Below are 121,896 nucleotides of genomic sequence, written 5' to 3' on the forward strand. Positions count from 1 at the left end.
TTCCTCTATCGACCACCGACTATGACTCCTCATTCTTGACCATCCAACTATCAACCGCCGACCATATTCTATCGACTACCTCACTGTAGACTCTATCATAACTGACTCCCGCCAGGCGTCCAGGTCGGTTATTTATACGATGTGAGCTAAACATCGCGTCAGCATAATATATATTTCATATATATTATATACACATTTGTCATTACTAACACTCAGCATATTAGCCGTGCTCAACGTAAGGAGTAATGTACGATGTCGATGACGATAATCGTTACAAGTCATGTGGACTGTCAACTTTGAGGAGGTCTTTGATAGAAAATTGAATATAGTGTATATTTTGGTGAGTAAAAAGTAGAAATTTTTTAGTTTTTCAATACAATCTAGAAATTAATAGTACGAACATTAGTTAAAACTTTAATATTATTATTAAAATAACTGTTTGGTAACTTAGGTTTTCAAAAAATTTGACCGCATTCGCTCAGAACCATTCTTTATTGTAAACAATGATTTATCATTGAATTCCAATTTAAGTATTTAACTCATTCATTACAGTGCCTAATCAATAAAGAGGTGCACTTGACACTGCTAAGTGCTAACATTTCAAATAACAATAATATTATATTGAGATGAGCCACAATATAATGAAAATTATAAATATGAATATTATATGTCACTGTGAAGTCAATAATATTATAATGTTTAAAGTTTCGTTCAAAATCTAAAATAAATGACATTTATCCTGCATTCTAATTTATTTAGCGATGCCTTGCCACACAATATACTATATCAGATTCTTTCAACATTGGTATAGCACAGTGGTGGCCAAACTACGGCCCGCGAAAGAACTATAATATTTTACATTTACGAAAAAAAAAAAAATTGAAAATACAGTATATATTCTATAAACATATTATAAATAGCATTATCTTATCTTATCTTATTTTCGTAGAAACAACAATGTAGGTACCTACAACGAGTAATATTACTGTGCTCGTTGCGCGACCAATTTTATCTACATTGTAGTTTCTACAGCCATCGTGATCAGTCAAATTAATACATTTTAAAATATGTTTTGTAAGTGTAAAACGATATTTTGTATACTTTATATTTATTTTTATATGTGTAGTTAATAATTTATTTAAAAATAATTTTTGGAAATGTAAGCCGATTTAATTTTTTTTTCATTTGTAGTAATTATTAAGTTAAGTATTAAATAAAGACATTAAAATTATTAAGTACAATAAAAACGTCGTTAAATATGAAATTATATACCTATACCTAAAATTCTGATTGCTTAAAAGTAAAAAAAAATTTTATGGCCCGCGGTAAAAAAATTTTTTTTTTCTGGCCCGAGGTAAAAAAAGTTTGGCCACCACTGGTATAGCAGAACGTTAAGTATATGCGAGCCCTCCCTCATTCCTCAAATGTCTCAAATTGATACATCCACAAAGTGGAATAACCTACAACTACAAATACCTTCATCTATATTAATTGATTAATTAATGTATAGTCACAAGTTGTCAAGTAGTGTAAAGCATGATTTTTCTCTAAATTACTATATATTATAATGTTTAATGTAAGTATTCAAACAAATACTTCAGTGTTTAAGTTATTACATTTTTATATATTATTGTGTTTTAATTTTTATAAATAATTGTAAATAATTTAATCACAATTATAAGTATTATTTATACTTTTTTCTTTAATATTACTCATATAGATATAAAAATATACTATAAAAATGCTCAATAGTACCTACTACCTATTATAATTTATTGTAAATCATAAAGTACAACGATATAATTCAATTTTACGGAATGAACCTATTTAGTTGATAATTTACACGTTCAAGCTATCTTTATATTAGTATAATTATTATAGTACATTCATTACTTAATATTATTATATAATATTATTCTTGAATATTCGTAAATTGATCAAAACTGATATCAACAGAAAAACCGTCGCTGGCTGCTGTGGCGTACCTGAATTGCCTATTTAATGCGCCGCGTTAACCAAATTGAATGGACTTTAAAAATATGGTTTGTATTTGTAATTAATAGAAAAATACAAGACCTTTCGATAAAAAAAAATATTGGTTTTGAGCTTTCCCCCCCCCCCCTCACCCTTTGAACCGACAGCAGAGAAGGGTCTGTTTGCACAATACTACTCCTCTGCTGCCATCGTTTATTGATCACACAATAAATAACACACTAATATACAACATATCACGAAGAAGTAACATCAGGAAATTGTCGACTGTGCTTCGTAATACCTAGTAACACATAAATGGATATCAGTATCGTTTGTTGCTCCTATTCTCGGCCCGGTGTCACACGCACCCGCTGGCCTGGAATCTCGTTCTGCTGATTGCCCGTAAAGTGCTCATAGTCGTTTGGGGCGGCTCTTGCTTTAGTCTCATCTCGCCTCGCATCTTGGCCCTTGCAGCTAAGTATGTCTTCGACCATTTCGTAGAGCGTGGTGCGTGGCGCGCTGAGAGGCACCCTGTATTCGATCGTTCATGTAGATCGGGACGTTGGTGGGGCCACACAGCATATCCTGTACGTCACACTTGGAGTGACGTTTCGGTTGCCTATGAACCCGTTCACTGCCAGCCGCATTGGTCCCCAGAGAGGACAGTAAAAAATTGTGTGTTCGGCTGTACCTATCGGGTTCCGACAATAAGGACAAGCCGCATCGAAAGTTAGACAGCCTTCGCCCAGAATCATATACAATGATTTATCAATCATTTAAAATTTAACACGTCCATTATAGTGACCTACTCAAAACAAGATACACTAGATACCTTCTACTGCTAACATTTCAAATAACAACAAATACATTAATAGTGCCACATTATTATTTTAAAAATTATTTCATGTCTAGAAAATACTAATATGAATATATATTGTGAAATCAATAATATATTTGACGACCCACTAAAAATCTAAAATAAACGCTATTTATCCTATAATGTACAATATAATATCTTATATGTTTGAATACTTAATATGACATTTTGTTTTATATTATAGTTAAATACAATTATAATCAGGGTATAATCAGTATAACAAAATAGAATAGGAGCCAATTTGGGTTCACTGGATACTAAATAAATTGCTGTCCATCAAATTGATTATCTAATATAATAAAACGATAAGATGGGGAAACGTTCTGGATAGGTTAGTAAAGTTGTTAATAAAGAATCAAGATATCTATAAGGAGTAATTAATATTAAAATTTTGAATATTCCATCTTTGTTAAAATTATTGCGTATTGTGACCAATTTTTACAATAAATATAATATAAAGGCAAGATATCCGATTCACTCATTTATCAACGTCATGGCGAAACCGCTGAAACTAGAGACTTGACATTTAAGAGATTTGTGTCTCTAATGGAGTGTAAAAGATAAGAAAATCTATATTTATAAGTAAATCTTAGGGCATTTAATTTATCACTGACAACGCTGTGCGGGTCAACTATAGTTATTTATAAATCAATAATAACGATCTGGATATAATTTTTTAAGGCTATTCGTTTCTTAAATTATATGAATTTGTCATTTTTTTTTCAATACCATTTCAAATATGTAATATGATATAAAATGAATTATATTTTTTGGTAGGTAATAGAATACTTTTCATATATTATAAAAATATTATTTATGTGTTTAAAATTGTTTTGCCAAGATATGGGAAAAAGATTGCTATGTGGCTGCTTTACAATACAGTTGTTGTCCTATCTTCTACTGTATTTGATGTGTACACGCACTGATATGAAATTATATCGTTAATCTTAAGTTTATTTTTTGTAATTGAATCATCATTATAAGCATGTTATTTAAATGTAAAATGTTATAAAACTAAATAAATATGTGAAATAATAATTTGTATAGGAACATTGACGTTATCAGAAAGTTAAACGTTATCAGAAATATCTACAAAGAAATTCAGTATTAGCCCTTAAGTGACTCAATGGATAATTCGACAGTCACAAATACCTATGTCTAATAGTTATATCAATAAATAAATGTATAGTCACAAGTAGTGTTAAGTATAATTTTTCCCTAAACTATTATTTATTACGTTAAGTGTACGTAAATAAATAATGCAGTTCAATTAAAACTTGTTAATATTATATATTGTGTTTTAATATTTTATTTTATTTTATATTATTATAATATTTTATTTACCATTTAATTCATGGATGTATTGTAAATTATTTAATAACAGTCCTGATATGTAAAATCTTTACTTTAGATAAGTTTTTCTGGCTAGATAATAACTATTTTATTTATTGATTATGTTTGCAGGTTGTATAGTACTCATGAAAATAATTTTAAACATTAAATCATGTCTTTAAATTTCCAACCAATACTGGTAAGTTCTAATTGAATATAATATTATCTTGTAATGTATAATGTCATTCGTTATAAACTATGAACAATATTTATTTAGAACCGAATAATAATTATAGAATGAAAAAGAAAAAAAATCTAGGTGGTCGATCATAGTACTTTTATAATTGTAAAACGTACAGTATAATACAGTACAAGTATACGACTATAATTCAATTTTACGGAATGTATTAAGTTGTTAATTGTTTTAGACGTACAAACTAACTTCCTATAAGTAGTTATATTATACTTATTATTTGTTATAATATAATAATATTGTTGAATATTTGTAAATTTAACAAAGCTGATAGGTATCAACATTACTATCAATAGAAAAAACTGTCGCAGAAGTTGTAGTGTACCTGAATTGCCTATTTTATGCGCCGTGTTAACACAATTATTATATTATTAAAATTAATAAACAAAATATTATTATAAATCACGAAATACCAGAAAATATTTATTTTACATTAATGAGATATTTTAATTATATTGAAACTAAATTTTAAAAAAGTGGGTTTTGCCTGCTGTACAGTAGGTTACAAGTGAATCACTGTAATGGATGGTGTTAAAATATTTGAATTCAATGATATAAAATCATTTAAAAACGATTCTGGGCGAAAATGGTCAGTCATCCTATGACATATTATTACTAAGTACAGTCGACTAGTCGAGTCGTGATAACTCGAACCTCGATAACTTGAAAAACTTGACAACTCGAACTGTGTTTCATTTCCCTAGAAAATGTTACCCCAATTAGTTAGTTAGATATCTCTAATAAAACATACCTCGAAGTGAATTTTTATCCTCCTCAACTTCGAGTTATCGCGACTCGACTGTATAATATTATTTATTTGATGATAATATTATTGTAAATAAAGTAATTAATTTACCTATTTACGCGGAACGTTGTTTAAATGTTCAACCTTTAGCTATAAAAGTTGAACATCTTATAAGTTTTTAACTACAAAATCATTTTAGATTCTGAGCAGAGCTAGAAAGATAGTGGTTTTACAATAATGTTTATTTTTTTTTTATTCTGTAAACAACATTTCTACAAGAAAGAGTGTTTTGATTTCAACATAATATATAGTATCTTATGTTTTAGCAAATTGGATCGATATGGTACTTTAGAGAGGTAATTTTTCGATTTCCTCAATAGTTTTATAACGCCACGGGAAAACTTGCCAAAATACCCTGTGCTAAGCTATTATTTTAACGCTTAGTTTATAAAAGCGAATAACATTTTAAATAACCACATAAAAAATAAAAATGTATCAATTTATATTACCTATTCAATATTTTACTATTAAACACAAACATAGTTTATGAATCTAATTTCAAATTATAAAATATTATTTATTAAACTTTCTAATTTCTATATATAAACATATTATAATATATTGCTACATATAATTACTAATTGTTACACTGATCCTCCGCTCAGAATTGTTTTTTATCGAATGCAATCATTGCATTCAACTCGAATATTGTAATAATACAATATTATACAATTACAATAATACAATACATTTTTATTAATTCCTAACTCAAAACAATTTGAACAATTTCGTGAATTTTACGTATTTTGTCAAAATTCGAACTTTAAATGCTTATAAAAAAAATTGTATCTATGTATTTTTAATATTTTTCAACTGTCTTATATATGGAGCCTGTAATATATTAGGAGCCTTGCATTTAATTTTCAAGCATTTTGAATCAACGAATAAGATTTAATTGACATTATGAAAAAAAAAAAAAAATTAAACTGAAAATCCTGTAAACCACTCAAACTAAATCAAGACATTTTGAAAATTTTACCGTGTACAGAAAATGCTAATATAAACATTTAGTGAAATTTATCCGAAGTTAATAGACTTAGAAATTTTATTATTGGACCGTTTTCAATAAAAGTTATATCATTAGATTCCTTAAGACTTTCAGGGTCTGTTAAACTTGAAGGGTGTTTATACATTATTTTTTCAACCTTTATGAGTAGCTTTTTAGCTACTCTTTGGAAGCACACACAAGCATTTTTGTTCAGCGAAAAAAGAATAAATTTTTATTCATTTAAATGATTGCCATTAGTTACATATTATATTACTAAAACATAAATATGGCATATACATTTTTTATAAATACAGTTAAAATTTTATAAAATAACAAACTATTTGCACGAGCAATGCTGGGTGGGACAGTTACTAATAGTTGTTACAACTGATAAGTTTCTAGATTTTTATATACTAGTAACAATTTTACCAAGCTGTTTCATTGGTAAACCTGTTGCTTACTCGAGTGCAATAAGAAAAATATGTTATTTTTTACTTGGGATAGAGCATTATATGAAAAAAACTCAATCAGTATTATAGATTTATGCAAAATTTTAAAAGATAATAGAAATCGAAATATTTTAAAAATTATTCTGTGGTCTGTTATCCTTAAATCCAAATAATGTAGTCTAGTAATAGACTTAACGTCTCTTTTAGAAACGAAATAATGAAATCAAAGCAATTCAACCGCACGATGGTTGAATTCGAATACATGCATTTTCAATGTAATGAAATTAGTAGAATTATGTATAACTATGTAAAAATGTTTTAGCATCCTTGCTTATAGCAAAATAAATAAAAGAATAATATAATATTATAATATTAACAATATGTAATCAATTTGCACATAATATATTATAACGTTATTGGAGATGACAATATAGACAATATTATACGTATTTTATTGTTTACATTTATTATTATTATAATAAAAAAAGGTAATAAATAGTTATTACAAAGTGGATAAATTTATGAATAAAATATATAAATAAATATTTATGATACAATTTTGATTGAGATATTTTCATTTTTTTTGGAAAAGTTAAAAAATCCAAAATAAAAAAAATTAGTGCACGGTTTGTGCATGCCGTTTGTGTTAAATTTTAAATCTATTTTTGCATACAAATTATTAAACAATTGCCTATTATTTTTAATTATTTTTTCAGTTTCAGCATTGGTACACGTCTTTGAATAATATCATTATTCATTATAAGAAATTTCGATTACACATTATTATACGATATCACCCACTTTGATTTCATATAGGATATTTTCAACCATATTTTTTATCGATATTATTTAAATCTATTTTGAAAATATAGATTTAAAGTCTTTATCGTAGTAATATTAGCTCTTATACCTACTCGGTCGGCCTTCGTGAAGATATCATACGCTAGAGAAGACGCGCCATGGCGCGTGACTGGCGCCGGTATCGGATTTCACGAAACGCGCACAATGGTTATTATTATTGTGTGCGTATAGCCGGTATATTTTTTTATTTTTAAAATATCATAACATCATCATTATCACTATCGTTGTATAATAATATGCATACGCATTTTGGTTACACACACTGGTGCAGCGGCAGACCCGCGGAGTCTGCTGAGTCTTGTCTCCGCGGGGCGGCCCGCATGCACCGCGAGATGGGTCTTTTTTGTTTTTGTATTTTTTTTTTTAAGAGGGCTAAGTATAAGTATCGTTTTCGTCATCTTCGTCGTCATCGTATTGTATTATTGTATATTATAATAACTCGCATGTACCGCCACCACCGCCATTATAATATATTTCTAAGCACGCGTTTGTATATATAATGTAGATCACAGCTGAACGTCTACGCGTTGCACCACAATATATATAAATTATTATCGTATTACGTTTTGTGTAATATACGGCGTATACGGGGTGTCCGACTTAACATAAGACACGATTTTAATTTCAGAAAACACCGTCGTTTTTGAAAATATTTGTTTTACATAATTTATTTTTGTCATTAGGTACGAGACAACATATTTTTTGGGAAAAAATTATATTTATACTATTTTTTTATCATAATTTGTTAAGTTGTTTTCATTCTTTTCAACGACAATATATATTATTAATATCAGATATTCGCGATACATAAATATTGAATTTTGCACGAGTAGTTTATCTGTTATTACTACAGCTATTATAAGTATCTTAATTTTAGATGAGTAGAGTGAAATGGAAAGGGCAGGTACCCTACCAAATGTTGGTCCACTACTCTACTCATCATAACTTTAAATACTTATAAATCGTAAATTACATGTCGAAAATTAGGTTTTTATGTATCAAAGCACTCCAAAAAATATTCTGCTTTGAAATAAGAAACTAAAATAAATGTTGTCGTTAAAAAAATTATAATAATAAACAATATTAAAAATGAGTGGCTTACGTCAAATGGATCACCCTGTATATATATAATGCACGTTAGAGGAGCAATTGTTACGACATGGTAAAAAAAAGAAACCCCGACCCCTGGGCTGCGGTGTCAACACGTGCGCGCAATATCATTGCAATACTTGGTATTGTGTTGGTGTTTATGGTGTTTACGGTGTGCACCAGTTAAAAAATCATGCAGAAGTCTGTATAGTTATCCTTTCAGTATTAACACGGTCGCTCGTATTATATTATTATATTGTATGTTCATAGAGTAATTTGCGTTCCCGAAAGTTAAATTACGATTTAATCATTCACCAGACACAATACTTATTCCCAATTTTCTCTTCAATAATGAATTTATTCAAATTTTGATTATTAATTTTTAATTACACTTTTTAATTCTTAACGTCGTTATACTACTTAGGAAGTGTACTGTCATGAATGACGAAACACATTTCTTTTTTCAAATGAAAACTAACTTTATTTACAATAAATTAATATTAGGAAGATGATTTTTTTTCTAATGTTATTACATCTGAATCAAAATTGAAATAAGGAGTTTTGATTAGTTAAAATGTAATAGGTACTATATTATGTATAGTACCTAAGATAATAGTCCTTAAATAGTTTTACAAAAATATAAAATAGATTAATATTGATTACTATCAATTTCAAATCACTATAATATTCCCTGATATTTTCTAAACACATTATCACTATTAATTAATTGCAGCTGAGTTAAATAATTCAAAAGCTATTCGTTCGAATATCCATTTTGATTTGAATGCCACATTAAAAAAAAAAAAATGATTCTTCGAAAATCAGACGTTTGTATCATCGCAGGACACTCCTTAAGTAGTACAGAAAATCACAATAATTTAAAAAATATGGTTTTTTAAAAATTCCAAAAATCTGATTTTGATTAACTGCAAAAAAAAAATGGTGTGCCATGCCTGGTGAATCATCTTGTTCACGGTGAAAAATTATTTCTGTCCTTGTTTACTATAATTGTATCTATTATATACCATTTGCGGTAATCGGGTCAAGATATTTAGCTAATTGATATTTTAAGTACAAAAATGGATAGTAGAGAATAATTGTTACCACTATATTTTGTATCTACGCTTAAAAAGTCCTACTTCAATGTCATGACGTAAATTAATTTTATTTCCAGGTATAAAGCCAATACAATTTATAATTAAATACGAATAATACGATATTGGTATTATCATCTCTGGTCATGCTAATACTACATTTTTGAAATATTTAAATTAATTGGACCAATTGATTTGGTCAAAAAATTGTTCAAGGCATAGGGATATAGGATTCTTTAATAATAATAATAATATAATAATTCATCTTAATGTTATGGTTCTATTTGTTGTTGAAAATGTATCAAATATTTCAACCTTAATAGTATTATTTAATAATTGTACTTCAATATTAATTTGTTAATAATTATTAAATAAACATTTTTCTTTACATGGCTACACCACAGAACAGTTTATACTTAAACAATGTATTAAATAAGCAAAAATTCGAACAGCCTATAACAGCTGCTGAAATTCAAAATATCTATATTAAATTATAACTGATAACTTATAGTAATTACTGTACTGTGCAATCGATTACTCAAACTTCGGTGAAGGCTAATATATTATATCCGGCTCTGATGGTATAATATAAGTACCGATGTGCAGTGATGATTACCTTTTAATATTTGAGTAATGTCGTCTCAGGTTGTCACATTATATCGACTGGTGAACGAAATGATTTTTTTTAAATTTTTGAAGGTATGTCTCCACAGAACATCAAGACGTCATGGAGCATAGTAAAATTTGATAATAATAATATAATTTATAAGATTTATTGATAAATACAATATTAAAACACTAAATTGATTTATTTTATTCATATAGTTTTAACTCTCATCTGCTTGTATAATTATTTAAAATTCTCTATTTATCAGACTGTAATTATTATACAATTAATAAATAATTAGTCATAAACCATGCGTAACGCAGTGCAATACTACTTACCATAATATAATATATGGTTAGGTTATATATACATATATTATATGTGTAGGTACCTGTACCAATTATAATTTAATATCACGTGTCTATCTTCACGGACAAATCGAATATCGTACGCGACAATGTGTATACTATATATATATATTATATAGGAATACGCACAGGAATTCGCAGAGTATACGATTTGAATTTTCTATAATCGATCGGTATTCGCACGATTTTTTTTCTTTCGTGTCGACGAGACGACTATATACGGCCGGGCACATCAACAGCATTTTTATTGGAAACTCGTCTTCGTCTCTTGTTGCAGCGCACACGCGTGTCACATACTTCATTGAACACTGCGATCGCATAATATTATCTATTATGTTATGAAACGCCTTTATACCACCACTTTATGGAATTAAAATCAACGAAATTTGAAATGAAGAGCGGACTGTGAACTGAATGCAATCCGTCGGGACATGCATCTGGACATTTGTTTTTTCCGTTAATTTAGATTTTGACTTTAAACAGGTAGGTATACTTACATTATAGTTTTGGGCGTTATTTGGTTTTTGTCGTTATTGATTGTAATAACAACAATTTTTTTATAGTACGCTCTATATATAATAATAAATAATATTAGTTATAAATTATAATAGTAGTAATAGTACAGATTCTAGATCAAAGTGGTAGTATCCTTTTTAAAACATAATACAGTTGAATCTCGATAAGTCGAAATTCAAGGAAATTGAAATATTTTCGACTTGTCGAGGTTTTTGACTTAATAAGGTTAGGTTAGAATAGGCCATGGAACGACATTTATTTCGACTTATCGGGGTTCCGCTTCAATATAAATAAAAATATAAAATAGGTACTTAATTTGATTAACTAACATTTAATAAATGAAAAATGGGGCGATGAGTGCTGCTCGCGGTGAATCGCCTCGAACATAATAATATATACCTACAAATTTTTCCAATTCAAAAGTCTCATGATGATATCATATTATAATAATATTATATTATAGGAGGTCGAATAATACGAAATACAGTAATTTATTAGCTGAAATCTGCACAATTTGGCGACCGAAATTGTCGGCATATGGGCTCCGCGAATCGTCCCTTCTGCTGAAGTAACAACTGTCGTTACTCGTTCACCACTATACACACATTAGTAGTGCATTAATTTTTTTTGCGAATGGTTTTTTTTTATATCTGACGCAAAATATAGCACACACGTGTACGACAAGCCTTTATATTTTCCACAAATACCACTTAACTCCCGTCGTGGCTCACGTCACCCGATAACTAAATGCACGACGTGTGTGAGAGTATTATTAAAGTAGGTAGGTAGAATAAAAATCGAGTGCCAAGAAACTGTCGACGATGACACTTCAGCGACGATTCGATAACCATAATAAATTATTAACACGTTATTATTTATTATTACGATCAGTGGCGTATAGCCCGGTAGCCGTGATTATGAAATGGTGGGAGGAGGGGGGGGGGGGTTAAGTATAAATTCAACCAAGTTTTAACAGTTTTTTGTATAAAATATAATACATTTATCATGGGAAACAATGTCAATGGGAGGAGGTTAACGCCCCTGGCTACGATTACCTGCGATTTTTGTCATATTTGACGAGTTATTTTAAAACTAAAACATGACGAGTGTTCTGGTATACGTAATATTATTATTGCCTATGTAATGTAATGAGAAAATAACAACAATTGAAAATATTTAAAAAAAAACGTTCATTAATAGGTCACTTATATGGTATATAATGTTATAGTAGACAACTCAGGGCACGCAGGTTTATACGAGGATCAATAAGTTATGGTGTAAGACAGCGAACCATATTGTATTAAATATTATACTTACCGTGAGGTGATCACGATCAAGCTCACGTTATTCTATCATAATATTGTGTTGTATATTTTATTTTTTATCGAACGATGACTTGTATTGCTCGTAAGCAATTTATAATTCGCATTTGCATACACCGTAATATTTATAAATGATAATGAGAAAATTTTTCATAATATGCGTATTATCTACCTGGACATTACAATAACACGTTTCGAAGGTTAACGGAAAATTAGAAAAATAACAATCAAAGGAATTTTACATTTGCCTAACCGTGATACGGCGATATCATAATATGAATTGTTACAGTAATAAATTAAGTATAACTTTTAAACCAGATATAATAATAATAATTTATATTAATAATTATTATACCATTCATATTATTTTATCCACTACTTACCAGTTTTTAATCGGAATTGTGAAAAAAGTAAGTACGTGTTCGTAAATAATAGTATTATATCTCCTTGAACGGTATTCACCACGACTTAAATATTGAAATCCGAAAATTTACAAAATCCAAAATACTAATGATACAATGACGAATGTCATGATCTTATAACAATATCGATTAGTATAGTGTATGGTAGGTACCTACCTGTTATATCGACTATCATTGTCTAGGTTATATATTACGAAATCGTAGAAAACAAAGGGTCAATATTAATAACGAATAGCCGGTTAAACACGCAGCAATACAATCGTAACCCGTAATGGCTAATAACCCGTGTAGTTTTGAATGAAAACACAATTTCTCGTACAAAATATGTATATAGTACCGGTAGGTATGCAGTGTAGATATAGATATTTTATATACTATCATTATTATTATTATTTTATTGTTACGACTTACGAGAGCTGCTGCCCTCGCCGACCTCTGCACGACTAAAGATTCCGAACCATATAATTACTTCTAGGAATGGGCATATGTTGTGTCGAGTGCGGTCGGCGGGTTTCACAACAATCTACGCGAGAAGTTTTTGGAACGCGCTTACCGGCGTTAGGTATGCATATAGTATATTGTACTTATCATAATGATAACAATAATAATGTGTTGATGTAGGAGTCTGTTACCCATGGTATTTTTACGAACAAAAAAAAAACGCTCCTCGTCGGATAAAAATGCTGTACCGTCTCGACGTCCAAGTAATTTGCCATTCATATTAATATTCGCGTACCACATCGCGGGTATTACTCTGCATATCGGGGTGGCGACCAAAAATAATTTATTCCTACCATGGATTCTGAATCCGTGATTTAGATATTCGAGTGTTCGTGTTACGTATATTATTATCATCTAAAGCTTGAGGGGTATGGCCCCACTGCCCCCCCCTCCCTCACCCACCAACGGGTGGCCTTGATCAGTTACTTGTATTTCAACATTATTTAACAAACGGCTAAGTTGTATTGGTCTCCTTTTATTAATATTGTTTAATATACATTATGATAATACTTTTGTACGAATACACTAATTAACGCAATTATTTTGATGTGAAATGTAAGAAAAATTATCGTTCTGTAAGCCATGCAAATGGTTTTCTAATGATTTTCAATATATTATGATATTAATGTAATAAATGTTCAAATTAAATTTATCCAATTTGTGTAGATAAATTGTCACTAACTGTTTACCATATACAAGTAGATAATATTATGCATCATTTGAAATAATACAATTAAAGTTAAGATGGGAAACACACATAGTGGTAAGATCTTATAGTGTCACATAATCTTACCTCAAATGTATATATTGCAGTGAAATCTCTAAATACCCGTCACTCTTGGTAGCTGAAATGTTATCCGCTATTCAGACTTCAGAGCGTTTAGTTTAGCCAAAAATATGCCGTCTATTTGAAAGTGTTCGAAATTAACAGGTGTCCATTGGGGGAGGTTTCACTACTTACATATTATTTTTAACTTGGCACCTACTTCATATTTATAAAATATTAATATTACTAGATTAAAAAACTATAGTATTTTTTAAGCATTGATAGACAGTGGGTTTTTACACCGTATCCCATCTTACCACAACTATCTTATCACAACATGAACTTTTTGGAAAAACCAAAATAACTTTTTAAAAAGTTGAATTATTTGAATTTCGTATGCAAATTTAGAAATTTAAATTATTTTCGTATACTTTGGCCTACTCTCTAACACAAATAGGTAATACTAATATAATATTATATTTACGAAAACATCACGGGAAACGATTTACAATTATAGTATCAAGTGTCCAGCAGTCGTTCCCTGCAAGAGTCTTCCATAAATTCGTGAATTTGTATGATGTTTATCAATGGAACGAAAACGTAGGCCGTTGAGCCTTGTTGTGATGCGCGAATGTGCCGACGATGGCACTACACATATATAGTGGCATTTATTATATCTGCCTGTTGGGTTACGCCGAGGGGATGGCAGCGCGACATTTTGAAGGCGTCTGGTCCAACCTATATATACGTGTGCGTTATACGAGTACACGGGACGACGTGTCATTGGCGAGAAAGAATAACGACAGGTATATAATTTATAATAATATTATATATATAGGCAGTGTGCGTGTACCTTCGGCGTAAATAATGATAATAACGCCGCAGACGAGGTCGGCGGCGATCGATGCAGTTGTACGGTGCAGTTGCAGTCCATTGCCGATGCCGCTGCTGCAGCCGTTGCGACGAGTGCAGCTCGCCGACGACGGTCGTGGACGGAATACATTAAACTGACCGACGGCGACGACGACCTTTATGGGAATAAAACACGTTTGATCCGTCGGAAATTTTCGATTTCCGAGCATCGGGCACATTCCGCGAGAGTAGCACGACAAAAATTCGCAATCGCGTGGTGTTATATTATTATTATTATTATATTGTTATTATCGTAATTCTTCGCGACTGCTGCCACAGATGACGGCCGAGCGCGTCTTCGGTCCGCCGGACGGAGCCCGCGAGACCAAACGCGTACAACTGTCCACCGACCGCAGCTGGCAGCGTCTATTTACGGACGCGACTTCAAATGTTTTCCCGATCGAATTCTTAAGAAATAATATGGTATACAATATCAAATAATCATCAATCATCATTACATTTTATTATTATTCGTATTTTACTTTGAGACGTGTCCCCACATAAGGTGCCGTCCCGCCACACTTTTTTTCCTCTCTCATCACCTTTTTCGGGCAAGTAAAACTGCATCAATTTTCTACTCTTCTGGTAGGAAATGGTTCATCGTATACAGTGATTTTATATCAATGAGTTCAAATTGAACACATCCATTACAGTGAGTAGTGATCCATACAACGCCTAAGGTACAAGCAGAGCGGTACCCATTTGTCCGCCTTTTTATGTATCAATTTAATATTTAAAATGTAAATTTAAATATTGTCATATGATTCAAAAATCGTGATAATATAACATGTATATCCTGTTGTTTTTAACTTGATAAGGGCTATTGTAAAAATTCACTGCTTATTTATGTAGGCTGTAGGTATAGTAAAACAATCATATTTAATAAATTTTAGATCTGGGAAAAGTATTTATTTTTATGACTTTAAATTTATAATAAATTATTTAATTATTGAATCAATATAAACTCATTAGCCACAGCAGCCTGATACATTTATTATTACCTGATATTTTGACAAAGTTCTCTTGTTAACATTAGTTCTATACAATATTTATTCTCCATAACATAATTTTTAAGTTCATTAAATTAAGTATTGTTAAACATAATATTGTATTCAAAGCTAAGATAATTTAATATAATATAGTTTAACGGAGTATAAAAAAAATCCACAAACAAACAATACATTTTACTTATGATACTACACTATATTATTAATAAAAATAAAGCTATTCAGTTATTATATTTAAATTCTAATATTATAACGATGAAATAATTCACTCGATGTTATACCGAATAATTATTGTTTGTAACATAACTTGTGAATAAAAAAATTGTAACAAATAACATGTGTACACTGAGTTGTCGATATACTGTGCCTAGGTATTATATTATTATGGACGTTATTATAGTCGTGACCAGAGCAGTTTCGCCACGTACGAATTTATTTACTCTTATAACTCGTCCGCATTGCAGTAGTGCTGCACGTCTCTCGTCTGGCCCGCATCTGTCTTGTTCGTCACTCGTCACTCGTCAGCATCAGTCATTTGTAGTAATAATAATAATAATAAAAGTAATAATACCGCTATTATACCTAAGCGTCGTCGAGATGTCTACGAAACATGACTACCAGGCTTCACGCCACGCCGTCAATATAATATTGTAAATATAATTTGTAATAAAAGATAACAAATAATGATAACAGGTATTTATACTATGTGAAAAATTATTTTGTATTTGGGACTCTTATGTTAGCAACATGTTATACTTTGACAAATACCAGCAGTATTATAGTAATAGGTATATATAGACATACATTAGGTACCTATTGTAGTTATAGTAGCCAGTAGGTATAGAACCGGGCATGGACCAATTGCGCCTAAAACAAAATTTGTATTTTAGGGTCAGTCTACCAATTGCGCCTCTTATATTTTACGGTTAGTACACCAATTGCGCTCTTTATATTTTACGGTCAATATGCCAATTGCGCTTGTATTCAAATTAACCTAGCGGCTACCTTCAGATATAAAAATATTGTTGTTCGATCTAAGTCCATCAACATCAACATAAAAACACCAAAATTCTTAAAAATTAAAAACGTTTTTATTGATCAATAATTGATTACTGGTTATAATATTATATTTTATAACAGTATCGGGAATTTTATCAAACGTCGTGTTATTATTATTGTAAAAAATGTTTAAATGTGAATTATAATACTCCCAAAAATCATTTATTTGTTCATATATAATATTTTTACTATTTTTATAATTACAATTTAATTTTGAATAATTGACGATCAAACTTGTGATCAGTGTACCTATTCGTTTATTTTTATTATATTTATAATTACAACTAACTAATAAGTTTTCCTTATCCTATATTATTTTATTGTTTAATTTGAAATAAACTTATTTATTTATTAATATTATATACGTCCAATGGCCATAGTCGCCGCGGATATAATATAATAAAAAAAAAAAAAAAAAAAAAAAATATTATATTATGTAGGCATTTGATACTTGGCGTACTTACCAGAAAATATTATTTTAAATCAGCATGTTATTATTGACCAAATGTATTATTTTACTGTAGTTGCCCTGCTATTAATATAGCCATCTTATTACTTTATGATTTAACCACCTATTATTTTATTTTAGTTTAGGCCTTAGGGTCAACACGTGACTTATAGGTCATGAGTTAAGTGCTGCCCTTAATTCATGTGCGGTAAGTAGTACTAAGGTAATACAATTAACAGAAATATTATAACCTATTATACAGAAAAACCAAAATTAAGGAACTTCACATAGTTTGTCTTTAGAAATTACGGGTCGACATTTTTACAGTCGGCATAAATTATATTTCAGTCACCAAATACTTGATCTCAACCCCCCGTAAAAATCGTATAACTCCGGTCGAGCATTTATTATATAATTATAACTGACTTATAAGTTTTCCTTAGGTAGTGTAAAATGTATAAGCGCAATTGGTCTATCGACCCTAAACATTTTAGAGCGCAATTGGTATATCAACCCTAAAATGTTTAGAGCGCAATTGGTATATGAAAATGTAATTTTAAGCGCAATTGGTAAACTCCCATAGAACTAATTGATATTTTGAATGTGATAAAAATATCTATAACTGCGTTGGTATCAATAAAATATTATATTGTATACCTAGCAATAATATTCTTGTGATAGTAAGGCGAGATCTACAAACCGAAAAAAGTATTAAATCCATATCAGTTGAACGAAAGCCTATAAGTTCGAAAATATTTACACAGAGGTACCTAGTGGTAAAAATGAGTTTGTTAGAAAAAAAAATTTTTAGGTGTTGTCGTATACGCCGTTAACAGACGTACGCAAATAAACGAACTTTATATTTATAATAAGCACTTTTATGAAGCTTTGACGTCCAGTGGCGATCGAGTCACACGATCACCACCTGGCTCTAACACTGGTGGTCAGTGGTAACCGAGTCAACACTCACTGACCCTCTTTCTGTCTTCCCATATTACTTATATATCAATATTACAATCGAAGCACTATTGGTAGTATCTATATTAAGTTTAACCTAGTTACATCATACTTACTGACTATGCTTAAAATTATATTAATTGTTATTGCATTACATAATAATTGTTATCTTATCCTAATTTTGTGGAATGCATAATTGTTACTATGTTGTTACTTAGCTTATAAAGTATTGTATGATTTGATTTATTTTGTTTTGGTATTTTACCTGTTACATATCACATATGAATGTTTACTTAACCTAGTTAATAGTTTAAATTATAATTTTTATATATTATGCATGATACAACAGTATTATATTATCTATTATATCTATTATATATATGGGCATCTCGACAATTTTCCTGGTTATGGTGTTCTATGGTATAGAGACTGGAGAGATAGGGTTTTGTGAACCACAATAAGAAGAAGCCGAGAGAACCAGCAGCCAGGTAAGTTGGTATAAGAACTAAGAAGACGGCATCAGGTAACTTGTAGCTAACCTTTATCAATAGATACTTGAACGTTATGAATAATAACAATAATATGATTGATTAATACAATTTAATATGTTTGCTAATTTTTATTGCACAGAACCCATTACCTATATCGTTATTAAATGTCATACTAAGTTCCAACATAGCTGTCAATGTGAGTGATATGAACCAAATTTGAGACAGTAAAGTAAACACTCGATTTAATTTAATAAAACGAATAAATTTATTTTGAATAACACTAAGTTGGTGCATATTAATTATACAGTTATGTTTAATAAAATATAATATCAGAAGTGTCGTAGTATATAGGTAGTATATGAAGTGTAGCACACTTATTTTACATAATGGCGATGTGCAGTGTGCTTTATGATAGGCAAACGATGTGATGGAATCGTGTCTAAAAAATGATCCACCGTCATAAAATGTAAAATTTTTGAAAAGTTTGCCTATTATTTATGCAATAATCACACAAAAGTAAGGATTATAATTGTTATTCATTAATTTTAAAATGTAAATTCTGCACATATATCTTGCCTTAAACTTTTATTTCTCTGGAAAAAATAAAACACAGATTGCAACTGAATAAAGAGACTTTTTTTTACTTTCATATGATGTCAATATTTTAGTGCAGTGTAAATCGTGTTGAGATAATAATTTATGCATACAGTAGTTCAGTGAATCCATTATAGCCTATGCCCTATACAGTGATGAAGGTTAGGGGTTAATCCCCCCAATGCCCGATAAATCCCCTTATTTGTGTCTTCGGTATTATACCACCAAAATTCATTAAAATGTATTATTATAGGTAGTTATAACAAAACCCTCCCCCCATTGAACATTCCTGGGCATGCCATTAATGTCAGCTTTAAGTATATATTTAATCCTGTTAAATAAAAATATATTCGTGATCTGTACAGCCGTTGTAGTAGAGGATTAATAGTTTCATCAAAATTTGTTTTATTGTATGATTATACTATAGCTTTTGGTGGTGGTGCAAGAACGAAGTGGGTATTTAGATTTTTATGTATTCAAATATAAAATACATGATTTATTTAAAACATTTTTTGCATTATCATTTGAAAAAAAAATGTTTTTAATTGCAAATGTTTATGCACTATTATTTGACTTTTAGATCATATTTTTAGTGCTCATATTATATTATGTATTACTCATTCACAGCATAAACTGTATAATGCCACACCATCGTAAACTAATGTGATAATGTTATTAGATTATTTTTATGTTATAATATTATAATACACTCACAGGTGGGTTCAATCGTAATAATATATTTATTAATAATACAATATTGATGTCGTATATATCATTTCAGTATATGCGTTCGTAGATGTATATAATAATATGAACATTGAACATACATATTACTATCGGAATATCGTCTTTATATAATCTATAACTACTACCTACCATAAATACGGCGGCTGCTAGCGGGCAAAAAAGGAGTTTCCGGCCGTTAAAAAACCACGTCGCAGAGGAAACGTGCTGCAGCATGTCGTTTAATAATAATGAATATATATAATATATACTTTTATAAATTCATAAATATATTTCCACGGTGGCGGTGACCGGGTAATAGGTATCATTATACTATCAATAATAATTGGGTTACTCGCATAAATCGGTGGCGAGCAGTACCAGCTAACTAAAAATGATAAATGAATAATGATGATAGGTATAATAATATTATACGATCGCCATACGCCATAATATAATATAATTACGATAATTTATGCGTAGTTTTGTACCTAAGTATGATGTTCGAGTAGTAGACAGTGTATAGCACCTGCTAGGTCTTGTGTTTGTGTTGTCGAATCACGGTTTTGCAGTGCTAAAACGATTTGTGTTGTCGACTAGCACAAAGGTATACACCGCTGTTAAGAAAATTTAGATATACGTCAACCAGTCACCCCTCCCCCGACCGCCATCCTAAGTGGCCACGAAGGATTAAATAAAAACAAGTTAGAAAGAACACTTGTGTGTTATGCATAAGTATCTTGGCATGGAATAATTATATTATATTATATTAATTTAAAATGTATAGATAATTATGTATGAAGCTATATGAAAGTAAATAGTTATTGACGACTTTAATAAAATTGCAAAAGTATTAATTTTTTTGTGACTTAATTTAATATAATTTAATTCTACTGCAATAAATAAAAACCTTATTTGAATTAAGTACCTAAATTATTATTATTATTATTATTATTGATGAAATATACGTTGATAATAAGTGTTATTGATGAAATATTTTTGAGAAACTGTCGAAGATCCATTTTATTGATTTTCCAATAGAAATATTGTTCATTGCTATTAAATGGATTATAGTCTATAGAGGATTCGATAAAAGATGCAATAACAATGGTTGCATGTAATTACCACGATAGCTGATACCTAGAACTGCAGCCTCGACATATCTAAAACGTGTCGAAAATCTTCCGCATCACATCTCCTCTGACCCTGCGTAGAACGACCTGTGGGGACAGCATCCTCGAAATATCGGAACTACCGTCGTTAGTGACAGTAATGACAGTCTTGTAAAGAAAACTATTATTTTGTATTCAACTCTTTTGAGAAATTTAAACATTTTTTTTCCTTAATATAATACAATTTATCGTTGATTTAATAAAATAATAATTATTGCAGTCACATAATACTAATTATTAATAATCTTTATTATATTTTATATTTACGTAGATACACTTTTATTATACATTAACATTAATTAAGTAATATCAAAATCTGTTAGGTATCGGGTTTTTCGTGTTCATACTACCTTTTATGTTTTTAGTGACCACTAGCCAGATTTATAAATTATTTACACGATTATATGTTTTTTCCGCAATAAGTATTAAAATATAAAATTGAAATTTCTAAAAAAAAACATATTCAGTATATGACTTTGTTCAATTATTATGTTTTTAAAGTATTTTGAATAGTATTCAAATACAAAAAGAGTATTAAAGTATTTTGATTCCAATACTTTACTAGACTTGGAGTTGGTGGGGGTAATACAAGTACCTAGTAGTTATAGTAGAAATGGAAAGTAGTCGAGCAGTACATTTCGCTAATACTGGGCACCAAAGAAGAGGAGGAGCGGTAGAGGCAGAGTAACCATCATAGTCGGCTTGCAGCGTGCTGGAAGGATGGTCTGAGAAATTATGACGCTTAAGGAGCAGAAGTGTAGCTCAGATACACTATTGTTGCTTAACACGTCGTAAAATTGTATTGTTAATTTTGTAAATAATTGTTGTTATTTATGTCAATAAACGATGGCCACGGACCGGCGGAAAAGCAAAGCAAAGGCAGTTCTCCCACGGGTCGGTGGTTCAGGATAAAAAAAAAAAACTGTGCCTACTAGTAGTATTAGTAGTAACTATGGTGGGAGTACCTATATTTTACCGCTGTAGGTACCTCCTATATTATTTTTATGTGACTTAATACTATATGTACAGCGTGATTTACCAAGTATGTTAACAAAGTCACACATTTTTTTCCATAAATAATGAATTTATTCGAATTTGGATTTGTGGATATTTTTAGCTATACTCAAATGCTATATTTTCCTTTCCCTCTATTTTTACTGTAAATTATTTAGTTGATATTTTTTTTGAAAATATTGATGTATTTAAAATTTAAATCAAAATTTGAACGAGTATGGTTTGAGTTATTAAAATACTTATGCTAAAGATAATACTAGTACTTAATAATGGTTTTACAAAAATATAAAATATATGTAATAAATAACCGAATATTTATGTAACGTTATGATAATATTATAATATTAGTAGTATGAATTGCCTTCTATAACTTTGAATTTTCAAATCATCAAAGTCCACTATCATGGACAATATTGATGTTTAGTAACTACAAAACTATTACTATTTGTTCAAATTTATATTTTGATGCATCAAAGTTTCCAAGGAAGTCATCCACCGCAAAATAATTTCAAGTAAAAATGGCTGTTCTCATTACAAAAGTTTGTATCGCCAAACAGCTAGGGCACTTCTTCAATGTTAAATGTAGTACCTACCTATAAAAAAATCTAAAGGATTGAAAATATGATATTTCAGTACCTACGATTAAAATATCCAAAAATCCGAATATTTGAATAAAATATGTTTAAGTGGAAAATGGGGGTACAGGATGAGCGTTCTGGACGATCATCATCCTGTATATTATAATATGATGTGTATGGGTATAGTAGTCGTATATACGACGGAAGACGAGCGATAATAATAATAATAAGTAGGTAGAGAGGTATAGGTAGGTAGGTTATGTTATTATATACCTATGTGTACATAATAATAAGCCGTACGGCAGTATTAAAACACGGTTTATCGCCGCCGTCGCCTCGCCATAAGGCGCCAAGAAGCCGTCCCACACGCGTGCGGTGCAGCCGCCGCCGCCGGAGTTTGCGTGCGTATGCGTGTGCGTATCTGCGCGTTTTATTTTTTCACCGTCGTTTAGAGTCGCGGCCACACGTACACAATAATAATATTACTATCGTTATTATCGTCGTCATTATACATATTATTATTATTATTATTATTGTGTACAGTAATAATAATATTAATATCATTCCGTACATCGACGTTGACCCAAGACTGACCAAGACGACCGATCCGACCGAGACGATCGAGACGATCGAGACGACCAAGACGATCGAGACGACCAAGACGACGCCGCCGCCGCCGCCGTTGCACCCACAGACGTCTCCACCCACGGCATCCGCAACACCCGACCTCTATTACAATAATAATAATATTATAATATATATAAGTGCTGCGCCGGGTGGCGATAATGACACCGCACGCATAATGCAATAATGATAATAATAATTTTTTTTTTTTAAAAACGAGCTGATGCGTGCCGTGTGCGAGCAGATAAAAATTATATATTTTATATAAATAGGTTAGAATTATTACGTTTGTCGGACGAAAAAGTGACGATACGACGATGATAATATCATACGCCTATAATATGTACGGCATTATACCGCAGAGGCTGTCGGCTAAATATATTTTAAGCTAAAATAATATTAAGAGGCGAAAATGCAGGCAATTTCTATAGTGACGCGTGGTGCGCCGGCCATACGATAAGCCGTACGGAAAAATAAATAAATCATTTCATCGATCAAAAATTACTATTTACAGTAAAGACGATCTCGCCTCGTAGAATTGTCTGATATCGATAATTTATTTTATTTAAATGAGGGAGAAAAACATTATTCACGTCACATTGAACTCTGATTTTTGAGTTCACAATGCTTGTACTAGAAACATATTATATTATTGAAAAAAACTCAACAGTTTGTTGTATACAGATATTTATTGTTGTAACTTATGAAAACAGAGTTTTAAAATCGGAGTCCATCTGACTTTTCCATAATATAGTCTTCTTGTTTTTATTAACATAAATTCTTTATCGTTCAAATTAAAAATATATCAAATTCAGACTATTTTACGAGGTGAGAAAGTTTTTCAAGTATTCAAGGTTTTGTGTTAAAAACGCGTATAGGCTCTGAGACTCCAGCACATCAATAGTGTAGGCACGCCTCGTGGGGGCGCGTACCTACTTGGAGTTTTAGGCCATAAGGTTGGCTGGAGGGGGAGAGTTGATCTCTGGATTTTTTTTAAATTTAAAACTTAAATAAAAACGATTGCGAGATGCTAAATTACCGAAACGTGCGCTCGATAAATTTAATAACGTTTGACATTGGGTCGTGTTGAAGAAGCCTAATCGTCAGAATACCTATGTCTCTGTTTAATATTTCGTCAACGTTCTGAAAATCCGCGTTAAATACGTATAATATACGTTCCCGTGGACGTATAATAGTGTAATACTACTAGAATTCGGAATTTTTATTTATATTACGAACAGTGAATCAATTTTTGACATTTTCATATAGATATTTTTTAGACAAGTCACATTGTAAGCATGGCTAATATATCAATGTAATAGGTACCTACCTAATAGTTTCTTAAACGAGAACGTTGTTATTTAAACCCATTGCAGCATGTGTATTGACGCAATTACAATAACACACAAGTTCACCGGGTACGACTACGCGTAAGTCCTACGTCCCGCGATTAGTCTCGTCCAAGTCGTGTCGCCGGGACCTTGCACCGAACAGCGACCTATTACCTATAGTCCTTATACCTATCATGACGTAATATTATGCGGAGGACGACCGCCACGCAGCTAACAAGTTGAGCCCCGGACGAAATTATTGGTACACGAGTTGTGCCCCAACAAAATAAAGAGTAGTTAGGACACGATAGTTGTAGTGTACTGAAAAATAGTCAGTTTTTAAAAACAGTTTCATTTACGTTTTTGTCCAATCAGTGATCATTTTTTTTTTTTACTTTTAATTTATATTAATTATAGATAAATACGACGAAACAACATTTTTATTTATTTTATATTAGTTTTGGAGCATCGGAAACTATATGACCATTAACATTTATTGTGGGAATTACGGTTTGTTTGTGGGGGGGGGACGGTTGCAGGGTTTGAGCAGCACGTTTGTGGACATTTTCAAACAGGTGTACCTATTATTTTCAAGAGGGAAATTACATATTATTATGTAACTGTTTACCTGCTATGTTTCGTGTGGGAACTTACTAAACATCTCCGGTTCCCAAGAACTACCATAGTACCTACCGTGAGTCTGACACCCTGCAGGGTCCAACCCGCCGTCACCAGCTACTGATTCCACAGCTCATTTTCATATGGAGACCGACGCACGCCATCTCCTCATATATCATCCCCATCCTGGACTTTTCATCTCTGGACGTCCGGAGTGTAATTATTATTGTGCAGTTTATTATACTATTGCTCAATTTTTCGGTGTGTGGTTAATTACTATGGCCATCCAGTTAACTATTGATATATTTCTTACTAAATGTAAATTCACATGTAAATATTTATAATACTACCTTCGTTATTAGCTATAATTTCAACATCAAGTTTGGTTGAGAAACTTTAACGTTGCAGTAATATAAAAACCAAAAAACGCTGCATGGAGCAAATAACAAGTCTCGTAAACGACATGACACAAAATCAGCGCACTAATAACTGAATTACTAAGAGAGTTTGTACTTTATACACGCCATACACATGGACAGATGAAACAGTGAGATTCACAAAATTCATTGTAAATAAAATGCATATGAGAATTCTTCAAAACAATAAAAATATGAAGCCAATATAAGAAAAAACCAACAATTGTAATGTACGTAAATAACTAAATTGTTTAAAAACTATATTATGTAATTAATTTATAATTTTTTTTTCTTCTATTTTACTACAAATGTAATTCTAATTTCAAGACCAATAGAAAAAAAACTGCATAATATGGTTAAGGTAGGAACACCATGCTAAGTACGTTTTTACATTTGTTGAAAGAGTGCGGATTTAATCCATAAAATATGTACGTTTTACTGTTTAAGTGATGCAAAAAAAAAAATAAAGTTGTGCAGTTGTTGTTTAATCGTTGAGCGACCTTACGATATTACAATGGTTCTGCGTTAAAGTCTCGAATGTAATAGTGACAAAACTTATCATCATATTAATATTATGGTTGAAATGGTCTCTGATATGTCTAACATCTCCAAGACAATTTTCGAAGCGAATTATTCACCCACCGATCAAGTATTGGAACTACGACGTCCAAACGTCTACGTGGATAGGTACGTTTTCCCTGCAGTGTCAAGCAGTGAACAGCATGACGCAGACGCTGCAGCAAAAACTAACCTCGTGGGTACCCATGCGGGTACCTATAGTGCAGCGTATAAAACTTGAGCACTTGCATTACTAAACTATATGTCTAAATATGAACAGGTGAAAATGGGTATGAATGAAGGAGTTAGGGATGGAATTATTGAAAAAATTGCCTGCTCGCAGGTAAATAGGTGTATTCTGAAAAATAAATATTCATCGTATAATACATTTTATTGTCATCGCAATCGAATAATACGAGCGCGTATACTTATAGAGGTCATCTGCGGCTGCAGCAGCTATATATTGGATAATGTTTAAAAATGATAAATTTTCGCTGAAATAGTTTCTAAACTTTGGTAATCATGCAATGTAATATAAATCCAATAATACAATGTGATGGGTTAAATATAAAGACCTATCGCCGACTGCAGAGTTTTGAGGGGTATATTATAGGTGATACAGATAAAAAAATATTATTATTATCCATTAGCTGAAAATATAAACTAATATAGTTAAATTTTTTTTGTCAATTGGTATAATATCTTATGAAATTGCTATTGGGATCACGCAAATTAGTAAATAAATTATTTCCTATGCTAGCAGCTACAAACGCGGTATGGACAGTCCTTAAACACTTTCGGCCCTGTCGTTTTTATAAATAATTATTAACATCGTACCATCTACCCGGTAAACCAGCAACCGAGTAATACAATCATTTGCACCATGCGGTGGGATCGAAAACTGTTTCGACGGCAACTGAAATCGTATACTACTGCACTAGTTCGCGGATATTTGTTATTTCATATACGTTTCGTAACAGCGCGCCATATATAATTATAAAGCAAATACAGGTAGGTAGGTAGCATACCAGGTAGATACGTATTATAACAATAAATAACAATATTATTAAGCCGCGAATCAAACGGCACACGGTCGGACGTCGGCGAAGGCCTCCGCCTTTACACGATTTTGAATTAATGACATTTGATTGACCTATTATATTATATGCATAATAATAGTATAGGTAGGTACTTATATATAATATTTGCTGCAACGATAACCGCCGTCGTAAATAACGAATTATTATTATTATTATTACCATGGCGAAACGCATTTTTTTCTCTTCGTGATGCCGTCAAATTATAAATCGCCCATTGTACTCATACCTAATATTATAACGTTATATATTATTATATTATATAAGTAATAATAAAATCACGTCCAAAGACGAAAGAATGCGGTTATATGAGTTTTTATTTTATAATATAGTTCCGAAGTCTGCAGCGCGAAACGACGCTGCGAAATTTTCGAACCATGTTTAGTAATTATAATAATATGTTTCTACTGTTTAAATGGTCCAGCCCGTCGCCAAAATAAACGACGATAATGATAATATATTATATTACAGCGTACATTAAATCGCGACCTTACCGAACGGTCTCGGACTGAAACGTGAGAATTATTTCGAGGGCTATAAAAAGCAATTTTAATTTTTTTATCTGCAGATCCATCACTGATGAAGAATACGAACCTTGAATGATGATCCTTTACGCGTATTGTTTATTGGCCGCATTTAACGCAACTCTGCTCGCCACGCGCATATGCGACTTAACGATTCGAAGGTCGGAATAATATTATAATAATTATTTTAGTTTTTTTTTATATATATACATTTTATATCGTAAGTATACCTGCAGAGCATTTTGAGGATCGAATTTATTCCCCGTAAATAATACTCATACTACTTCATTAATAATATTATATTATATTATATATCGCATACATAGGTAGGTATTATGCTTATAATATAAATTTTCTGCAGCAGGTTGCGGGTTAGGTCTGTTGGATATAAAAATATTCCTATTGTGTTTTAAATATTTCCAGACCGCCGCTTCAGCCATCACAGTCAAAAAATATATTATAACATATTATGATATGCATTTCTATACCCGATACCTCTAGATATAATTATATATTATATATTATTATATCATTTATTGTCTGTATCCGAGTATTTTAAAATACGGACTGTTTAAGTCGTAATTTTTTCTTTATAAATTATCAAGTTATAGGGGTTATTAATGATATGAAAAAACCTACGCGTCAGTAGTTGTCTGTATACGAAATTGCGTATGAGCATACGTTAACAATTCGACAATAATTATTATTGCCGATAGTTTCAATCTTTGAAGTGGCCCCGTGACAGAAACGTGCCATTTGTTTCTCAAAATATCATGGGATGCACTCATAAATTTAAATAATTTAAATTGTAAACAATATACTTATTTAAAACTAGTATTATTGATTAAGAACAATACACATACATTTCAAATGTTATTATTACATAGGTAAACATGAAGAAATATTAGTTTGAAAAGTCAAGGAACAAAAATGAGAAAAATGATGGAAAAGTATATATAAGTACGTAAATAACATATAATATGTAGATTGTAGGTACAAGAAAGACTTAAAGAATTAATTGCAAACATAAAAGATTAGACTTTGTGCGGAAATTTTCCATATTATATTCGTACAAATATTTATCAGTTACCTACTTAATTACAAATCAATTTTAAAATATATAAAATATTTTGTAATATTAATTATATTATCGTATAAGTCAATTATTATTTTAAAGTGATCTGATTTCACTATAAGCATTTATGTAAATACGTGTTAAATATTATTATATTATATTAAGTAAACACGTTATATCATTACGCCTCCTTACTTGTAAGAAATTCTAAATAATTGTTATACTCAACTACGCACCAAACTTCGGGTAGGCGGCTGATGACTTTTCTTAATAATATTATTATCATCGTTTTCGACCGTCTCCCGTCATCGGATACGGCGCGTGTAATACGTTTTTTATCCACACACGTGGAAATCGGACCGACCATCTTTTTACTACTTGTATGCTATGTTGATGACCCGCTGCAGACAATGCTCTTGGCTCTTGCTCGTACACAGGTACCATAGTCGACATTCTTCGCATTCTCGGCCGTAGATATTGGTAAAATGCAATAATATTATAATTGGCGTTTATGTTCGTAATATATTCACTGCACCGATATATGCGCGCCGGACGCGGAAAACAACGACCCCGAAAAATTGTATTATGTGCGGTAGGTACATATTATATAATTATAATAATGCATTATAATAAAGCCGACTATATAGCCATTGACCCCGCGGTCGCCTGGAATCGATCACTCACAATGTTTTTTGTTTTTAACGATATTATGTGTAAATCGAAAAAAAAACGGAAAAAATTATGTCGATCCAATAACCCCAGGAACGACGTGTGCGCGAGATGTGTGGAATTTGCAGACAAAAAATGTTCGGTACACTTAGTGAAAATTTCGTAAATGATAAATTTTTTAAATCTTTTTTTGTCTTATCTACCTAACATATTCCCACAGGCGGAACTTGACCAATATTTTTGGGGTGCACAAATTGTAAAGACTTCTCAGACCCTTAACACCGTATACTAACGATAATTTCAAACGTAGGTACCTATATTTATGTACCTATACCTACTGTATTTTAATATGGGTGAAACAGTAACATATTAAGAAAACAAAATTGTGATAGGTAACTAATTTAACATGATTTATTTGTCAATAAATTTTATTTGTTTAAAAACCGCTAGTTCAGACTTCAGGACGACGTGGTCTACTTCTCATCTCTCAGTTATACCCAAATCAAGGATGCCATTACAATTATTTTTATTCAGTTGAGTGCTTTTGAAATCAGACTGTTTTTAACTAGAAGTAGAAACAGGAAGACTTAGATCGTTAATTTCTTGTTAAGTATAGTTTTGTTTTTTTAAAAATACTATATTATGTAGTATGGACGTAAATAGGGGATGGGGGACTCTGAGCCCAAACTAAATTAATCTAAAATTTTAGGCACCGTGAATTTTTATTTTCCATATGGGGCAAAGGTCCGAAGGCCTTAGTAGAGGGCTATAACATACTTGGCATTCATTTTTATTTTTTGTATCGTGTGTTGGCCACAAACATAATATAAAACGTACACAAACAAGTTATTCATATCTAATAAATTGACCCACTCTTATACCTACAAACAATATTGTACTCGGTTTCGGACGCGAAATCCCTAAACAATTTTACCCAGTTTTTAACGTAAACCCATAACTTGCGTAAAATTTCACCCTTATTTGTACCTTATACCTGTATAACTCACCAACGATTATACCCGGTTTTGGACGCGAAACTCGCAAACAATATTGCACCCGGTTTTGAAAGCAAAACTCGAAACCTACAACCTTTATTTTACCCGGTTTCTATACGAAATCCATGTAGGCACCAGAAATATTTTAATCCATTTTTACACCTCTTGGTCTTATAATACCATGTTCCAAATACAAATCCCTTGGCGCCAGTAGATTAGCTCGCATCTCCAGAAGCTGAAGTAGTACGCTTGTAGTAAGCCAAAATGTGCAAATGCCAAACTCGCTGAGATAAAATTAAAAATTTTAAATTGAAACCTATTAAACGTTAAATTCGATATTTATTTATATCAAAATATGTTTTATTGATGTATACATTGCATATTATTATGTTATACGCGAGAGAAGTGCTGTTTTCGATGTACCGATCTATGCTAATTACAATATTATTTTAGTCGACCGGCTTTCGCGTGTTCTCTCTTGCGATGTAGATTAGACCTACCACCTACAGGGGACACCACAATAGAAAAACGCGCCACGTATAATACCTCATGATTTTAAACAACATGGGCGATGTGATATTATATTGTTTAACAAGCATGGGTGGTGTGGAAACTTACAAGACACTGCAGTCATCCTACATCGAGTATATATCGAGTATATTCTTGCTTTATAGATAATACAAATATTAATAAGATAAAAAACCTGTTTAACATAATAAATATACTTTTGGAGCGATACAGATCACAGGTGGTTTACGCGCAAATTTACGAAACCTGGAGAAATGTTCGCACGCTTCCCTTCATGACAAAATCACATTTGTGAGACGGATAGGTAAGTAAAGTAAAAATAAAAAATAAACTAATATTTTGTAATAAATGATATATATTACATAAAATATTATAATCAATAACCAAAACACTTCAATGACAAATTATAAACAAGGAAACAATATAAACGCCCTCATATTCATAGGCAGTCTTTAATCCTGCCAAAGATAAAGAGAAAACGTCGTTATCCTGTGCTCAAAGTTATTTTGTCAATTTATAATAATATAATATTATTACGACTATTCTTACACAAATAATTAATAACTACTTATCTGTGACCTGTTCTGCTCAACATTAAAAAAGTTTAAGATTATTCCTTAATATTATGTTATTGTTATAGCTCTAAAATATACAGTTAGTCTGTATGTATATGACTACCTATGGAAATAGTACTGTATAGTATCTATAATAGGTACACAAATATTATAGTTATTAGTTTTTACGATTGTGAAAACATTTAAAATGGGTGGTCATTCAATTTCAACGACGGTAAAAATAACTTTTGCGAAATTTGCACAGATTGACTTTTGCCAGTAGTAAAATTTACCTGGCTTACATCTCTAGTCGAATGTTTGTGGACTGGAGCTATTTCCTTAAATCCGCCAGCTCGACTCGGGTATGGATTCTCGTGCGATCCGAAGTGGGAAGGGATCGGAAACGACATTCGAAAATTAGCAATAAGAAAACGATAAATCGACGCAGCATTAGTGGGTACATATGCTGTACAGTTGTAGCTGATATACACATTTTTGAACGGATACTTTGGCAAAATCGACTGCGATAAAGCATATAATCAAAGCGTATGTCTCGCCGTTAAAAGTGCAATAACTAATATGATTTTATGGTAATTTCAAATATTATGTAATTTCGCGATCAAAAGCACTCAAGTGCGAAAAAATCACGTGGCTGATGTTTTTTAGAACGATTTCAATAATATATATTAATCCACGCGGCGGCGGTGGCGCCAACGACGCGTTCTATACTGGCATGGCGTCCGTCCGTCCGGTTAGACGGTTAGCGTCGGCCGACTGCCCTGCCGATGTTTTTGCCAAAAACTACTTTTACTCCGCAGCGTACGAAAAATTTCGTTTGATTATTGTTTATCGTAATTATTATTATTATATTTTCGCAGATTTTTACTGTTTTCTATTTCGAGCGGCGACCGTGACGGACGGATTATCATGATAATATTAATAATAATATATAAAAGTACATACACAAAATATTATACTATCGCCACGGCGCCATAATAATTCGTCGACTGCAGCGTGCTACTGCAAATCGCAATCTCAAATCGGTAGCTTGTTAAAAACTGTAACGAAAATAATGCTTACACGTCGGACGCGGTTGGAGTTCAATATAGGTACCTATTGTTGAATATCATATTATTATTATACGTAAATAATTATTGTTCTTGGACGCGATTCCGTGCGTCAGACGCGCGTCCAAATCCGGAAGTCGATGTCCGTGTCTTACTTATAAATAATAATATGTATAAAATACAAAATATTAACTAATAATATATTATATCAATGAAATAATAGTGCTACTGAAATAGATTTCAATGCAACCACTTCGTTTTACCAAATAAATAATATAATAATAGTATATATTATTTAAACTGAATGAAATAAGTTTAATTCACATAACGATATAAGATCGCGCGACATGCTGATTTTTTACATCCACCGCTGCTGCTCAAAAGTATTAAAAAGATTTAAATGTTTTCGCTCGGAATGTTGTCAACATATAATTTATGGTGTCAGACTCCATCATATTTTACGCGAGTGTCGTTTCGTTTTTACAATATTATACATAGGATGTATATTATAGCTAGACTGCACAGTTTCATATATTTTTTCAACAATTTTTTTAACATTGGCAATAATCATTTTAATACACTTAATATTACTATATGTATACATCATATACATAAATATTATAGGTACGAAACGACACGTTTTTTTACTGTCGATCGGTCTATACAGTTTTTTTTTTTATCGAGCCGCCATCACTGAATCACTGCAACACTGCAGCGGATGTGCTCATAATATTATAATATTCGCGTCGGATTTATATACGTTTCAATTAGAGTTTATTTATATATATTTTTTTTTATCTCCCTTTTTATTCCACCTAACCATCAGCTCATTACTTTAATATTATATCGTTGTTGTGATCGTGTAGGTTGTCGGATATTTTTTCTCTCACCTACAATCCACAAACCCCACACCATACATTATATAAGTGGCAGCAGGAACTTCTTCCGATCGGTCCCCCGTTAATGTATGTAACCTCAAACCATAATAGCTAAAATAAAATATGTTCCTTGTATAGGCATGTATAATAATAATATATTATTATCAACAACACTATACAGACGGGTTTACAATTTTTGTCCAGGTCACCGCAGATCTCCGATGTTTTAGTTGATATTATTATTATACTTATTTTTCGACAGTAGCATGAATCACAAATCAATTGACAATTCAAAACAATATTTAATGCGTATTTTGCAAACGGTCTATAGTCTATACAATTATGAATTAATTAACATATCTTGTCATTTTCTATGTATTTTAAACATCATATTATATAATTTGAGTTATGAGGTCAATATAGTAATACTGTGTTAAACCTTCAAATAATTGCTGCTGTAAAACACGCGTGGTAGGTGCCTATAATGATTGACGACGGTTAAATATGAATATTATTCTATAATATTATAATGTACGTGTCGGGAATTTGTTTTTTTTTTTGTTACTCTTCCGAACGATATAGTAATATTATACTATTCACTTGACAGCTCGTATAGATTAAAAACGATTTAAGACGTTGTCGCTATTGGGCCCAAAAGGTATTAACCAATAACCACGATATAATAAATATAGGTACCCGCATTATTATATAATATATTACGATATGTTTTTGCTACCATTATTTTAATTTTAATTTTTTACTTAAATTTTGGTATGATTATACTATACAGGTATTATGTCCTATACCTATTACGTGTGAGCGCGAACACATATCTAATACCTACCTAAATATAATATAATTTATAGCTTGCGCGCATAATATATTTTTACCGTCTCTGGTTTTTATGCCACACAGGTGCTGCTCGTGGTTTGATTTTCATGGTACACATTAAACGTAAATAAATTACGTGATCTAAATTTATCGTGGCCGAAGGGTAACCCAAAACTAACTGCAGAGCTCTGTTGCAGTGGTCATCCTTGACAGCGACTTTGCCGGCATACACGCCACCTATGTACATATTATTATTATTATCATATTGTATAATAATATATTATGTTCTAATACCGTCTCGGAAAAATTCGCAAAGTATTGTCGCACATAAAAAACTACATTATATTACTGTAATAATAATATTATATAATATTCGCGCCGCGGCCGCAATTCTGGTGGAGTAGGGATTATTTGGAAGAAGAAAAAAATAAATGTGGTTTAGGAATTCTATACGTAGGTACAACACGTGTAATGTGTTATATATATATTATAGTGTCAAGTATTTTATATTATATTGCTTATTCGTCCCGAACTGCCGACCGGTCATAATGATATTATGTCAAACACAAAGGTTTGCTCACGACGAAAACAAAAAAAAACACAAGACCGATTATTTGATAATATATTATTATAATAATATTATGTATTATCATTATTATTATTATTATTATTATTGTTACACAGTATTACAGTGTTGAGTGTTTAATATTATGATTGTGTGCGTATAAGCTATATTATATTATTATTGTTTTTAAAACGTCCGTTCGTTGTATTTTCAGATGTTTACATTTTTATTGTTTCTTACGACATTATTAATAATGACTTTATTACCGACAATTATAACCATAATAAGCCAACGCGCACAATATACGAATAATAATAATAATAATATGATAATATACTATTATATTATAGCTTGCTCGTAAACATTTCAAATTAATTAAACGTCACACGATCGTTATTTTTGTAATCATTTTTTGATAATACGACGTATTCGATCCCACTGCATATTATTATTGAATTTGTTTTGATTTTAATTCACAGTAAAGTGACGATAGTGTAGTCAGTATAATATGCAGTTGTATAGTGTATACCTTCACTATGCGCACAGAAAAACCAGTATTTTTTTTACCAAATCAAAAATCTGGTCTAAGGTGCGTGTCACATGATCTATATAGTCCATACCATCGCCAAACGGTCGATGGGGACCGACGAGGCGATCTCGGACGATATCAAAGTTGATCTCCCTATTTGTTAAGACTTATTATATTTAGTAGATACAGTCAATACAGACATACAGTTACATACATATTATTTCGGATCACCCTGGTTTTGTGAGATGGCATTTTTTCACATGAAAGTTATAAAAGCTGAATACAAGACTACTGATTAGAGCATCGTCTTCGTATTATAGATCAGTTAGCGACCATTCCCCAGATTATAATTAACTGACCGACTATATGCAATGACACCAGTTGTAGCAGAATTGATTCATCTTTTAGGGGGGGGGGGGGGGGGCAATGTCCTTTTGGTCCTAACATTTTACTTATAAACACTCTGGACTTCTATACACATTTTTTTTTGACTTGATTGTTATTTATAATGCTTTTTTAGAGCTTTAACTAATTTTAATGTACCTACTAAATATTTAATTAAAATTTGAAGACGAACTTCATCTGCAGTAGACGTAAAACGTAGTTTAAAAATTATATTATATTGTCTGATCTTTGACGAATATTTTTGTTTAGAAATTTGAACATTCGTTAAAACGTTTATTATAAATTAACAGATTAACTTTACTATAGAAGGAAAAATTACAGCAACATTAATAATTGGTGTAATACAATTTTAAAACCGATCTTATATAGTTTTTTATAAAGCTTTTTTAAAGGAGCTTTATAGTCTTATTTTAATTGCTTACTCCAAAGTTTTGTCGTACTAGTTATAATATTGTAATCGGAGACCAAAAATCAAATTATCGACAATCGGCAAGCCAATTGACGATATCTTAAAGTGCCTACCTACTTTAATCTATACAATTGTACGTACTGTTAAGATTATCATATAATGCAATCCGACGGACGGTCATCTTATATGCGCGTGTTGCACTCTTGCACCAACCACGGTATACGCATACGGACGCGGACAAGTGATTAATAACAATGATAATCTAACAAACAGACGAAAAAAACAATATCACATTAAACCTAATAGTACCTACCTACCTACCTACCGCTTTATTACTGTGTACTACTACGACTATTATTATACGAAGATTCAGTGGGCACCTGCAGGTGTATATACTTATACGGTTTCTCTTTCGTACAGCATAATAATATAATACAATATGTATAATAATACAACACGTGTGTTATGAGACCGCAGCCGCCGACCAGCGAGATGTTATCTACCGAATTTTTTTTCGACTTTTTCGAAAAAAAAAAAATGAAAAAAAACCACCACGCTCTCGATGGGAATACATTATAATATTATGTATAAATTATATTAATTAAAATAATCTAGAATCCCCCGGGTCGGCCCACGCTTTTTTCACCTATTACAATAAATAACTATTAAAACATCCGCGTCCGGGTTAAACGTGAGGGCGTCAGAACGGTGTGGGTGTCGCGTGTGTAGTGGTTTTTTTTCCTTCATATTTTTCTCCTCTCTTCGCGCCGAACGGAGGTAGGTACCAGCTATATATTTATATAATATGTATACTGTATATAATATATTATATTGTATTAGAATACGCGCGCACACAAAATGCGTGTAGTACCTATATTATATAATAATAATAATATATAGTGATATAGCGACGAAGATAATAATTATCTTGGAGAGTCCGCGCGCGGGACTGACGAAAGTCTGAATTCAACTCGGACGGGTACAAAAATAACGAGCCGGCAACCGCGTTTAGACGATTTCCAGGTTTCCAGTAGTGTGTGTATACTGCAGAGCAGTTATTTTATCGTTAATATCGCTGCAGTCGACGATATCTTAGAAAAACGATTAATTCTTAAATTTCGTTGACAATAATTGGGGAACTTCAAGATTGTGGAAAGATGTAAAACGGTTTGTAATACAAAAAATAAAATTAATTAAAAAATTACCATATAGTATTTCTTAGGACATAATATAGCCTGCGGGTAAAAGATTTATTACGACGTATGAATAACTATATGTGTGCATTATTCAGTTGTAAAAGGAATCGTCGAATAATTGTATTAAAAAAAAATGAAGGTAATAATAAGTAGGTATGTAAAACCCCAACAATAATTGTTATCGTTAACTAATAATTTTTTTATGCAATGATAAATTATATGAACCGTGATTTATAACTATCAACGTGAAAAAAATTATTTTGCTGTAGGGTTAATAGTACCTAATTGGGTACATAATATTATACTGCATAAGAAATTTTTGTCGAGACAGGCCTAGACGCCTAGTGTATTTGGGCGAATTTACATAAAATCTGCACCTATCTACCTAGGTACCTCAACTGTTTGAGTGAATTTCGTATACCGCTAGGACTAATTTCTACCTCGGGTCGTGTACCTACTATTTTAACGACAACATTTTCCTACTGAACCGACTCTTATAAATGCCAGTTTCTATTGGAATATATTTGATTTTAAAGATACATTTTATTCGCTATACTTCAAAATTGAAACGCTTTGCAATATTATTAATTAATTAAATTAAAATAGCTAAAATGAAATAAAACACAGCTGGTAATAGGTATGGCACGAGAACTAGAATTACTATTATATCATTACACAAAAGCTGCGTGGCATAGATAGGTATGTATTATAGGTATCAACCACGCGTTGAAGCACAAAACCATAGTGAAGTTTTAAACCAGTCGGTAACGCGATGATATTCGCTAACTCCATTACGACTATAATAAATACTGAAAAATCGGGAGTATGTGCATGATGGTTAATATTATAAAAAAGGTCTATTTTGTTTACTCGAACGGTTGTGTGTTTCAAACCAGGAACCTATTCCGGTACCGTTTTTGGGTAAAAAAAAAACCTTCTAACCATAACCATTGCTGCCGGATTCGCCCAGACGACTTGCAGGACCCGTCGAAACGCGTGTCCTCTATTTGAACCCATCAGCTGATAGCTGAATACCCTAAATTGCTTTGTAACCATTACACGACGACGGACGAACTCGACGTAGAAATAAGCGTTGTAAATAATATTTTATTATTATCATGCTTTGTGTTATAGAGACTTCTAAAAACCGAAACGTATCAAAGACCGCAACGAGGAACGAGCCCGTCCAACGTAACAATTTAAAAAAAAAAAAATTGTTTACGACCGTCAGCACACGCGCAACACACGCTTTACACGCGGCTGCGATCGAACCGCTGACCGAGAGCATATTTTCTACGGCGGCTCACCAGGACGGACGAAAAAAAAAACCGACAAAACAGAAACAATAGTAATAATTTTTCGATTTTTTTTTCTTTTCACACACAAACAATGTGTCGTCTCTCGAACAATCGAAACAAAAATAAAACACTGGCATTTTAGACGACTCGAGCCGCCGCCCACCGATTCATTACTATTATAATTTCAAATCCGTGCTGCGGTTGTAATTAATACGTCATATATATTATATTATGCGTATATTATACGACAATAATAAAATTATATTATTAATAAGTTTGTGTTTGAAAAATATTATATTCGACGATGGTAATAAGTAATAACGCAAGCAGGACTCGTAAGCGCGTGCGATTGCGAAAATATCAATCGCGCCTGCAAGTTGTAATAATATCGACGCATAAATCAATCTGTTTCGACGTAGAATATAACAAATGGTTAAGTATGACATTATGATATTTTTGTTTTGTTTATTTCACTCGTATTTAATCATTTATTTCTTCATAATATTAAGAACTACCTATACAGCTTTAGCGAAATTTCAGCAAAAAAGTATTTGCAAAAATTGAATAACAAGTGAAAAATTGCATTATAATATAATGAAAACGAACTTAATTTTGTGTGTGGTAAGGATTTCCATTCATCGGCCAACTGATAAATAATATTATATAATGTAGTTCACTATTATTAATTATCACCGTATTGTAACAACTACAGCAATTAATAGTGTACACATTTATCTTGAAATATTTTAACATGATATTAATTTTATTGATTGTAATACTATTCAATGCCGCTAAAAACTGTCTTAGATAAAATTCTTACACACGAAAATTGGTCAGTAATAATATAATGTGATGGTAAGACATAAAGTCATCCATCATATTATCCAATTGGTGGTGCATTATATCAAGTATAAAATGTTATAATAACAAGATGAATGGTGTGTTTTGTTTTTGTATTGTAATTTATGTATAACTCTGTTATTTACATTGTGAAAAATAATTTACAAAATCGTATTACAATTATTTATAAATATATAGGTACCTCCTAACCTTATATAATAATTATAATTTAAAATCTACTCTTGCGTAAAAAGGTGTGTATAAAATAAATAATATGTATAATTTATTAATTATAATTTAACTATATATTAAATAATTATGTACAACAAAAAAAAAGATGAAATTACATAAGTGCAAAAAAAAAAAAAGGATCAAGAAGCTTTTATAAAATACACGTATAAATATAAATATAAAATTAAAATAATTCAAAGCAAAACGAAAAAATACAATATAATGTATTATAATATTCGTTTTGGTAAAAAAATTATCAAAATATGTGCACGAACGGATATTGAAGGCAGACTTGAAGAAAAAATTCTTCGAGTTTACTCAGATTTCGTATTATTTTTTCCAACTAAAACTAAGCTCGATGGTATAAAATATAAGTTAAACGATATGATATGTAAACCTCAAAGAATGTCGATGATGATGATGATAATAATGATAATAATAATACTCGAGCGAGATAGAGTGAAGGAGGCATAATATTATAGATAAAACAGACATTTGACGAGAGTGATATTTAAAATAAAAAAATGTGTCAAAAAATCGTATCTGTCACGACGCAATTGGCGCATCAGTATATTAATATAAAATTATTCTAAATCGACGTTTAATACGATATACTATTTTAATAGGATTGTATATAACAGGATATACAGTAGAAACCATCATAATTTATAATTACATTGAATCGTAGTGGTGGGAGGGGTTGGGGGGTCGGTAAAAAGACTTAAACAGCGGCGGCGTTACCCGACCACACATACCTACGCATGCGCACCTACCAGTAACCGTCGTGATAATATCTCGGATTTGTGATCGAACCACTCGGCGATCTAGCGCCAACCGATCAATCGATATATGCGTATTCCGCGATGCAGATATATAATATAATAATAATGCAATTGATCGTTTAGACCAATAATATATTGCTGGTTGATATTATTATTATAATAACAGTAAAATATAATAACCGTCCAATCTATACTAAATGTCTCGTTGTGTCGGGAAGACGACCATAATAATAGTATAACAATTATGTTATATATGCGATTCCCTCTTTCGAATAACGAAACATTATAGTTATATTATAATATTATATGGTATGATACGTCAGGACTGACGATATAATATATGGACGACGGTGTACACGTAATATTATAAATAATTAGCAAATTATAAATATATGAAATTCTTAACAACTAATTGGTCGTTGAAAAAAAACCGTGTTTCGTACATTATTATATTAAGACTAGTAGTGTGCGACAAGTCGTCCGACTCGTAAAAAAAAAATAATAATAATAAAGAGTTGGAGAAAAATAATAATGATATAGGGTATACCACTCGTATACAATGAAATAATAATAATAATAATATGATTTAGTTTCGTTTGCAGGTGGGCGCCGTCCCGCCCTGTCACTCGGAGACGTCCGTCGCGCAACCGCAACCGCACTCGGTCACCACCGGGTACTCCACCTTGATCCACTGGCACACCTTTATCTGGTTGACCACCGACCCCGTCGACTTCGCGCCTGGCAGACTGTTGTACTGCTGCAGTACGGCCGACGGGCCATTAGGGCCGCGACAGTGCCACCGCAACAGCGTCTTGTACTGGCTGCTAGTGGCTCGGCAGTACATGCCCGCGGGCACCGAGCACGACGTCTCGCCCTTGGGACAGTGACCCTCGAGCAGCCACCTCGGCCAGAACCGCTGGCCCAGGTCCTTCCACTGTCTGTGCATCGGGCACGCCGTCCGGCCCCAGAGGTACTGCTGGATCTTCCGGCGCAGTTGACCGGTTATCCGGGTCCGGAGCCGCCGGCCGTCCGAAAGCGAGAAAAACTTGGTGTCCAGCTCCCGGATCTCAGTCGGCATCTTGCCGGTGGGCACCAATCGGCCACGTCGATTCCTCCTGCGCAACACACGGATGACAAAAACATCGCGTTAGTATTATCGTTAAATTTTGTTAGTGTGCCTATAGATGCCTACAACAATAACAAGTGCGTATCGAATGAAAATCGCTTATTTCAAAAATGTAAATTTAATATAACTCTTTATAAACTTAGGTGCCTTTATTTCTATATTATGTAGCAATTGTTATAGTATGGTGACATTGAACAACGAGTACAGAACATCTGTAAGAAATTAATAAAGAATAATCATTTTCTGAACCCAAATCAAAGTTCCATCAAAAAATTACCTTATTTCTGCTTTGATCGTTTTAGTGTGGTAGTTTATTTGACGAGGATTATTACATTAGCTTTGAAATCTCTCTGTCTTAAAAAAGTTATTTATACTATTTTCAGAATCTAGATAATTTGAAATAATATCTCTTTTAATGTGTGAAATTTACATAATATTATTATAAAATATATTCATACTACCTATATATAGTATATAGTAATAATATTATACCAAAGTGTTTTGATTATTTTCATCCCAAAAATCATATGGAAAGTATAGTAAAAAGGCCACCATTACAATTTATTAATAAAATAAAAATCATTTGCTGACGTTTTGAAAAAAAACCTCATGATATATATATAATAGCATATTGGTAATTATACCATGATATCTTTTGATTATAAATTGTGAAAATATTGGTAAGACTATTAAAACTTATAAATTATAGTAAGTACCTTTTCAGTAATTACCAGAGTTATTATACTTTGCAGTAGGTACTGCTGCAAAAAATCATATATCATATTTAAATGTCAATAAATTAATTATTGGTATTACATAATACTGGCGTTATCAGCTGTGTATTTCATAATAATACAACACTCCTAATAATTTTTATAAATTAATATTTTATTTGGTACAGAACACGTTGTACAAACCTTTATAATAACTATTTAGTGTATCATTATGTTGTATGTATACTTAACACCGTGTTGTATACGTGTATGAGTTGTTAATCGTTTTGAACTAGCAGCTACACAATATATAGGTACAATATTATATTACGTGAAATTATACGTTTGAATAATAATTGATTCGCTAATTTAAAGGTTGTAGGTATATAGCCCGTGAAATTAACATAACGTGTTCTATATATAATATACCTACTGTTTGAATCGTAAATAAATCGTGTTTTTTTGTGTTCAGTTTTGTTTACGCGTTTCAATTACAATTATAATTTAAGTACATATTATACGTCCCTAAGCTCGGTTTGAGAATACATTACGTGTTATTCGTACAAAACGAAAATAATATTATCTATATTCTATGTTATATATTGAGCTATAGATTACAAGATTACAAGCTACCTGTCCAAAACTCGATCTTTATGTACTTAAACAAATAATTTGCACTGGAATATGTAATATTAAAAACGCATGTTGTCATTAAAAAAGTAAAAAATATAATATTTTCAAAAACTATTAACGTTTTTGAAATAATGAGGTCCTTACGTTGGATCACTCGTTGTATACATATGTATATAATATATATATAAATATATTGATCTGCTACCTAAACTCTGTTGAATACACGTATTGTGTATTATGTATTATTATAGAGGAATAGTCGTCGAACATAATATATTTTTCTCGAGTACAGAATAATGTTATTTTGTCCTTTATTTTAATTTTAATGATGTGTTGTTTGAAAACTATAACAAAATTAAATTGACTGATTTTCTAGTGCTGGGAGAACAATGATTTGCTGAGATGCGTCTTTGGAAGATATGGCGTCTACTCAAAACATTATTTACCAATACATCCTCATTACGGAATATTATTATATCTATGTTATAATTATAATTTGACGATTGAAAGTTGAAACCCTGCACGATTATTACTATTAAATCCAACAATCATCACTCTCACCTGAAGGGTATTTCGGAGACTGGCACCAGGTGTTCGGGGGCTGTCATGCTCATGCAGTTGGGGTCGAACTTGGCGGCCAGCTTGGCCAACAGCGCCGTGGCGTTTATGTCGGAGGGCCTGGGATCCAGTGCCGGGTTGGGCATCTCGATGAGATCAATGACTCCAGGGTCGTTGGATGGCACTGGCCGCAAAGGTAGGTGATCCAGCCGGATGGACGTGCACATGACGGTGTGGCGGATCGAGCAACACGCCAGCGCGACCAGCACGGACAACCATTTGACAGTCATCTGTAAACAATCAAAAAAAAAAAAAAATGAAATTTGTGAGTTTGACATCGCACAGACGAGTGAATAATCGCGATGATCGTTGTTATTATTGGGTCTAATATTATTTTAATTTTATCGTGGGTCCACGACAATGAGGGGCGCAAAATTATAGTCTGCTGCGTGTAAGCAACTACCACTTCGTTGTATACCTACATAACATTTTATACCTACCTTACCACAAGAACGGTGTACCGAATACCAGCTGGTACACGGGTACGGGGGTAACATTAAAAAAACTATTCTACTACTGTAAAACATTCGTTCTATTTATTTTCCCATTCGAAAACAAAAAAACGTTGCATTTTTACAATACACATTGTGATGTTAAAATTATAATTGTTGTACGGCACTTTTGACTCGAGACTTCACCTGCTTGATATTGTAACTTTACGAAAAAAATTAATTATAAAATCCTTTACGGTCACTAATTAGAATCCTGATATAAACATATTTCATTATTTTCGACGTTTGTAAGACGTATAACGCGGTATGCTACTCTATTGGGTATACTGCAGGATTTACACCTAACAACAACGAAAAATTGTTTTATACTTGCCGATAAGATTAAATTCAGAACCCCGGTCAACACAAATTACAGTATATATAACCTACTGGCCACTATGCATGTAAGTAGATAGCCTGATAACCCACTATCCTCATCCCCGCTATATTTACACATAATATAATAAATTGTTTTCCATTAAATAACGCATTATATTACAGGTAGATAATAATTAAAATGTGTGGGCGACACTTAAAAACATAATCATTTATATAGCACGTGAATATGATAATCTGTTGCCAATAATCATTGTACCACTCGGTTTCATAAATACGCAATCTACTTTTCCGTTTAAACACAGGTCCAAAAATATATTATTAAAATCTGCTACATCGGAGTTCGACATAAAATAGGGATATTCTTAGAATTTAAAAATAAAATCTCGTCTTGGCTACTGCGTTAACAAAAATACAGAGTGATTCACTAAAAGCAGGCTCCACCTATTTTTTCCATAAAAATTACATTTAGAGTGGAACCTCGATAAGTCGAAAATCACGGAAATTAAACTGTTTTGACTTGTCGAGGTTTTTGACCAACTAAGGTTTATGTTAGGTTATATTAGGCAAGGGAACGGAATTTATTTCGACTTTTTAAATATACTTAAGGGACTTTTTTGAAAATAATGATGAATCTAAATGAAATTTTCGAGTGACTATTTTTTAGAAAATATCTATTTTTGGTGCAAAATATACGAAAAAAAGAAAAAAATTTATCAAATTTTATTAATTTACGTGATAAACATTACAAATAACGTAAAAAATTGAATCTTTCTGTACACCACGAGCGATACTTACCAGCGCATAATTATAAGCACTGATATCGGTTTTATCATAATTTGTAATCATTTTTTTCTAAAAATATCAACGATAAGATTTTCGGAACAACAATAATATGGACGTTCATATAAGTTTACACGAACTGTTGGTGGATAAAACTTAAAAATACAAAACGTGTTAATGGAAATGATCGAAAAAAAAATTGATATCATTTTACTTAGCATTATAATATATACATAGTATCCAAATTAATACCTACCTAAAAATTATATTACCTACACATATCAAGGTTCCAGAAGAAGTAAAAAAAATTATCTGCTAGTCGATAGGGGCCGATAAGGAGCAACTTACGTTTAAATATAATTATATTTCAGTATAGGTACCAGAGAAGCTAAAAAAACAACGCTACTAAGATAATTTATCACGCACCTCTGATTAGTTGGTTTCAAAAATATATGTATTATTTTCGTCTAATATTTCATTTTGAAGCCGAAATCCTCCAATCTCAAATAAATGAATAATATGTAGGTACTGTACTTGAGCCCTGCTAAATATAGACGTTTACAATAATAAATAAATACATATAGGTAGTTATTAAAATTGATCGATTAAAATTTCATAATTTGTTTGAAGGCTGCCATTCCCCACCCGGGACATGGCAAATACCTACGGGAACAGATGCTGCTGAACAAAATTCTGCCAAACACAAAAACGAGTTCCTAAAACCCTACAGTACCAGTCTACAGCTAATGGCCACAGTTGATGGACTTAAGACCAATAAAAAAAAAAATTTTTGTTTGAGTATAATATAATAAATATAACATGTGATTAATATTATGCATAACCATCATTAAGGACTATATTATATACCCGAGTGTACCCGGTATGTTTATAACTATTGTAGTAACTACGCTTAAAGATGTTATATATGCCACATTCCTTTATATATTATATTGTAAATATTAAATTTTCGTTAATATCGATTCACTCTTTGGAGCGTTATCGCAATAAATAAATATGGCCCTTATAATAGTAGGTATACGGGAGAATTCCAAATCTCAGAATTTAAATAAAGAAAAAGAATTTTTTTTGAGAGGGGGAGGTGAGAAACTGAGAACACTTGTGTTGACTACTGCGGTAAATTACTTCGTATATATTATTAATATATAAATCTACACTTCGAAACCAATTGAACGCCGCAGCTTGCGTTCTCAACACGCGAAGATTTTACGTCGTTTTGCGGACAAGTTTCGTACATTATATTTTACGTACCTAACTCCTCACATAACACACACGCATATATATATATATATATAATATACTTAGGTACTGGATATATACCTAGGCATATTTATCCGAAACGGACGGACGGACAGACGGGCGCTCGCGCGTACTGGGTCATATAATAATATTATTTGTGGAGTTTTGCCGCCGTCGAGCGCGTCTTTTTTATTATTATTATTATTATTATTACTACTATTTTTCTAAATCGCCGGTAATTTATTTCGAGTCACGTCGAAAAATAAAATTAAAAACGGAAAAAAAAATAGGAGAAAAAAACCCGAAGAAAAAGAAGAAGAAACCGGCCGACTGGATTCTTTGCCGGCACATTAACACCTCGGCTCGACGATCCGTTAACGATAATTCGTTCCGTCGGCCCGAGTCCCCGCGCCGCCGGAGCCCGCGTGTCCCGTCCGGTTTGTATTTTTTGTTTTTTTATATTTTCCGTTTCGGATTCAACGCGTCAATCAACCGAAATCGTGTCCGAAAATCTCGGAGCCGACAAAAGGACTGCACGGCGTCCGTACACACACCACGCCGTTTGGCCTCGGCCCCACGCCGACGACGACTACGACGACGACGACGACGACCACCACCACCGCCACGCAGCCTCCGCCAACACCGCCGCCGCCGTAATAATACGATATTATATTATTATTATTATTATTATTATTATTACGTGTTGTACTCGACGGCGACGACCACTACCGCGGTATAGTAGTGTTGCGCCGGCAAACCCCGTTCCAGTCACCTTCGGAGGCGTCATTTTCCCTCCTCCACCTCCTGCCGCTAACCACCGACCGTGTGGTGGATTTTTTTTGTTTGTGACCATAATATAATATATCCGATTCCGTCTTACGGCGGAAACACGACACCCCGCAGTATAATAACACTCGTCAGAAATCGGACTTAGGTCCCAGATTTGTGATAAAAACGATATTATAATAAATTATAATGATTGTAGTATCCGACTTTGATCTCCACTCGTCCCGGCGCGATCGAATCCACGATTTCGTATGCCTACTCGGCCATATAATATTTCAAACGCGACGACGTCCTACTATTAATATTGCTATAATGTTTTTTAGGTTTTAGCGGAGCGAAGAATGTATTGATTTTAAAATTACGCGTGTTGTTTTTATTTTTTTATTTTTGCATCCTCAGACAATTTTTTGATAGTAGAGAAAATGTTTCGATCATCATCTACGAAGGAGATTTTTTGTGTAGCAAATCGGATCTATAACTGGCATTTTTAGGAGGTCAAAATAATAAATGTTCAGTGATTTTTAAAATAACCGGAAAAACAAAACTAAAAACGCTCTGCTGTTACGGTAGCTAGTGTCGAGTGTACCACGTAATTGAGTACAGGCACTACAATAGTCTAATATGGATGTGTTAAGTTTGAATCCAATGATAAATCGTTGTATATGATGAAAAACGATGATAAGCGAAGGCGGTCTAACTTTTTGGTAACCAAGTTTAACAAACAGTTATTTTAACAATTTTACTCAAATGTTATCGAATTTTCTTATTGTTTGTTTAGCGATTGTTTTAAAAACTAGGTACTGAACATTTTCAATTATGACGCATAAATACAAACTAAATCAAATTTGCTACTATAAACCTCCCTCTCGAAGTTGACGATCAGAGTATTTTTCTCTAATAAAAAAAGCCACTCCAGACACAAAAATAAATAATATACACATATCACTGTATAATCAATACATAGTATTCGCTCCACTCAGAGTCTATAATACAAACATTTGTTAAAACTGTAATATTATACTGTTGAAATAATTGATTGCAGGTCACCTATTGGTCACCGATACGTTAGACTGTCTTCGCTCAGTTATTCATCGTATATACAATGATTTATCATTGAATTCAACTTAAACACATACATTACAGTGACGACGTACACTTCGACACCAGCTAATGCCCAGCTGAGCGGTTACCTCCTTAGGTTACCCACATGATTTTTTTTCTTACGATCTTGTCGGATATACGGAAACGTCAGCGGGATTTTACACGCACGAAATCCGGCCCACCGACGCGCGTACAGAATAAATAAATAATAATTGTTTTAACAAGACACAATAAGGCCGGCGGTGCAGTTTCAACTGGCGCGGCGCCTATAATTATAATGATATGTATCAAATAATAAAAATAATTGTTTTTAAATAATATGCAACAATCGTATAGCGTACAACAATATGCCTATAATAATATGTCATACGGAAAATCATGACGCATTGGACATTTGTCATAAGTTATATCAGCGCACGCGATCGGATTTTCGTACGCATGTCCTATCTGCGCGACACGTGTTTTTAGGGCCTTTAGGGCCTCGAAACGTACACAAACGCATATAGAGGTAGGTAGGCAATAATAATAATTAATTAGAATATTACGTCCGCGGTATAATAATAACGTTATTGTTTATTCGAATGCGGCACGTCGCGTTTCCTCCGTCGAATCGCCGCTGTAAATCATTTTTAAAAGCGCGCCGTGCCGTATAATATATTACCTACCTGCCTGTCTATGATTCATAATAACGCTCGGCCGACTGCAGCACATACTTCACACGTAACAGAGACGTTCGGTCTATTGTGAAATAATTACCGAACGAAACGCGGCGTGGACGACGACAATGGGACGAGCGGGATAGACAAAAACACACACACACACACACACACAAGTCGAATTCAAACGGTTTATTCGCTTTTTTTCCCGATCATCATCATATTATTATTAAAAAATATAATAATAATACGCACACCTTTTATGTATCGCATTTTTACGGCCGAATTTCGTCTGTTCTATTCATTAGCTCCGCGTCGATCATTATATTAATATTATATTTTTTTTTTCTTTACAGCAGTCGTTCAATATTAAGCAGTCGGTAATATTGTCATTATTTCTCCTTTCTCTCGGTGTAGTTCACAACTGTCGGTGTTCTCACGACGGTAGCGATAATATTAATGCATAATATTATTTATTAGAACGCGTTTGATTTGTTAACCTTTTGGCGGCGCGCACCCATCCGGCGACAACCGTCGATCGTACATCGAACGCCACCACAGAAGTAATTATTGCACATAATATATTATACGCATAATATTATAATGTGTTATTATTATTTTATTGTGAATATTGTAATGGTTCCAAAACGTGCAACGATAATAATATAATAATAATATGTACGTGAGTAGTCCGAAAATCGGTGGAAGTATTAAACTATAAATACTATAAATTATAATAATATTATATCGTGTATCATTTTAATAGCGATCATAAAAAAAACATCGTTTGTGCATATGTATTATAATAAGCGCATGTTCTCGACATTCATTACCGGTCGTAAACATTTTTAGGTGTTGACTAAAGTGTTGTAAAAATACGTGCATAGGTGTGTAAATGTGCGATTTAATTTATAGAGAAATCACATATAGATCTGCGACCAGCGGCGCGACGTAGGTTTCTTCGCTCGTAATAAAAAACAATAATAATATTAAATATACGATATAATATATACGCCATTAAAATATCCACAGACATAAATAGGACGTAATAGGACTCGGCAGAAATATTTTCACGGACAATATTCTGGCGAGTGAATATCATCATAATATTATAATACAGTAATAATAATGACAATAAAAATAATAACATACTGTTCGTTGTACCCGTTTAAAAGATGATTTCGTATATTATATTATACAGCAAAGGCCCGAGCGGCCACAAAACTAGTCGATCTTGGACGATTTCAAAGCCGACCCCCCCCCCCCCCCCCCCCCCTTTGTTAGAATGTATTATATTATAGGTAATATAGTAGGTACAGTTACATGCATATTTCAAATGAATCTGTTTGTATGAAATGGCATTTTCTCACACGAAAGTTATAAAAGCTGAACACCGAGCTACACTTTCTTGTGATTATTATTTAGAGCAGCGTCTTCGTTTGGCGACTGTAAGTTCCCCAGATCGTCATAAACTGGCCGACGGCAATGACGAGCTTCCACGCCAACTACAGTACCTTAAATTATTTAGAAATTTAATGTATTCACATTAATCTATTAAGACTCATTCGTATATAACTTCACATTTTAATTATATTATTTATATAGGTAAGTATGTTTGTTGTGATAGTTATGTAAAGACTTAAAATTAAAAATAATTTTTACGCGAGGCAACATATTATATTATCGGTAGAACTTGAACAAAAAATGTTTGGCCACCTCTGATATTATATTATAGCTATTGCAGGGGATGGTTCTGGAGTATAAATCGTACCACGGTTGTAATAGGGCTGGTTGAAAGTTGAAATTTACTGTCTTTTGTGCGTGTGCAATAGAGTCGGAACAATATTATTTCCGAATTCTACTAAATGATTTTGCTTATCTAAATTACCTATTTTTTTTTTTTTTTTTTTTTTATTGGGTAACCCGCGGCAACATAGGCCATTGGGTGTGGGGGAGGGCACTGTAGGTTTTTATATTGGGTAGGTTGGTACACGTGTGTGTTGTGTTTTGGCAGAATTTCTAATGGGGCACCCGTAGGTTTCTGCCGTGCCCCGGGTGGGGGGATGGCGGCACTTGTTCTCCGGACACCGTGACTTGCACGGAGAAAAATGCCGCCCGGTGGTCGAGGATCGAACTCGGACCGGCTGTGCCGAATCCGTCGCGTTAGACCACTCGGCCACCTCGTCCCCCTAAATTACCTATTATATTTCTTAATCCTGCAAAGTATCAATTATTTAAAACAATTATTTCTGAAGCAACCTATCGATAGATCTATAACGATGTGTGATAAAGATTGAACTTGGCGATTTTTAAAGATACAATCTGTCAAAATTCACTTTGGTGTGACGTAATATAGTGCTATCGTTAGAAATCGAATAAGTGTTAATTATATTTGTACTTTAAAGATTTGTGTGTGACAGACCGCGGATGAAACGCCAAATCAATATTTCTCTGTGGAGAATGATTCAGAGTAGCTAAAAACCTACGTTAAATCTATTTTTTACAACGAATAATAATACGATTTTGATTTGTCCAACGCAATAATACGAGTATATTATTCAAACATATATTACTATTATAGAGTATAGGCGATCCCTACATAAGCCTCAAAGTGCAATTTTTTTCTCTACTGGCCGTGGTCCAGAGCTGCGGATTTGTTGGCCACGTCTTTGTGCACGTTTTATTGTTGTAGACGTATACATAAAACCACCGGGTACTATAATAGACATTCCAAGAAAAAATTATAGATTACAAAACATGAAATTTGTATACTAAACGAACTCAATATAATCTGTCCTCGTGGACGAACGATTTTTTTTTTTTTATAAAATATTCTAATAAACATTTCAATGATACCTACTCTTTTCACTTATTATTTATACGCAGTTTACATACCATGGTATACGATAAACTCATATATTATACTCATAAGTATAACATCGAATTTCTGTTGATTATAAAAAGCTATACAGTTGAATTATTATTTTCTCTACTACGTCAATTGTTGATCTATTAAGAAAATGTTTGCGTTTAAATATAAACACAGCAAAATGCAGAACATATAGTATAACAATATAATAAAATTTATATAATTTAGTTTTTTTTTTTGTTCGGCGAGTAGCCTATTATTTTAGATTCTGAGCTGAGCGATGAATGTATTTATATATCTGCAATTAATATTGACGGTTTCGAAGCTCACCGGAACAACTTAACACACAGCGTATACATTTCGGTATAGAATTACTCTGATTTCGCTACGAATAAGTTGGCTGAGAAGTAATGATGTTGTGTAAGCAAATATTGAAATATCTATTTTATTTTGATGTATCTCCAAGTGGTATAGAATTTATTTACCGATATGATTTTAATAACTACATATTATACATAAGATATACTAATTCTGTAACAATATAGATGTAATCGAATCTTGAGCCAACAAAACAAAATATAAATCAAATTGTTCATAAACAAAATCACCTACATGAAATACTTCAATAACACAGAAAAAGCAACAGTACCTATATATTTTAAACAGTGTGGAATATATATTCTACACAGACGCTTCCTAGTCAGAAAGAGGTGTAGAAATCTCAATTATCTACTAAAACCTTATAACCAGACATATAAATCTACCTACAAATGGTTTAATTTACACTGCTGCGAAAGCCACAGTAATTTCCAAAACATTAAAACACATAAATTACCAAGGAAATAAGACTATCCCCACAAATTCATTGGTGAGTTTAGAAAAAAAGGTATATGACAAACATTTTATAGAGACAATGCAAAACACATAAAAAAAAAATGAAGATCCACCAACGAAACCTGATAATATTGACTCTTACTCTGCAGGGACTGCAGGATTAAAAAAAAACACCGGAACATTTTAATATTATTTTAAAAAATATATAATAGGTTGTACTACGTAATCTAAAAAAAGAAATAATAATAAGTAAATTTTAAAAAGCTAACGGCCTGTGATTCCAAAATTGTATTTTTGATTAATAAAAAAAAATATAATACATTCAGTCACATAAAATTAAATTGTTATCAGACGGCTTTAAATAATATTTTGAATTCATTATATTAGACCGCGCTATGTGCAGGGTTTTAATCGTTCGACGTATTATACCTACACGTAATATTAATAAATGTCGATTCAAAGTATATTTTACTATTTGAAGGTTATGCGAATGTCAATGACGATTCATATAGTATACGTAATATATAGAAAATACATACTAGATATATTATTTGTTTCAGTTAATTTTAAGACACAAATAAAATATTTTTTTGTATTATGCAACATTTAGTTACATTACGCGATGAGAACTGCAATAATAATACACAACACACGTTTTAAACAACTCTATAAATCAACTAAGTTCTTTGTAGTAATGTGACGAATCTTGCAGAGTATAATATATTGTATATATTATATAAGCGCGTGCAGGTTCGTCAATCATTATAAACGAACCCTTTATATTTGACTGGTGGCCAAAACAATTTTTTTTTCACTTATGTGTTGAAAGTATAAAATTTAAATATCTCATTGAATATTGCAGTATCTACATACTAACGTACATATTTAAGAATTAATTTAGCCAATATCTATAAGCTAGGTATAGGTATCTATAATATTATATTTACAATATGATACTATATAGCTGTTCCGTCCGACGTTGTCCAGGCCAAGATTTTTAACTTGGTTTTTTTTAATGTGTTCGATCGGCTTTGACCTCTATATAGGAGACATAATATTAATTATTATTTATGTATTAATATTTATTATTCAGTAATTATATTTTACCAATTATGCTTAGTTTTTGCCTATTTACAATAATATACTATGTTTACGGTTGTATAACCTTTTGAAAGAGATCACCATTATTGTACCACTTGTTGATCACTCGTATTTTAAGTCTCTAATAATGCATTAAAACCGTAATGTTTTATTATGCTATTGGTACATACAATACCAATTGTTTTAGATCTCACTATCGTTGGTAATGTTGGTGCAATGGTGCATCTATAGCCGTTGAGATTCGACTTTTCTGTTTCTTGCATTTGATCACAAATTCACTGACAGGACCTATTATCGGTACCTACTATTCTATTATTTTGATGATTTCACACGGGTGGTGAATTGTTGGAACAACCACAGAGCACAGCAAATTCAAATACTCGTTTAGTGTTGGGTACTATTTGCACATATATATATATAAAATAGGACGGAATCTAAGTATAAAAAATCGTTTTTGAAAAATCGATGATATAGTTAAATTGTATCGTCGCGTAAACTTATTGACTTAAAGTCCGTAAACGCGTCGTTACGCCTTAACCTGTACAACACTGCTTGTATATTATAATCGGATGTTGTCAAGATATTATATTATTATGTACAGTTAATAATATTATGTATATAATAATATCATGTGTGCTACGAGAGAATTTTTTTTCTTACGAGCGCGTGGGGATAAAATATAAAAATGTCAACATTTTAGGATCACGTATCCGCGCAGCTGTAAAGATATTATTAAATTATTAATATTATTATTGTGCATTGAATATTTACGCGACCGTCGCATTATTACGCGTACCTACGTCTGTATATTATTATAAGTATATTATTGTAGGTATGTCGAGATAGAAAAAAAAAACCGGCGCTCGTTAATTCGTTCTTCGGTCGCATACGCGTATTAACGCGAGATGAGATTATAATAAGAATGAACCAGTTTTCACGTGTCAAACATACACGGTTTTTACTTTTTCTTCTAACGCGTACACAATGAAATATTATTAATATTATCGTAATGGAACGGCAAATCGAAACGTTTACAATAAAAATATAATATAAAAAGTAAGCGAGCACGTGTGTGTCGGATACAATTTTCGTCGTCCCCACGTACGGCGTTTCCCCGGCGGTAAATCACCAGCACCAAATTATATTTTGTCATCCGCTCGCGAAATTTCCGTCAATTCTAATTGGCCGACACGCGTATTAAGGTACGGTTTCGTTAACGCAGTTGACTGCAGCAGTCGACTGCATGACTGCTCTGAGCACCAGTAGTCTGCAGTCGACTGCACCGGTATTTTGTATGACTGCTGCAGTCTACCGCAGAAACGAAACCGTACCTTTATAACGTCTAATCAGTAGGTTCACATTAATATTTTTACAAATGAGAATTTTTCGGAAAACGATGTATATAGGGCTAGAACTATGTACTATGCGGCTCTAAATAAACCCACTAAAATATTATAACAATAATGTTTTAGTAGTGTTATATGCGTTAAAATAACAAAAATATGTTTATTCTATTCATAAATTAATAATATACGTCTTTACGTTGGACATTATAAATTGAGTTTACTTAAATATAAATCAATTTTAAATAATTACCTATAAACAATTATATAAATACTTCATTTCTCTATAATAGACTCTTTGTCTGTAGTATACTTAAGTAGATACTCTCGCAGTAAGTCAGTAAGTTATCACTTATATAGTTATATCATACACTTTACTCTACACCTCATTTCATTCAATCAATTTTCAATACAGTCGTTATTCTGTTGAGTAAAATAAAAATAAACATATAAATATGAATTAATTTCGAAATATATTCCCAGATAATATTTTTGTTCATAATTTCGTGTGACACTGTCACAAAGTAAAATTATCAAATCAATATTCCTTTAGTTTTATAATTCAACTTAAATTTATTAATCATGGCTAAACCCTTCAAAAAATTACTAAAATATTATTACGATTCTGAGTGGTGGCTAATATACATCGCGATCAATTCTAGGAATTTTCAGTTTTATTAAAACTTAATCTAAATAATCCATACATTTTTTTCCTATTATGTATCTATTTTTTTGGTGCTCCTTGCTCGTATGTCATAATATACTCACGTTCTTGCTTACGACTTGCTTTACCTGTTTCACTGAATACGGAGAACTGCCTGTACAGACTGTACCTAACTGGAAAAACTTTGTAGTTGTTTGGAAAGTCTTTGTAGTTTAATAAAGCGGAGCCAATCAATTGCCTTTTATTCAGACGTCATATTCTTGTTTGCAAGATTTCGTTGTATCTCGAACGGTCTTATTGCATTGTTTGCACACCCACCTGCCACACCATAATGGAAAATTGCAGAATTTTTAAGTGCATTATACCGATGTTCTATACTCATAATATTGTTTCAGTAGGAGAAATTTTGATTTATTTAAATGTTTTGAAAATAATTGTCGATCTTCTTCATTATGCAGTATACGATTTAATAAGGCATACAATAATATCGTTGTCGGCAGACAATTCAAAGATAAGACCTACCACTAACCGCACGACCACCAGGATCGCGGTATAAACAAACGGTTTTTTTTTTTATCGTGCGTTACCCATAATATTATATTATATAGGCGTGTGTGTCGTACGCGTTACATAAGACGGGTTCAGACGAAACGCGCGAGATTTAAACAAATTGATCGGAGAAGTATAATATGTGATGACGATGATGATGATGAGCAAGAGGAGGAGGAGGAGCAGGAGGGGAGACGACGATTGCCGGCCTGGTCCCACCGTTGACAAATTCCACAGGCTCGTCGCACAAAGGTCCGCGGCGTGCGTGTGAACGGATAATAATACGCGTACCTACCTCTACATAATATACATGATATACGATTTCGGACGATTGGAATGCCGAACAAAAATAATAATAATAATAACAATAATATTATAATAATATATGATATTCTGCTTTAGGTTTATTGCGGCGGGGTCGTACCACCCTCCCCGACACACGAGCCGCACTGCTGCACGCGCATATATACCTACATCATAATATATATTATGTATAAAAAGACGATGTACTGTGCGGTGCATATATATATATATATATATTGTACTTAAACGACAATGAAAAAGAATGCGCTCGGTCGAAACGCGTTTATATATAATAATAATATCTTATGCCACGACCCCGAGTACCCGACCTCTTCGCCGACACCTAAATAATAATATAATATCGCCGAGATTAACACATTCCACCGCGCGAGACCTCTGCAGCGGCGAGCGCATATATTATAATAATGTACAATATCACACGCCCGTCGGACTCGTATATTACGTGTGTATAATACGAGTATTATGTGTACAATTCCTCTGTGTATAGGTACTGGCTGTATACGGTATATTATATAGTACAACTGTTGGCCACCATCGTGTTATTATTGTCGATGTTGTTATCATTGTTATTACGAACGCGTCGTGCACAATATGGAAATGGGGTATATTTCAGCGTTCCACGCTGGGATTGGTCCAAGTGTTGATAAACGAGAATAATATTTTTATTTTTTAGGTAATAACGAAGAGTTCATGATGTGCCCAAATATGATATTATAAATGATAATGTGTAATTAATAGATAACAAAAACCTATAAATGTCAGTTACCTATCTATAATATCCTTACGTCATAAAATATTATTGTATAATAGAATCAAACTTTTTGTCAAATTTAAATTCGGAGACGAAAGTAACCAAATTATATCGATTTTACTTATTGTTTCAAAACTCTGTTCTATGATTAAAAGACTAAAAAGAATCACTGCAGTGGTTGGTCTCAAAATGTGGAAGATTTCATTCTCAGGAAATATAAATCAGCAATACCATTAACTATGATGTTCATAGAATATTTTACTCTTTCATAAGGTAGGACCCTGGTCTTAAAAACTTAAAAATAGTCAAACGTTTTTAAATTGTAATTGTCAATATATAAAATAAAAAATACTTTCTTCCGGAGGAATATCGAACAGCTAGTTATTAATAAAACAACCTTGGATATATTTTTTAATTTTTATTGGTATTTGTTAATCAGTCAACAGTCATTGTAAAGCCATAATTTTTTTTTTTTTTATGATGGTTTGACGGAGCATGTCAGCACTTGGCGTGCATAATTTATTTTATCTTTCTGACCAGCGAGAGACATGACGAGTTTTCGTTTAGTAACACCAATTAAATTATGTGTTGTCACTTTGTCAGCTTTAATATTAGAGTGAAAAATATAACCTATTATATAAATCTTAATGCATTATCCGTGGTTGCACGTTGGCTTTTTATAAGATATTTCAATTTTTCTGTGATATAATATTATACGAGAGCATTTTTAAATTGTTATGTATTACATATACCTACCAACTCATGAAAAAAAGCAAAGTTTAACTATAATTTTCTTCGCTTCATTGGTTCCTGTTGAAAATGACAACGATTTTCGCTTATTTGAGCTCTGCAGATCCAGAATTCCAGTCATGTGACAAAATTGGTCGGCACCAAGAACTTAACCGGTCCATATAAAAATATAGTATCGGCCAAATGCCGCACCTCTGCTCAATATTGACGACCCTGCCACTACGATTTAAATACGCATATTAATGCGGTAGTCAAATCAGCGGCGATTAGTTAATATTGTATAACATATATCGATATAATATTTGATACGATTACGGGCCAATATATGACGGTGAAATGGCCACTTCCGTATTGGTACCTATTACCCACCTCGTGCGAGGCGTTGTATCGTCGCGGGAAACGATTTTCCGGCTGGCGTTTCGAGATGCGGTTCATATACCGCGATGCGACCGGTCGCCACCCGTTCCGGTCCACTCGCCGATAAATATAATGATAATAAAATAATACATTAAATTACATTTTATTATTATAATACTATGGCCACCGCGACCCTACCCGAGGTTATCCGCTGCGGTTTGACGACGGGCCGCGAAGGCCTGCACGGCGAGAGAGAAAAACCACGCGGAGCATTGTGCGCGCCGCTGACGAGCGGGCGGCGGCGCGTGACAAACGATTTCACGGCCGACTCCGGTATATTGTACCATTTGTACCTATTTTATATACATCAAACCGTATAGGAGGTACGTACCTACATATACCTATACCCGGGTATAATAATAATAATAATAACATATATAATAAGACGTGTGCGCGGCGCGGCGTAATCGCCGTGAACGGTGGCGGTTTAATCGGAACGACGACGACGACGACGACGACGATTCAACTCGATCCGCGGACAGGTATATAATATAATATTAGGTATAAACGTGCGCAGCAGCTGTTGTAGACCGCGATCGCCGCAGGTAAAATATGTCATATGTATAGAGGTATGTATTATATTATAATATTATTATATATTATACACGATATATATGCGCGAGATGCGCGGCGGCGTCGGTAGGCGTTTACACACCGTGTTATAGTCGTCGCGGTGGTCGTTCATAATATATAGGTAGGCAACTATACATTTTAATGTTATTATAATACACATTATATTCTCTCGCCTCGCACATCCGGTCACTGCAGCCTATACCAGTGTATAATATATAATAATGATAATGAAAATCATATGTAGGTACTCTCACACACTCAAACACGCACACGCACACGCACTCGCATCATATTAAATTATCGTGGCCGCCGCCGGTGGCCGTCGTAAGTGAGCCGTGTGTGTGTGCATATAATAATATATCGTAATATATTAAATGCGTTACGGAGTGCTGCAGATATTAATATAATTTATATTGCGCGGGGGCGGTGTCGATGCGCGCCGCCGCGGGACGGTTTCCGGAAACGCTATCTTATATTATTATTATTATTATTATAATACCTACGAATAAAATATAACGACTGAAGCTGTCACACTCCGATCTCACCGGGTGATCGACCGATTGCGGATGGGGGGGGGGGGGGGGGATGGGTAAGCTCTGATGCAGTTGCTGCGACGCCGGATTGCTGGAATATTGTTTTTGATCCTTCATTTAGTTATTAGACGCGCACGCGATTAACGTAATAATAACGAGTTTGAAAATGTCACCAGCTAGCAGTGAACGTTTTGAAGTCTAGGTATAAGTACTTGGAATTTTCATATAACGCCAAATTTATAAATTATAAAATTTTCTTAAATTGAATCCATCACAGTAAACACCGTAAAAAACGTACTGCTCATATTATATTATTGAAGTAAACATATGTTTATTGTTTGATGCAGTTCTATAATATAGTATTCCCCACTTATCACTCCAATCTACAGTTAAGTAAATATATTACCTAATGTTTATTCCCAAACTATGTTTATAAAAAAACAACGCATTTAAAGACAAGATCAATATTCCACGAATTTCACTGATTTGCGATATATATTTCAGACTTTAAACACCAATAATTCTTGTAATAATTACATCGCTACAAAGTATTTTTTTGCTAATCAATAGTTTATTTCAAACTTCGCTTGATTTTTTATTTTTGTTAAGCACGTTTCATTTTTAAATTTATTGCGTAGTTTGTTCTTAAAGTAATCGTCGTTCCGCAGCAGCTGTAGTCCAATTTTCTCCAGCTTACGGCATGACCTTCAACTTTTCAATCTATAATTTTTTTTATAATTTCGTATTCATATAATAATAAACGTTAAGCTATTAGGACTAGCTCTTCTTTCACGGAGGCACTATATATATATTTTTTTATCCCCGACATCGCGTTTAACACAAAAGTTTGATAATATAATTGTAGCGATCATCAGCTTAGTATAATATACCTATAGTATATTCATGTTAGATACGCTTTCGTTGAAAGTTTATTAAATATTTATTTAGACATAATAATACATGAAGAACTTTAGGACTTTACAACTGGTTGCGTAGATTTTGGGCGGAGGGAGAGCTATGCAACGGTAAAAAAAAAATACATAAATGTATAGATAATATAGGTGGGTTCCTTTGAGGTACAAATGTCCAATAGAAACTCTACGTACAATAATGTTAATTATTGATAGTCAAGTTTATCGCGATTTTCAAATTCTAATGAGTAGAATTTCTAACCTGCCATTATAAGACGTATAATATGTAATTAACCAACACGTCACAATATTAAATTATATATTTTGACATCAATCACATCTTACTTATAATACTATTATCATAAGCTTTGTAATAATTGTATATATAGCAGTGTGCTGACGTATAATATGTACTGTTATTTATTATAATTTATTATAATATATACCTACTGCAGTTGCAGTGCATCGCTGTTATCACACGTTCGTGATTCGATATCAAAACGGCATAATATTATACTATTATATTTTATGACGACGGCAAGCCACATTATATTATTATATTCGACTATAGTTTAATGACAATCGTGCATTGTGCATTATACATAGTGAAAACGATTCACACGACTACGCGACATTATACAATAACCATTCATCGTTAAATGCGAGCAAACGCGTTATTATAATAATTATTTAAACGCCTATATTATAAACCGTCCGACGGGGGCAAGTGCGGGCGACGGACTTTTCCGCACCACGATTTGATGTATTATCGCGATACGGTTTCGCGGCGGGCAGAGGTCCAAAAATAATTTTTTGTTTTAATTTTCCACTCCCGTGACGACACGCGCTCAACACAACATATTAATACAACGCGTGGACCATACTATACAGATATATAAATTATAATATACGACTATAGATAGCCGACTAGCAGTTATAGCAATGTATAATGTTTTAAATCTCGGAAAATAGCCGAATTTTCTTATCAAAGTGGTCCGCTGCGGTTTACAATTTCGTCATCGATAAGAACCGAAAATGGCATAACCTATAGGTACATAAAATCAAATATATTTATTTATTTTGGTCATGGTCCGAGTGTCACATAATTTCAAATTTTACCAAACTGTAACCTCTTTGGTTAGAACAGTCGGCCATTTTACCGGCTTCAATACATGAAAGCGACTTGGCTGTCTATATTATAGTTGTGTTAAAAAATTTATGGCGCAGAATATTGCTATATCTGTTGCCTCTTGGATTTTGTGTGCTAGGGTCACGGTTTTGTTGAAGTTTAAGTCATTTGTCGAGACTCGAGACGGACGTTGTAATTTATCATTTTACACACCGTCGTAAAAAAAATATTACACAGTCGACTATACGTTGTTGACTCTAAGTTCGAGGAGTAAAACATTCGAGTTATTGAACAATACTGATGTCAACAAAATAGGTATCTACCCTCTGATTTGCGATAAGGCGTGTATTACAATAAATGTACAGTATATATAGGTACGACTGTACGAATGAATGAGTGATAGAGGAAAAATCCGATTCCGTTGGACACAATATTATTACGCAATGCGTGCAGTTAACAGTCGACTGTAATGATATTGTAATCGGTTTACATATTATTATTGTATTATTTTGCATTTTACAGATTGACGTACTACCTATTATTGAGAATTATGACATTGCCGTAGGTACAGCACAAATACATTTTACAATATATCGAATGGATACAGTGCAAAGGGACTGCGATTATGTTTCGTCTTGCAGTACTCATTATTCAGTGTAGGTATACCTAAGTTAGGCAATACTATATTGCCTGAAATAAAATAACGTACCTACTCGAAACAGAATATTATGTGTAAATAAATGTGTTATATTATTATGGGTAAATTAATAAAATAATATAATGTGTTATTAATATTCTTCAAGTTTATATGGTTTAGCAGATTGGTGTGACTACGTCACGGTTGTGGGTACATGGCTAAATGTAAGTCTTACCTACTATTCAGCATTAGTCTCATAACAATTAATTACTTGGTTGAAACCCCGATTTGTTTACATCGAAATACACAGGTGAAAATTTTGTTTGGAATATATGAAATTAAAAATGAATGCGCTGTCTCATTAGAAAAACTTTAAAAATTGATGGAGATCAAAACAATGAAAGATATTTCTTAAAAAAAAAATCATCTCGATTGTGAATGATGTTGTGACGTCTTCGAATAGTATAAATGAAAGTATATTTCCAAAAACGTCAACATTTTTTTGCCGTAAAAACAATCACCCAGTATCATAATATTATACTAGATATCAGATAAATACTTTGTGTTCGACAGTTATAGACTGTAATAGTCACCTGTTGCTGTGTCCGAGATATCGCATAGCTGTGGCATGCGACTGTATTGCACGTATAGGCGTCAACATTCATCGCGCAAAAACTGCAAATACCTAACTGAACGAAATCGATCGTTCTCGCCGAGATTTCTCGAGTGTGTTTGTAAATCGTTTACACCTAATATTGTGATAATATTATCTGGATAACACGTAAATCATATAATAGTTATTATTTTTTTACATTTTGTACAGATTGTAATTAACGATTATCGCATGCGAGCGCCCCGATAATATTATAATGTGTCTTTGTTATTTGCGAAGTTAATAACTATTGAAACACATGTATAGTTGTACCACCTACCTATTAGATTATTATGTTTATTATAGTTACGGCCGTTTTCGGTCTTCGGTTATTACCAGACATGAATAATATTATAGTATTCCGAGTACCTACTTTTTAAATATTTGTTTTTTGAAAGCACCTATTCCAGATAGGTACTAGGTAGGTATACTATTTTATTTAGAATGATTTTTCAAAGAATTCTATTCCTATCAAAAAATACCTCTTTTTTTTATTACAATGATTGTTTTATGTTTATATTTGCTAACCCGGAAATAATTACAATATACATTATATACAGTATATATACATTTTAGATATGTTACCTAATATTTTATCTTAATAATAACGTAATATTGTGTTCATTGTATTTTTACTATCAAATTTCTTTTTGTTTTTTTTTAAAGGAATTTTTATTTCTTACCAATATGATTAAATATCCTAAAATATTATAATTTTACCTATAACTCAACATGAAAACAAATCAAGAACCTATTTGACACGTTGAGTTAATATATTTGTATATTTAGAGAGTTATTTTTACTGAATATGTAATAATAAATAGTAATACATAATTATTCACTAATTAATGAGGTACATATCAGGTAACCGGGGTTTAGAGATGTCATACATATAATGTGTGATGTGTGTCCTACTGAAACTAAAAAATTATAATTATTAAATAAAAAAGTAAATTTGAACCTCCAAATATTTTTATTTTTCAGTCAATGGATTTGTCTTTGGTATTTTGGTACACATTTTTTATTGAGTATATATTTGGAACTAAAATAATAACTTTAATAATTATAGAGATATTTTGATCATATTATATAATAAAATAATATACAGAAACAATAAAATATTATATGTATTTCTAATTAATGTATTTGAAATGCTAGGATAGATTTTTTTAATACGATTTTCAAAGAGGATTTGAATATAAATTTACGAAATATTTATTTTAAAGTATTTGAATTCTTATTTGTTCCAAATACTTTCTAAAAGTTTTATTATCACTCATGTCTGGTAATAACACTCGCACAACGGAAGGTACATAATAATATAATTATAAATTAAAATATTTATTAAGGAGACTATCCCATTTTACCCTAAATGTTAACAGTTTAATATTTGATTACCATGATACTTAAATCATCTTAGCCAATAATTTCTTCCAAGCAACAAGATACACTCCATAAATGGTCTATACAAATAAACCTAAGTATACCTATTTGAAAATATTATAAGTTGAAGAGTTATGGGACACATATAGGTAATACCTACCTGTAATGGAAAATTTCAAAACTCAAAGTTCGAATAAAATCATGATCAAAATATTAAACGAGATTGAGCGTGATTGGCGAATCGCCTACATTCAATTATATCGACGATGCGAGGGAGACGATCTTGAAAATGGTGCCACCGACGACACACTGCGTACACGCCATATAAAACCGTCGAGGTGAGAAACACAAAATATTATGATGATGATAATAATAATGATACCGTCATCCCACCCTTTTTTGAATTTACATTCCAGTCCATATGGGCGTACTGTACCGACGAGTATGGGTTGTTTCGTAGGACGGGCCCCGCCGCGATATGTGCGCCGATATTATGCGTATTATATTATTATTATTATTATTATTGCCATCGTACGAGTGAGACGGTGGACAACAAAAACAACGCGCAGCGTGCATATCAATATATTATTATAATATTATGTACGTAAATAGTATTTAGTAATAGTATTTAGTAAATAACATATTATTTTCTCGTATATAAAACGTATCGTAAGCCTACGACTTTGTATTATTTTATTATATATTTTTACCGCGTCGGTCGTTTTCCCTTCGCTGCGTCCCGGCGATAGACGTCCGGTCCGTATATTGCACACACGATCTATATATGTATATAAGTATAAAAGTGCAACAGATAGATACATAAAATAATAACTGTAGCAGCAGCAGCGTCCTTGCAGCCAGATTGCAATTAGATTATAGTATACTGTATAGTCACCGTTCTTCCGCAAGTCCCCTGCACACACACGATATCCCGGTGCATGCCTATACCATTCATAGTGACACATTTTATCCACTGGAACTAGAAAAGCCAATGCTTCAAAAATCTCGTCAATACTCAATGATTTACGTGCTAATATTATTATAGTACTATAATTATAATAATGACTTTATAACCGTAAAAATGTTGCTAAAATATATGATTTAAAAAATAAGTGAACAGATATCTTTTTTAAATATTTTTAATCATCTGTAGGCTGTAATGATCTGACAATTATTATACAACATTAAAATAAAATTGAACGAATTTAATCAATTAAAATGACAACTATTCACTTAGTCGTTTGTATATTATTATAATAACAATAGCGTATATCTATCGTGAAAAGGACTTAAGAAAACAAAATATGCAAAGGAAATTAATTAAAAATGTTCCAGGGCATACCATTTTATGTTCAAAAAAAGAGGTACGTATAAGTACTCAAATATTGGTGGAAAATAATTCAAAAAGTACTACAAATAGTAATATAGTAGTAATATTATAATTTTTCGACGAAGCTACCGTTTCAATATACGTAACATGGTTAAGTGCAGACGCATGTTAAGTGCAATTCAAAAAAAGTTATTTTTCTTCCACGTAGGTGTAACAAGAAGTCAAGCTTGGAACTATTATTATTATTTTGTTTAAAAGTTTTTTTTAATATTTAATGTTACATATTATTTACATTTCAATGAGTTTTCTGAAAAATTTATAAAATGTTACCTTAGCCACATCACATACTATGCGCAATGCGCTTTACCGCATCGAGACGCTACGTATAGACGACGTATAGAATCCCCACACGAAATGGGGAAGATCGGCGACAAATCACTGATAAAAAGTGCGTCGTCTAACATTATATTATTATAATATTAAAATATTATCTCGCAGACGACCCATTTTTGCGTTTATTCTTTTACACATTATACGTATTGTAATATGCAGCGTATGTAACATACCTATACTATTGATATTATATAACATTTGAACACGAAAACGTGGCGGCGTGTAACAGACTGAAAGAAACCAAGACGATAACTGATCGGTGAAATAAAAAATAAGGGGAGGGGGTGGTACCAGTTGTATGGTACCTATATATTATTATAAAAACGCTTGGCTGTGAGAAGAAGACTCGGCCGCGAGAGAATACCGATTATATCTGTCTGAGGAATGCATGGTGCCGTGGTGGATTTGAATAACACACGTAAGTTATAATATATACCAAATAGTAGTAATAGTAATAATAATATAAACGAACAAACTATATAAATACGTTTAATATAGGTAGGTACGCGTTAAAAAACGGACGTCGATCGAGTTTTCGGCTATATAAAACGGTTTTGGGTAATATAATGATATAATATATGTATACGGCTGGATTGAAATTAATATCGTCGACAATATATTATATGTATACCTAATACCTATAAATCAGTTGTTTAAAGTTGTTCAGCATTACCTATGAACCTCATCGTGGACGAAACCGTACAATATTATAATATATCGAGTACCTACCTGTTGCAGGTTGCAGTATAATAATATATATATATAGGTGTTATTATGCTCGTTGTCGGTAGAGTAAAACATAATATTATGTAGTAACAGTAATAATATTGAAGTATTTTATTGAGGTACCCTCGATTTGGGTCCCAAATTTTAAAAATTGTCTAAAGTTGGTTTCAGGTTTATTCGGGTATATGACCGAGTCAATTCTGCTACACTTGTAAAACAACGCATATTGTTCAGCATCTTTATAGAACTTTATATTTATTTTTGTTTTTTTGCGTGACTATTCTCCAAAATTAAGTGAACAATACATTTTGACAAATATAATTTATGATTGAATATTACGACGAGTACCTTGTTGGCTGTTGTGTGACTGCAGAGGCAGACCCAATTCGAGAATTTATCAAATTACTACGCGGACCCAACTCGTGTTTAATTTAGGCGATCAAATATCTTGAGATCTAATTCTAGTTTTCCCTTTTATTGTTGTTTTTACCCAAAAAACGATCACCTGGTAAGATACTTCAATGCTTACATGAAACAAAATCGTATATACGGCAGGCGTAGAATTTAATAATATTATAGTTATAACCTCTAAAAGAATCACATGGGTTATTTATTCTGAATTATATATATGGGTATTGGTTATAATACGTTCGGTGGCATATACTCAAGCTTGACCATCGGGTGGGAAGAGTGGTTTAAATTGTTTTCAATTCGACTTTTGATGTTATATGGTAGGCATAATCTCCTCGACACGACGACGCACCACAATATAATCAACTTCTTGAATTCTTTTTTAAAACGGTAATTTACATTTCTTTTTTATCCAAAGCTAATCTGACGATTTTATTAAAATTATTTGGCACATACAATAATAAATACATAAAATCAAACCAAAGCTGAACTCCCGAGAACTCCCAAGAACTCCCCATCCGTGTATTCTCTAAAAAACGAAATTAATTTGGTTACGTGTTACATATGTGTATGATTAGAAATTAGTGCATCATGTATACGTAAATAAAAATTATTACTACATCAAACACAAAAGAAAATTTGAGTTAAAAAACTTATGGGACATTAATGGTCATATCTATATACAGACTAAGTATATGATGAGCTTCCTGATTTTTCAATCGAACTAAAATCGACATGCGGGAAAATATACAAACTATAAATCGTGCACTGCACTTTTGTATCTTATCGCACACGGTTTTAAGGCTATTATAACATTATATTTCACTCGCAAAACATTTAGTTAAATCTTTTTTTATTGATTATCGTCATCAGACAACAGACACAAGACACATGTTATTCGCAGCAGTCAATGTCACAATAACCGAACCAGAATGAATTAAAGTGCAATTTTATTAGGTTTTCCGTCCAGAACCAAAGTAGTAACTATTTTATTAATGACTAAAAAGAAAAAAAATAAGATTAGAAATGTATTAATTCAAGGATAAACATAATAAACATATTACATTATATATTATTATATGCATAATATATATAAATATATATGTGGATACACCATGACTCACTCGCAAAATGTATATACATGCAAATATGTTATTACATTATAATATTGTATATGAATAAAATTGTGTTTTCCTTATTTTGCTCTCTCAATGTACCTACGATTTTTTTTCTTCATAATACATTGATAATTCATTATAATATTTACATTTTATTTTATTCTTCAATAAGTAATAATAATATATATTGTCATTAAAATTATATTCACAACATAAATTATATACCTACTGAGTGTTGTAGTCATATTATTAACTTATACGATTTATCGGCTTTCGTACTTTTTGACCTTAATTGAACTGAACCGTTTGTGTATTGCAATGGTATATTGCAGTTGTATAATTGAAATTCTGCAATATTGTAATACATATTTTTTGTATAATAATACATTTTTAAGGCGCAACGTAAAGTCTACAACCATCATAGTACATAAAATTAATAATTGATATTGCACATTTTTTAACTATATATTATTAAAACATTTTACCAAACATTGTACTTGCAACCTTCGCGTCTACCACGACGAGTAAAAAAATAAACACAAACTAATTTATAATATGAGAACATAATGCACATAAAACAATTTATTTCTTAGAAAATGTACAACAACTTTGAGAAAACAGCATTTAAACAGTTTTTTCTGATGTAAAACGTTACGGAAATGCAACCAAATGGAATGTACCGATATTTTGCAGTCGATCATACCGATTAAACAAATTATACGATTATACATATTAAAATGGATTTGAATTCATTAATATTATATCTATACTTGTGATCGACTGGAAACATTTTAGATTTTCAATTTCAAATAATCTACGTTTAAAATGTTTTAAATATTCAAACCAATTTTATTGGAGTTAGGGAATGAAATTTAAAAAAGGTGGTCCGAGAGATCTTAATTAGAGATGTAGAGTAGACATGATAAAAAAATAAAATCAGTTTTAAGAAGTATAATCGAATCACATCTGTATGATTGACAAAAGATTGGTAGGTACATTTTGGTTGAAATAATTGAACGTTTGAAATCCCCTTAATAGAATAATATTCAGTAGATGATATTTTGTAAACACAATATAATATGATGTTATTATTATTATTATGATTATTATAATACGACTCGTTCGTTTTTGTGTCCTCTCGTTTGTTTATTCTCGTCGTTCCGAATAAGCGCGAGTATGTAGAAAGTCAAAAATTAATATTTATTAAAGCAAAACTAATCGACCGCGAATTTAAAAGCGCATGCCAAAATAAATCGTTGTTTTCGGTGCGGTTTCACAAGTGTGGTTATAAATATCGAATAATCAAGCGAATTCCGTACGTATAATATAATATAATTATTATTGAAGTCTCCGCGAGTGGCGCCGACATCATAGACGTTTGGCCTATTGCCCGGATACACGACGAGCACCCCATACCGTTTAACATATTATTATTATTATTTTATATAGAATATAGAATAACACATTTGGCCGTTTTCAGCTGTATAATAATATAGTATTGTATATAATTACAATATTATATTACCGCGTTTCGACAGTGAATTTTTCAGGAAACGTTAGAAATCGCGAATCCCGCGCCTGTGTTATATATTATAAATTATGTACCATATCGTTATACCTGCTGTAACCGCGATACAGATTTCGCAAACGGTCGTAAATCATATTTATGATATTATTATTATTATCATAAAAAATCTACACGCGCGCACGTGTACCACCGACACACCGTCGCCACCGCGGCACACGCACAAAACGGAATCTGCTGTTCTAATAGTTTTATTTTATTTACCGAGTATATATTAATATAATATAATAATATGTTTTTGCGCGTATTATTATTATTATTATTATATTAACACTTCCGTCTAAGTCAGTTGCTTACTAATTTTTTTCCACGCACACGTATTATATTATACACGCGTCGCCAATATAATATATAAAATCGCGACGCATATCGCATTAATGGGTTATTATGCATATTATTATAATATAATAGTATTATGGTATAACGCAAATTGAGCAATTTATTACACGTGTTCATTAAATCTGCCACTGTCGCGCGTTTGCAGCACACCACATAAATATACAATACAGGGTTATTCAAAATAGTTAACCGTCCTAAACATTGCATCTGCAGGCTTCCTATAGGTCACGTCTTGAGCTTACAACCATAATGTGACTACTTCTTTTGGGGACATAATAATATGTTAAGGATACTGCGTATGTACCGCACCATCATTGACTTGCACAGCGAGGGGCTATTATAGAATTACCGTACTTATAGTCAATTATTTCAACATACATATGGATGAGCATAAATTAATGGAATTTGAGTTCCGACTTGAAGTTGTATTCGTGTGGCCGGTGGAAGTCACACAGCATATATATGTTATGGGTACGATCAAATAAATTTGAAACACAGTAAAACCTTTTTATAACGAAATCGCTCGGTAGCAACTGATTTTTCTTTTATATACTAAAATATATGGGAATGTTGTGATTTCCCGTCGTAAGGAAACTTCCTTCTTTAGGGGGTCCCTTATAAGGAGAATTTACTGCATTATTATTTTATTTAACGTATCATAATATTATAATAATATAGCTATTCTATCACTCTAAACTTAATAACAAAAATAAAAAAGCATTTGAAATCGGATGAATCATTTTGAATAACCGCCTGCAGTACCATACCGGCGTTTCGATTATTATTGTAATTTTTTTTTCTTTATCAAAATAAGTAATGCTATCTTTACGGCGACGGTTTAATATTTTTATTTTTTTTTTTCTGCCGATATCTTTTCGTCTCGACATGCGTGATAATAATAATAATAATAACAACGTAAACGTCACAGCAGCAATAACAGTCGTCGTCTTCGCAGCGGCGGCGGCGGCGGCGGCGGCGGCGGCGCAGTAGGTATATATTATACCGTTATCGCGGTACCTACCTACCTATATAATATGGGTGAACGTACTGTCGCGTATGTCTCGAGCGATTATCATGTGTATGCGCGCAGAAAGAGAGTGTTGGGTGTCGTGTGTTTCGTCTCGCCTCTGCCGGAATCGGATCGCGCGCGAAAAAAAAATTAAATAAAAAAAAACCACGCCACGAACGTTCGTCGTATAATAATAATAATAATAATAATATACACAGACGATTTGTTCAAAACGCCTTTCCGAGACACGAATTTATGAGATTTTTCCGTTTCATTATTATTATTAATTTTAGGAACGGTATGCTGCTGCGGCGGCGACGTAGGTAACGCGGGCGCCCACGCGTTCTCGTATACACCTATAAGTGTATAATAATAATATTATGTGTGTGCGTTCACCGGGCATGAATGGAAACGACCCCGAGGCTCCGTGGGAAGTCATGAATGGAACACGCAGAGAGAAAGACTCCTTAAAAAATATGTGATATTTTTTATTTATTTATTTTTTAATCCTTTTCTAACCCTATCTTGCGACGCGTCGCGTTTAATTCGAATTTTATTGCCGCTGGAAAAACTCGTCCGGTCGACGCGTCGCGCGGTCGTCGTATAATAACGACCTCATTATATACGTTTGTATATGTATATCATTATATTATTATTATTATTATTATTATTACGTATTAAAATACCCGTATTATACATGACAATAATATATAAATATGCGTATACGTTTACCCGCGGTGTTTTACGACGGCCGAGGAGGAAACCGACGTTCCCGTGCGCGCGCGTTTTTCGTCTGTGCCAAACTACCGATCTCAGACGGTGATTTGGACAGACTACGACTACGCATAATCATAATATTATAAATTATAATACATATAGGTAGGTACCTATACAGTCTATATATTACAATATATGAACGGTAATGGTTTTTTTTTTACATTTTTTAAACGGCAGTTTGCGGGTTTCGACTTTCGAGTGTTTATATTCGAATCACTTTCACACCTGTAAATTGAGCCACATGTATATACGCATATTATACGCATTATGTATTATAACAATACGAGATACCTACGGCTTTTATTTACATTTAATATACCGTAAGTCCGTAATAATATGTATATGTTTAAAAATTTTGGAATAAGATCAAAAAAATGTAATTCGAATACACAGTACCTAGGTATACTGCAGCAGTAAGTTGGGTAACGGATTATATATAACACGAGACCATACTGATCAGAATTTTATAATTATTAATAGGTTCATTTATAGGTATTATTTACGTTGCAGTATGTATAATATTATTATTACGTATAAAACGTAAAATGTTTTGATTACATTTTCATACGAATCTGCGATGTGTTTCGTCTATCAATAGTTGCACCATTGAAAACGAATACGGATTACCGTCCCGATAAATTGTTTTCCCGATTTTAATGCATCCTTATGAATACGTAGGTACTAACCTAAAAACTTTGAAATAAATGTCGCTCAAAATATTATACGACTGAGCAATTTTTTTTTTTTTATTATTATAGACGACAATATTTTTGAATCTCTTTTTAACTTACAACGTACATACCTAAACCTACATAATGTGTAATAAATAGTGTATTTATGTTTATGTTTGAAAATGCATTATAAATATAAGAAGTAAAATAAAAAAGTTATGTTTTACCTACGCAAATAAAACATATTGCTGACTATACCAAAAAATAATAATATGAGAGTATTGTTCCAGTGAATTATATAATATTATGCAAAACGTAATTGTAATTTTTTTGAAAATTACAGCAAGAAATGAACAATTGAAATTGTCTTGCTATGTATTTACACAATGGAGAGTAAAAAATATAAATATGAATTTGAGGAACGATAATAATCATAATACGTAGGTAGGTGTGTATAGTATTAGGTGTTAGTTTTTTTCTCAACTTTTTAAACGGTGAAAATATAACAGTCAGCGTTATTTTCGAATACAAAAAGTGAATTCTAAAATAAGTTTTCCTGCGTAATATTATTTTATCATTAGGACCTCCGGCACACCGGATATTATTGTTAATATAACTGTTAGAAATCTGACGGTTTGTCAATTAGGATTCACACGTCAATATCAATCAGGCCGCCGGATGGGGTGCACACATATGGTTATTAAGTGGTGCCAGAAACAATTGGCCAATCTCTATTATTAACCCGCCTGCTGGCCGAGTGACGAGTTTTGAAAAAATAAAATAAAATAATAAACCGAAAATTGGAACACTGTCAGGGTATATTTCTAGAAATTCGTTGTTGAAAATGAAAATTCGTTTTCGATATATATATATAATATAATATATAAGTAATTGAATGCAAATCGATCATTCCTCGAGGCCAATGAAGTATTATTATTATTCTTATTATTATCATTATCATCATCATCATCATCATCATAATCATCATCCGATTTGCTCCACGATGGGCGTCGGGACGAGGCACAATATAATAATAATTTTTAAATTACGTCTGCCGTGGGTGATTTATGAGTTACGGCGCGCTCATTTGAAATTGGCTTGTACGCTCGTCTGTAAAACGGTATGGGTAAATTAGAAAATATTGTATACAGGGTGATTCTTTATAACAACATGTTTATCGTTTCGTTATGTTTTATTATATAACATAATTGCATTTTCACTGTTAGACATGTTTCGAGATTTATAATAATTCTTTCCTATGTACATTTTATAATCCTATCTGTCATATTTTCATTGACTGTACAATATACAATATATTATTCTACTAAACATATTATAACTATAAAGAGATGTAATTAATTTTGAAATAACTGAATTTATTTTATGTCTAAAACTATAGGTACTCACTTGGAAATTCTTGATAATATTTATAACGCAAACTTTATTTTAATTACAATATAATATACTCGTATAAAACTATAGTACATATGTCCTATAGTAGAGGTACAATTGAATAAGTTGTATAAAATATTCTCGAAAAAAAATGCTATCTAGGTTATACCAATAACACATTTAAAACTGACCATATAAATATAAATTATATAATATATTAAGACGATGACTCGATAAAACCACTAATTATATTTTCAATAATTAAATATTATAAATATAATAACATAGGTGATTGAAGATGGAATAGAATAAAAATAAATTTGTCAGCTGGTTAAAAAGTAATATCTTAAACGTTTGGAAAAATATAGGTACAATAATATAATATTTAAAACAATAAAATTACGACTATAGTTACATTTCTTTCAAAGTCCCAATGTACCAATGTTCTGAGTTATATAATAGCTGGTAATTCATTAAATAATCAGATAATGTATTATTCATATAATTACTAAATTCTTTTATAGTTTTTATTATTTTTAATAAAATTTAAATTTTAGAATACAGCCTTTAATTTGGTATTGTATACAGATACATTATTCTTAGGTGAAAAGCTAGAAGCCTAATAAATTATATAGAAATAAAAAACGAATTTAAAATGACAATAATAATTTACCATCATTACACTATAGAAACCATGTTGGTGATACGTTTGTAAGATTAATGAATAAATTACATTAATCTATTTAAAAGGGATATTTATGTCTTTGGAATTATTTTTTATGTGTGGATTTATCATACCCTCGAATATTATAAACGATCCCCTGCTTCATCAACGTCGATGTACCTCGTATAATACACATATAATAATATATTATATAGGCGCCTATTATTATTATTGTGACTATTCATGCTCCTGTTATTCCCACGCTAATCACACGGTCCAAGTGAACCTGCTGCACATACATCCCTTGGGTGACGCAAATACCACATCACTACAATAATGGTAATAATAATAATAATATTAATAATAAAAAAAATCTATTATAAAAAAGAAGGATAACTTCGGTTGACAGTTTACCTGGTCACCCCTTCTTATATATTATACAAAATATTATATACGCAGCGGTTAACGTGCAGCACAAAGGGCATCACTGCCCAAATTCGTCCAAGTTGGATTTTTTTTTTTTGTGTAAAAGACATATATTATTATTATACAGCTGAGGCGAAATAAAAAAATTACACTGCACAAGACGCACGCACGTACCTATACATATATTACACACACACACACACACACACATACACACACACATGCATATATACATATATATACATATACATGTATACAATATTATAACAATAAAAGGAGCATTAAAACGTGACCGTACCGCCAAGGCGTCGGATTACTCGAAATTACCTGGTTGCCGACCGACAAATTGGTCCCCATTAAACTCGGTCACGTAATAGTGCATACTTGGAATTTTATACCTATGTATAACGTCTGCAGACTATTATCGTCGGATAGTGTACTGCAGGTATACATAACGGTGGAAGCGATATTATAATATATATATTATTTTATCGTGACGAACGATACAGGGCAAGGCGACGGGCGTCATCCGAACTTGCTGGGGGGGGGGGGGGGGTGGGGGAGACGAAACTTTCGAACCGATTCGAGTTCCATAATATTATGTTACATTATTAAAATAAAATATATTACTATTGTGACGTTGCACGTTTACAATAATGTTATAAGTACGGCATTTGGTGTATAGGTACGCGCGTCGCTATTCGTGTCGAAATATCACATTTTTTTTTTCTTCGCCCGTCGCCGTTGTTGTTATCGACTGCAATATTGCTCTGCTGCAGTGTCCCGGCGGCTATTATAATAATCTGCAGTAACACTGCTTTGTAAACAATTTGCAATATATGTGCACGCGTGTGTTTGAATCGACGACGCGTCGAAAACCATATATGTACGGAATGCGTGTACTCTGCACCGATACGTGCCATTGTTGTAGTTTGTTTGTCGTTAAAATTGTCTTCGAGTCGAGGCAACATTATCAATATATATATATATATTCTGTGTGTACTGTATTGAGCACTTCGCGTCTAGGCATATTATATAGGTATATTATATATATATATATATATATATATAGGCGAAATGTGATTTTCAACGATCCCCCCGACATCCAAGTTAACGGACCTGATAATACGTCTTTTATGATATTTTATGAACGGTATACTTAACTAAGCGTTATCAATGGGACCTGGCGGTGGCGGCAATCTCACAAAACAAAACCGTTAAATCTAACTATAAGCATTTATTTAAACTATTTTTTTTTTATGATAAGTAACATTTTCACTGTTTTTATACTGCTCATTGAAATTCATACCATAATATGCTCACATATATAGTTATATATATAATATATACAAACTATATACTATTTACTATGTATCAGATATTTTTAATATTTTAGATAAATAAGATAATTCATTTTTTGTTTTAATACACAAGCACGTGGGTCCTAAATATTGGATATAAAAACTACTCGTAACTACATAATAATATACCAGTTAAATTTATGACGTAGGTAGGTGCTTACATAATATTTAAAAACAGTTTTTAAAAATATACGTTTAAGTTTGTACACAACGCGCGTCCATTTAAAACGAATACAATATTACACGAGTTTGTTTACGCTATACAATATCACAGTAAAAAATATTGATTTAAAAATATGTATCTATCATACCTTAACGAATACTTGGGTGTACGAGCGTAGGTGAGAATATATATTTTTTTTACAGTTATCAAACAGATCCAACGTGAGTACTTACATTATAGGTACGTTCAAGGTAAACGGTCACCGGGCAAATTCTTTTGTATAATATACCGTTGGCGTCTAAACATATTTTTATTCCATTAAACACAGCACACATACAATATTATACAGCTGCTGGACTTCGTAAATTTGTACACCCGTCCTTAACGCTTTAGTTATAAAATAATACTATACCATACATATTTATGTAACATGGTACATCGAGGCAATAAATGGTATTTATAAAAATAAAATATTGACCTCGTATAATCGTATCGGATTTCTGTTAACCAACTGTATCAATATTGATCAGATGAATCGTATCGACTGTCGATAATATTATTTTCATATATTATATTATATTGTATACAGGTAATATTTTAACAAATAAAACTATAATTTGTCATATTGACATTTGAATAATAATAATAAAAAAAAACAATTTACAATAATCGTACCTTTAACGTCGGTCGTTGTGACAATTTTTCTCTGGGCACATGGTCCGTTGATCCAAAATTATGCGAGAGTTGAGATTTGGGAAACGAACTCGGCGGGAAATCGTCCGAATATCCGTCCGTCTGCACAACTTCAGTGGTCGTGCGTTTTTTTCGCGGTTTTTTTCAAGGAGAACACGACGATTAGTGAAAATAACAATAATAATAATAACGACGAAGATAAAAAAAAAAAACTCGAAACACAGACCGAAGTTTTCGTCGACCGCGCAGCAGTTAATTTTGAAACGGATTGGCGCGATTGGCGACGGTGGTAGAGAAGGGACGGATAGATGATTAAAAAAAAAACCGACTCGACGGCAATATTATTTAATGTTATAATATTTTGGGTTTAATAATAATAATAAAAAAAAAGCTCGTAATCCGACTCGTACGAAAAACGTTTCCGATCGACCGTGTGGCGCGCGCGTACGTCGTCCGTAAACAGTGTGTGCGCCCGGGGCCGGTGTGCCGTAGTACTCTGGCGCCAGGCGCTCGGCCGCCGGCTCGTCCGCGGTCGGCACCGGTCGGCCGGCCCGTGTCCGCCCCCGCGCCGATTCGGCTCCGCCCCCACCGGCGCGGGGCTCCCATCGTTGAACATTTTTTTTCCTGGCAGGCGCCTCCGCCGACATTAATGACAAATATAATAATATAACACCTACCCGTGTCAGTGTGTGTGCAGACGATGCCCGAGACGAGAAGGAGAGAGAAGAGAGACAGACAGACATACAGAGTGAGTGAGTGAGTGAGTGAGATGATTGTCAGAGACGAGAATAAAAAACATACGAACGGCACGTTATTATAATCATTATTATTATTATTACTATTATTATTATTATTATTATTCAAAGCGTTTAACGAGCGTTAAATCGTTGGTCGGAGAGCCACCAAAGCGAAAACTGACAAAACGGACGCTATAGTATGTATGTATGGGTATGTCGTATGACGTGTTATATAATATTAGTAAATTATTATAACGCGCAATGAAAATAATATGATTGGTATAACCTATAATAATATGGCTCGAGAGATGCGTTATTTTTATTAATGAACCGTAATACAATCTGAACGAATAATAATATACAACAATATTAAACAAATAAATAGAATATAGTTTATAACAATAAAATATAATATAAACACCACAATATTTATTATTTAGCCATCTATATTATATTGCATTAATTAATACCTAATCCTAATGGGCATATAATTATACGTATATAGTATAAAGTAGCCAGTATAAATGACAAGAAGAACAGTCTGTAGGTAAATTTTTCGATCAGTCAAGTGCTGCTTTATACAACCATCATATCCTCTACTTCCTATTTACGCGTTGGAAACGCTGTATTCCACCTCATTTTTTATTTTATCCATATTCGCAATATATACTGCTCCAGCAACACAAATGCATATAATTAAATTAATTTGTTTTTACATTTTAAAATTAATTTGTCTACGGGTGCCCGTGTTCCCCAGGCCGATTTTTTTTAAAAAATATTTTATACTTTTTTAAGCGAACCCAATGAAACATCTGAATATCAATCATTTTTTTAAACGTTGTAGTCATTTGATGGAGTTTAAGGCATTAGTTTAAGGGGTTAAAAATCGCCATTATTGCAGTTTCCGTTTTGATTAGAACTTACGGTTATAATTCATTCAACTCCATTTGTTTTTTAAGTGCACATACCTGCGACTCCCGGACCTCTTACCATTTCTTTTATTCGTATAATATTTAAGTTCTTTAATTTTGTATGCATTTATAGATTATTTATACTTTTTCCAGCGATCAATTAGTGACATCATTCATTGATAAATTGATTAAATTAATGGTTTTAACTTATTGGGTCTAGATAACACAATAGGTTACAATCTAAAACCTCAAGAAAAATAGAAATAATAATAAACTGACTGAGAATCGGCCACACCCACCTCACACATGGACACCTCATAAAAAACCAACCACCAACGGAATGCACCTCATGTGGAGTTACCCTCTCAATAAAACATCTGATGACAGAATGTAGATCAAATGAAGAAAAACATAATATAATATACCAACGAACATATATGAAATAATCGGACCCATCTGTCAGCCAGAAAATGTCATGTCATTCCTTAGGAGCATCAAAATGGAGAAATACATTTAAGAGAAACACAAACAAATAGTTATGTCATAAAGCCCCCTCCCTATATTATTGTAATCAAAGTGTTACCAAAAGCTAGTAAAATAATATAATTTATAAGGCTAATGGCCCCTGTTGCCGAAGCTAAAGAACAATTTAAAAAAAAAAAAAGAAAAGATAACAATCTTCAGCTTTCATTACAAAATAATAAATAATTATTGTTGTGAATTAAATTGTTTGCTTTTTAAAATGCATATTTTGATTGTGGGCGCAGCTGTTCTTGCTATTTTCTTCATATATATTTTACTCAATTTAATTATTTTTTTATACTTTTGCCAGCTACCTATGACCTATTCCCTTTCTATCACAGCTAGTGACCTCTGAATCATTCATTAAAGTATTTAAGTAAAAATTATTTATTTATTGGGATTAGAATCAGAATAGTTTGCAAAAACTGTTTTCAACTACGACATAGTTTTATAACTAATTCCATTTTTAAAATAGTAGAACTCTCTAGACATAGTATTGAAAAAGTGATAACGGGTCAATTTAATATTACATATTTACACAATACCTAATAATAAACATAATATTATGTTCGTGAAGTAGATGTACTATAATACCTGGTATGTACGCATATTTCGTTGTTTTTACAAGCCATCAAATTTATAATAGTTCATAATAAAAGCATATTATTATACTTTACAAAAAACCTAAAAAGTAAAAACCATAAATAATTCTAAATTTACACGGTTTAAGTAGCAACTGATGAGGTCATAGCGCAATCATTTAACCAGCGAGTGGCTATTTTCTGGATGTCTTACAAGCAAAGTTGTCTCTTTATTCTAGTCTCCTTATAGTCCTTCTAGTCTAACAGTAAATCTTGATAACAAGTAACAACCAACGCTGAACCTATACATTTACATCGATATTATTATTTGTAATGATAGTGCAAAATCGCTTTATCTGTATGTTAGTAAAATATTTATTATCTAAATTCTAATCTAAACTATAATTATAGGTAGTAGATATGTTGTTTATAAACACAGAATATCAAATATATTCAACCAATTCCCCCGCTGGGTAAGGTTAGCCACTATCACATTTGAGCTGCGAGCGTTCAGAAGGGGTTTAAGTCTGATTTTGATATTTTAAGATCAGATTATAATACATTCGGCATTTTTGGTAAGCATAAATTAAATTAAACATTTTAATTTTGTTGGATGCAACGCATTTAATTCGTGGTGTTATATTCAACAATATAGTTAACTCTTTTTAATAAAATAAGGTATACATGATTAAAAAACACTTGTGCCAATGTCATCAGCAATTTTATATGGCATACGCTAATTTTGGGTTAAGTTGATTTAAGTAGGTATAATAAATTGTACAATTTTATATATTAGATTAATTAAATTTAAATCAAAGCAATAGTGTAATAAGTTATTCACATGGTGTATAAATCAATCCATAAAAAGAATTAGGTCATAAACAAAATAAAATGAATCAAACCACTAAATTTACACATGGGTGTTAGTCATTGAAATCATGTGAAATAATAGAATTTATATTATAATTTATAATTTATAACTTTTAAACATTTTGTAGTTCAAGTTACTTTAAACTCAACCCATTAATCCTTAAAAACAACCGAGACATAAAATCTTCTGTGAATGCCAAACTTTCATATATATTTTTAAAACCATACTGAAAACTTTTATGTTATCAGCTGCAGTCTAAAGTCCCGTTGACCACATTCCGATTATATAATTGACGTCAAGATTGAACGCATGTGGGTTGCGGGTCTGTACATACTATTAAAATAACCAAAATAATATTTTATAGTTGAAAATGTATGTTTACGATTATGACATTATATTATTATTAATATTAAATATTCATATTATATAATTACACTGTTACACGATGTATCCATGTCTCGGGTACAAAAATTGTGTGCAACGTACGGCACACTAAAGGCTCCACTCCTCTCTGGATTTTATGGGAATCGTTTTTATAGTTGTATTAAAAGTATTGTATATTTATAAAATAAAATAATTTATTAATCAAATATTGACCAGAAAACGTCAAGAAAAAAATACCGTTGAATTCAGAATTTGTTTTAAGTTTAAAAACAATTCACTCTAAATAGTAAAAAAAAAAAAAAAAAAACGTTATCTTAAAAATGATAATCTATGTACATCTGCTGATACAGCTCTTAACAGAGTACAGACAGCCTGATATAGTATAATATTATGTTTGGTCGGCGGTGGTTGCAAAGTATACGCACATTGTAGGTACATTGTGTAGGTATATGGTATATTATCTATATAATAATATACATAACCCGATGATGGTAGACAACGTATACGCTACACATGAATGCGTTCACTCGACATTCTTGTGATAATACCGATTGGAAGGACACAATGTAATATAATATAATACAGGTACGTCGACTTAACTTTGAAACTATAGCGTTTAAATTTAGACGAAATATCGTATAATAATAATATAACATAATAATATTATTATATAGTATTTTAATACCCACGCCCGCCCGCGTAGGAAAGCATGTCAAGTAAAAGTCCTACAACACAATTCACATAATGAAGTCTGGTTATTGACCACGTAATGTGCAATAAAATCATATTTATTTTTTACTCTTTATCCTGCTTGGACAATGTCCAAGTATTAAAAATGTGCACATACGTATATACACATAATATTATTCCCAATGCGCTGTGCCTTGGATAAAGAGAAAATAAATAAAATGGCTGAGTTTTAATATTATAATATTGAATGTCTCCCTATAAAATAAATATAATATTTGTTATAATATTAATAATATAGGTATAGAATACAGGGTGATATCACCAAGCATGCAGTCAGCACCATTTTTTCTTTTAAGAATTTGAATTTATTCAAACACAGATTTTTTGGAATTCTAATGTGTATAGGTTTACTAAAGAACCAGGTTTTAATTTATTTAGATTCTTATACCTGCAGTATTAAGGAGTGTCCTGTAGTGATACCAACTTTTAATGTTCAATAAAGAATCACACTTTTTTCTTACAAATTGTAATGCAGTCAATTTTTTTGAAAAGGTTTTCGTATTTAAATAAAAATCTGTACGGATGATTCACTCACTTTATGAGTTAATAAAATGTATAGGTTTATTTATATATAAAAAACTAAACAATTGAAAATATAAGTAAATAAGTAAAAAGGTAATAAGGTAATAAGTCAATATTTGAAAAATTGTATTATACAAGAAAGAATGGGGACGAGCTTGCTTATAGTAATTCCCCTTACCTGTGTATTTAGTTCTTACCATATTTTAAAAATATATAAAAGTATAGTACGTATACCTAAGTCTTGAAAATACTGTTGCAAGTTATAACATAATATTATTAATAACGGTATAATGACAAGTTATAGTTTTTTGCCTAAAAATTATTATATTAAAACATCGTCATGTCATAACATATTATAATATTGTACAAAATACATTTTTCTATGGTTAATTAAGTATATACATAAATGTATACGTTTTATATATTTACCTAATAATAGTTATTAATAAACGAAAACAGAGTGGTTCACATGTTATTCATTCGTCAAAACGATATTTTAAAAATATAAAAAAAAATGGATATTAAGCAAATCATTGCCATTTAAATAGTTTACATTACTATAATAATTTCGCTTTTGTAGTGAGGATTAGTTTTAGTACCGTTACGTGGGTGGATGATACACCAATAGCATAATAGGATGAGTATAATGTTTCAGGTATTCAGATTTGAAAAAATGTATACGTAATTGAAACAATTATATTTTAAATAATTAAAAATTGAAAAATTATTCTACTATTTTCTTTTGTGAATGACCAATCAACGAATTTAATTCTGGTCGAACTAAGATAATTAGACAATAACATATTATTTTAATAATTTTTATGTATCAATTTATTATTTTGTGAATGTAAATAATGAGTCACTATTTACATTATTAGTAATTTATATACTAAACATTATTAATGACCAAATAACGAATTTATTTAAAATTAGATAATTGCATTATATATTTTAGATTCTGAGCGAAGCGATTGATTTTACAATGAGAAATGTTTTTTTGTGTCTGTGTATACGAGAAGTAGTCGAAATAATCGTTCAGAATCTTTTCCGAGTGGAAAATGAATCTAGTTGATGAATTTGAGAGGTTAAAACTTGAAAATGAAATAAAATAGTAAGTTGTTGTTAGTGGAAATTAAAAAAAAGTCAATCCACAATCTTTTTAGATGAGCGTCTGTAGTTAGAATTTTGAAAAAAATCAAAAAAATCACGAAAATGTGCAAATTATTTTGAGTTAGAAATTCATAACAATTTTTATTTTTATATCTAAGATTTAAAAATGTAATTTAATACGAGATTACACATAAGTTTGTCTACTTTTATAAAATAAAAATGTCTATCGGAAAGTTAAATGAAATGTTGGTACATAGGCAAGATGTTTTTTTTTATAAGCATTTAAAGTTTAAACGATGACATTATTTATCAAAAATTAAAAATGTACTAATTTTTTTTAGTTAAAATGTATAAAATGTTTAATAAAATAAATTCAACTTACAAGTTACCGTATTAATAATAACAATATAAAATATCCTAGGCTGACAAACAGTCTCCACTCAGAATCGTTTTTCGTATACAATGATATTATATAATTCAATTCAAAATTTAATATCATCAATTACAGTAACCTACTTGTAACCTACTAAACAGCAGCGCGTCACACACTTTTTAATTATTGTTGTTCAATAATAAGCAGGTACATACATTAAACTTATGTGATAGGTTTAATCTATTTAAAATTTTCTGAAGCTCGAACTATGTCGGACACTTGTTTTGTCGTGATTTACTCATGAAAATTAAATGAAATCCTATACTTAAAGGACCATCCAACTCAAAAATTGTCTTAAGCTTAAATTATAGTACATACTATGACGAAAAAAATGATACCCCTAAAATTCGTTTGTGACTATCCTTTCGCTAGTTACGGGCTTGCGCGTGACGTCACGGATTCATTCGCCGCAGCGGCGGCCATACATAACGCACAGCAATATTTATCCATTTTTTGGCTTAACGTCAAGTAACTGGTAATGAACTTATTGTTTTTCGAATAACCTAACCAAATGTGTTTGAGAGTACCTCATAATCTTTCTATTCGTATAATTATATCACATTTCGGTCTAATATTAATAAAATAATAACAATTATAGTATTATAATACACCACGGTCATAACAGTTTATAAGTTTATTTTGAATTTTATACGATTTTATCGATGTTTATTTTTCATAACAATATATTAATATCCTTTATTTCGTGTTAGTAGTAAGTTAAGTGTCACAGTGTCAGTATGAAATGTTAATGTGGTCCTTTTTATTATTGATTGTAGTGCACAATTTAGTTACACGATCTAATATAATATATTTTTTAATGGCCCTTTAACCATATAATTTTGAACCAACAGTGGATGATCTGGAAACAGATATCCAACCACAATATTTGAATAATTCATTTTTGGAAATTGATGTTAATGGACGATCAAAAGTGACTAACATAAATAATTGGTGTATGTGCGAAAAATGTTGCATTTTAAATAACGATGTTGAGTGTGTTTGTTGTGTTGAATTTGAAAAAGTTACACCTTTACGATCGGGAAATAAGTGTATAACAGAGAGTGATTTGTTTAAAAAAATTATTTTAGACGAAGACATACTAAACATTACGCGTCGTCAAATTATTCTAAAAACAAAATATGATAAATCTAAAAAAAAATTACTTAGTATGTCAGTTTTATCAAATAGTTCATGGAGGTTCATTTGTTACACACAATATATTCATTGGATTAATTCGTGGACTTCATTGGGAAAAGGTAATATTAGGTATCATACATTTATTTTATATAGGTACCAAAAGTATTTATTTATAAGACTTACTGTTATCAGGTGTACGAGTTGTTATTCCAGCCTGTGTTGTAAAAACTATTAGAGACAGATATCCAGACATGAATGGGGTTTATGTTGGATTCAAAAGTGGAAGTAAATTACCCAATTAGAAACATTTTATTTGTTATAATTTTAAATTTATAAAGAATGTTTTGATTAGATTTTAAAAATACATCTTGGTGTGTAATAAGTATTAGTAAACCAAAATGTGATATAATTATACAAATGGAAAGTCTATGAGGTAATCTAAAATACATTTAATTAGTTCATTCGAAAAAAAATTAGTTAATTAACAGCATTTTACGTTAAACCAAAAACGGATAAATATTGCCGTGTATAATTTATGGCCGCCGCCGCGGCGCAAGAATCCGTGACGTCACACGAAATGTCAAAAATCATCGTGATTAGCGAACGAATAGTCACAAACGTATTTTAGTGGTATCGTTATCCTAGTTAAACTCTATTCTATTAATTAGGGTAAAAAAAAATTATTGATTTTTTGAGTTGGATGGTCCTTTAATAGAACAATAAAATTATTATTTATTAGTAATAATGTTATAACCGTTTTGACTTTTTTACAGTGTTTATTGTTATAATATTATAATCAATTTAATATGGCAGTATATTATGTTTTGAAAATGTTGTTTATATTCAATAAATTTATACCCATTAATGTCTCGATAACAAAAGTTCTGCGATAGAAGTAAATAATATTATAATATAATTTAGGTATCTCATACAATTGTAATAATTATTATTATGCAATCCATACGTCATTTTGAACAGTTGTTTATAAAATAACTATAATGGTAATAAATATTAAATACTCAGTAAAGTCGACTGTTGATACTTTTTGAGTTTATTATACAAGATATATGTCTTGTGCCTTTATCAATATTATTCATAGTAATAATTATCATTTAAACTGATTGGACATAAAACGAAAACAGAATACTATTTGTTACAATGTATCTGATCAAAATGTAAACATGTCATATTGTAACATAATATGCCTAGTCTATAATTAATCGTTTTTTATACTCACTTACAAAGTTAAAACAATGCGTGAAACACAATAATAATATTATAAAATAAACACTAAATGGGTTGATTCAACGCTGCTTAATTTTTTTTCAATAATTTAAATTTAAGAAAACAACATAATATTGTTGGTAAAGTATTTGTACCACAACATATCGAATAATATAATATATTAATGTTATGTTATATAGGTAGGTATATCGACCGTAGATAAAAATATAAAGATTGTACGTTTATCAGTACCGAATTTCGCATATTTTTATCTTTAAATATAATACAGATAACTATAATATTATATTATTATGTATACATATTATTATGATAGGTATACTCGTATGCAGTAATAAACGTTCATGCATCACATTTTTTTATGTCTGAAAATAAATTAACGTATTAACGGAAAAAACATTTCTCATAATATAGTATACCTATGATAATATTGTACTGAACTGCAATAATAATAAGTTTGACTAGGTGGTAAAATGTGTCCGACTTATGTACCTATATAATAAGAAGATTAGAAAAATAAGTCGTTCAATATTCAAACATTGTGTTAACCGTAGGCGAAGTTGTTTTAATATTTTAGACTCGAGTTTTACGATGGAATAATACTATTCTATTTAATAGTAATAAAATAGTGTGGCGCACTGTTTTTTTTTTGTCGTTCGTCAAATAAAAACTCACATTATTATAAACGTCAACTGCAGTCGGCTGTACAACGATAAAACAGAACGTTATTAATTATTATTATTATAGTTGTAGTAATATAGTATTATCATTACGAAAAATTCGTACGACTTGATGTCGTCTTTGTCGATCGAATATTTTGTTGAAAATGAAATCGATACTTAAAAAACTGAATAGTCTCGAGTGTACCGAAATAATCGTAGCACTGCAGCTGCAGCTAGTGCTCGTCGTACCTAAATGTGCACAGGTATTATTATGATTCGAGTTAAACGATCCGTATACTTTATTCATTAAAATATATAGATATATAGCGCATAGAGATTCAAACCCACGTTTTCTATAGAGATTAAATTTCACGACGACGTCCTGAAATTATTTCGCTATCGAATTCGATATAATATGGTTCAGATGTCTACCACGAGCGTTGTTCGAATCATATAATAATTCATAGGTAGAACAATTTATTTTACACCGATGTAAGAGAATAAAAAAAAGTATAATAGGTATCCGTTGTTTTGATGGAAGAAACGGCCTGAAACCATCCACTGTTGTGGCCCACGCTTACACAGCCTGCCGTATATAGTGGTTATCCAGCCTGCGCTGCGTTTTAAGACTTTTAATACATTTTTTTAAAACTGGTCATTTAGTAGGTTTTTGAGTCGTTCCCGTTTCTGGTGAGTTTCGTACAATTCGATATATGCCTACGCGGCGAGCACTACAACGAACAATACAGATGGATAATTTTTGAAAGAAGTTGGGTGGGCGGAGAGTGGTATTACGCTTTGACGGTTATAAAAATTACCGTTTTAATTTTATAATAATTACTTAACTTATTTCAAAGATGAGGGTAGAATGGTAGATACTGTATGTAGTATATTATACACAGGGTTTTAAAATTTCATGAAATATTTCATTTCCATGAAAAATAAAAATAAAATGTTTATTATACTAAATGTTTATAGTCGTCAAATTCCAAATGAACATTTTTAAAAGTTTATTTATTATATGAAACAAAGAAAATATGTAACATATTTACATATAATTTATAAGTTGTTTAACAAATCTATAATATAACAAATTTAAACATTGCCTTTTAACTCTTAAGTTATAAACTCATAAACCAACTCAACATCATAACATATTGTTGAGAGCCATGGCTCTGCGAATGCATATTATACTATATTATAATTATATTATATTATATTCACAATGTATATAGACATAAACCACTCTTTTTAACAGTCGTGAATCGTGACCTTTTACAATATACAAAATATGATCTAAGTATTAAATAAAAGAGTATACGACTTTTGTACACTTAATAAATACTGAAAATATACACTATTATTTCATTTACTGGTTGAAATTGACTTAAACTTTATTTCAAACCATTATATTTTTGATCACTGACGGTCCGCATACAACAATATTTTAAAACTCCTAAAAAAATGTTTTTACTCTCAAAATAATATTAGGAATATTTTTCAGCACTACATATAGAATATACAAATATGAAATAATAAATCAACACAAATAATATGTTTTTCTTTATTTCTAAGTGTATAATCAATATATTATCATTTATAATCATCTATAACCAAACACGTTTAAAAGAAGAGAAAATATTTTTCATAATTTCATTAAAATATTTCAAGAAAAGTGAAATTTTCAATTTTGAAATATTTCAAATTCAGAACCCTAATTATATACTTACATTTTGTATTATCTCGATTACAGAGTGAGGGTTAGAGATGTATAGTGAGAGAGAGAGGGATATTATAATAATATTATAATATTATGAATGATCCCGCATGATTTTATGAACACCATCCATAAATTCCAACTGTCTTCACTTTGCTCGAGTTGTGACTGCTTGATTTTTTGTGTTCTATATCATATCATATTTTAATAAATTATTCATTATACCTAGAATCTAGAAAATATTACAATATTATACTTAAGTTAAATTGTTTCAATATTTGGGTATAAGCTATATCTGAGTCATTACTCATTATCCCGTTTTAAGTCACAATGGTAGCGCGGGTACCAAATCAAATGATCGAAAATTGAATTTAAAATCAACAGTTAGAAGTTTAAATTGTTTCCGGAGTTTGATGAACAGACACTCTATATTATGTTATGCATTTAAAGCTAAAGTGGTAACCACACACCAGATCTGAAGGGGTTTTGTATAGGCAATTTTAATTACATTTTAGGAAAATCTAAAAATGTAAGTATATAATTATAAAAAATAACTTAAAATATTAGTCTTACGTATTTACCATATATGGTTATATAGCTGTTGTGAAATTATAAAATTATAAATAAAAGACTCGGCAAAGAAGTATGAAGTATATAGGTAGGTACATACAGATGTTGTTAAGAAACTAAATTTTACCATAAAATAACGAGGAGAATATTAAAATGCAATATAATTTGTATTTTTTTAACATGTGAAAAAAGTGATTGCCGTTTGGAAAAAATTAAAAAGAATATCGCAAAGTCAAAGCGCTTCTCATTTCACAGTGGACATTTTTTGGTTTCTTAAAAGTACGATTATAGCCAGAGTGGTCATTATATTATATAACATTAAACAATTCAAGTTTTCATGGCACACCTTTACATTTTCACGGCACATCATTTGGGAAACACTGATTCATGGTCTATACTCGTAAAGCCGCGTTCAAATCAGCTATCGGTATGTCATGTGTCGTGTTGGTGTCTGAAAATTGAGCCCGGTCCATCCAACTCTGGACATTTTCTGGTACAACACATGGTTAGTGAATGCCACCATGATTACCACGGCCAATCAGGATACGATAAACGTCACATGACTGAGTACGTAGCTGTGTTAACCGTACACAACGGTTTATACCAAACGATCCACGGACGTGTGACTTGTGTAAAATTAACAGAATCAAAAAACCGCGTTTCCGTGGACAAATAATTTGAACGCGTTGTTGTTTCCGCCGATCAGTGTCATCAGTCTACAGGCGCAATTTGGCGAGAGGGATTTGCGGTACGGGAGTGATTATCACCACAAATTTTGAAATTAGCGCCCTCGTAATTTATGCTAAAAATGGCATACTATTTGTTAACTGAAAAAATAAGGGGCTTTAGCGCATCCAATTTTTTTTTATTGAAATTGCATTACAGAATGTCACGTTTGAACTGGTACACTATCGATGTGACTATAATTATAATAATATACCCAATATGTGCTAAATATCACATGTTAACTCTTCTTTTCTTCGTGCCCTTGACTTAAGTCATCAGCTGAAAGAATAGTAATTTTGTGTTCATGTCTAAGATTATGACACAGATGCTCCAGTATTATAGTGGAATACACTATCGTCTGTCAATGTCAATTTTTTTTCTAAACCCATTTAACCTGTACGTTATCGCTAAGAAAGAATCCTTTGTATAAAATGATGAAGTTGGCCAACCTCATTTGGTTCATTATTATTATTACTATTATAAGTGTTGGTAATATATTACTATTCTTATATACAAATTATTTCGATTTAATTAACTTACTTTTTATTTTTTTATAATTGTTACTTTTTACACATTTTTAAACTGGCTAAATCTTAGTTTGTCTGTTTAGCTTTATCATACGAATTGGGGCCAACCCGTATATCATGTGTATAAATAAATAAATAAATAAATATATAAAATAAAATATCAAGTATAATAATATAATGTAATATTCATAATAATTTATCAATACCCCACCGATGACCACCACAGTTGAATAATTTAAAATTCCGTTTCGTCGTCGTTCGTATCACAATGACATATAATAATATATAGTTTGTATTCTATTATATCGACTCGACAATAATCGGTATAATCACAATATAAAAATCGACGTGCGTCCGCCCCGAATAAGAAGTACTATTATGCCTACAACAGCAGCATCGCAGCTCACTGCTATTTATGATGCGTATAATCGGAAAAAAAAATTCCACGGGGGCATCACTATAATATATTATTATTATTATTATTATTGTCATACACACACGGACAGACGACCGTTTTTGTGCTAATAAGCCACCTGCGGCGGAGGGGAGGCAATATTAATATATTGTATTTATCGTCACCGCACCGCCACCGTCGTCGTCGTCGTCGTCGTCGTTATCAGAGTACAGACATTATACACATTGTATTATATTATTATACGTGTATAGGGTAGGTGTGTAGGTATGTGTGTGTCCGAGTCGTATAATAATACATAATAACGCGTATTGTGTGCTCCGCAGCGACTACCCCGTCGAATTTCCGGCTTAACGCGCACGCACGCACCACGATCGTACAATTTATAATAATAAACGTCTCCGTCTTCGGCCCGCCGCCGCGCCACACGGACACGTACGATCGGGTTGTTTATTTTTAATCCCGACGGCATTATTCTGTACAGGGTGTGTCGACGTGTGAAGTTTTCAAATCGATGTTATTTTCAAAACATGATTTTGGATATTATTATACATGTGATCACATGCACAATATCGTATAAGGCGGCCGAACGCGTGCGATTATTACACCTATATTATATTCTATAGTTCGTCGGATACACGACAAAACCTCCTCGGCTCCTCAGAAGTCGAAACGCTGACATTTTCAGATTATTGAATATTAGTTATTACTATACTATATATAATTATTCGGGGTATTTCACTAGATAATACTCAAAACCAAAAACTCGTAAGTCCACAGTTAATACACACTTGTTATATTGTGGTTATAACATGAATTTTATGAGTTTTTATTATTTTAAAAGTTGGAACTGTATAAATATACTACATAGTATTTACTATTTGTAATGTGTTACCTGATAATAAAATTATAAAACGAACAAAGTTAAAGCTATTCACAATCGATAAATATTAACGCGAAAATAGTTACCCAAATCGTGGAAAAAAAAGCCTAGAAAAAAAACCTAACGGAAAAAAAACCTATAAATATAAATATAAATGTGAACACATATATACTTTACTCCTAATTACTAATTAATAATGGAAATAATAATTAATTGTTAGTTGTATAAAATACAGATTGTAAATCAAATAAAAATATAAATACGAACACAATATAATATACATATTATGTATTATACGTCATGATATATTGTGTTATAAGTTATAAGTAAAAAGTCATATGTCTTAGGTATATAGTATAATATACATTATACATATACTACTATAACAGATAATAATCACAAATAATAATAAAGTATATTTGATATTATTAAGGTGAATAAAGTAATTTATAAATTACCTATTTATGTGGAGCCTTGTTTTCAATTTTCAATCCTTAGCTATAAAAGTTGAACATTTTATACATATATAACTACAAAATAATTATTAAATTATAAATTTTATAAATTTTGTCAAAATTTGAACTCTTAAAAAAAATTGTGCCTAAGGATTTTTAATTTTTTTCATCTGCCTTTGAAACAATAACCTAGGAGCCTTCTATTAAATTTTCAAGCTTTTTTACTCAACAGATAAAATTTTATTGATATTTATAAAAAAAAAACTTAAAAAAATAGAAATTGACAATGTCCGTAAATAGTTTAAAATAAGTCAAAATATTTGGAAAATGTTATGGTGTATAGGAAATGCAATTATAAACATTCAGTCAAAATGTCATGTCCCTACGGTCATTTGTTTTAGAGTTACCCTAATCTAACCGGGTAGTTTATTTATTTGTTAAAATTAAGAACGGGCTGATAGCTCCTCAATGGGCAGTGGTTACATTACAATAACACCATATTTACATATAAAAATAGCTTTGAAATAATCACAAATAATATGGACATATTTTAACAAGACATAATTTAGTAGGTACACCTGTATAGTAATGTTACGAAGAAGATAAAAATTGTTCTTTATTCGCAATACCCGCATCATTCTTTCAAGGGATCTCATTAGCAGCTGCAGTAAAGTTTTTGAAACCTAAATAATATTATAATAATATAGTACAGATAATATATAAATTATCACGTGAATAAAAATAAGGAACTTTAAAATTATGACGCAACAATAAAGGTGATAATAATATTACGGAGACTCTACATCCTACCCGAGAGTAGCTATAGCTAACAAAAACCAAAATTTGCTTGGACCCTTCTATCTGCAGCAGATTTGGACATGTATAAACAAGGAGACAAATGCCACGCCCAGACACCCTGTAAATGCATACAATATATAAGTACGCTCAAAATACAAGTATGTATATATCACGTGTATATACAATAAAACGTATAACCATCATGAGATGTGATGGTATTTTTTCTCCTTCTTACATATAATAATATAATATATCCACAACCACCTGCTGGATAGTCGCGTCCCGCGCAGGACAAAGGAATACAATGTAATAATAATATGATATGTAAGACTGCGGCGGCGGCGAGTGCATGTGCGTGGCGTGGAATAAAATAAAATATTATTTTCTCGGTGTTCGATCGCACACAATGCACGGATTTCTGTCTCGATGATCGAAATCCCGCTCGACAGACCTACGTGGTATATGTATGTATGTATGTATGAATGTGTGTGTGTGTTTATCATTCAGTGGAGGTGACGGTATAGTGGCGATGGTGGAAGTGGTGGAGGTGGTGGTAGAATGCGCCGATAATGTACGTAAGTATACATATATATGTACATTTATTCCGCCCGCGACACTCGTCTCGAGTGTGCACGGGTCCACGGATGCTACGACCAACCGTCTATTGGTGCGCCGACGATCGTCTCCCCCTGCCCGAAGCATCACAAACGCAGACGACGTACGTATTTATACGGGTACAGGGTGATTCACCGAGCATGCACGCCCCCATTTATTCATTTCAATAATGCATTAATTCAAACTCTAAAAATTACTGTTTTTCTAATAGAACCCCTCTCCCATTTTTCTGAAAGTTACTTAGTGGATAAAACGTTTATACTCTGAGGATAATAGTCGTTAAAAATGGTTTTACAACAATTTAAAATATACGTAATAATGGATATTGTGTTAATTATACCTGGACCATTTTTACGAATTATAAATTATGTTGTTGGATTAATGAAAATCACTAAAACTTTCAACTCACTATATATATATATATATATATATATATATATATATATATATGGCTATAGCCTCTATATATTCAAATTCCAAGTTCATGGACTTATATGCAGTCCTATTGCACTATACTTCAAAGTTAAATAACTTAAAATTCGTTCAAATTTTTATTTTTATACGTCAACATGTCCAAAAAAATGATCGGCTAAATAATTCCCAGTAGAAAAGGTTGTCATTTGAAAAACATAAATTTGTACCTTTCTCAAGTAGTATAAGATATCTCAAGAATTTAAAAACCATTGATGCAAAGGGGGGGTGAACATGCTCGGTGTATCACCTTGTATTATATATTTATATACCTACAACACATAGGCGGTATTATATATATTATAATATATAGTATATAGGTACATAACTATACATATTATTCATAGTACATATATGCGCGAGGGGGACAAAAGCATTAGGAATGCATGCATGTATGTTCAGGTTCACTTATAGTGTGTGTGTGTGTGTGGGGGGGGGGGGGGGGGGGGGTGACGGGGTCGTAAATCTGAACTGGAAAACTGTACCTATACACAAAGCACGTTTTTAAGACGAATCGTTAACGTTTCCACGGCGGTCTCGTCGACCAACACCGCACAATATTTATAATATTGTATCCGACGTATTTTATTATGATTCGTATACTAGCTACCTACTATTACATTACATATAGGTTTGGCAAAGCCAGCTGTATCCTAACCGAGTTCCAAAACTAAAAAAACATACTTATTGATTCCCAGGAAAAAAACTAAAAACAATAACGACTGCCTATACAAAGTAATTAAGTCCCCCTTATAGGTGTTGACTATAACTGTTCCAATAATTACTGAATTAAATTATCGTAATATGCGGTTATGATTAATATTTTCAAAAATACATTTTTTTCTTTATCTGAGGGTGAAAAAAAACCTACTGACCATTTTATATACTATTTCGTTAGTATAAAAATCTTACCCATTTAAAAAAAGGCTCTGTTACTATTTTTCGTACTCCACCATCTTTTAATTTCGTTCTTAAGTAATTAATGACACGAAACTTTAAGTTATTTTTTAATATCAATATTTTTTTCTTTTAACATATTAGTGTAGTCTCCATCCTCTTGTACGTATATCACACATTACTAATCATTTTGTAGAATAATTGTATAGGTAGTGTTGTATTACAAGAAATAGAAATTAATTTACAAACATTTTCCCTCTGTGTGATTGTGTGATACGTATTGCGTGATCTTCCGAGAATTAACTAATAGGTATTAAAATATGTATAATATATTAATATATCTTTATAAAAGTCGGGACTCAATTAGGACAATTTCAAAATTGAGTTTTTTTTTTTAGGTGGGGGGAGTATCAATTCAAATGCACCTGCAAAGCCGAGTGACTGCAATATTATTTTAGTTGCAGTTTGTTGTACGTACGCTCTTCAGCAGGGTGCATGATGTATAATATTGTGTATAAAAGTGCGCATTAATTAATTGAAATGTTAAGGTAAGTTTAATTTAATTTGTGACCTGACTTCATTGTGTGAGTGTATTGTGTTGTAGGATTCCTACGCGGACGGTTGTGGATATTCAAATATATGTATTTATACAATTATAGATGTGTTATAATATCACTACTTAAACGATATTTTGACAAAAAACAAAACGGTATAATATCTTAGTGGTTTTAAAGTTTGGTCGAAGTACCTATATATTATATAACATTATAGCAATCAGTATTATCACAAAAAACCGAGTTAACGCTTTATTTGTTTACCATCATCAGAGGTTATGCATACCTACCTATTATTATAATAAATAATAATATATAATATAGATATTGTAACATATACAATTTTATAATAATGTATAATGTATCTACTATTTAGGCAACCGCCGATCAAGCATAATACAGTGGAACCTCGATAACTCGAACGTTTATGAGTTGAATTTTCGATAACTCGAAGGAATGTCTTGGCCCCTGCATTTCAATATGTACATACAATGTGTTTTATAACTCAACTTTTTGGTAACTAGAATTTTTTTTTTTGTCTCCACCCGACTCGAGTTATCGAGGTTCAACTGTATTATATCGGTCTGCCTGTCTGTATTCTATTTAGAGCTGCATCAGCAGCTGATGTAGATTATTGTTCATTTGTAATTTTTTAAGATTACATTTTTTTTCTATTTAGACTAGTTAAACATTTCGTTTTTTTCAATAACTTTTAAATTTAACTAGTCAGTTAAATTACTAATTACATTAATAACCTGACTAGTTTAATTGACTGTTGAAGTTACTCAGATTTATTTCAGTTTATTTAAAAACAATGTATACATTAATGATTATAGATAACATAATGATTTTTGAAATTGTTGATTTTATACATAAACTAGTGTATATTATGTAATACGTTAATTAATAAAAATAATCGAATACTAAAATATATGTTAAGTTTCTTGATAAAATAATATTATACTTAGATAAAATACACTTTATGTAATCCACGTAGGTTGTTATTTTTTTCACATATTATTAACTTTGAACTTAACAAGTTAAATGTATTATTTGTTAACTGTTAACTTCTCTAGCTTTACAATCCGCTTGTTCAGTTAATTTGAATTTATTATTTCCATTGACTTGCCCACTGATGATTTTATACATAATATTATGTATAGTTTATATAAGTAGGAATTTTCCTAGAGCGCCAACCTCTTCATAAACACGGCAAAAAGGTACACATGGTCGTAGTAAAAGGTGGGAGGAAGGGCCTTCGACAGATCGATTAAACAACATGATACCTACGTATAATTCAGCGACCAAATATCGACAAGAAAACATTACTTATACATTATCGCATGCTGTATTAAAAGCGTTCATTTAAAATAATCACAAATCGAGCTAATCTTGGTAGGTACTGAATAGACCTCGAAGAAGATTATGTCGTGTGATAATACCGTGAATTATTTTGTCATTAATTTGATTAATCAATTAGATGAATGGTCTGCAGTGTGACATAAAAATAATAATATATTTAAAGGTTTTTAGTTACTTAATTAAATTATGATACTTATATACAGGTACCCCATTCGAAGTTATTATTTTTTAGCGTCAAAGTGTTTTTGTTCTATCAATAAATTGAGTCTGTACATGTATTTCGCTCAATCGTACAATTTTATCTTAATGTGTAATGATAAATCATAAAGATAAAAAATCGGTTGTAACGGAATCACATTCATGGAAAGATTGTATATTAACTAATAAGAAATTGTAGAATTTCTACGGAAATCTATATCGGTTTAGGTGAATTATCAATAGGTACCTACGATAAGTCAGTCAGTGGGAGGTGTGGCGCTTAAAAACGTTCAATCTCAATACGGCGCTCTCACTTGCAGCGGCTTTGCACAATATATAACTTAATATTATTTTCAACATACGCCCTCGTAGCGCCACTGATTTTTAATTTTTTTTCTTAAACTCGTCTCGACAGTTTTCCGAATGCAATATAATAACCGTGTGAAATATCGATAAACCGCAGCATCGCGAATACACATAATATTATTATATTATACAGTATACACATTATAATAATATTATGTTCAGACCGAATCCAAATAAACGATCGTCACGCGCGGCCGTCCGTTTTCATTAAGCGTAATGAATCGACATAGAATAATAAATTATATTATATTTTAGGATGTGGGAGCCGGCTATTTATTGAGGGGCAGAAATGCAGGCAGTTACGAGGTTCTAGTTACGAGGCGTAGAGGTCATACAAAAAGCCGTACCGTAAAATAAAATAAAATAATTCTAACGATCAAAAATTACTTTACAGTAAACACGATCTCGCTCATAGAATTGTCGGATATTTTGGTTTTGATTTTTTTTTTCACAAGAATAAGGAAAACACAGTTCAAGCCGCATTGAACTCTAATTTTTGAATTAATTTCAAACGATGCTAGAAAAACATGTTTAAAATATTTTTAAAAATGTGTGGGAATATATAGATGTTTGTTACAACTTATTAAAACAGAGTAGGTATTTAAAATCGGGATCCAGTCCGATCTGCATACAGTGTTATATTTTGGTTTAACGAATAAAAAGATATCTATCAAATTCAAACCATTTCACGACAGCCGATTTGGTGTGCTGAAAAACGGACACCCTTCTCAACGATTTAGCTCTATTTTGCTCAGCAGTGATCACGCGCACTACATAGGTGTATACACATAATATAATTTAATATTTATTATATTAACTATAATTTATCATGGTAAATGGTGCATCGTATTAATGTACACTGTAATAACACCGTAAAATACGATATGTACATATTCATTTTTTTCTCTCTGTGGTATTTCATAATATTGTCGTCGTGTCAAAACGAAATGTTTAATAAATAACTGAAATTGTACGATCGACGACCATGATGGACGGCGGGAAAAAAAATCACTCACATTTTTAATAAATCATTAATCTTCGGTATATTATTCGACACACAAAGACGTACATGACGTATAATATACCAGACATGTTTGTTCGTTTGATTGTTTGTTGTTTTTTTTTTTTTTCTAATAAATATATACAATCTTCCGATGACCGACTTTGGTTATTATTTATTTTTTAGTTTTTTGCTCGTCTAAATATGTCTTCACGCAAAATTACAACGGCAGCGTCCAACTATAATAATGTAGGTGCCTATTTATTGTAGGTGATTCAGCAAACATGCTTACCAACAATTTTTTCTTTCAATAATGTATTTTAACAATATTAATAATGCGCTTTGGAATTGCTAAGTTTGCTTAAGGACTATATTTGATTTCAAATACTTCGATATTTATACACTATTTAAGGAGTTCGGATAGATTTGTTTTAATGATAAGTACAATTTTAAACTATGAATCAAATGATTTGTACAAAAATGTAATCTAAATTAGAAATTTAATGAGTAGTTTTTGACTTGTTTAACTTTGTGTAGGTTATAGGTGTATAGGTTCACGATAATAGGATTGGAAGTCTAGAGGTATTAAAGATTTGAAATACAAAATTATTTATAATGATCCATATAGATTATAATATATACATTTTATAGTTTGTATAAATTATCTGAGTAAAGTAATATGTAATAAGTAGGTACTATAGAGTACGAGACTAACTATAAAGTAATAACATCAATTTAGTATTTTATAAAATTAATATTATGATAAGGGCTACTATTATTATCCTTAGTACATAAATTGTAGACGTAAATTTTTAAAAGTAGAAACTAGTCGTTCAAATTTCGTTTTAAGTTTTGAATACATTGACATAGAAAAAAACTACTGCTTAACCATTTACGGGAGACTAAAGAGTGGTGATTCTCATTCGAAAAAAAAAAGAATTTTGTACCACCATATAGAATTATAATCATTGAATGGTAAAAAATATCAAAATATTTTAAAATATTGTCTTTAATAGTGTACCTACTTAAAAATTCCAAAATCCAAAATTTGAAGAAACCCATTATTTATAGGATAAGAGGGGGTTGGGCATGCTTAGTGAGGTATTCTAAAATATTATATATTCTTGCCTGCGGACGACATAATATTACACGCGTAGAACAATATGCCGCCGTGACACACGTATGCAGGGAATATAATATAGGTAGGTTTTGCGTGTCTAATATATTTTCGAAAAATAATTACCGAACACAGTTTTACGACCAGCGTTTAAATCGCATTAAAATATTTATGGTTTCTTTAAACGTGCACACCTATGTCCTATACCTATATTCGATGATCTTTTAGAAAGTTGTATATAAACCGATAATAATGTTATTTAGCAAAGTTTAATGGTCGAGTAGGCGTAGGTATAAGGTTTTTATTTCGATTTTAGACGGCATTGGGGAAAATCATATTATTATCAAACAACCTAAGTCACCACCGAGAAAAAATGATTTTATGTAGGTACCCACATTTATTTTACATTAATATTAAAAACCTTAATTACGCATACGATAATATATTATTATATTAACGCAGCGACGACCGCGACTACGCGTTTTGCTAAAATAAATAAATAAAACGACAGAATGCAAATGTAATTAATATTGTTATGTAATAATAATAAGTATTATGCGTGTATACACCTGTTATTATACCATGGTTATCTACTAGCAGATAACCGTGATACCTACGCGCGCACTCGTTATATCTTATAGGGTCTTATGAGAAAAAAACCAAACTACTAAGTTTTCGACCTGGCCGGAGATCGATCGAATGTGCAGTAAACAAATAACATATACCAGATACCTAGTTATGAACTAGTACACATATTATTACCAAAACCTCGACTGGCGACCAAAAAAATTGTATTACTTATAGGGAAATTCGTAAATAATAGAATACCACGTGCATTTTGGTTCTAATTCGGTCTTGGTGAGGTTTGCATATAACATAATAACTAGTTCAACGGACAATTTAGTTGTGAAATCGAAATTCGTCGTATGGAAGATTCGTCGTTTAAAATAATAATAGCATTGCATACGATATAATAATAATAATAATTATTATTATATAAATCACAAGGGAAAAATACGTCGTCATTGTTCGCGGGGAGGCAAAAACTCGCGCGTTTTCTCGCCGTCGCACTCGCGGCAAACACGTGTCGTGTCAGTACATAATATGTGTACAGTCGGGCAGGTAGGTAGGCACAGTCGTACTCTGCCAATAGGGTGTCGATGGTTAAGGGTCCGAAACTATATTTTATTTGACGAGGTGGGGAATTAGGATGTTTGGGGGACGTCGAACTGTCTGTCCAACAGTTGTACGGTAACCTGCTCGGTACAAGACTAGCATTGTACTCCGAACGCGCTTCATCTGCTGCAGGTAGGTGAGCATGTATTATTCTTTACCATATTCTTGTACATTATTTGCTGTAGATAATAATAGTAATAATATAATAAAACACACTTTTCGACGTTCAACCACGGCGGCGCCACATGACCAGCGTCCGTCGTTTTCTGTTTCTATTTTATAATCAACACTATTTGTCGCCGCCGCACCAATGAAAATTGTAATTATAATGACTATTATGTAATAATACTAATACTAATAATAATAATAATAATAATGACAATCTTATACGCTATTTTTGTGATCCGACGCTTTGTCTGCGCTGTATAAAATAATAAAATAGACATCCACTCCGCCGGTGGTAGCTGCTGGTTATATATTATTATTGTGTTATGGTAAAAAAAAAAATACTCACTCTAAAAACGTATCTACCGTGTTACTTGATATTTTCTCCACTGCACGGAAAAATATATAATCATTTATACATTAATAAAACGCGATGTTTGTGTGTGTATATCTGTGTGATCCACAGTCAAGGCCACCGCACTGATTGTTCTGAAATTTGGTACATCGGTGTAATCCTATACCCAAGGATGTGCACCTCGAAGCCAATTTTCGCATTTTAATGAGGGGCTCACGAAAAATGAATATTTTATATATTATATTAATATATTTGTATGCCTATCAGTGTTTTGAACGTTCACTAATATTATTGTTGCGATATTTTTAGTTATTATTACGGACCTTATCTTCTAAAACCATTTTCTGGAATGTTAAGAATGAGTGATAACTTATAAGAAAAAACCAAGTTTCACCAATATTATTAGTTATTTTATATTTCAATATTTGGCCGTATGGGATATCATTGATAATAATATTTAATATTTATTACTATTTACTATCACTTTTCTTTTTTATCAAATGAACGTGAAATGAACGTGAAATGAACGAAAAAGTCGTTCGCGTTCGTGTAATTATTGAACGCGTTCAAATGTCCCTCCGTTGAACGAGTTCATGGCTCGTTCACATAAAACAGAACGCGTTCTTTCCAAACACTAATGCCTATAATATAGGGTTGCCATTGGTAACATAAAATAAATATAACAACTACCTACTATGTATACTATCTGATCCTGCACGGCCGCGGCGTTGCCTATGACAAATTAAATGTAAGCGCAGATCTTAACACGCAGTTATTTCGGGTGGTTTTGAATTTTGACCAAACATAAAGTACATGTCTAAGATTATTTACAATTATAATAACTATTTTATTTTCTGTAACCAATTACAACTCTGTACAAACAAAGTATATTCATTTTTTGTTATCTTACAAATCCCTGTGTGAGCCCTTTCCAAAATTAAAAAATTGGCATCGAGGTGCACTTAGGATACCTATGTATCACATTTCAAAACTATGAGTGCGATCGACTCAGCTGTGGATCGCTTACACAAACACATAAAAACATTGACTTTTAAATTTTAATAACAAAGATATACTTATTACTTTTAGACCTATATATTTTTTTTTTTTTTTTTTATTGGGTAACCCGCGGCAACATAGGCCATTGGGTGTGGGGGAGGGCACTGTAGGTTTTTAAATTGGGTAGGTTGGTACACGTGTGTGTTTTTGGCAGAATTTCTAATGGGGCACCCGTAGGTTTCTGCCGTGCCCCGGGTGGGGGGATAGCGGCACTTGTTCTCCGCGGACACCGTGACTTGCCCGAAGAAAAATGCCGCCCGCGGTCAAGGTATCGAACTCGGGTCGGCTGCGTCGCAGCCGACGCCTTAGTCCGCTAGGCCACTCCGTCCCCCACTATATATATTTTTATAATTGGTCTAAACCGCCAAAAACTACTGTGTTAAAATCTGCAGTGCCGTTTACATTTAACGAAGCTTAGGGGTATATACATACAAGCATATTTTAATTTGTCACGTTCAACACCATATATATTATATTTCTACTGACCGTGTGTGCCAATGGAACTCCTCTCAAATGACTGGACCTATTTTGATGATATTTTTTGTGTGTGTTTGAGTGGTTCCCTGGATGGTTTAGATTCACAATTGGACCGGGTACGTCCAACCCGGAGTGGTACTCAAACAGAATTTTTGAGATTTTCGATGGACATTTTTGTTTATAAATCATTGCTGTCCGTTATAGGAAAAATAGTTAGTAGACATTTTTTTTGTATCTAAATAGTTGCCATTAGTTACTTTTTGTATCAAGTCGTCACGTTTATGGTTTCAAATAAAGAAATGATATCTTAAAACAAATATGAGAGTTGAATGTATATTTGTAGCTATTATATAAGTACTCAAAAACAACTTTACCAATTTTTTGAATATTTCAAATTGTTCTTGGAGATATCAGGAAAGTTTAAAGAGAAGTTTAAATCACGTTCGATTTATACTAGGTGATATATACCGTCCACCACAAATTAATTGTCCATCTTGGTCGATTTAGCAAAGCGACGCACATAAATTTACCTAGGAACTGAGGTAGATACGTACACCAAAATCAAAATACACTTATATAATCTAAATTTTGTATTTTTTCTCGTGCGAAATCATTTGTGTACAACTAAAATTGGATGTTAGTTCCTCTGAAATGAATAGCCTCAAAAAACGACTGGACCGTTTTCTATAAAATGTATATCAATAAATTACTTGAAACTTGAAGGATAGCTTGATTTTTCAACTCCTATAGGCTAGATAGCTAAATGGTAGCTCGTACATAATTTTTTTTAGCTAACGAAAAAGAAATTTTTTTTTGTTTACCTATCTAAAATCTAAACCTTTGCAAATGGCTATAAATTATATTTTTTTATTATTTTTTTTTTTATTGATCGTTAAGCCTGGCACTATGGCCATTACCTGTTTGTTTTTGTCTGCAGGTGAAGAAATTGTAGGTTTGTAAAAACGTGTGTTTTTGGTTTGGTAGATTTGTTTAGTGGACACCCGTAGGTATTTGCTATGCCCGGATGGGGGTTGGCAGCACTTCTCTCTGGACATCGTGACTTGCCCGAAGAAAAATGCCACCCGCGGCCGGGTTCGAACCGGTGCCTATGTGCGTCGCAACCGACGCTTTAATCCACTCAGCCACCCCGTCCCCCAATATTAATATTATAATATTAGAAGAAATATAATATATACATTTTGTAAAAATATATTATTTATTAAAAATACAAATCTTTGGCCTGGACAACGTCGTGGTCGGGTGAGTCAGATAGTATTATTATATGTTTTTAAAATTATTATAATACAAATAAATAATATTAAAATTATCAACGAGGTTACTATGGTAACGTAATTATATTAAACATCGTTTGCTAGGGGCAACATTGCGGACAATTCTATTTCGAAAAAAATATTTAAATCCAGATTATGCCGGTCCGTTTTTTCTGTGTTTGTTTCCATGGTAATAATTGCACTGATTATATTATTCATCGGTTGCTATTTGCTAAGGGCAACCTATAGGTGCTATAACGCTAAATTACAACGTAATATAACTTATATATAACATTAATTTATTTTTTGTTATTATTTCGTTACCATGGAAACTGTAATGGTGAGGGAAAATGTGGTCTGAAAAAAGAAGTATGTATTGTATCAAACACAAAATCATATAATATGTCATGTTAAAATGACGCCCACGGGGATCCTGCCCGCAATGACATGCAGTCACATATTATGTTTCATCTTTATTTAAAAAACTCAAAATTTGAACTACTGTGTCACTATAATAATATGTAATGTGATTATGAATTTGAGTGATTTTTGATTTGTGTAAATATAATATTATAACCCATGGGTCACCAAATGGCGGTCCGTGGACAAATGTTATCCGACCTGCAGACAAGAATAAAAAGTAAAAACCGTTAATATTATACGTTGTAATGTTGTAATTTATCATTTTTGTCCATTGGTTTTTATCGACGTCTGCAACTTTGATGGTCCGTAAACAATTTCAAAATATGTCTATTGTGGCCCTTTAAAAATATTATTTTGGTGACACCTGTTATAATCTGTACGATTGCTTTACTGCGAAATCATCACCAGGATTTTGTCAAAACTGACATTTCGAAAACCATTTTAGATTTTACGGCGTATCTACAGTTTTTTTTTTTACCATGACACCTGTGCGCATTAAAACCGTTCACCAAATACCTCGTTTCTACGGGAAAAAAAACTATATAATTCCTACGCTCACCACAGGCTATGAATTCGATTTTTTACGATTTACGACGCCCGAGGTCAGATCGGCACTTAACGTGTGGTCGCAGAAAATATAACATTATGCCGTAAATTATTGTGCTGCGACGGGTACAAAAATTTTGTATTTTCAAAAGACTGTCAATATATTATGCAAATGTGTGTGTCGGACACTCTCACGATATCGGTAAAATATCATATTATACGGATTATCGTGAACGATTATATCGAAACCGTCGGTTGGCATCTTTAGCCGTTGGTGACGTTTTATAATAGTTACATAATAAGAAAACTGTTTGACGAAAAAAGTTTATCGCCGCCGCACGAACAAAACAATTTTTTTCGCTATACTTGGAATTTTATTTATAAAATAAATTGGGTACCGTAGACACTATATAGGTAAATAGTATGAACTTGTGAATAAAAGTTAGTGGAGGAGAGGGGTGCACAAGTTAAAATAAATATAAATATTTAAATTTCTTATTGATTTGTATACAACTTTATAAGGATAATATAATTAGAACGGTTTACGCATTAATATTTATTTTTTTAAAAAAAAAACGGTCTCTGTCTTATCTTCTATACCCTCAGTTTGAGCAATGGCCAATGAGTAGGCACCTAAATTATTATAATGATAATTATTGACACACGTTGGGTTATAGGAACGATTAGAGGAAGAATGGCATATATCGGCTAAAATTGGAGAGATATGTCCCCATTCCCCCCAAAAAAACAAAAGCTAGGTAGTTACTACTGTGCAGGGTAGTAGCAGATCTGAAATTTATTGGACATGTTTTTTTTACACGTTTACAGCTGAACTCAAATCAGATATTTCGAAGTGTTTTAATACAAATAGGCCAAAACTACTCAAAACCATACGAAAAAGATGTTTTCAAATTTGTTCATAATATTATAGCTATCTTGGCCGGTACCCACTTAAAAACCGTTCAGGACGCACCCGTCGCACGTATACCATAAGTGAAGTTTTAGAATATATTGTTTATACGTAGGTACTCATATTTTAAAACGCTTGGCGCCGTATTAATTTATATCACGTCATGGCATGACAATTTTAATTACCTATATTATACCGTTTAATGACGAGTACTTACGTATAGTCTGAGCACATAGTTTCCAAATGTGTACGTACACTTATGACTCGGGCATACCTATAATATAGTCATAGGTACTATTATAGGTCGCCACTATAACACAAGTGTTGGTGGTCCGGCAACAATATACAAATCACGTTGTAATATTACACGACTCTTGACGACTCACGACCACGGGCACTTCATGTGATATACAATTATTAAATAATACGCATAATTAGGCGGCGGGGATGTTCTAAAAATACAATACGTATTTGGTCGGATCGTATTGGCTATTCGTTGTATACATAATAATATAATATAATAAGATAATAATATGATATATAGACACGTGGTGAGTCATGAGTTTTGGTATTTTTTACCCATCATTGTTGTGACTCGCAGCCGGTCGTCGCGTAAAGAATTTAGACGCGTACCACCTATATACTATATAACACACACGCGCATATAATATAATATAATATATACTTTTTTTTATACATTTACGCGTTCGTCGGTTGACACGAAAAAAAAAAACTCCCCAAACAAACAGACCGAAAAACGCCGAAACGAGAGAAAAAAAAATAAATAGAATTTCCAAGTATTTATCGGAGTATTTGCCAGATGCGGTAAACGATAGGCGTTCGTGTATGGTTAAAAAAAAATCTCAACGTCTCTCCCATTGTACAGTTATATTATATTATGTACATCTATAGGTATAGGACCGCAGACTTTTGACCCATCTGCTGCGGCAGTCGACCGGTATTTAGACACCACATATTATAATAATATAAATACTCGCATTTATACAGGGTGATTCACCGAGCATGCCACCCCCCCTTTCTTTTTTATTCAGTATTGCGCAGATTTTTCAATTTTAATTTTTGCAAGTTTTAAATACCTATTACTTCAAAATATGCATATTTTCAAATTTTTGAGATTTTTTTGTGCTAAGTACTCAAGTTATATTTTTCGGTTTGGAGATACAAACTTCTTTATTTCAATTAATGAGAACCCCTCCCTTTCCTCCTTTATACGGTAAATTATTTAGCTGATAATTTTGTCTCATCAAAATCAAAATTAGGTAAAAAAAATGAGTCATTTTTGAGTTATTTAACTTTGTGTACTAAGGATAATATGTTTATTAAAATGGGTTCGGAATATAATGTGTGGGCTATGTCGATTTGAAAATGTTAGTGATTTATATCAATCGATCCAATGCACATTTTATAATTTGAACAATGGACAATGATCCAAGTATAATAAAAATCAGGTAGATCCAATATTACATCGATTTGATATTTTTGTAAGATCATTTTTAATGACTATTTTATCGTTAGGTAGTATACACATTTTAACAATCGATAAAGTCGAGAATTTCAAATTAAGTATCAATATTTTCAAATATATTATGCACTAAATAATTTACATTTAAAGAGGGGGTTCTCATTTGAAAAACAGAAGTTTGTATTGCACCAGCGACAGTTCTTGTATATCGTATAAGTAGTACAAAAAATTTAATTATTTTAAAAAATGGTCCTTGGGCATAGATAAAAATTCTGAAAATCAGGATTTGAATAAAGTCACTGTTAAAGGAAAACATGGTAGTGATCATGTCTGGTGAATCATCCTGTATATTAATAATATATTGGCTTAGTTTTTTGCCATATTCTCGAAATTATTTTTGTTTAAGAGGACAAACATAATATTATTTTGTACGTAGGTATTTAATGGCCGGCGTGTTATTTTATTTTCACACGAGAAGAATAATGCAAATGCCATCGTCGTCTTCCTAACGAATCGGAGACGATTTTTTTTTTATCCGTTTAGTTTTACTGCGCGTTTATTCCGAGTCGTATATTCTGTTGCACTCACTATCTACAGGTACACTACTATCAGGTATATCTCTATAGAGCATGAACAAATTCCAAATAATTCGCGTACATATTACTATAGCGCCGTCCGAATGAAAACAACGTACAACTGTATATGTTATTAAATTATAAATTTCTGCATTATCATTAAGTGCAGACAAGACGTGCCTTAATTATTATTATTATCATACCTATTTACCAAAGTCCTAATATTGAAACAGCGTTGATCGTTTGGGGTAAGGTAATTATTTTGATCAAACAATAATTATTAGTCCATTTGGGCGAGTGATATTATATTTACCTGCGTAAAGTAAAAACCTAGTGACTTTGATGCGAACGTTTTTATAAATAGGGTTCATTTTTAATTATTTCTATTTTTTATATTATCATCGTACCTATATGATATTGTTTTAATAATTGAAAAGTTGTTATTAATGTTGACTGTATATTACAAAATTACTATACCAATATCTTTTTTAAATTAAGATTTCATTATGAATTATTTATATTATGACGTATTTTGCGTGTGGCTTTATTTTTCAATTTATAAATTAATTTCCTACGAACATATTCATGCTTATTCACACAAACGGTATTTTTTGTTGAATAAACACTCGCACAATCTGCATATTATAACTACTATTCACCCACACCGACCACATTTTGGGTCGAATCGCTCAAATGGTCTACGCTCTATACGTATAAGAGATAATAATTTTTGAAGGTATACCCATTTAACAAATAACAGGGTTGCTTTTTAAACTAAACGTGTGAAAATTCCACATAGTTAACGAACCCATTCTCCCCCCTCTCCCCACAATGACGCTACTCATAGAATATCTTCGTCACACAAGATGGAATAGGGGTGGTCCTGCAAGGATATTTAAAAATATTGAAATCGTCATGTGCCTATGTGATAATCGCTGTCCAACCTACAAGACGTACTACTATTCATGCGATAACAATTTTTTATTTTTCAAGTTTTGAAATTGTAATACCCTCCTTCTACGGTTCTGAGCATTTGTGAGAAAAAAAATCATAATACAATATTTTATATTTTATAATGCCCGACGTCGTCGGCGGCGTGGCGTCGGGTGGTCTGGCGATAACCGTCCGAATGGTTTGAAAAATATTTCGGGGAAAAAAACGCACGCAGGATTTCCGACAAAATAACACGTTATCATTTTACACGACGCTATTATGTTCTTTTAGGGGGTCGGTATTTTTTTCTCTCGGAACTGCGCGACGAAGACGACAACGACGACCCATCGTCGTACAACAGCGGCAGCGCTGTTAACCCGCATTCCTCGGTATTATTATTCCTCTGCCCCTTTGGCTAACTCTCTCTTTCTCTCACACACACAGACACTTTATCTCTCTCCCTCCCACGCACTCTCATACACCACCTATCCGAGACCGACACTTTACAATATATTTTTCTCGGCACACATTATTCCACTGACACGTATATAGTCACCCCCACATTTGCATAACAATTTCAAACGATTTTTTTTTTACCCGACGCCCTGACCTCTCTTTGTGATAATTTATTATATTATACATCACACAAAATATTATAATATATTATAATGCCTCTGTCGCGAGCGTCCCCAATGACATATCGTTCCTTTGAGGCTCACGAGCATATCATTATAATAGTGGGACGACGCAATCTGACGATGATATTATGATGATCGACGCGAGACTGTGAGCGACGTTGTACCCTCGTGTAATACATTGTGTTGTCTCCGACTTACTACCGCACAACTACCAAATAACCAAAATAATTCACGTTCAGAAGTCACCATTTCGTGTGGCTATTGGTTAGCTTGATAGAAATATTAGAGACAATTTACATATTATCTAATAGTTAAATGTGAAAGTATTATCTATGTTGTGTCGTTAGATTTTTATTTTTTACGATATTTTAATTTTTTGAGTTATGAGTTATGACTGTTTTACATTTGTAAAATCGCAATATTTAAAAATGTTCATAATTCACTTAAAAATTAAAATATCGTAAAAAACCGAAGTCAGAACACATATAATGTTGTTACATTTAAGTTTGATAATATGTCCGTTCACTCTAAAATGTAAGCCAACCGTACAAAATGGGAACTGGATAATTTTGGTATATTGTGCGTTATCAAGATGACGGAGACTACGCGTGCGGGTACGATGTCTTCTTAAGTGGGCTGGAGACGACGAGACGGTACAATTGATAATCACGTAAAATAGGCCAAAAGGTAGACAAAACTGCGAGACTTCATTGTGAAAATTAATGAAAATCAACTCTACTAAACCATGGCCGAGGCTATTTATCATTACAAAAAATCACTACGTCATTATGCACGTCTGAACATTTTAATATTATGTATTATACAGAACGTCCGTCTCCACAAAATATTATATTTTCCGAAATAATTACAGCAATATTATTATTGTTTTCGTACAATTAATTATTCTTTTCCATATGTTCACGCAATAATATAGACGGTGTGTCGTTACAGGTACAGAGGACAGACGCCGATAAGACGTTATCATGCGGCGTTCCTTCGACGTCGGAGTCGCACTGATCGTCGTCCTGGCCGCTGTTGGCGAGCAGCTGCTACAGCACTCGGTCGCGATCAACTCACCCGCCAAGAAGACGAGCGGCGGGTCGTTCAGCGTGTGGTTTCGTGCCGAGCCCGGTCTGCCCCGCAAGAAAGACATGAAAGTCGACAAGCTCAACCGACTCATCGGAGCCGATTACAACGAAATGTGGATGAGCAAAACGGCAATCGTAATAACGGTAAGGTCGACGATAATGTTATTCTCAATCTCCCTTTGTGTATTGCCTGAAGAATGGTTTGAATATTACATACCATTATTATTATAGCGAGGTACCTAGGTATCAGCTATATTCGCTGCACGGTTGTACGCGACTATATTTTACGATATTTGGTTCCCGGGTGTTATTATATAGCCACGAGACGTTTATCCCCCTGATTTTTTTAATCATTATTTTTTTCAGTAAGATTTTAACGGTAAAAATATTAAGTTTAGAAATCAATTCGATATTAGTAAATTATATTATACTGATTGATATGAAATAATAAAATATAATGTCCCAATAAACATATTATTATAATTCTTGGAGAAATTAAGTTCTAAAGAAAAGAAAATGCATGTTTTGTTCTGTACATAATATAAGTATAATAGTGATGAATATATTTTAAATTATTTAAAAACAATATTATGAACTGACGTAAAACTTAAATGCACATTTGTGGGACGTGAGTTTTTTAATATTAATTTATTTGTAATTGTAAATATTTGTAAATACTAAATATTATAGTCATTAGAGTATAGTATGAAAATTAAATTAAATCAAAAATTAAATTGATTTTCAAAATTAATATTTTTTTATAAGAAATTAATTAAAAATAACGATTTATAAAACAAGGCGACTCTCTGCGATCAAATAACCGATATTCATTGCCGCAGACGAAACGTCCGTTTACGACAATCGCTAGCAGAAATTGTTTGTGACAAGTGAATTTTTAAAAATATTAAATATTATAACTTATAATATTTAATATTTTTTATGTTTACTGCAAAGACTGTGCAAATTAAGTGAAATATAATGTATATTATGTTTAGCACTACGAACGGTCATGAATATAATATATGGTTTTCGTATGCATCATCGTTCGGTACCTACGCAATATTTCAATATCGATTCAACAGATCAAATCAGATTGAGACGTTTGATGTAATGAGTAAAATATATATAGTCACAACTAATAAAAATAGGGTGTGAATGTAATTTTCCTAAAAAAAATTTAAAAATTCACAGTAAAAGATGCATCTATGAAATGCATTTTCAAAACAAACATATTCTCCTAAAACGTCGAAAAAATCTCTAGAGAAATGAAATAAAAATTTTAAAAATACAGGGAAATGTTGGTAAACCATTCTGCAGCTGTACTACAGAGTTGTAGGTGTCGAGTGTATCTTTTCATTGAATAAGTCACTGTAATGTAAGTCTTAAATTTTAATTCAGTAATATTGAGTATGAAAAACGATTTTGAGAGAAGAATCCGTCTGTCTGCCTATATCACTATAAGTACCTATATTATAAGATATTATATTAATTATATTGTTTTTAAGTTAATTTATTTTATTATTAGTAATAACTAATGAGGAAGGTTGAATTAATTTTTATTGAAAACATTGCGTTTCAAAATGCCATTGTATGAAATATAATAATATTTAGGTTCGTAAAATTGACAAGTCCATGCGAATAATATTTTTGAATTACGATAAAATAATTAAAGCCGTTATTCTTCGTTTAAATATCTAATTTCGTACACATTTGAACTTAAGTCTTAAAGAATCTATGAAAATAAAAATTATGCCCATATATTATTTAGATTTTTTGGTTTCAGTGTCAACAGAAGTTATGAGGAATCTTGTATTACATTTATAAGCATTAGCAATACAAATTGAATATAACGTGCATTTTTAACTACGAAATAATTAGCAAATTTTCGTAAATTCGACGAATTTTGTCAAATGCTTCCAAATGATCTTGTCTATATTTTAAATATTTTTAAATAGGTACAGTTATAATGACAACTTATGAAGAATCTTGTATTAAATATTCAAACTTTTTGATGGACCAAACAATTTTCCAACAAAACACTTAAAGTTAAAGATCAAAGAATTTTTTCTATTATAAATAGTGTATAATACAATAATTACAAACATAAAAATATGCACACTTCGTTGTAAAATCATAACATTCATTATCGCTCCACTTGGAACCTAAAATACCTACACTTCCTGAAATAATACAATACGCTATTGCCTTTTGCCTATTTATATTGACTAATAATATTAGTACAATTTCCGAAAATATATACCTGAAGTCGAGATTTAGATATTATAATAGATAGTACAATAATAATAATTATGTAATATAAATTTATATTACTAGGCAGTATGTTTAGATACGAAGAATTTGTGAGGCAACATTTGTTTTTATTCGATATATTGTCTTATTCGTACGTTACATACTCGGACTTACACCAAAACCAACGATCGGCGAGATAAGCCACGAACTCAAACGTTTATAAGTTTATAACAAATTCGATTTCGGTTCGAATTTGTTTACGTATCAGAATGACGTAATTCAATATTATACAAACTACGATGTATTAATAATAAATTATTTTTATATTGAGTTAATTTCATGACGTTGTCGTCGACTGATTATTATAATATGTGAACGGACACGGATGTCTTAACCCGATCCATATCGAAACGATGTCCACATAATACGTACTGTGGTTTTCCGATGCCTTACTTATATATAATATAATATCTATGTGCATCAGACCGTTAAAACACAAATTCTATTTTACGTATAATCCTGTCACTTGCATAATATACAAGGTGATTCACCGAGCATGTACATCCCCATTGTTTCCTGGTTTTGTTTATGGGTTTATTTAAATTCAGAATTTTGGAATTTTTGAATTCCACATAAACTAATTCCACTTAAATTCCACATCATTATCAAATAATTGATATTCTTTGTACTACCTACTTATTAAAGTGTCCAGTGGTGATACAAACTTCTATTTTTCAAACGGGAACAAGGAGGTACCTTTTACTATTTAGTGGATGTTTTTTCTAAACGATTTCGATGTACCTAATTCAAAATTCGAACTAGTAGTTTCTGAGTTATTAAAATGTTTATACTAAGGATAATAGCTAGTCCTTGAAAATGGTTTTGTTAAAACAACATAAAATAGATAAAATATTGGATCTACTATTTATTATACTGGGACGATTCTTAACAGTTACCGATATATGTTGATGCACTATCATTAATTACTAAAATATTTTTAAAAAAAAATATAAAATATAATCCATATGGCCTATATTATTATTGTCCTTCAAATCCGTTTTCATGGACCTATTATCCTTAGCACACGAAGCCAAGCAACTCAACAACTACTCTTTCGAATTTTGGTTCTGATACGTCAACATTTTCAGACAAAAAAATATCAGCTAAATAGTTTACTGTAGAAAAGGGGAGTTCATATTAGAACAATTTGGATCCCTACAAGATATTCCTCAATGGTAGGTACACTACGAAAAATGTCAATAATTTGAAAATATGGTTATGAGGTACATATTCAGATTTTGAGCGACTGCGTTACTGAAGAAAACATGGGGTTGCAAGCAAGTTCAAAGAACCACCCTGTATATTATTATTATTATTATTATTAATATTATTATTATATTATATACTCGCCGAGCCTGTCGTTCGTATATACATTATTTAGGTAGGTGTATAAGTTTTTTTCACGTTTCCAAACGTGTCCGTTAAATGATCAAATCTTTTGTCGTCGTACAGAATTATATTATTATAATATAGGTGGTAGTAATATTATGGGAAGTAGGTACGTGCCATAATCTCGTGTCGAGAATAAAACGCGTACACCTACTACAACTACTATATAATACACACACACACACACACGTCCTCTATAATATTATTATGTATGTATATTGTACCTGAAACAGCCATTATGTTATATATTATATTATGTTACAATATTTTAGAAGCGTGTAGTACGCGTCTTCATAATATAATAATACATATTATATTTTATAGGTACCACCACAGCCACCACCTGTATGACATGCATACCGGCGATGTAAAGAATTTCTGAAAACTCTCCAAAAGATCCGTTACGCGCGGGTCGTATTGAATTTTCATCCCCAATATCCAAACACCCCCGACCACAACCCAGCCGTTCCCGCGTCATTACATGTCGCTGAACTATTTATTTTTATCTGCGAATCTATATCGTATGCCACCCGTCGGTTTTTAGGGATGGCGAATAATCACCACCTGTTGTAGAATGTGCGCATAATTCCCACCCATAATAGGTTCATATGTTATTATTATTATTATATTATTATCGTGCGAGGCTTTATATTTTGCGTCAAAATTATTTTTCTTATTTATTTAATTCCAGTTACGCATTAATTCATCATGAGGAATCATTTATTAAATCTAAATGTCCAAGTCTTAGGCATCGAAATTAAACACCTATTAAATGTTGATCTTGAAAAAGGATTTGAACGTCATAAACCATATCATACCTAATATACACAATATTATATTACTTACTTTAGATTTATTATTCAGTTTATTTATCTGTAAAAGCGTTATTAATTTTTGCGGGATATAAAAAAAATTGGTGAGCTCAAATTGTTGACATTTTTCTAGACAAAATTTGTTGAAAAGTCGTTACCATGATCTAAAAGAAGCAAAACGAGGGATCCAAACTTGTTTTCAAAGTCCATATCGCGTAATGAGAAATCGATCAGTATTCTGTAGGTCGGAGTGAAAACATGTTTTGTTAGCACGAAAAAGAGTCGAATTCCGTCAAGTTTTATTTTAACAATACTACTTATGTCTGCAGTGTGCGGCCAACCGATTTCTGTAAATAATAATTCCTTTTACACGGCACAGTCATCGTTTGTGTACCGCTGCAGAGTTTTACACGACGTGTAGGAATAACGATGCGTCGTTCGATTACGATTTACAGAATTATCATAAAAACGCGTGTCCGTTACCTGTTTTGTTTCGTTCGAAAATAATTTTTAAAAAATCCTCATACGATTACACGTTGTGCTGTCTCGTTAGCACCTTCGCCGCCTCCTCCCCCCCCCCGGCCTTTTAATCGTGTCCGTCGGCTGTTTGCGCAGCAGTATCACGATAATGCACTATTCGATAGCGGTCTCTACGATATTCTCGGTCACGGCGTATGACACATATTATGCAGGAGAAATGAAGCGTAATCTTTTGTGAATTATTAGCAATTTAAATTTAAATTTCTATACAATTATTTATTTATTACGAAAATTGATGTCTTATTTTATTTTCATACCAACAAACCAAATAAGTAGACGCGTATCCCAGCGTGGGGAGTGCCCACGTGAACACAACTCTGATATTTCAGCGTACCGTAAATGTAAAATAATACATCCGTTTTAGCTTCTTGTCGAAGATTAAAAGATATTGATTTTATGTCTGGTTTTATTGTTTCGTTTAACGTACTCGCAGCGTCCCTATATACATAATAGTATACACTTTCCACAGATAATATCTCAACGGATCCGTCTGATTTTTCCGGTCGGATTTGTTCAGTAAAAAAATAACAACACCAAACCCATCTGTTCGTAAATTATAATACTATATGATCGCCGTAATGGTTTTCACCGTAATAGTTTGACACCAGGTGTACGTGTATGACATAAAAAAAACAAAACGTATTTGCATATAACTACCGCATCAATTACTACGTCCGAAACAGAGTTCGACGAGATCGATAAATTATTTTTTAGTCTAATAATATGGTTTCCAGTCACTATAATAGTATATAATATATATTATATACATTTTGTCACAAAACTAACCATCAAACTAATAAATATATATTAAAATTATTTTTTTTAGCAACGCTTGATAAGAAAATCCCGATTGAATAGTTATTGAATCAAAAAAATATAAATACATGTAAAAATGTGTTCACATGTGTGGAATGTAATTTTTTAAATTTTCGAAAGAATTATTAATGCTTGGATCTTGTTTTTACAAACATTTTATAAAAACGCTTGTTCAAAATGTAGTTATTAAAAATTGACCAAGTTAGAGTGGGTTGTACTTGATTTTGTGTCGGTTATATAGTTACAATTTACAATATTATAATATATACATGCAACTAAAACTAGTCGCATTTGTACAAATCAATCTCAACTGTAATGAAAGTTTGTTTACTTAATACAATTTTATATCAATTTTGTTTTTTTATGTGATCTTATGAACTGAAAATATTTTCATTCCTTAAATTGTGGCTAACATAACATGTTAGGTATAAGCGTGAAACGAATAATTACATATTTGCAGAGTGCATTGTCCCAGAGCACCCACAAAATAACAAATTTCACCTATCAAAACCCTGGTACTACTGATTATAATATTATACCCATGAAAATGGGTTTGCTACAATGATCTAGTCGATTAAACCGGTAGGCACACCACCGCTTATTATAATGTCACAATCAGTAGGACTGACGGGCGACCACCAAAAGAGGTTACCAAACATATTATTTTGTTTTTTTATTAGATTCTAAAGTATAATAGCCATCATGACTATGATCGTGTGAACGAGGTGCAATGTATCGTCGACGTATTATCGACATTTTAATCAAAGAATTATTTCAGACGATTTTACGGTACTCGTTTCCTGCGTGTAACGACTTCCGATGATGATTCAATTCACCAAACTACCAAACCCGTCGATATTTTAAGCTAATATAAATATGATATTGAACAGATAAGAACAAAAAAAATAACGTAGAATTATTTAAACATTGTAATAGTACTATTATAATATAGAAGGTATACATATTATTATGTTAATCGTGAATGTACCCACATAAACCGTATAAAATATTATAATTTAATATAGTGTATAATAGTGTTGATTATTGGTAAAGTAGATAAAATTGTAATAGTCTGTTACCCGTTACTAATTCTATGAATACTAGTACTGAGAGTTAAAATATTGACCTGAGTGACCTTAAATAATGATTCGATTCATGTATCGAACTTTGCAAGGGAAGTTCTATTATTTAAACTTGAAAGAATATTCATACCTTTTTTTTTTCATGTGTAACCACTACATGAGGGCCGTACTGTTTGCACATTGCTTGACCCATGCACATTGCTTGACCCAAAGAAATAAGAATATACATACCTAACTTCTTATGTTACAACTTGATGTGACACGTTAAAAAAATTTATATAATCTATAATAATTAATACGTGTGATATAATGTCACCATAACGTATAAAAACTCCGAAAATTGTCTTGGGTTTTCGTAAATTATGATTAGATATAGGTACCTAGGTACTTCAAATGGTTTATATAGGTTACTTACCTACAGTTAAATATTAAATATGGGTACTAAGTATAAAATTGGTTTGGTACAGAAGCAGGGATGACCCTAAAAGAAATTTACGGATTGTAGTCTTCGAAATTTCCAACTAGATTTTTATATCCTTAAGAGGACGCTACACAGATATTTGCTGTCTCCGTCTTACAAGTGCATAACATAGAAAATTTACGCTCAACAGATCACGTTTAACTCAGTTAGTTTAAAAATTAGAGTGAATCGACTTATTACGAAACTTGATGGTAAGAACATAATCTGTGTTTGTATGTGGGTATTTGGCAATAGTTTAGTTTTAAGTGAGTTAAGAGAATTTTTTATTTACGCTATATTATACACGTAACACGCATAACTTAGTAAAAATTTAACCATAGTAAAAACCCACATACAAACATAGATAATGTACTTACCATCAAGTTTCATAATAGGTTGATTAACTCTATAATTTTCAAGCTAACGGGGCTAAACGCGTTCTCCTGGTCGTAAATTTGCTATGTTACGCACTTGTAAGATGAAGACAACAAATGGACGTGTATAGCTCTTAATTTTGACATTTCGAACGAATTTACCAAGTGTTGAATGACGACTGAAGGTATAATTGCTGCCTGGGAGGGGTTGTCACGCCCCAATTGCACACACCCCTCCACAGTTCGTCCCTCTCCGAATTCTATTAAGTGATATCTATATTATATTCTATACAAAGACGGTCATAAACCAGGTAGTTAATAAGTTTGCGTTAAGTCAAAACTTTTTTTGAACTTGGTTGAGTAAGTATTTTTTCCCCTATTACCTTTAAACTTGGAGAGTTAAATGTATTATCTGTTAATTATTTACTTTTAACTTAACGAACTCGTGCCGCCTTTGTTTCTTTGGATTGTTCGTCTTTCGATATTTAGTTCGGCCGTTCGATGTCTCTAAACTCTAAAGTACAATCCCATAATTTTCGATATACAGGAAGACCGTGGTAACGCGTCGGGCTCGGCCGGCGTCAATTCATTGAAGACGCCTGGACCGGACAACCTACAGCTTCCGGAACAACTTCCTGTCCAGTACCAAGAGATGATGCGCACGTGGTTGGTGCACCGGAGCAAATGTCCGGTCGAATACGCATGGGCAGACCTGGGCAAGTCGTTTTGGCCCAGGTGGATAAAAAAGGGTCGATGTGGTCGGTCGGAAATGATGAGCTGTAGTTGGCCGCCGGGCATGTCGTGCATGCCTTCGTCCATCAGAGTACTCAACCTGTTGCGGTGGCATTGTTGGTGAGTTGGTTATGATACGCGCGAAGTCGTATAAGTCTAAAGCTTGATATTACCTATATTGTAGTATTTTGTATAGTACTTATATAATATAATATATAAGTTAGGTTATGTCAATTTTTGCTCAAAAGGAAAAAAATATCATTTTTGCAACGGTGATATTGCATTTTTTTTTTTTTAATTACAACTTATTTATTTCCAAAACGTATTGATTCAAGTACTAACCTGTACAATAATATATAAGTATTGTAACCTAATGCATTGTTAAAAAAAAAAAAAGTTTGAAGAAGAATGTTTTCATGACTGCGCGGGAACAAAGAGATCGATCATAATGACATAATATGTTCGTATAATAATATATTCTACATCAGTACATCATCATATTAAATCATTAATAAATATTATCTAACTAATTATAGATTTGTAGTGTTTTTTAACTGTAATGATATATTGACACAATATCTAAGTATATATGTTATGGAATTTTGAATGTAGACTACGATGACACATTGACACATTGTGTCTTTTTAATTATAATCTATTTATAAAATGTGATCCGCTTACAAACCCAACACTTATTTGGTTTATCATTATCTTATTAACGATAATTAATTTTAGGTTAAAAAACAGAAAAAATAAGAGGAAAAATCGGGAAAGAAAAACTATGGAATTGGCGTTCAACAAGAAGAGAGGGCACGTGGCAAGGGGCAGGAGAGCGGCCGGTCAGAGGAAAAGTAAAAAAAAGGACGATAAGTTCAGATGTCTGTGGATTAAAGTTCCATATCCGGTGACCGAAGACTGTACGTGTTCGTGTAGAAAACTTGACGAATAATCCAATCAAAACGAGCGCATAACCATCATAAATAGTCTCATGACGTTTAATTTTTTAATTTTTTTCTAGGACGGATAAAATATTATAATAATAATTTACTTTCGCACATTCAAATTATAAACGTACTATTTCGTCCACCTGAACATACTATTGTATTACGATACGTGTTTTTTTAGAAATTATAAAATGTGATATAAAAACATTCGTTGTTCATTTTTCTATAAGTATTTTTTTATTAACTTTTTCTCGTCTTAAACGCTTAATCCTACGATTTGTCTTTAAACATTTTATTATCCTGGTTAGTAAATACAGTAATTGGCCGTAAGCCCGTAACACGTTTGGCCACATAACAATAATTTTATCAGAAAATTGGGAGGATGATTGGGTACACAAGTGTTTATAGGTACACATTTTTTTCTGACCAAAAATGTTTACAACGTTTGTGTACATCATATTATTTAAATACACCACCTTTGGGTAAAATTGTTTAAACATTTTTTTTCTATACTACGTTTTACCTTTTAGAGCCTATTAGCGTTACCTAGAAGATACCACGTGGTTCTTGGCTCTTAATAGTTCATTTTCTCGCAATAACTTTTTTTTTGCAATTTTTTAAATATCTTGTC

General features: G+C 31.8%; 2 protein-coding genes across 4 annotated transcripts; one reads left to right on the forward strand and one right to left on the reverse strand.

Moving 5' to 3' along the window:
• Nucleotides 1–40,278: 40,278 nt before the first annotated feature.
• LOC132945258 (noggin-like) lies at nt 40,279–78,652 on the reverse strand. Its single transcript, XM_061014951.1, has 3 exons — nt 78,160–78,652; nt 44,233–44,519; nt 40,279–42,314 (listed from the first exon to the last, which is right to left on the reverse strand). The coding sequence occupies exons 2-3, from the start codon at nt 44,517–44,519 to the stop codon at nt 41,822–41,824; spliced, it is 780 nt and encodes a 259-aa protein (XP_060870934.1). The 5' UTR covers nt 78,160–78,652; the 3' UTR covers nt 40,279–41,821.
• Nucleotides 78,653–94,730: 16,078 nt separating this feature from the next.
• LOC132944909 (noggin-like) lies at nt 94,731–121,472 on the forward strand. Of its 3 annotated transcripts, none has more exons than XM_061014462.1 (4): nt 94,731–94,845; nt 111,670–111,950; nt 120,137–120,441; nt 121,057–121,472. In XM_061014462.1, the coding sequence occupies exons 2-4, from the start codon at nt 111,702–111,704 to the stop codon at nt 121,268–121,270; spliced, it is 768 nt and encodes a 255-aa protein (XP_060870445.1). In that variant the 5' UTR covers nt 94,731–94,845; nt 111,670–111,701; the 3' UTR covers nt 121,271–121,472. The 3 variants fall into 3 exon arrangements, with proteins under 3 accessions (XP_060870445.1, XP_060870443.1, XP_060870444.1); XM_061014460.1 differs by lacking the exon at nt 94,731–94,845 and adding an exon at nt 101,862–102,015; XM_061014461.1 differs by lacking the exon at nt 94,731–94,845 and adding an exon at nt 101,874–102,019.
• Nucleotides 121,473–121,896: the final 424 nt, after the last annotated feature.

Source organism: Metopolophium dirhodum, chromosome 5 (genome assembly GCF_019925205.1).
Source record: "Metopolophium dirhodum isolate CAU chromosome 5, ASM1992520v1, whole genome shotgun sequence".
NCBI lineage: Eukaryota > Metazoa > Arthropoda > Insecta > Hemiptera > Aphididae > Metopolophium > Metopolophium dirhodum.

Coding starts and splice junctions, on each gene's coding strand:
- LOC132944909 (XM_061014462.1), top strand. CDS start 111,702: ATGCGGCGTTCCTTCGACGTCGGAGTCGCACTGATCGTCGTCCTGGCC. Junction 111,951..120,136: donor AAACGGCAATCGTAATAACG/GTAAGGTCGACG, acceptor TTCGATATACAG/GAAGACCGTGGTAACGCGTC. Junction 120,442..121,056: donor CTGTTGCGGTGGCATTGTTG/GTGAGTTGGTTA, acceptor AATTAATTTTAG/GTTAAAAAACAGAAAAAATA.
- LOC132945258 (XM_061014951.1), bottom strand. CDS start 44,519: ATGACTGTCAAATGGTTGTCCGTGCTGGTCGCGCTGGCGTGTTGCTCG. Junction 42,315..44,232: donor GTCTCCGAAATACCCTTCAG/GTGAGAGTGATG, acceptor TGTGTTGCGCAG/GAGGAATCGACGTGGCCGAT.